Consider the following 144,179-nt stretch of genomic DNA (forward strand, 5'->3'; position numbering starts at 1 on the left):
CTGTCCAGGCCTGCAGCTTTAAATGCAACTATACGCTGATGACTCCAAAGTACATATCTCCATCCTGGACCTCTCCTCTCACCTCAAAACTTATATATACTCTTGGACAAATAATGGCATCTCAAATAGAGCCTGTACCGAACCATGGCCTTAATCTTTCCCTCAAGTCTGTTTTTCACACAGGTATCCCCATGTCCGCACCATCTTTCACATTTCTCAGGCCCCAAACCTGGAGCTATCATGAGCGCTCTCACATCCCACATCCAGTCTACTAGGAAAAACATATTTCGTATACCTCCAGAATACCCATAATTTAATCATTTCCTGTGCTCCTTCCCCTAATTCTATACTAAACCACGCTGCCACTATTTTTCATCTTACTTATTCTAGTAGCATCCTAAATACTACTATCCCTCTTGTGATTCTTACTCCTTCTAGTACATCCTAAACCCAGCAGCCAGAGTGCTCTTTCTAAAACTAAGAAGATCATAACATTCCTCCACATAAATGCTTCCAGGGTCCCTTCATCTCAGAAAAACCAAAGCCCTCACCATGTCTGTAAGGCCTTACACAATCTAGATTTGTTGTCTCTTCCACAACTCAACTACTTACTGTGCTTCAGAAATCGTGGTGTCCCTGAGGTTAATCAAGCATTTCGGGAACTTATTTCTCCTTTGTGGTTGCTGCATTTGCCCTATGCCCGAGGCTGCTGTTTCTCCACGTCTCTGCATGACACACTCTCTTGCCTCCTTTAAGTCTTGTTCAAATGCCAACTTCTCGGTAAAGTTTTCCCCGGCCACCCTATTTAAAGTTGTCCTATACTTTGTCATAGTCTCATTCCCTGGATATACAGGTGCTCTGTCAAACTTGTGTTTACATCATTAGAATATTTGTGTGTTTTATGAAGCTATTTAACTATTAATAGAAGGGAAATTTATCACTTGAAGGTATTCGCGAAGTGGTTATTGAATTTGACTTCTGCATACTGAAATGAGTGTTTGCTGTAATGCCTAATTTTGTCAGACATACACTGATGAATATATTCATCATTAATGAGATACACACACTATACTTTTGTAATTGTACATAATCAAGGCTCTTTTCAATAGATCACTCACGTATGTCATCTTGGCCTTTTTTGATTCACGCATTTTCATTATGCTAATGTGGGACAATAAAACACAACAATGCAATGTAACAAACTCCAGAGAAGGTTATCTCTTGGCAAGGTAAAGGAATATCTACCCTCACTCTGCATACCAGTTCATGTGTAAGGTGGTGAATAATAATAACACCAGAGTAGGAGTCAGGAGGCTCGGACTTCATTTCTAACTCTTGCCACTATTTTTCTGTGTTATTTAGGCCAGTGGTTCTGAATCTGGGCCCATCTTGCCTACCCAGGGAACATTTGACAATGTCTGAAGATATTTTTAGTGGTTGTGACTGGGGATTTGTTACTGGGATTTAGCCAACAGAGCCCAGAGATGCTGTTTCACATTCCACAATGTGCGGGACACCTCCATCCCCCACAACAAAGAATTACCAGCTCAAAATGTCAATAGTGCCAAGGTTTTAAAAATTCTAAATAATTAAATCACTTTGGGTGATTTCTTTGGGTTTTGTTTTCTCATCTGTAAGATATTTTTTAATGAGACTTTGTTTTTTTTTTTTAGTGTTTTTGAGAGAGAGGGAGACAGACAGAGACAGAGAGCATGAGCAGGGGAGGGGCAGAGAGAGAGAAACAGAGGATCCAAAGCGGGCTCTGCACTAAGAGCAGAGAGCCCGACGCGGGACTCGAGTTCACAAACTGTGAGATCATGACCCGAGCTGAAGTCAGACGCTTAACCCACTGAGCCCCTCAGAAGTCCTTCATCTGTAAAATATTTTAATCATGTCTCAAAGAGCATCCACTGATAAGCTCAAAATAATAAGCAACACTCATGGAAGAGTACGAAGTCATTCAGTGCAGTTCAAGATAATTTAGAAAAAGCGTTTATTTTCAGACCCATTTCAGAAGAATCTGATGCAAAGACTGGGTAAATGACTTGCTTGAGAAAATCTGGCAAAGGCATAGAGTATTGGTCTGTGGGCTTCTCCCATCATCTGGACTGTCAGCCCCATCACACGGCTTTCAAGAGACAGTGTGACACCGGAAGCAATGCCTGACTGGAAATACTCACTCAAGTTTTGGGGTCACAGACTGCAACGAAACCTGCTTTTATTCTTTCATCTGTAGAGGGTGGGGGAAATTCTTCTTCTCACCTTTGGGTTGCCTTCAGAATCCTCAGGCACCTGAGTTCATCAATCAGTCCATTTGATTTTCTTCCGTATTGCTAACTCAGGTATTTCGCCATAAATCCCAAGCTGCAGTATCATTAAATAATTGATTGCATAGGTCTACCTTTTCAGTTTTACAGCTCAGTATCAAAAGTTTCATGCCCCATGGAGATCTCTTGAGGAAAACAATACCATTGTGCAGCATATTTTATTTCTCTCATGCTGACTTGATTAATCTCTTATTAAGGGATTAACCATATATACAGGATCCTGAGAATTGTAGTCGTTTTAAAAAGTACTTCAAGAAAAATAATCTCAAGTACACTGGCTCTTCACACTATACTATCCGAAGTTTGGTAAAGATGCAGTTTACAGTGCGTAGCTTTTCAACGTATTTACATTGTTTATATATATGCTTCTGTTGTGAGAAACAGGTGAAAAGGTTTTCGAAGTCTATCGTATCCAGGTAAACAGCTTTCTCTGATGGCTTCATGGGAAGCACAGATTACCATTTATCATCTCTATATTGGAGCTGAATTACCCTTATCAAACAAACCAAGGGCAGCAATGAAAAGGTTCAAGATAGTGATACAATTGCTCCTGAGCTAGCCGCGTCAGATATTTCATTTCAGTTTGAAAAGCATTCATTAGGGGTGCCTGGGTGGCTCAATTGGTTGAGTGTCTGACTTCAGCTCAGGTCATGATCTCACGGTTTGTGGGTTCGAGCCCCGCGTCGGGCTCTGTGCTGACAGCTCGGAGCCTGGAGCCTGCTTCGGCTTCTGGGTCTCCCTCTCTCTCTGACCCTCCCCTACTAGCTCTCTCTCTCTCTCTCTCCCTCTCTCTCTCTTTCGGAAATAAATAAAAACATTAAAAATTAAAAAAAAAAGAAAAGCATTCATTATTTGATAAAAAGTGCACCTAGAACAGGTAGGTGAAACCACCACGACTTCCCTTCTGTTTTATGGTTTAGAGGAAGTTAATTTGAGATGTTGTGAGAAGAAAAGGCAGAAACATGCCTCTCAGTTTCAACACCTTTAACTAATGACGAAAGCCACTTTTGTATCAAGTAAGCACCTAATTAGACAAATTGCAGACAAGGTCATCCACCTGAGAAGGGTGTTTTTAAGTCAAGTTTCGATATCTCACCTTCTTGAAAGGAGGACAGGGAGTCTGCTGAAGGGACAGCTTGTTCGCCTAACAGACAGAGGTTATTCTAAACCTCCGTTATACCTGGGAAAGACACATTTGCTTGAAGAGAAAATAGGAGAAAACTTCGCTGTGTTAATGTCAAAGATTACTCCAAGTGAAATTAAGAAGCAATTGACTAACTTCAAAATTCTAATCTTTTTCCTTGCACTGGAAGCAAGGACTCAGACTAAAGAGGGGATGCATATTGCTCGAATGCTTTACAGGCTTGCAAAACAGGAGAGCAATGCGGTCGGCCAATGTTGTAAGTATCTCGATTTAAGGGGCAAGGAATTAAAATGAAAATAGCAAATATGTGACTAGCAACCCATAGAGTATAAAGGTGTGTATCTGCTAATACCTCAAAAGTGTGTTCTGTAAATTAGACGGTTAACGATCCTTTTTTGGTTTGTACTCAGGCCTCAGGACTTCAGTGTCGGTGACACTAAAAACCGTAGAGATAATAATGCCAATATTTATTAATGATTTCTTAATCAAAAGAATGAAATCAAAGTTTAATGAAACCTAAAAGATAAACAGAGTGGATTCATCATTCACTGAAATTGATTATCATTATGCAAAATAAAACCAGCACACACATTCTGAACATCAAAGAAATTTCAGTTCAGCCGTCAAAATCATCCACTCTGAGAAATGCTTCCTAATCTACCACAGGAAAATGGACAGTTCAATATCCCATGTGTTTATTTCCTTCAAGTGGAGGTGATAATATCACAAAACATTCTAGATTCTTACTACATAAAGATCTAATCCATCTAAGAATAATCATTTGTCAGAAACTAAGTTACTGAAAATTTCATGTGGGATTCAGACATCCCGTACCTTTTTAAATTAAGTAAATATATTGAAAATTTCTGGAGCTGGAATCAATGTATACTTTTGATCATGCTGCTCTGTGGGGAGTTGAACTGAGGTATCGAGACTTCTCTGTGTGATTTGGAACTGTGGATTACCTTCTTGCTTGGCTCCCAGCCACTGAAGTTTCCATTCTTCTTCTCTGGCCATTCTCTGTGGCTTCTGTTCCTCTTTGTATACTCTAAATATTGGTGCCTTTCCCAGGACAGGACAAGTCATTGACTCTTTACTCTATATTGTCTTCCCTAGCCATTATACTCTCACCTCATGGCTTCAACTACCACTACTCTTTTGAAAAATATTTTTAATGTTTATTTTTGAGGGACTGAGAGAGAGCAAGAGCAGGGAGGGGCAGGAGAGAGGGAGACACAGAATCCGAAGCAGGCTCCCGGCTCTGAGCTGTCACCACAGAACCCGATGAACTCACAAACCATGAGATCATGACCTGAGCTGAAGTCAGACACTTAACCGACTGAGCCACCCAGGTGCCCCCACTACTTTTTAAAAAAATTTTTTTCACGTTTATTTATTTTTGAGAGACAGAGAGAGACAGCGCACAAGCAGAGGAGGGTCAGAGAGAGAGGGAGACACAGAATGTGAAGCAGGCTCTAGGCTCTGAGCTGTCAGCGCAGAGCCCGATGCGGGGCTCAAACCCATGAACCGCGAGACCATGACCTGAGCCAAAGTCGGACGCTTAACTGACTGAGCCACCCAGGCGTGCCTCAACTACCACTACTCTTAATGGCACATCTCTCATTCCATCCCACACAGATAATGCATGTATAGCAGCTCTTCTGTCTAATGTGGTCATCACTACACTGTCAGATCAACGTATCCCTGTTAAATGATTCACATGAGAAAACTCAGCAAAGGAAAATAGAATGCTGGTCTCCTGAGTCACCAATCAAGTGGACTGTCAGCCTTATAATACTGCTTCTAAGAGGCGATGTGACACTGTAAGAAAATGACTGGCTGCTACGTGTTGCTTAGGTTTTGGTCATGAACTAGAATAAGACCCGTTTGTATTCTTTTATCTGTATAGCCTAGGGGAAGCCTCACTCCACAAACTCATATTGACTTCTGAGACTTCATGCACCTGAAATTATCACACAATCCATCTGATATCTAACTTAAGTGTTTTTCTATGGATCCTGAGCCATAGTAAATATTCCTTGTTTTGCTGATAACTTTGAAGCTAATCCCCCCGCCCTTTGATTTGTAATGCACACATGCCCACGTCTATTAGCGGAAAGTAATCAGAACAAGATCAGCTCTTTTATAGAGTGCTTACCTCCCACTAGGCACAGTAATCCTGTGAGTGCTATGATGACCAAAACACAGATAGGAAAACCAGTCTCCAGAGCTACAGTGTAATTTCTCCAAAGTTGTACAGAGAGCAGCCGAGTCAGGATTCAGAACCTAGTCTCCCGCCACAATGCTGTAGAAGGTAACGAGTCTTGGTTAGTGTTTGGATAATCTACTCATTTGAACCTCTGTCAGTAGCGGGCCTGCTTGAACTCCCTCATGTCGACGTTTTAACTTAGATAGAAATGGGTTTAAATCGCTGGTCTCATTACCTAGTCCCACAGCTGTGGTCAAAACACAACAAGCCATAATTTTCTCTGCTGTAAACTGACATAAGAATACCTATCTCACAGCACTGGGGTGAGAACTGAGTCAGAAATTTATGATAAAGAACCTGCTATGCCCGGAACACACCCCACGATAGACAACTCTTAAGGCTCTTGCTCCCCGTCCCCGTTCCCCCCCAGCTCCAGCACCCACCCCTTGTCATAGCGGTGTGCTTTTATCTCTGCGTGCTCTGTGAGATCTGCCCAAAGTCAGGAACTCTAAGTAACAGGCCGCGGTAGAACACGTCAGCTGGAATTGAAGACCCTACCTTGATTTGTTCCATATTTCAGGCCGTACCCACCCTTCCAGGCATCGGTTGGCTCCCCAGTCTTTTAGCTAATGGAACGCTTTGTGTTGTTAAACACTGATGCCTCCAGATAGTCCCTTCTGGAAGGTATTTCCTGACAAGTTATAGCCCCCAAAACCCAGGACAGAAAGAGATGTCCCTCTAGGGACAGGCCAATTTCTATATGAGGAAATCCTCATCAGAGCAGAGCGGCTACGACTTGAGAGAAGAGTGCAGAGATTGCAGAGGTTGGACACTCTTGGGTACAGCCTTCTGAGCCGAACTTGAAAAGCCTGAAGGACATCAGGCAAAAATCTCATCACGGGAAAAGAAGGTCAAAGCATCTGGCTTGTCGAATGAAAGAAGCCACCTTGCCCTTTGAGAAATAGCACAGAGGTACTATTAAGCATGCAAGCTAATTTGTAAGGTCACCTCTCAGGAATATAAATAAAAATGCTAATAAATGAATATGTAGCAGAGGCATCCATAACTTTCGATGTGTAAAGATGATTCAGAAAGATATTTTAATGGAATCAGCCAGTAAATGAAAATGTACCTTTCATTCTAAAAGTGAGGGAGAGCTTTAATCAATCACATGCTAATAATGTAATAATATTGATATGTACTGATTTAAAGAACATTGCATCGAAATGTTTACTTTGTCAAAGACCATCTCCTGTGATATGGCTTTTTGACACCTAATTTGACATTCTGACTGTACGTGTGTCGTCTACAGGGATTTTATAAGAAAACAAATGTCTTTGTTTTTGCTCCTGCCATAATATGAGGAGTGATGATAAACTGGTGTAAAGAGGTGATATGAAAATGATTATATGAAAAGAATTCTTTCTGAGTTTTTATTTTTATTTTTTATAGTTTATTGTCCAGTTGGTTTCCATATAACACCCAGTGCTCATCCCCACAAGTGCCCTCCTCCGTGCCCATCACCCCCTTCCCCTCCCCCCCCAGTCCTCAGTTTGTTCTCAGCATTCAAGAGTCTCTCATGGTTTGCCTCTCTCCCACAATCTTTGCTCGTCTGAGCACATAACGGATTCCCTAAGATAAATCCAAGTAACAGTGTCAAGCAAGGTCAATGAAGAAACTTAGTGAAATGAAAATGTGGACCGTTTGAAAAATCATGGCATTCTGTGCAAATTTCTAAACATCTATGTTTTAAGGATGCTTTTGCATTAAAGGTTAAAAAAGACACTAGCAATTCATATTATTTCTTATAGGCTTTTATTTTTTTTAACGTGTACAAGTGTGACTCAAAGATACTGAATCCTCGATATGTTGTTTTTTTTTTTAAGGGAGTGAAAACACAAGTTTTAGGTGTAAAAGAGATCAGATGAGACAGCTTCAAAGGCACAGAAAAGCAAAGGAAAAGGAAAAGAGAAATAAAGAAACAAAAATAACAAAATTAAACAGACATAAAGCAACAGAAATCAAAGGAACACAAACACACCAAAAATGAAAATTAAAATAAAAATAAACATAAAAAGAAGGAAAAATTAAAAGGGTAATCCTGAATGTTTCAACAGAGTGGTTTCCTCCCTTTAGAATCCTAGAGCAAGGAACTCAGTACTTTCTCTAAGCTTATATTTATTTATTCTGATCCTAGCACTATTCTAGTGCAAGGCTTGTACTTGCTGCTGGTCATAATCTTTTATTAATCTTTTAATGTGAGCCAGCTTGTTATAAAGGTACTGGCATCTATGCTTTTCTTCATAGTAATTAGGATGAATCCGTTTCATCTTCTCATACTTTAGAGATATTTTCTTATTAATCTTCTGATACTTTCTTGAGTCTGGAGAGAGGTGCTTCCTTTTTGAATCCAGGTGAATAAATTCTTGAGATAAAGATACCATCTTGGTATACAAGGCATAATATTCATCATATTCTGCTCTAAATTCCTGCTCATAGTGTCGACGTTGCTCAGAAGAGCTTATAGTGACATAGTTGGCCAAATAATCGGGGAAGTCAGATGCTGAACAAGTCTTATCAGAAGCAGTGGAAACCTCTTCAGCAACTTCATTAGGGTTTGGCTGAGCACTTTCCCCCTGTCTTTCCAGTTCTGGCTTCTGTGTCTCCGTCTCCATCATCTCAATATTACACTCTTGCTTCTTTGCTTTGAGTTCTCTAAATTTAGATTTGGACTTCTTGTGGGACTTCGATTGCTTTTTCTTCTTAAGCTTTAGATACTTCCTTCGAACAGAGATGGGGGTTAATGTTTCCAGGGAAGTATGTTTTCTCTGCGCCCCCACAAAGATTTTCCTATTTTGAATAGAACTGTTAACACCTGGATCTTGAGCACCAGGGCCTCTCGCAAAGCTACAAGATTTGCTGTTGGAACATTTAGGCTGAGGAGGATTTGGAAGGGGATGGTGGGCTGGGGGCAGTGGAGGAGGGAGAGAATTGGCCGCAGCACCAGAAGGTTGCGAGAGGCCTACAGTAGAATTTGTGCTGGTGTTACCGGAATGACTATTTGACATTGACTGTGTTGCCGTAGTCAGGTGAGATATTCGAACTTTTTTCCTTGATAAATTAATATGAGATAAATTGTAAAACTGATCCTCCCATGTTTTATCTACACCAGAACCTCGAGAAGATTCTGTGTGTTTGGTGCCAGAAGCATTCTGAAATGTGTCTGCTTTTCTGGAAAGCACCAGCTCCAACGACTGCCTGTCTAGCTCATTATAACCAGGCCAGTCTTTCTGGAGCTCTTTATAAATATGATCCTTTAAGGTATACGAAAAATTCTGAGTATTCAAATTGGCCACTTGGAATAGAATTTCCCCGAGGGAGTTCTTTTCATCTCTGGGGATGCCGTCTTTCTGGAGTCGAAGAAGCAGTTCAGGTTTCTTATAGTCCTTCAGGGCCAGTAAGTGAATCACCCTATCCCTATAGGGTCTCATGTGGATGCTGTTGGCAACTCTTGATTTTCGAATTGTGTATGCAGGGTTAATGGGAGTTGTTCTTTTTCTCTCAGGCACCGGATCAGGAACGGTTTGCGGTGCTTTCCGAACTGGGACCCTTTTCTGTACACGTAGTTTTCTAAATCTTTCCCACTTGTTCAAGGATTCCTTCTCTGCTTGGGGCTTTCTCACCTGTGTCATCTGATAAGAGTTGGTTGTTTCACATGCCATCCCTTTATCTTCCATGAAGCTCAGACAACTGAGCGGTGAGGAGGTATAGACTGAGCTAGTTTGTTGGGTCAGGTCTTGATTGTCGTTGTTACCTACATCTGACAACAGAACGGTTAAGTTGTATTTTCCAGAGGGCGAATTGTTTGGGGGGGGGTTGATGAGCTCTTCCAGTCCTTCGAACTGAAAAGAAGCTTGAGGGGACACAGTATTCTCGTAGTTTTGATAATAGTCAAGTGCCTGAGTATGGTCTCGATAGTCGTCGTTACCCATATCTGACAGCAGAAAGTTGAAGTTGTATTTTTCAGTAGGTGAATCATCCGGGGGGGTTTTGATGAGCTCTTCCAGTCCGTCGAACTGGAAAGAAGCCTGAGGTACTGTGTTCTCATAGTTCTGATAATAGGTAAGTGCCTGAGTGTCAGGTCTGGGAAGCTGCACAGGAAACCCAGTGACATGGTCCTGCCTTGGCTCTAGGCCATTTGCCCTGCCTACGTCCACGTCTCCTTCGTGGTGTACCACTGTTCCTAGTGCTCTGCCTCCATAGGCTGCCATATAGTCGTATCTGCAAAGATCAAAGTTCAAACAGTAAAATAGTTTAGAAAGTGATGCTTCTCCTTGACAAGACTTTTATTTCCTACCACAATCATTTCTAAAACCATAATTCTAAAAGATTTTTCCCAATGGGACAAACACAAGAAGTGCCTGGTTGAGACGGAAGCTGCAGAGGTAAAGCTAGTTACAAAGATCTAATCACTTTCCAGTGTTCTCCCTTTCACATTTTACTTGGTCTTTAGGAGGAACTGTTAACCCCCACTGGCAAGTGCTAAATTATTCTCTGAGTTCAGCACATGAAACTGCTCTCCTCCCAGTAAGTCCAACATCACAGAGAGGCATTTGGCGAGGGGGTTGATAGGTGGTACAAGCAGTAAGTCCTCCTTGCATTTACTCTGACGTGTAAGTGGGCTGTTGAGACCCTCTTGGGTCTAGAGCCTGGCCTAAATCAACGGGGGCTCTCAGTGGATAGCTAAATATATCATTTTGTAATAATAGTGTATAAAAGGAAAAATTTTACAGTTTCTCTTACCTGTTTCTCTTTCTCAACTTCACCTAACCATTACCAATGAGTGGCAGGAGTGTCCATCTCCTTAGCTTGCCACTTACGTCCATTACTCTGTTTCTCTGCACCCCTCCCGTAGAAGAGCCTCAGCAAACCATGGGATGAGCCAGGTAAAATTACCCATGCCGGAAAAAATCTTGCAGCTAGGCATTCTAGAGGTGCACAGTTTAATCACAGAATATACACAGATTGTGGGAAATCATTCCAACCAGTTTCCCTCCAAAATCTATTGGGCACGCTTCTCCCTCCTTACCCCTTCCCACTCCCAGGCCACCTTATTTTCAGATTTGCCTACCCTAACTGATGGCATCACTCTTCACTTTATCACTCATCTAGAAAAAGCTCAGCAGCATCTTCTACTCTTCCCTCAAACATACTTTTCATTGGTTTCCCTCCAAAAACCTAATCAGCTGCCAAATTCCCCGTTCATCCAATAGATAGTTACTGAGTGCCTATCATGTGCAGAGAGTGTTCAAGATGCTTGGGGATACTGCAATGACCAAAAATCCTTGCTCTCATGATGCCTACCTTCTTGTCAAGTTTTTCTGCACATCTCAAGTCCACCCCTTCATCTCTCGCACCACAGCCATTGTCTTAACCCTCTTATCCCATCCCCAATCTGCCTTAGAGTTTGTACCATGTATCCAAATGCTACATGGATATGTTTACTATTCTCTGAATATGCCCCCAGGCTTGTTCCTATAGTAGCCTTTTACTTGATTTCCTCTGCTCACTAATATCCCCCCCCCCCGCTCCCACATCTTTGCTTGCTTCCTCCTTCACTTTACTCCTTTTCTTGTATGCCCATTCTGTCTAAAATAATAATATATGCACCTACCCACTCCAGTGTTCTTCTACTATCTCTTTGTTATAGAATATATACTACCTGAAACTACGTTACAGATCACTGTTTAATGTAAGTCACCCTTACCAGATTATGAGCTTAATGAGGGCTTGGATTTTACCAGTCTTCAGCACTGCTGTATCTCCAGAGCCTAGAACAGTGCCTGGCACACACGGTAAGTACTCGGTATGTATTTGTTCATCAAATGAACACATCAACACCCTCTACTTTAAAATCGCACCCGTGTTGGGGTCAGCCCATTAAATTTCTAATCAACCTTAGACACCTAGCTCCGATGTCACATCACCTAGGAGATTTTCCTCTATGTCACCTCTATGAAAACACCTCAAACTGCATCACATACCATTTATGTGCCCGTCACCTCCAACTAGACTCTGACGTCTGCATCTCTGGCAACTACACTTGACTCAAATATGCCTGACGCTTCCTCTTTGTCCGCAATACCTCACTCTGGAAGTAGCAGGTGCATAGCAGAAGGCACTCTCTCAGTGCTTGTTGAAAGAATGAATAACAGTAACTTTGCACTTCTCCCAGCAAAGAGAGATTACTGTCACATCAAGAAGTCATATTAAGTCTGTTAATATCAGAGAAACGTTCTGTTCTTTAAGATTTTTTTCATGGTCCTGTTAACTTCACAGTATATTTGTGTTTTAAAAAGTCAAACCACTGCTGCAGAGAGAATGTAAAATAGGTCCTCAGAAAACCAATGAACTGCTGAACTACACTCAGCAATATAGTGTTCTAATGTATGCACACATGCTTCATGTGATTCTTCCTGGAGACCTCGAGTCGGCACAGAAAGAGATAATATATCTTTCAGTATCTTTAAGTCTGCGGCCTTTGGGAGAACAAATAAAATATTTTGGGGTCAGCCCAGTTCTCAGCAGAAATAACAACAAAATATCCCTTAACATAAGACTGGGGAGTGGAGCACATTATGACAAAAAGTGCAAAATGGTAGTGATAGACATAAGAGGACCCGAAAACATGAAGAATTCATGACTTCTGAAAAGAAAACCAAATACTGTAGGAATGCCAAGTATTTTTAAATTACTACATGCATTTAGTACAATTATAAAAACAACTGGAGCAGGATTTTTTTTCTTTAAACCTGTCAAAACTCTTCTAAATTCAACTGTAAGAAAAGCTAGAAGAATTTCACAAAGGAGAGTAAGAGCAGGGAATTAACTCTACCTGAGATTATAACATAAAGACAGACTAGTTAAAAGAGGAACTAGGATAAGAAGAGAGAGAAAATAAATGATAATGAACAGATACCTGAGGCCCAGAGCTCAGGAATTAGATGATTTAAAAGACCATCTGTAATCAATGTAGAAAAAGGTAGATTACATGAACATTGCTTAAGACAAATTGTCAACATTTTAATAAAAATATAAAATTGGGATCTCCCTTCATACTATATTACAGAACAAATTCCAGATTTATTGAAGAATTAAAATATGAAGCCATAAAAGCAACAAAAGACTTGAAACTTTAGAGTAATGGCAATAATCACATAGAAAAATATGAGCATACTTTATTGCATACAAAATAATTATCACATAAATAGCACTCACATTTTATCTCTTCCAGCCCCAAAATTGGTATCAAAATAAGGCAGGCGCACAGGACAATTTGTTTGCATGGGTGTAAAGAAAAAGTTAATTGATCAAATGATTGAATACTATCCTAACTTTCTGATTAAGGACATAGCAATAATAAATTATATTCCTACAAAACTGAATTTCTTTTGTACATTGTCTAGCTTACCATGTTGTTACCACCACAGAATAGATGTTTTATTTCACAAGGCACTATGCAACTGGATCGGAGGAACAAATAAAATGACCACCCAACTAATATATTTTGAAAGGTCATCAGACAATCGCTGTCCCATTTTGTCAAGCCCCTCATAAATCCACCTGGTTCTCTAGCAAATGCTGAAGCAGTTAAAATGACTGAACATCATTAATCAGTCTCAAAGTAATATACAGTTGACCCTTGAACAACACAGGGGGTAGGAGTTCCAATCCTCTGCACCATGAAAACTCCACATATGACTTTGGGCTCCCCCAAACGTTACCTACTAATAGCCTATTATTGACCAAAGCCTTACCAATAACAGAAAGAGTGGATTAACACACACTTTGTACATTTTATGTAGAATACGCTGTGTTCTGACAGTAAAGTGAGCTAGAGAAAAGAAACTGTTATTAAGAAAGTCACAAGGAAGAGAAAACACATTTACAGCACTGTATATCTATAGCTATAGGATACAGATATATAGATATATGCGACACATAAGTGCAGCCACGAAGCAGCTCAAACCTGTGCTGTTTAAGGGTCAACTGCACTGATTTCTTATTATACCTTGATAATACTTCAAAATCTGCCTTTGACCACTGCTACTCAAACCAATGAGCCCACCAAACCGCAAACTGGACAATCCTGTGTGAGAGAGCAGGAGGCACAGGGCATCCTGTATCTCACCAGGTATCCAGTATCTCACGGATACCCCACTCTATAGCCATTTACTGGCTTTGTAGTAACATTTGGATCATTCTTACTAGTTATCAAACCTCTTGAGGTCTGGCCTCGTTTAGAACTAATTCCATTTCTCACCTATCCATTATTTTTGGTCATCATCCAAGTATAAGCTCCAAGAGAGCTCTACTTCATGTGTCTTCACACTTCTCTGAGTTTCTTTCGCTAGGTATCGTCTACATTCCTACCCTTCTAGAACTCTGACATCACAGTTAGCAATCTCCTCAGTATTCTCTACCTCTAATCTTAAAGTGAAACTCCATTTTCCCCAAGGATGCTCCTTCATCTACAGCCCTCTCAAAATAAGCCAACTGGTCTTCTCTGACTTAGTGTACCTCAAGGTTGACTCATATATGCCAAGTGCACATATATTAATATGTATGCTAACAACGTTAATGGCTTGGACAGGCAATATTTCCACTAAAATTTGAAAACACAGACTTGCATGTATTATGCTCATGTTTTTGGTACACGTTTCAGTGTATCTATATTCATTGATTAGAGATGAACCTTACCTTATTCTTCAGGTGACTGTAATGCTTCTTGATTTTTGATTCAGAATTTCATAGACTTGTGGAATAATCTCTTCCATATTCTCAAATCTCTTCTCTCAAATGTTTCACAGTAAACTGCAGTAGTGCTATGTTTTCTTAGGACTACACTGAAACAGACAAGACCATTGGAAACGCTCTTGTTAAACCAGCGTGTGGACTAGGATTAATTTCATACTCCCCTTGTGCAGAAACCCTTGTCGGAGTAGATTCTTTTCCTACCTTCCTAATTACTCCCTGAAATTCCCTTGTACTTAGTGCTCAGGTCCTTGTTTCTTCCAAAGCCATGTTGAATTTTTTTTCCTGTCTGGCTTTGTAGAGAGTGAGACAAGCCCAGTATCAAGACCTCCCAGGAACCTGAGATAGTAACCATTCTCCTCTATTTTGATTGATCTCCTCAACAGTGGTAGTCATTTAACTTTCCATTTCTCTCCACGTGGTTTTTGGCTGTCCATTCAGAACAGAATATTATAAATACAAATATTTTTCAAAGCACTGATAATAGCTCTAAAAATGCCTCCTTGCTAAGTAAAATGCCATTGGGACTGACCTTTTCACAATCATGTAATAATCTTAGCCAGGCCTACCTAGCCCATTCTCAAATGGCATTTTGGGCAACTGTACACACATACTGTGCTCCAGCAAAGCCCAGCATGTATAGGGCCCTTTGCGTATTTGCTGGATTGATGCAGTAACTCTGTGTTCTATCTTTTTTTTTTTTCAAGTTTTTATTTAAATTCCAGTTCATTGACATACAGTGTAATATTAGTTTTAGGTGTAGAACTTAGTGATTCATTATTTGCATACAATACCCAGTTGCTCATCCCAACAAGAGCCCTCCTTAATGCCCATCACCCATTTAGTGCCCCCCCACCCCCACTGACCTCTCCAGTTCCCTCAGTTTGTTCTCTATAGTTATGAGTCTGTTTTCCGGTTTGCCCCACTTTTTTTCTTTTTTCCCTTGTTTTAATGCTTTGTTTGTTAAATTTCACATATGAGTGAAATCATCTGGTATTTATATATCTCCGACTCACCTATTTCACTTAGCATAATACTCTCTAGCTACATCCACATGGTTGCCACTGGCAAGATTTCATTCTTTTTACAGCTGAGTAATATTCCACAGTATATATACCTCTTCTTTGTCCATTCATCAGTCAATGGAAATTTAGGCTCTTTCTATAATTAGGCTATTGGTGATACTGATGCTATAAACAACAGGATGCATGGACCACTTCCAATCAGTATTTTTGTATCCTTTGGGTAAATACCTAGTAGTGCAATTGCTGGATCATAAGGTAGTTCTAATTTTTAACATTTGAGGAAACTCCCTACTATTTTCCAGAGTGGCTACAAGAGTTTCCATTCCCACCAACAGTGTAAGAGTGCACCTTTCACTGCATCCTCACCAACACCAGTTGTTGTGCTGTTAAGTTTAGCCATTCTGACTGATGTGAAGTGACATCTCACTATAGTTTTGATTTGTATTTCCCTAATGATGAGTGATGTTAAGCATCTTTTCATGTGTCTATTAGCCATCTATAGGTCTTCTTTGGAAAAATATCTATTCATGTCTTCTGCCCATTTTTTAACTGAATTATTGGGGTTTTGGGTGTTAAGTTTTATAAGTTATTTATATATTTTGGATACTAACCCTTCATCAGATATGTCATTTGCAAATATCTTCTCCCACCTGAAGGTTGACTCTTAGTTTTTTAAATTGTTTCCTTCACTGTGCAGAGGCATTTTATCTTCATGTTGTCCCAATAGTTCATTTTTGCTTTTGTCTCCCTTGCTTCAGGAGACATATCTGGTAGGAAATTGCCATGGCTGATGTCAAAGAGGTTACTACCTGTGTTCTCCTCTAGGATTTTGATGGTTTCAGGCCTCACATTTAGGTCTTTAATTCATATCAAATTTATTTTTTTTGTATGGTGTAAGAATGTGGTTCATTTTCAGTCTTTGGCATATTGCTGTCCAGTCTTCCCAACACTATTTGCTGAAGAGACTGTCTTTTTCTCCACTGGATATTCTCTCCAGCTTTGTCAAAGGTAGCTGACCATGTAGTTGTGGATCCATTCCTGGGGTTTCTATTCTGTTCCATTGATCTATGTGTCTGGTTTTGTGCCAGTACCATATTGTCTTGACCACTACAGTTTTGTAATATAGATTGAAGTCCAGAATTCTGAGGTCTCCAGCTTTTTTTTTTAATGTTTATTTATTTTTGAGAGGGAGAGACAGACAGAGCATGAGTGGGGGAGGGCAGAGAGGGAGGGAGGGAGACACAGAACTTAAAGCAGACTCCAGACTCTGAGCTATTATCAGCAAAGATCCCAATGCAGGGCTCAAAATCACAGACCATGAGGTCATGACCTAAGCCAAAGCCGGACACGTAACTGACTGAGCCACCTAGGCCCCCCTCCAGCTTAGCTTTTCTTTCTCAAGATTGCTTTGGCTATCTGGAGTCTTTTATGGCTCCATACAAATTTTAGGACTGTTTGTTCTAGCTCTGTGACAAATGCTGGTGGTATTTTGATAGGGATTGTATTAAACGTGTAGATTGCTTTGGGTAGTATGAATTTAAACATTACTTGTTCTTCCAACCCATGAGAATGGAATGTTTTTCCATTTCTTTGTGTCATCTTCAATTTCTTTCATCACATTTATACATAGTTTTAAGAGTACAGGCCTTTTACCTCTTTGGTTATGTTTATACCTAGGTATCTTATTGTTTTATTGTGCAGTTGTAAGTGGGAATGATTCCTTAATTTCTCTTTCTGCCGCTTCATTATTGGGATATAGAAGTGCAACAATTTCTGTATGCTGATTTTGTATCCTGCAGCTTTACTGGATTCCTGTATCAGTTCTAGCAGGGTTTTTTGGTGGAGTCTTTTGGGTTTTCTACACAGAGTATCCTGTCATCTGCAAATAGTGAAAGTTGGACTTGGTCCTTGCTGATTTGGAGGCCTTTTGTTTCTTTTTTGTTGTCTGATTGCTGAGGCTAAGAATTCCAGTATTACGTGAAATAATAATGGTGAGAGTGGACGTCCTTGTCTTCCTTCTGACTGTAGAGGAAAGGCTCTCAATTTTTCCCCGTTGAGGATGACATTAGCTGTGAGTCTTTCATATACAGCCTTTATGATGTTCAGGTATGTTCCATCTATCCCTACTTTGTTGAGAGTTTTTATTGACAATAGATGCTGTACTTTGTCAAATGCTTTTTCTACATCTATTGGCAGGATCGTACGGTTCTAATCCTTCTTACTGATGTGATGTATCACATTGATTCATTTGTGAATAATTCTTTTAATGTACTGTTGGATTCAGTTTGCTATTGTTTGCTGAGACTGTTTGCATCCATGTTCATCAGGGATCTTGGCCCGTAGTTCTCTTTTTTAGTGGAGTCTGTCTGTTTTGGGAAGCAGGGTAGTACTGGCCTCATAGTATGATTTTGGAAGCTTTCCTTCCATTTATATTTTTTGGAATAGTTTGAGAAGAATATGTATTAACTCTTCTTTAAATGTCTGGTAGAATTCCCCTGAGAAGCCATCTGGCCCTGGACTTTTCTTTGTTGGGCGATTTTTGATTACCAATTCCATTTCTCTGCTGGTTATTGGTCTGTTTCAGTTTTCTATTTCTTCCTGTTTGAGTTTAGTAGTTTATATATTTCTAGGAATTTATCCATTTCTTCCATATTGTCTGATTTGTTGGCATAAAACTTTTCATAATATTATCTTATAATCATGTGTATTTTTGTGGTGTTGGTTGTGATTTCTCCTCTCTTGTTTGCGATTTCATTTATTTGGGTCCTTTCTCTATTTCCAGTAAGTCTGGCTGGGGGTTTCAATTCTATGACTATTTTCAAAGAACCAGGTGATCTGTTCTACTGGGGTGTTTTTGTTGCTATTGTTGCTGCTTTTATTTCTGTTCTATTCTTTATTATTTCCCTCCTCTGCTGGCTTTAGGCTTTGTTTATTATTCTTTTTCCAGCTCCTTTAGGTATAAGGTCAGGTTGTCAGTTTGAGATTCTTCTTGCTTCTTGAGGTAGGCCTATATTGCTGTATTTCTCTATTATGACTGCTTTTGTTGTATCCTGAAGGTTTTGGATCATTGTGTTTTCATGTTCATTTGTTTCCATGTATTTTAAAAATTTCTTCTTTAATGTCCTGGTTGACCCATTCATTCATTCGTAGCATGTTATTTAACCTCCATGTGTTTGTGGTCTTTGCAAATTTTTCCTGTGGTTGGCTTACAGTTTCATAGCATTGTGGTCAAAAAATACGCATGGCATGATCTTCTCAATCTTTTTGTACTTATTGAGGTGTGACTTGTGACTTAGTATGTGATCTATTCTGGAGAATGTCCCATGTACACTTGAAAAGAATGTGTATTCGGCTGCTTTTTGGATAAAAGCTCTGAATATTTTTGTTAAATTCATCTTGTCCAGTGTGCCATTCATAACCATTGTTTCCTTGAGTTTTTGCTTAGATGACCTGTCCATTGATGTAAGGGGGGTGTTAAAGTACCCTACTATTATTATATTATTATCCATGGACTTCCTTTATGTTTGTTATTAACTATTTTATAAACTTGGATGCTTTCAGGTTGGGGACATAGATATTTACAATTCATAGTTCTTCTTGTATAGTTCCTTTAATTATGATATAGTTCCCTTCTTTTTACAGTCTTTGGCTTATAAACTAGTTTGTCTAATGTAAGTAATACTACTATAGCTCTCTTTTGATATCCATTTGCCTGATAAATGTTTTCCCATCCCTTCACTTTCAATCTGCAGGTGTCTTTTGGTCGAAAATGAGTCTTTTGTAGGCTAAATATAGATGGATCTTGTTTTGTAATCCATTCTGACTCCATGCCATTTGATTGGAGCATTTAGTCCATTTACATTTACATTCGGAGTAATTATAGATAGATATGTACTCAGTGCCATTTTACTACTTGTTTTGACATTTTTTTCTGGAGATTCTTTCTGTTCCTTTCTAGACTTTGTTGCTTTTGCTCTGCCCAAAGAGTTCCCTTTAATATTTCTGGCAGGGCTGGTTTAGTGGTCATGAACCACTTAAGTTTTTGTTTATCTGGGAAACTCTTCATCTCTCTTTCTATGCTGATAGATAGGATACTCTTGGCTCCTGACTTTTCCCATTCAGCACTTTGAATATACTATGCCACTCCCTTCTGGTTTTCCAAGTTTCTGTGGAGAGATCTGCTAACCTTTTTGGTCTTCCCTTGTAAGTTAGGAACTTCTTTTGTCTTGCTGTTTTCAGGATTTTTTTTTCTTATCACTATATTTTGCAAATTTAATTACAGTATGTCTTGGTGTTAGCCAACTTCTGTTGATTTTGATGGGAGTTCTCTGTCCCTCCTGGATCTAGATGTCTGTTTCCTTATCCAGATTAGGGAAGTTTTCAGCTATAATTTCCTCAGATAAACCTTCTGCACTCTTTTCTTTCTTCTTCTTCTTCTTGGATTCCTATGATACACATATTATTACATCTGTAGGAGTCACTGAGTTCCCTAAGTCTACTTATGTAATCTGAGACTTTCCTTTCCATCTTTTGATCAGCTTCCTTATTTTCCAAAATTCTAACCTCTCTATCACTTAATTGTTCCTTTGCATCTTCCATCCTTGTGGTCAGTTTCAAATCTCAGTTGTTGCATTTTTCATTCCAGCCTGATTGGTTTTTAGCCCTTTTATCTCTGTGGTAAGAGTCTACCTGATGTCTTCTGTACTTTTCTCAAACCCAGCGAGTAGCCTTATGATTGTTGCTTTAAATTCTGATTCAGGCATATTACTTATATCTGTTTCACTTAGATCCCTGACCATGACCTTTTCTTGTTCTTTCTTTTAGGATGAATTCCTCCATCTTGGCATTTTGTCTAGGTTCCTGTCTTCTGTGTATTGAGAGCCTATTATGTTTGTTGCTCCTGAGAGAAATGGCTTTATTATGAAGAGGTCATATACTGTCCAGGGCCTCACACTCGAGGAAGTATCTCTGCTGTGTTACTCTGCTGCTGTGTTATGGCTGCTCTATCCTTCAGGCAGTCTTCTGCAGCTTCTCCTTTCCTATAGTGGGGAGTGTTTGGACCTTGGACAGAGTGTGGTGAATTTAATTAGGTGTGCTCTGGTCTGTTTGATGAGACGTGATGCTATTTCCACTAGAGCTGAAGCTTTGCAGAACTCTATGGTCAGGAGACGAGATGTGGTGCTTGCAGGTGGGGGGGTGGTGGTGGTGGTGGTGGTGGTGGTTGTGGTGATGGTCTTCTGGAGGATGGGGGCGCTGCGCTGGTCCTGAGGCACACTTGGCTGAGAAAAACAGTCCCAGCAGAGCGCAGGGGGGCAGGACTTGGAGTAAGCAGATTAGGCAGTCAGTGTTGGTGCTGTGCTGTTTACTGAAGTTGATTTATGCTGAGGGGTAGAGGAGGGAAATGGCACCAGCCCACTCCTTTGTCCCTGGAGAGGGGAGTTCATGCTTGCTGCTCTCAGGGAAGCACTTTCAGAGGAGCGATAATTTCTCCTCATGTGTCACAGGCATTTTTCAGATCCCTGATCTCACACTGTCTCTGAGTCACTTGCCTGCCTGGAGCAGCACAGTGTATCTTGGGCTCTACCCTAGACAGGCCTGCTGACTAGAATTCCAAACTTGAGGGAGCTGGAGTGACAGGGATCTACACTGGTCCTCTGGGAAAGGGTCTCGCCACACTGTGACTGATACAGGTTTGACCCAGAAGGGCAGTCATGCCAGAGCACAGGGACCTTGGGATTTGGAGCAAGCCCACTGAACAGCCAGAGTCCCAGTTAGCTGCCCTCAGCAGATGTGTCTGCACCTATGCTGAGGGGCAGGGGAGGGAAATGGCATCTGCTGGCTCATTTGTCCCCAGAGAGGCAATGCCAGCTCTCATGGATGAGCTCCAAAAGGTATGAACGGTCTCAACACGTGTCCCTAAGGCGACCTCAGATGGCACTCTGTCTGCCCCAGGGTTGTTTGCTTGTCTCTTCTCCAGGAGCAGGGCAGAGTCCTCAGGTCTCTGTCACAGCCAGTCCCAGGGACCTCTAAAACTCCAGTCTGTGAGCCCTGCTAGTAGCAAAAATATGAAATTCGGCCCCTCGCCAAGTCATTGGCTTTGGGGAAGTGTATCCCTTTCTTCCCCAAACCACGTCTCAGCACTTCCTGCCTTTCTCCATGTGACCTCTTCTCTCCCTCAGATCGATGTCTTCAGTATCCAGAACGACTTGACAGTTATTTAGCTGACTTAGGCAGACCAGGCACGCCTAGGGTCCTCCTACTACGCCACTATCTTAGCTCCCCATCCTGTGTTCTATCATTTTTAGCAGCCAAAACCGGACATTTAGACAGGACAATATTCTAAACAGTGACTCAGTTTAGTTAGCATAACCTTTGAATACAACTTAATCTGTTTTGGACTCCTGGCTCACAGTCACTTTCATAAAATATTTTCTTAAAGTCCATTTTATGAGCTTTCCTGAATTTAAAAAATACCCTTAAATAAATATTTTGATGCTCTCTTTCATTATTGATGCTTTCCATTTGAGATTACATCTTTATCAGGCTAGTAGAAATGTTAAAGAGAAACATATCCATTCAGATAATTCTGGAGAGTACTCATATTTTTAAATTAATGTTAAAATCATGTTCTCATCCATTAAACTGATCCTCCATGTTTGTGGTATTTTAAACATAGCTGAATTCAACATATTGTACAAATGCTCTATGAGCAGCCTCAAAGGAAAAGGATGTCTCTCTATGACCTTACCATAAACTGGACCAAAAATTCTGACCAGGATTATCAAAAGAGGGCAATTATACAGTATTATCCTTTATATCATAATTAGACTAATTCCGTAGGTGTATATTATACCACAAGTTTCCTTCCCCTTTCCTTACACTCCCAGAGACAGAGATTGAAATGACTTCAGTTCATTTTACCCAGCCTCTTCTTTTTACAGCTAAAATTGAGGCCCAGAAAGAGACATACCCTAGATTACAGTATTTGCCAGATCTCAAGTCATCTTACTGCGTGCCCAGTGTTCTTTCCGCTATACCAATATCCACGTTTAGGGTATGGATGAAATCAGATAACCTCAGGAGACAGAGAAGAAAGGGAACTAGGATGAAAAATACAAGGTTGCAGTTGGTTTAGAGTGTTCGCCGTGGAAGAGAGTATGTTCAGCTGATCATCCCAGCTTCTCACCCTGCAACTCACTATGATATGTACTAGGCTATTGGCATAGATCCATGAGTAATGGATAACAGTAATACTGACTTTGCTATAGGGACATCATAAAAAAAAATCACAAAACACTGAATCAACCAAACATTTATGTCCTATCCAACGCTACCAGTAACTGAAGAATGTGGCCATAATTGTCTGGAGATGAACTGGATTCATGGAAAATTCGACCCCAATATGTCTCTAAACAATGTAAATAAATTTCTTCTACTCTAGTCCTTATTTTTGATGAAATTCTCTTTCAGGGACATCTCAAACATAATTCTACCACCAGCAATTTCCAGAAACAGATTACAAGGAAATTAGTTAGGAAACACTGGGAAGATTAAGGACAGAACAGTGACAAAAATTAATTCATTTTGACTTTGCTAATTTGTGACTGGATGAATCAAATGACAGTTGTTAGAAATCTCAGGTTTCAGATTGAACTATATATCCTGAGAGAAATGTAAAATGGCATCCATGGAAAAGTTCATTGAGGCTAGCTGAGTTGCATATAAAAAGGGCATTCAGTATCTTATATATAAATAAGAATGGAAATACATTCATGTGTGCATGTAATTATTGACTTCTATTATTATCCCCCCTTCATTTCCAGAGTTACCATTTGTATTATGAGAGGAAAACATGATACAGCAGAATAATCCCAGCTATTCAATTAAGACAGACTTGGCTTTAAATCTTGACCTCACTCCAGTTATGAAATTAATTAACTTCCCTGAACGAAAAACTCTTCGTCTATAAAACAGAGATACTAACATTACCTCCCATAAAGCATTTTTACGTTGAATTTTTCAACAAATGGTAACTGAATCATGTTTACAGGCTAGATAAAACCATCCTAACACCGTCTCAGTTACTAAAATAAAAAAGATATTAGAAGTGTCAGATAGAGAATAAACTGAGGGCCGATGGAGGGTGGTGGGTGGGGGGTGGGCTAAATGGGTGATGGGTATTAAGGATGGCACTTGGGGATGCCTTGGTAGGTCAGTCAGTTAAGTGTCTGACTCTTGATTTTGGCTCAGGTCATGATGTCACGGTTCATGGGATTGAGCCCTTTGTCTGGTTCTGCGATGACAGCATGGGGCGTGCTTGGGATTCTCTCTCTCCACCTCTCTCTCTGCCCCACTCTTGCTCATGCTTTCTCTCCCTCTCTCTCAAAATAAATCAATAAACATTAAAAAAAAAAATAAAAGGAGGGTACTTGTGTTGAGTACTGGGTGTCATATGTAAGTGACAAATCACCAAATTCTACTCCTGAAAACAATATTACACTATATGTTAACTAACTAGAATTTAAATAAAATTTTGAAAAAAATAAAGCTAAAATACATTTTTTTAAAAATGTCAGATACAGAAAATACAAATTAGATATTTTTAGTACATTGACATTTCTCTATATTTGCCGATCAGGGAGTTTTGCTACTTTATGAAAATAACCTCTACATTTAAGGAGTCTATGGACAATGATTTATCCATAGCAGTTATTCTCGAAGTGTGGTCTACAGACTTTTTGGTTCTCCCCAAGACCCTTTCATGGGATCTGTGAGGTTAAAATCCATGTTCTGAGTAACAGTAGGGCATTACTTCCCTTTTCACTGTGTAGATGTTGGCACTGGGGCTGTGAAGGCCGTGGCAGATCAATCACTGGTGCCTGAGTGGGAATTAAGGCGATAGTTCCCCAAAAAAGTCACTTTCAATTAAGAATATTTTTGAAAGGGGTGCCTGGGTGGCTTAGTCGGTTAAGCGTCCGACTTTCGCTTAGGTCATGATCTTGCGGTTTGTGGGTTAGAGCCACGCGTCGGGCTCTGTGCTGACTGCCAGCTCAGAGCCTGGAGCCTGTTTCAGTCTGTGACTCCCTCTCTCTCTGACCCTCCTCTGCTCACACTGTCTCTCTCTCTCTCCTAGAAATAAATAAAAACATTAAAAAAAATTTTTTTAAAAAAAGAATATTTCTGAAGAAGGAAAATTACTAATTTAACTAAATCTTGACCATGAGCTCATAACTTTTTAATATTCTGTGTAACCCATGAGAAGGACACATAAAACACTTCTAAAATGGAAATAAGATGGTTGCCTTATGGAAAAGCATTTGTGGACTGCTTCAGTTGCCAGCGGAATTAGCCATTTCTTTTCATGGCACGCCATTTTTACTTGATAATAACAACTGACAAACTCTGCCTTTGTCAGAGACAGGTATTGAGCAGATAGTTTCTTGAAAATGAAGAAAATGAACCTATCACTTCAAGGAAAACAACTACCATTGATAAAATTCAAGGTCTTCAGTGAAAAGTAAAATTTTGAAAAACTTGTACCCACCACAGTAAGTGTGAAAGCTTCCTAATACTTCAACTCTCTTCTGATGAGATTGGAGATATTGAAAAATATAATTATGCGGATATTATGCAAGTATTTGCCCAATGGAAATGAAAACACTGATCCACAGAATGTTAATAGGAGCTTTATTCATAATTAACCCAGAGTGAAAACAATACAATCTCCCATCAGCTAATAAGTGGCTAAATAAATTCCAATACACCACTTCTTGCGATGAGCACTGAGTAATGTAGAGAAGTGTTGAATCACTATATTGTACACGTGAAACTAATATAACCCTACATTAATTATACTGGAATTTATAAAACAAATCATTATTTTAAAAATAAAATAAGGGCACCTGGGTGGCTCAGTTGGTTAAGCGTCTGACTCTTGATTTCGGCTCAGGTGATGATCTTACAGTTTATGGGTTCGAGCCCTGTGTCAGGCTCCACGCTGACAGTGTGGAGCCTGCTTGGGATTCTCTCTCTCCTTCTTTCTCTGACTCTCTCTCTCTCTCTCAAAATAAATAAATAATCCTAAAAGTGTTTTCTTAAATAAATAAATCATGGTACATCAATGTAATAGCATACTCAGCAATGAAAAGGGGCTTGGGATGAGCAGAAAAAAATGACCTTCAAAAGATTTTCATGTTTTAATCTCTGAAACCTATCAATGTGTTACCTTACATCATTAAAGGAATTTGCACTTGCGAATAAGGTTAAGGATCTTAAAATAGGGAAATTATCCAAGATTATCCAGGCAGGCCAATCTAATCTCATGGGGCCTTAAAAGCAGAAAGCATTTCTTGGCAGAACTGTGATGATATAAGAAGAGTCAGCGAGGTTCAATGTTGCTGGCTTTGAAGATGGAGGAACAGGGCCACTTGTCAAGGAATAGAGATGGCTCTAGAGGCTGAAAAGGGCATGGAAATAGCTTCTCCCCTAGAGCATCCAGAAAGGAGCAAAGCCCTGCTGAAAGCTTGATTTTAGCCCAGTAAGATCCATAGAGCCTTAAGGTAATAAATTCTTGTGTTTTATAACACCACAGATGAGTATTAAATGTACTGTGCTAAGCAACAGAAAACCCACACATCAGTCCATTCACATGACATTCTAAAACAGCACAACTATAGAGATGGAAAGCATATTATTGGTTATCAGAGACTAGGGGTGGAAAAAGTTGAATACAAAGGAGGAGCGGAGGAAACTTTTGGGGGTAATGGAAATATTTTATATCTATCTATCTTTAGTGGTAGTTACTAGAATGATTGCATTTGTCAAAACTCAAATGATTGCATTTGTCAAAACTCTCAACTAGTCACTAAAAATGTAGCTACATGAATGTAAATAATACCTCAATAAATCTGACTTCAAAATGTTTTCTCAGTTTGAATTTTCCATACAGTAAATGTCAAGAGATTAAAACCACTTAAACAAAAGCTCTTTGGGATCCTCAGCAATATTAAGAGTGTAGAAGGTGCCTGAGCCCTAAAAGTTCTAGAATCTCTGGTCTAGTAGTTACTCCAAACTAGACCCTTGTATTTGAGAAGAATAATACATGTTTTTATCAGTTCCAAAAAAGTTTTTGGTCACTACTACACCACAAGCAACATGAAGGCAGAAGCTTATAATGATCATTTACACCCCCTCCCCCATAGTATCACCAGAACATAGCACAGAAACTGGCACATGGCATCTGTCTCAATATCCTATTGATGGTGTAACAAATCACCACACACTTAATGGTATAAAACAACATAAATATATTCTCTCATAGTTCTTGAGGTCAGAAGTCTGTAGTGGGTCTTACAGAGCTAAATTCAAGGTGTTGTCTGAGACTCTTTTGGAAGGCTCTAGAAGAGAATCTATTTCTTGCCTTTTCTAGCTTCTAGAGACGTCTAGAGGTTCATGACCCCTTCCTCCAGGTTCAAACCAGCAATGTAGGGCCTTCAAATTTCCCTGATCTTCTGTATGCCTCTTCCATCTTTAAGAGCCCTGCTGGTTAAACTGGACTCCCAAGAAAAATCCAGAATAATCTCCCATCTCAAGACCTTTAACTTAATCACATCAGCAAAGTGCATTTTGCCATGTAAGGTGATATAATCACAGGTCCCAGGGATTAGGACATGGATATCTTTGATGAGTCATTTTTCCATATTGCAGAATACAATTAAAAAAACTGTATTGAGAAACAATTTACATACCATACAATTCACTCTGTTAAAGTGTGCAATTCAATGTTTTCTTGTGTAGTCAGATGGTACATCTAACACCACAATCAATTTTAGAGCATTTTCATCACCCTGAAGAGAAACTCCAGGTGCATTAGCAGTCACTGTCTATTTCTTCCCATTCTACACAACACTAGGCGACCACTAATATTTTTTCTGCCCCTAGAGATTTGCCTCTTTTGAACTTTTTACAAAAATGAAATCATACAATCTGTGGTACTTTGTGAATGGCTTCTTTTGCTTGGCCTATTTTTAAGGTTTATTAATGGTATAGCGTACATCAGTACTTTATTCCTTTTTATGGATGAATAATATTACATTCAATGTGGCTATGCCACATTTTATTTGTTCACTGAACAGATAATATTTATACTGTTTCCACTTTTTGTTACTGTAAATAGTGCTACTTTGAACATTTGTGTACAGGTTTTTGTGTGAACAATTTGTGTGCAAGTTTTGTCATTTCTCTTGGGAATACACCTAAAAATAAAATCGTGAGGTTACATAGTAACTCCATTTTTTACTTTTCGACGAACCACCAAACCGTTTTCCACAGAAGTCGCACCATTTTACATTCTCATTCTCATGGGCAGTGTACGAAGGGTCTGATTTTTTCACCTCTTCACAACACTTATTATCTGTCATTTTAATTATAGCAATCCAAATAAGCATGAAGTAGTGTCTCATTATGATTCTCACTCTCATTTTCCTGATGACCAATGATGCTTAACACATTTTCATGTGTTTATTGGACATCTGTGTATCTTCTTCGGAAAATGTCTATTTAGGTGTGCCTGGGGGGCTCAGTCGGTTAAGCATCCAACACTTGATTTTGGCTCAGGTCATGATCTCATGGCTCATGAGATCAGACCCAGTGTAGGGCTCTGCGCAGAGCCTGCTTGGGATTCTCCCTCTCCCTCTCTCTCTGTCCCTCCCCCACTTTCTCATGTACATGCACGCACATTTTCTCTCTCTCAAAATAAACGTTAAAAAAAAAAAAAGAAAATGTGTATTCAAATTCTTTGCCTATATTTAAATTGAGGTTTTCTTTATTATTGAGTTATAAAGTTCTTTATATTGCCTAGATTCAAGTCTCATATCACGTACAAGTTTTGTGAAAGTTTTCTGCCATTCTTTGGGTGTTTTTTTTTTAAAGGTATGACAGGCCAGGTTACTTCATAGTAAAACTAATATGCCATATCCATCAATTTTTATACCAAATTCCTAAAAGAATCTTTTAAATTGAGTTTTCTCATTGTCGAACAATGTGTTTGTGTGGTAGGAAAAAATAAAAGACAAGTCATGGAAATAAAATCTCTGAAACTGCTCCAGTTCCTAAAATAAGAAATTTGCAAAATAAGAAATGAATGCTCCTTGCTTGAAATATATGCTTTATTTTAAATCTCAAATTTGTTTTGAATGCTTGATTTATAATTTAATACTTATAATATGTATTTAATTATAAAATATGCATTTAATACTTGATAATATGTATATAGTATTACTTCTCTGGACTGGCATATTTTACACAACAGTGTTTAATTAGTGCTGGTAAAAACCACTTGATAATTTTAATAATTGATTAATGGATTAACAATTTATTCCACAATATGAATGGCACAAAGACCAATCAAGGGAATCATCTGGTAATTGTTCACTGTGCAATTCTGCCCGTGAGCAATACGAATGCAAGATCTTGAAACTGATTCCGTTCGGTTTCGTTATGTATTTCTGTGTGTGATTTAACAAAAATAGGTATGCGATGCCAAACTGCTTTTTCCTTTTTTCATTCCTTCCTTCCTTTTGTGGGAGAAGAAAAATAATTTTCCCTTTACTCTTCTGGGTTCTTGGCTAAGATCCTCACTCCATAATCAAAGACCGATCAACAGGGGTAAAACAAACAGAAGCTTAATAACGTGGATAATTCCTATATATATGGGAGAGACCCAGGAAAACTGAGTAATGGCCCAAGCCACCATCTAAAATGCTATCTCCAGGGGCGCCTGGGTGGCTCAGTCGGTTACGCGTCCAACTTTGGCTCAGGTCATGATCTCACGGTTCGTGGGTTCGAGCCCCACGTCGGGCTCTGTGCTGACAGCTAGCTCAGAGCCCAGAGCCTGTTTCAGATTCTGTGCATCCCTCTCTCTCTGACCCTCCCCTGCTCACGCTGTCTCTCTCTCTCTCTCTCTCTCTCTCTCAGAAATAAATAAAACATTAAAAAAAATAAAAAATAAAATAAAATGCTATCTCCAGCACAAGACAAAAGAAGTTATTGGGGGTAGGGGAACCAGACTCAGAGGTTGGGGGGGAGATGCAGTAAACAATGGTAAGGTTGTTATGCAGATATAAAGTGGGGGCCTTTTCCGTTGATGGTTTCTAAAGATTTAGAGTTATCTTCCTCTTCTTGGTACAGAGAAGGAAACATGCCTACAAATGGAGGTTTCCCTTTTCAATGTAAATGTCCCTTAAAACAGGGTAACTTTACTGGGTTTTCAGAGCTTTTTCTGTGTCTGCTGTTTCTCAAATTCGTTCAAAATAATCCTTCTAACAAAAAGGCATATTTCAGGGTGGCATATTCGACTCCTCGTCACTTTTCTTTCTTCCTTTTTAAAAGTGGTTCAGTTATTATGAGGGCTGGTTATCATAACACAGATAATATATAGGGGAATGTAGAAAATAGCACTCAACACTGTTTAAAATTAAAGCTCAAAATGGAGCCATTGGTCAACAACGGCAAACCCAAACTTAATCAGCTTCAACCTCTCCCAGGAAAGTGACCTTTTGAGAGTTCATCTGAAATTTCCTGATTAGCACTGGTGAGGTCATCTGTATGATAAAAAACCCTGCCTTTCCCTTCCCCTAAAAGAAGATAAAACAATCTTTTCTTTTGTTTTGCTCATAACTTCCCTGCCCCTCCCTCCTGTTCTAACAACCTTCCATTTTGTACAATTCCTGGGGCTCTTTCTCTACTTGCTGGATGGGATGCTGTCTGGCTCCTGAATCACTTCATAAAGCCAATTAGATCTTCAAATGTACTTGATTGAATTTTGTTTTGTTTTGTTTTGTTTTGTTTGAATTTTGTTTTTTAACACCAATGCCAGCACTCCTCTCATTAGGGCTATAACCAAGGATATTATTAATTTTCATGTCATCAACTTTGTTTTAGAACATAATGGCTTGAACTTGAACTTGAAGTATATACACAATACATATGCAACTTTATGCAAACTTTTTTTCATAAATTAACATCACACATGAAAATATTGAAAACTGAAGAGTGGTGCTGATTTGTATTTTGTCTTAATGGAGCAAGAAAAGAAAAGCATTCAATTAGGGAGGGTTATACTGAAAATAAAGTTTTTAAAGTTAAAATGTCATCTTACCCCCTTTATACTTTTCACATGCTACACAATGTCCTGAGAGTATTCATTATGAGAAAAATGTCATTCACAACTTTAAGATCTTAATTTGGAAGGACCTAATGAGAAAGCAAATTAGAAAGTGAGATTATCTTTTTTTTTTTTTTCAAATAAGTGGTCTTAAGTCTTATTCTTATAGAAAAAGATTTAATCGGTTTATTACAAGGATATGTAAACCATTAATTTTTGCAGCTTTGAGGTAAAGTCCAGCACTTCTGTATACAAAGTCTATGAGAAGGGGATCTGTAAAGATCATCTAATCTTAAATTGTGACATCAACCATTCAAGTCCTTAGCCTAATCCATTTCCAGAGAAATTTTTAAAAACTTTAAATATTAGATAATGTCTTTTGCTGCCTATTCCCAGTATTTCTTATAAAAATATATTGGGCTCTGATTCAGTCCTGTGTGAAAAAAGAATGAATCCATTGGAGACTTCAAAGGTAAACATCTTAACACCTTTAGAGCATGCAGAATAAACTGTGAAGCATACATATTCTCATCTCTCACCTCGCTTGTTGTGTCTTAAGCCAGAAATTGGAAAGGAATTGAAAGACAAACAAATGTTAGGATGGGAAAGAGTCCCATTTATACACCTCCAACATCACCCTGATCATTTTGAAAGAGTCTTAGAATAGAGACAAAATAAGCCTCAAGATAAATTGACAGCTTTACAGAAAAAAAAAAAATTATGTTCCCACCCACTGGAAGAGAAAAATCTCTCAAAACACACACTTACAAATTCTAAGCTGAAAATATATTGGGAAAAAATTATCCTGTGTTACCTAAGAAAACAAAAGAAAAACTATAATGTGAGTTATCAACAAAGGTATTCCAAAGGGAAATAAAACACCAACTTTCCTGTTCGTACCCTTAAGCCCACTAGAAGAAATTTCTCAACACATATAAGGACAATCTGAATACATTTTATCTTGATATGAACACTGTAATATGATCTTTAAGTCTACCACTGTTAACATCTCCCTTGGAATCAACAAATTCTCAGGTGTTGGCTAAGAATTATTATTATCTCTAATAATAATTTTCTAGCCCATGTTCTAGCCCATAATAATCACCCTCAGACCTTTAACCAAGAAGCATTATTTCCTCCTCTGTGGTACGCATTGCCTAACGTGATGTGCAGGGATTTATTACGCAAAGGCAATTGCCAGGTAAAAGGATCACCTAATGTTTCTTCCTCAAAATCTTTCAGGATTCCTTTATTCACGATAAGATTATTGCTAAATTAGACACTGATTTACTGCTACCCTTATGTCTAAATCAAACCCAAACAGAAGATCTCAAAGTGGTAGCAGGCTTCTTTGTGGATAAAATAAATAATCTGACACAGCATCACTGGGCGTGAACTCAGCAAAGTTCAGATGGACCTACCTAGACCTCTACCCAAACTCATGCGATACCCTTGTAAACTGTAAGCTACACAAGTACAGAACACTTAGAAGTCTGTTAGAAAAAGGACTCATCAAACCTTGTACCAGTCCTTATAACACTCCTATCCCTCTACTCAAAAAACCCATTGGGCAGGGATACAGATTTGTTTGGGACTTTAGAATCCTAATTAGAGTAGCCATTCTCTGCTTCCCTATAGCATGCAAACCACATACGGTTTGCCATTAGTATGTTTTCCTAGGTGGCAAGACTCACTGTGCTCCTCAGAACCTGTTACTTGGCTACAGGGAAGAAGGTAAATATATACTCTAGTAGCAGATAGGGCTTTGTGGTTGGGTTATGATTTCAGAATGTCTTGGAGAAAACCAATGTTCCTGTCCTCGGCAGGAACCCCACTAAGAATAATCAACAGATTATAGAAATTTTGATTGCTCTAATGTTGACTAAGTAGGTAGCTGTTATCAAGGGAGGGGCACATACAAAATGGGGTAACATGGAGGCTAAAGTGTTCTAGCTAATCCTATGTCAGATACCTCGTCTCTAAGCCCTCACCAAGATCCTAGCCCTTATGATGGATAGCTCAAGAGACTTTAGAGGGGTTCAAAGAGACGAATACAGAATGCCAGCCATTGGATTCAGGTCAGAAAAGGACTGCCAAGAGGAATTTGTATTCAACAAACTTAATTCCACCTGCTAACTTAATTCCCCTTTGCTATGTAACCTACCTAACATATTCACAGGTCCTTCTTACCTTAGTAAAATTGCAGTCATCTTTCTGTCATCAAGAGATTATTTTGAGGGAGCTGGAGTTTAATATCACTTTAATCACCAGAAAGAGCAAGAAAGCCAGCAACTCAGAGACTAGCGGATCCTAAAAGTCTCTGAGAGAAGGACAATTGTTTGGTGCAACTTAGGAATAATAACACCTTTCCTCAGTAATGCGGAAACACAGTTTGAACCTCAATTTGGAAAAACAAACAAACGAACAACAACAACAACAACAAAACCCCAGCAATTTTGATGCCTGTGACATTTAAAGGTGAATGGAGATGCTAATTATACAAAGTTCCATCACGGAGCATATGAGGGGTAATAGAAGCAAAGAATAAAAGCATTTCATTGTACTCTATGAGAAACGAGTAAGGTCTTCAGTATATGTGGTGGTTGTGGGACCACAGCATAGAAAACGGATATGAATGCTATTTTGACAGTAGAATCAGCAGGGTGTCTTTCAATTTCTTGTTACCAGGTTCCCTGAATATCAAGTCCTCTCTATCCAAAGTTAAGTTGCATCTATCTTCCTGAAGCGGCTCTTCTCTGTGGGTCATTATATTGTTACAGACTCAGCATCGCTCCTGGCTGCAGTTATTGCTTGAGAAATACTGAGATAATAAATTCTACATAGTTCCCTGCTCCCCGAGTTGAAGATCCCTACTAGCATCCTCCAAAACCGCCTAAAAGTTAGATTATATATTTTTCTGAAGTGATATAAATCCCTGTTTGCAGATATTTTTCATTTATTTTGATAGAACCAAGGGTAAAGGCTACAAAATACACGTTGGCTGTCATTCGATCAATTAAAAAAGACTGTACTGTTTGGGACCTTAGGTCACGGGTTAAAGAAATATTAATAGTGGGACATCACAAATGGCAATGCTTACCCCCCCCCCAAATGTAGAGGGAACATAAAGTTCTGTGTTAAAAGTAAGCTATAGACCAAGTGTTAGGAGGCCTGCGTTTTGGTCTTAACTCAGAATCTCTAAATGCATGAACTCATGGGCACCTGGGTGACTCAGTCAGTTAAGCGTCCAATGTCAGCTTTGGTCATGATCTCACAGTTCGTGGGTTCGGGCCCCGCTTCAGGCTCTGAGCTGACACAAAGAGCCTGGAGCCTGCTTTGGATCCTGTGTCCCCCTTTCTTTCCGCCCCTCCCCTGCTCATGCTCATGCTCTGTCTCTCAAAAATAAGTAAACATGAAAAAAAGGTAATGCATGTACTCATGATCTTTTTTAAACCTGTCTGAGATTCAGTTTCCAATTCTACCATATTAGGTGTTTAGACTAGATGGTCTATACGGACCATTTTAGTTCTGCAATACAATGAATGGTTATAAATATTTAATTTCAGTTTCTGAGTCATCTGTAAAAATAGTTTCAAAAACAAGCTCTGCAGCAGGAAACCTTTCTCTGCCATAGCAACTCCCAGATCATGTTACTCCGTGACACAGCAGCGCTGCAAGTTCACGGCACAGATGAAGATGCTTATGATCTTCCCACCCTCTCCCAGCACGAACACTGGCAGATGGCATTCCTGAATCGCGGGTGGCAAAACAAACTGCTTATAAACAAAGGCAAGGAAAATCATGGAATCTTTTTGTTCTACCTGACCAGAGATCTCTCTGCTTCAGCCAGTCAGCCAACGCAGACTCTCCACCATCAAAAAAGTTTTTAATCATTGGGTATACAAAGATCAGTGGGAAAATATCAGTTGCCTTTGAAGATCCCTGAGTCTTGGGAGAGGAAGAAACATGAATTCAACTCAATATAATGCGAGAGTGTGTTATAAATGTTATCATGGAGTTAAAACACACCTTCTCTGAATGCCAGGTAAGGGTAGAATAAAAACAAGAGGGTCAGAGTTAGGAGTAAACCTCTTTCTGGCTTAACTCCAACCATACCAGCCACTTGCCCTATATGTACCCTATAATCACACTATTCTGAAATGTGCCCTAATCCCCCACCATAAATGGGCTATTATGCCTACCATTCCCTTTGCTTTTAAAGTCTCTACCCATCCTTGCCTTTTACAAAATGCAATTCAACCATCTATGCCCAGAAACACATTCCGATTTTCCCAGGCACTTATTCGCCCCCTCTAGCATCTTCCCTGGTATATAACATTTTTAGAACCTTTACCAGGTTAGGGGCACCTGGGTGGGTCAGTCAGTTGAGTGTCCAACTTCAGCTCAGGTCATGATCTCACCGCTTGTCAGTTTTAGCCCCAACTGGGCTCTGTGCTGACAGCTCAGGGCCTGCAGCCCACTTCAGATTCTCTCTCTCTCTCTCTCTCCCTCTCTCTCTCTGCCCCACTCCACTCTCTCAAAAATAAATAAAGATTAAAAAACTGTTTAATAAAAAATAAGATTTACCAGATTGTATTATAATTTATCTGTTAATGTATGGTCTCAAGTACCTCCAACTGAAATAATAGTAAAAGACCTCAAATATGCAAAACACCTTTTATTACCAGAGTTCTGAAGTCAGTTCACTTTATTTACTAATTGTACTCCAACTAATACTATTCTAATCAAATAGTCCGTTTACTCCAGCTACAGTATCTTGATATTTTTGCAGTAAATACATTTATAGAACTGCTTACATATCCTTTGTGAAGTGGGGCAGAGTGCAAGTACATTTTTTTAAATAAAAATATGAGTTACTTGGAGTCAAGGAACATATGTGTTTATTATTCCTAGGATTCAGCACAGGGACTAGCATATACTCAGTCTCCTCTACTGAATGAATAAGTGCATGCAAATTTGTAAATAAAATGAAAATTCAAGTCACCAAGAAAAGCATCAAGGAGATTAGCAGATATGAGCCAGAAGCTGAAGCTTGGGAGAGCAAACGAGGGGCACCCTAGGTAAAGGCGATCCCTGAGCAAATAAATGTGGGGGCTCTGGTTAGGCAAGAGTGACCAGCCTGGTGTGGTCGTGACAAAGCAGAATTAGCAATGAGGCTTCAAAGGAAATGTGAAATCCCTTGAATCTTTTGCTGAAGATTTAGCCCTTAATTCTATAGGCAATGATAAATCTCAAAAGGTGTATGAGGAAGCATGCTATGACAATACACATGTTTTGGAAATACCACTTCACCTGAATGGGAACTGGCTTGGAGGACCTGAATGGCAGCCTAGAGCCCAGCTAGAAAGGTATGGTAATAATGGAGGAAAGAAATTACGGTAGCCTGTAGGGAGGCAGTAGGAATGGGGATGGAGAAAAATATATAAATAATGATGTGCGGTAAGACAGTAATTAGATTTTAGTGGTGGAGAGGGTGATGGAGGAGTCCATGGTGATCAGGAGGGATTTTTTTCTAATTTGATTTTGAAATAATTGTAGATTCACAGGAAATTGCAAAGATACTACAGTAGTACAGAGAGCTCCCACGCCACCACAACCTTAACGCAGTTTTCCCCGACAATTAAAGCTCATATAATTATAGCACGATATCAAAATCAGAAATTTAACGTTCGTATAAAGTGTGAGTATAGGACTTTGTCATCTTATGACATGTGTAAATTTGTGTAAAAACCACCCTGACGATGAAGATATAGAACTATTCACTCCCCCAAATCTCCCTCATGCCCTTCCTTTATAGTCACAACTACCCCCCTGACCCACACCATCCCTGAACTTTACTAACCACTACTGTTCCTCTGCCTCCCTAATTTTATCATTTGAGGCTTTTACATAAGTGGAGTCATGCAGTACAAGACCTCTGCGATTCTTATTATCTGGGAGTCCAACAATTCAATTCAATTCAGACACTACCTGGAGCTCGCATCAGATCCCACAAGTTCAAGGGCCCTTCCCCATAAGACTACCCCCACTTCAGAGGCCAGCTGCAAATGGGGTGCCCAGGCTACCCAAACTTCTGCCCAGCCTATTACAAATTTGGGAGTTCCTACATCGCCTCCCTCAGTTCCAATAATTTGCTATAATGGCTCACAGAACTCAGAACACTTATGTTCACTGTAAAGGATACAACTCAGGAACAGCCAAACCTGGAGGGCAAGGGTAGAGGGCCAGCCTCCCAGCACCATAATGTGTTCATCAACCCAGAAGCTCTCTGAGTTTTTGTAAATGTCAATCTCCAGCCCCTTCCGCATAGGTGGGGAATGGGGATAAAAATCCCAGCCCTCTAGTCCCTTTATTTGGTGACCAGCACTACCAGTCCTGAGGCTAGCTAGGGCCTTGATATTTACACTAAATTCAAGTGTGATTGCAAAGGGCTTGTTGTGAATAACAAAAGACGCTCCTATCATTCAACAAATTCCAAGGGTTTTAGGAGCTCTGTGCCAGGAACAAGGGTATTGTACCACAGACATTTTGAGAGTAGCTTTCTTCACAGAGCAAAATATCCTTATGATCCCTTCAATTTGTTGTATTGAGTTTTCGTTGTTGTTGCTAATTTCATCCCGTGGTATGGATGTCCATTGATCAGTTCTGGTTCTTGGCTATTGCGAAGAAGGCAGCCAGGAACGTTCATCTACAGGTTTCCGAGTAAAAAAATAAAATTTTCATTTCTCCAGGGTAAGGGACTGGGAGTGTAATTACCGAGTCATGTAGATGTAGTAACTGTGTGTTTAATGTTTATTTATTTATTCTGAGAGAGAGAGAGAGAAAGGCAGAGAGGGAGACAGAGAATCCCGAGCAGGCTTCATGCTGTTTAGCCCAGAGCCTGATGTGGGGCTCAATCCCACGAACGATGAGATCATGACCTGAGCTGAAATCAAGAGTCCAACACTTGTTCCACTGAGCCACCCAGGTGGCCCAATATGTTTAGTTTTATAAAAGAACTTGCCAGATTTTTTTCCAGAACAGCTGTAGTATTTACATTCCCACCAACAAGGTATGAGAGATATAGCATCTTCACATCCTCAGTAGTATTGGGTGCTGGCATGCTTTTTTTTTTTCCTGAAGCTTGTTTATTTATTTATTTAAATTTTTAAGTTTATTTATTTTTGAGAGAGTGAGCAGAGGAGGAGCAGAGAGAGAGGGAGACAAAGAATCCGAAGCAGGCTCCAGGCTCTGAGCTATCAGCACAGAGCCTGACATGGGGCTTGAACTCATAGACTGAGATCATGACCCAAGCTAAAGTCAGACGCTCAACTGACTGAGCCACCCGGTGCCCCAAAGTTTATTTATTTTGAGAGAGATGGAGTGCAAGTGGGAGGGGAGCAGAGAGAGGGACAGAGGATCCAAAGCAGGCTCTGTGCTGAGAGCATACAGCCTGATGTCGGGCTTGAACTCACAAACCGTGAGATCATGACCTGAGCCAAAGGCAGATGTTTAACTGACTGAGCCACCCAGGTGCCCCAGTACTGGCATGCTTTAAAAAAAATTTGGCTATTTAGGTGTAAGGGACATCTCATTGTGGCCTCAATTCACATTTCCCTACTTGCTAGTACTGTTGCACATCTCTTCATGAAGAATTTCTCTTCATGTCCTTTGTCCGTTTTCTAACTGGATTGTCACTTTACTGTTGAGTTTGAAAGGGCTTTTCTTTCTTATGTATTCTAGATATAATTACTTGCTCACATATGTGGATTAAAAATATTTTCACCAAGACCATAACTTGGTTTTGCATTCTCTTCACAGGGTCTTTTACAGAGTAAAAAAAATTTTTAAATGTTGATGACATTCAATTTACTATTTTTTTCTTTTATGGGTTATGTTTAGAATGTCAAGTCCAAGAACTCTTTGCCTATCCCTAGATTCTGAAGACTTTCTTATATGCTGTCTTTTTTTTTTTTTTTTCAAATTTTTATTTAAATTCTAGTTAGTTAACACAGTGCAATATTGGCTTCAGGAGGTAGAATTCAGTGATTCGTCACTTACATACAACACCCAGTGCTCATCCCAACAAGTGCCCTCCTTTACTACCCATCCCCCATCCCTCCATCAACCCTCAGTTTGCTCTCTGTCGTTAAGTTTAACCACTTATGTCTCTTATGTTTGTTTCCCTCTCTCTCTCTTTCCCCCTCCCATATGTTTTGTTTCTTAAATTCCACATGTGACTGAAATTACACGGTATTTGTCTTTCCTGACTTATTTCACTTAGCATAATACTCTCTATAGCTCCATCCACACTGTTGCAAATGTTTTATTTGCTGTATTCTAAAGTTTATAATTTTACATTTAAATCCATGACACATATTTATTTAATTTTTGTATAAGGTTCAGGTTGAAGTTCTTTTGAGTGAAAGACCTATGTTGACAAAATAATGACTGTATCCCTTATCTATTCAAAATTGTTTCTTTCTATGAAGCCTGAAATAATCATTCTGGATAATAGTCTTTTTAAAAAAAAGCTTATTTATTTATTATTTCTGAGAGAGAGAGAGAGAGAGAACACACAAGTGAAGGAGGGGCAGAGAGAAAGGGGAGACACAGAATCTGAAGCAGGCTCCAGGCTCTGGGCTGTCAGCACAGAGCCCGACATAGGGTTTGAACTCATGAACCGTGAGATCATGACCTAAAATGAAGTCAGAGGCTTAACCAACTGAGCCAGCCAGGTGCTCCAGGATAATAGTCTTTCTAAATACATCAGTAAAAATATTTGAATGGGGGGGGGGGGCGCCTGGGTGGCTTAGTCGGTTAAGCGTCCGACTTTCGCTTAGGTCATGATCTCGCGGTTCGTGGGTTCGAGCCCCGCGTCGGGCTCTGTGCTGACTGCCAGCTCAGAGCCTGGAGCCTATTTCAGAGTCTGTATCTCCCTCTCTCTCTGGCCCTCCCCTACTCACGCTGTCTCTCTCTCTCTCTCCTAGAAATAAATAAAAATATTAAAAAAAAATATTTGAATGGGGGTGGGTAACAAATAGTTCTGAAAAAGTGATTTACTTGTCCCACTTTTGTGGACTTTGTAAACTGTGAGGCCTTGGGTAACAAAAAACCTTTGCAGGATGGTTGTAAGCCATGATGAGGCAATTCAGATTCAATTTTCCTTTAAAAAATGTTAGAACAGGTAAGTATATTTATAACTTAGGATCCCATCATATCCAATTGTTTTAGGTGAATTCAAATAGTATGTTTAACTCTGAATAACACAACTGTAAACATACATGTATTGATTTACTTTTTCATTAGTTCTTCCACTCACGTGTGCAACTATCATTCAACCCACAGTCTTTGATCCTGTTCCGTTCCTGACATTGTCCTCTGTACTGAGAACATAGCAAAACAACATTTCTGCCTCATGAGCCATGAGCTCACAATCCAGTAAGGAAAATAAGACGTATATGCAAAGCATTATAGCACGGGGAGCATAAAATATAAAGATTACTGTTATGCATTCATTCGTTGAACACATTTCCTGACAGTATTAACAGAAACCTCTGGTCAGTCTTATAAACCAGAGGCTATGCTGAGTGCTAGGTGTATAGACACTGATGCTGTTTGAACCATTTTTTGTTAGGTTATTTTTTTGTTAGCTTATTTTGATAGCTACAGAAGTAGTATAAAAACAATTTAAGGTCATTCAATTAAATGTATGGTTAAAACTGTTTATTTCCTTTATGTTGCGGCCTTAGTTTCACTGCAACAACTCACAAGTGAAAAATGTCCTCAGCGGTCATTCATTTAACAGGTGCTTCTTTGGCGTATCTCTGGGGTGACTTTCAGAGAGAATAAGGGCCGTTGGATGGCTTTTAGAAACTGGGCCAAACAAATCCGTTTGGTCAACCCTTCTGCCTCATAAATTTGCCTGTGTCGCGTATGTGTAGTGTAAAGCTGGCCAGCAGGAAAGAGCTAAAGTGGAAACCACTAGATGTGTATAGTCAAGGGAAAGAGTATATAGTAAAAGACGAAGCACTTTCATTTCCATGATGTCTCTGCAACGGGAATAACCATTATTCCTGGTTATGCCAAAGCTGCTAAGAATCATCTTCCCCCCCCCCAATAATTCAGGGATGAATAAAAACTTCTCATTTATACACCAAAAATGGAGATAGTGAATATCAAGAGGGCTCCAAATTGACCCCTGAAATTCAGACAATGGCCAATGAAGGAAAACTAACCTTAAAAATACAAATAAATGGGTGGCCTGGCTGGCTCAGTCAGAAGAGCATGGGACTCTTGGTCTCAGGCTCATGAATTCAAGCCCCACGTTAGGTGCAGAGATTACTAAAGAAAAGGAAATAAGTAAACTTGGGAAAATACAAATGGAGATGTTAAAGACTCTGCAGTCAATGTATGAGCTCAGGTGACTGCAGGCGGAAGGACCCAGGAATCCCTGCCAAGAAAAAGAGGTGACATAAAGAGACAGTAATACGAGGGCATCTGGGTGGTTCAGTCGATTAAGCATCTGACTCTTGATTTTGGCTCTGGCCGGGATCTCACCATTGTGGGATTGAGCCCCATGCTGGGCTCCATGCTGAGTGTGGAGCTTGCTTGGGATTCTCTCTCTCTCCTTTCTCTGTCCCCACCCTCAAAATAAATGAATAAAATTTTTTAAAAATAGAGACAGTGGCACCTGGCTGGCTCAGTCAGTTTAGCATCTGACTTCAGCTCAGGTGATGATCTCATGGTTCAGGAGTTTGAGACCTGAGTCCGGCTCTGTGCTGACAGCTCAGAGCCTGGAGCCTGCTTGGGATTCTGTGTCTCCCTCTCTCTCTACCCATCCCCCACTCACACTCTGTCTGTCTGTCTCTCTCTCTCTCTCAAAGTAAACATCTAAAATTTAAAGAGAGAGAGAGATAGAGACAGTCATACCAATGCAGATGGTGTCAGAATGCAGATTAGCATTAGATACAGAAGATAATTGATGCGTAACACTACTGAACCTAGACTGGAATTGTGTGTGTGTGTGTGTGTATGTGTGTGTGTAGTAGGTATCTATTTCACTATATATATTTTTGCATACGTATATATGTATGTGGTGTTCCACTTTATACATTCATCTAATCTCATAGTAACATAATCTAAGGTATTGTTAAACTATTGCTTTTAAGATTCTGGTGAATGAAAGGGTAAATGATGTAATCTGCTCCCTTTGTAATAAGCTCTATTCAAGTCTATGAGTAGCACTCATTACCTGGCACTGGCAAATAAATCCATGGTCTTTGTGCTTCCTTGGAAACTTCTTTGGGATTTATTTCCTCAAAAATGCTTTCATAATGGCTTTTAATATGTAATGTGCCAAATGAGTTCTGCCTGAAACTTTCTGTAAGAGAAGGGAATGGATGACCCTGTCCCTGTGTCAAGAAAAGGAGTAATTTCCGGGTATGTAGGAGTAAGAGCAGTATCTGCTTTTTACAGCAATTTAATGATTTGAAGAGCTGATCAATGTAATTACTAATGCTACTGAGTTAGATGACTGTCCACACAGTTTCAGGTCCAGGCAAAGAGTTTTGGGGACCCTCCATTGCTAAGAATCAACTTGTGGAATGTTTGAACTTCCTGAGGTACAAAACCAGAAGGATTTGGTACAGAAAAAAGATAAATGGGCAAAAGAATAATGTGAAAGCCCAACTAGGACTTTCTGTTCTCGTCCTCTCACCATGAAGCTTTTGTTTAACTCCATTTTCTGTCACAAATATCCCCCCTCCTCCTCATATAGCTAACACTCCTCTGGGCTCCGCTTAGATACCACTTTGCCTGGGTAACTTCCCCTGGCCCACAAGCTCTGGGTCGGGTGCTCTGTCTTCTCCTACGATAACAAGAATAGCACGCGCTGTAATTGTCTACTTATTTATCTGTGGGCTCTGCCAAGCTGTGCTCTTTATGGACACAGGGATAAATTACCTGATTTACCATTGTATCCATAGTGCGCAGCACAGTTCTTAGCCCTCAGAATATGATTAATAAATATGTGCGGAGTGAGAAGGAATAAATTATCGAGTGTCCACTCTATGCCAAGCATTGCTCTGGGCATTTATTTGTTATCTTATTTAAATACCAGTGGCCAGATGTTTCAGAGCCTAAAGTGTCTGTTTGGGGGCTTTCAAGAAGTAGACTCTGAGGTTGGATTAGATGTACAAGACATTTATTGAGGGATTCACTAGTGAAGGAGGAAAGAGGTGAGAGTGGGAGCAGATGGGGGAACCCTCAGATAGCAAGGCAGATCTGAGACCTGGGAAAGGACAAAGGAGAAAGGCCAGGAAGAAGGGTTGGTCAGGAAGAACTTCAGACTCCAGTACAGCTCTGAGCCATTATCAGCCAGGTCAGTGGGATACTGGTCATTAGGAAAAGCCCATATTGGGCAGAAAAAGCTTGCCTCTAGGATACCTCCCGGGTTCCCAGTCAATAACTGAGCAAATAACCGGAAAACAGTATGGAGGTTCCTCAAAAAATTAAAATTAGAATTACCCTACAAGCCAGCAATTGCACTACTAGGTATTGACCCAAAGATACAAAAATACTGATTTGAAGGGACACAGGCAATTTTTACACGTTTGCCGTGTTTACAGCAGCGGTACCAACAACAGCCACACCATGGAGAGACGCCAAATGTCCATCGACCGATGAATGGATAATGAAGTGGTACATATATATATATATACAATGGAATATTCGTCATCAAAAAGAATGAAATCTTGCCATTTGCAATGACATGGATGGAACTAGAGTGCATTCTGCTAAGTGAAATAAGCCAATCAGAGAAAGACAAATACTGTATGATTTTACTCACATGGGGAATTTAACAAACAAAACAGATGAACGTATGGGAAGGTGGGGTAAAAAGAGAAAGGAGGAAAAGAAACCCCAAGAGCCTCTTAACAATAGAGGACAAACTGAGGGTTGATGGAGGGGGGAAGTGGGGGCTGGGCCAGATGGACGATGGGTACCCAGAGGGCTCTTGTGATGAGCACTGGATGTTGTATGTAAGTGACAAACCACGGAATTCTACTCCTGAAACCAATATTGTACTGTTTCTTAACTAAAATTGAAATTAAATAAACAAACAAACAATAAAACTTTAATCCACCACAGCCAACCTTCAAATGATATTGTATCTTTCCTCATGTAGTATAAAACCTTCTAATAGTATACTCCAAATTCTTCCATCTTTTGTTCTATTTCATCATGTAATTTTTCAACATGCTATAAATTTAGGATACACTGTTATCATTTGTGTTTCAGTCAATTATCTTTTGAAGCAATTAAAATAAAAATATTTGATATTTCCCTTCATTTAACCATTTCTAGAGCATTTAATTACTTTGGATAGGTCCAAGTTCTCTCTGGGATCATATTCCTTTTGCCTAAGGAACTCCTTTCTCATTTCTTGTGTTGCTAGTCATAAATTTTGGAGGGTTCTTTTTTATACTATAATATAAAGTACTTTGTTAAATATAAAAAGTACTTTATTTCTCCTTCAGTTTTGAGAGAGATTGTCCTCTGTACAGAACTGTGTTGAAAATTTTTCTTTACTCTTCGCACTTTAAAGATATTCCAGGGGCGCCTGGGTGGCTTAGTCGGTTAAGCGTCCGACTTTCGCTTGGGTCATGATCTCGCGGTTCGTGGGTTCGAGCCCTGCGTCGGGCTCTGTGCTGACTGCCAGCACAGAGCCTAGAGCCTGTTTCAGAGTCTGTGTCTCCCTCTCTCTTTGACCCTCCCTTGCTCATGCTGTCTCTCTCTCTCCTAGAAATAAATAAAAATATTAAAAAAAAAATAAAGATATTCCATTACTTTCTGACTGGCAAAATGTCTACTTTAATACATACTTTGGCCAAATATATGTAACATCTCTTTTTCTCTTTACCTGTCTTTACCATTTTCTCTTTATCTTTGGTTTTTAACAATTGGAATATGATGGGTTTGGCAGTGTGTGTGTGTGTGTGTGTGTGTGTGTGTGTGTCCCTGTTTTCTTGCTTGGGGTTCTTTCAGTACCTTTTATCTGTATTTTCAAAGCTTTGTGTATTACTTTTTTCAACACCTCTATGATTCTAATTATACAGGTGTTAAAATGTTTGATAGATGTCTCAGATAAGCTGGTTTTATTCTTTCACATTTTTCTCTTCTCATGTTAAAATTGGGTGGTTTTCATGAACTCATCTTCAAGTTCATTGATTCTTGAGTCCAATAAAAAGCCCAAAGTTAAATCTTATTTCTGTGACTCTTTTTGTTTTTATGTCTAGCATTTTTGCTTGAGTCTTTCTTATAGTTTCTATCTTTCTGTTGAAATTCCCTATTTGATCATACACATTGTCGACATTTTCCTTTAAAACTTTCGTGTTTTTTAAAAGTTTTAAACATTTATTTACTTTTGAGAGAGAGACAGAGACAGAGAGAGACAGAGTGTGAGTGGGGGAGGAGCAGAGAGAGAGGGAGACACAGGATTAGAAGCAGGCTTAGGCTCTGAGCTGTCAGCACAGAGCCCAATGTGGGACTCGAATCCACGTGACTGTAAGATCATGACCTGAGCTGAAGTCGGATGCTTAACCGAGTCAACCAGGTGCCTTATTTTAAAGCTTTTAAAATAATTACACAGTCATTTAAATTTTTTTTTTCTGAGAGTTATAATACCTGGACCAAATCTGAATCTTGTTCTCTTGATTGACTTGAAAGTAGATTATTTTTGCCTTTTTGTATATCTCATAATGTTTTATTAAATTCCAGATACTGTGTATAGAATAGTAGAGGCTGAGGTAAATAGAATTAATGACCACACATTCCAGCCTTCTTTTGCTGGGCCATGGCTGCTGTAGGTTAAATTCATTTCATCAGGAGTTGGACTCAGTCTGGGTTTTGTTGTTGCTGTCATTATCCTCCTTGGCGACCCTTTAACTACAAATTCCTCTAGGTTGACCTATGCTTTGGCTAGTTGGTCAAAGTGTTTCTCAGTGTTGCTGCTCTATCCTCTGTTTAAGGCCCATTCTCTATACCTGCAACCCAGAGAGTATCTCTCTCATATTCTTAAGAGAACTCTAGAATAGAGTTGACTTGCTATCAAGTGACCCAGTTAGCCTCCGGAATAAGGTGCTCTACTGGGGCACTCGTCACCACTGACGCATCAGGTATGCAGAGGCAGAAGTATCTAGATCGGCCTCAGCGAGAGTCCATGTTTGCTGGGCTCAAGCACAGCTTCCACGACTTATGTGGGGGTCAGTCCTTTCATGTGCCCAATATGCCAATTCTCATGTGGCCATCAGTGAAACAAGCCTAATGACAAATCGCTGTGTCACCAGTGTCTACTTGGCTATTCAGTGCCTTTTTCATGGTAGATGGTTTCTGGTACCCGTTGCTATGTGATAGGAAAACCTTCACATTTTGTGTCCCCTCCCATGTCCATTCACATACGCTTATTCCAAATCTCCTTGCTTTCAATCTTCTAGTCATTAGACTTCTAGACCCCTGACCATAACAGCCAGGCACTGGACAGTGCCCAGGTATTTGTTCAAATTTCACCTATGGCAACTTCTACTTCCAGATGTACCACTCCTGGCTCTACATGCTGAGAAAAAATTTCCTCTCTCCTCTTTCTCTCAAGGCCACCCCTAAATGTGAGTATAATGCAGCCATTATCCATTTCTGGCCTGTACCCACAGGTGGAACTGCTCCACCTCTACAATAAGGTTAAGATTTTTCCTTCTTCGGTTAACCTTAAAGGGTTCCCCATATGGCCATTGGTGTGCAGTAAAGGTGGGACTCTTGAGTAACCACGATGGGTGGCATGGGAGGGTCTGGGCTACCTGCTTGTACCCTCGGGTCCCGTTTTGCTTTGAACCCTGGCATGATAGCTATGATCAAGGTTACTATTTGGTTTAGCCAGTAGTAATCTATAGTCATTCTCTTAGATCCGTTTGGTTTCTTCAAGGCACAGAATGCCAAATTTAAATAGAGATATAATGGGGACCACTCTGTTCTCCACCATCCTCTCTTCCTTCTAGGGATGCAATACTGCTTTTTATTTACTATGTTGGCTTGAGGATGGGGACCAGTTTTAGAGGCATCCACTTTGTTTTACTCTGATACCTTGTAACTAGCAGACTAAGTACCCCATGTGGATGTTATTCCAACTGCCAAATATGCCAGCCCAGTCTTAGACACTGGAGATATGAACACAGGGTGGTTCTGAAGAGCCAGCTGATCCATTACAATCCAGACATTATCCAGTACTTCATTCATTACCTGGCTTATGGGCTCGCATCCTGGCAGGAAGACCATGATACTTTGGGCCTATAGATATCAATGTCTACTCCGACCCTGTGTCCAATAGTCCACAAACTTTTGAGTAGTCCCCTTTCCTCAGTGTGAATTTATCCAACTAAATGGCCATGTGTCTGTTTGGGGAAATCATTACAGTACATATTGGCCATTGTGTGGCATAGTCATTACTCCTAAGGATGCTTCAAGTTCTCAGTCAATGGGTTCCACGTCTGAAAAATGGCTCAGATCCAGGTATTGAGCAGGAGATGATGAATTTTTATTGGGCCAACGACCATCAGCCTCCTGGTCCTCCATTCTTGCCATTTGTCTGGTTGTAGATATCAACCAGCACTCTTTTTGTCTACTTCCTATTCTGTCCCCAGTCACACCACACTCTATTAGCAACCTCCACAGCCCCCTGTGGGCCAAGGCCCTTTGTTGCTCCTCCAAACTTGGTGATCATTGCAGTAATTTTATCCTTCTGGCTTCTGACAATTAAACACCACCACCTGCCCTCTATTAATTGGGGGTGTCATCATTTCCTTGAATATTAAAAAAGTTTACCTCTGTGACTATCTATAACCATCAGTCCTAGCCTGCAGAAGACAGCCAACACTTACTGGTGCCTTCTCAGGAACACAGTTACGTGTATCATCTGGGCCCTTTTGTGGAACAGAATGCTCTGGGAAGTCTTCTGGCATCATAATTATATCCATTTAAGCATGCTCAATTCTCTAAGCATTTTTTATTTCTCCCTCCTCATCCGCCACAGAAACTCAGAAATTTCCACGTCACTGGTAATGTGCCATTGCTTTCTCCTGGTATCTAAAGAGTTTTTAAAGTTTATTTATTTATTTTGAGAGAAAGAGAGGGAGCAGGGGAGGGGCAGAGAGAGAGAGAGAGAGAGAAAGAGAGAATCCCAAGCAGGCTCTGTGTGGGAAATGTAGAGCCCAATGTGGGGCTCAAACTCAGAAACCATGAGATCATGACCTGAGCTGAAACCAAGAGTTGGGACACTTAACCAACTGAGCCACCCAAGTGCCCTGCTTTCTCCTGGTCTCTAAAGTAGCCATCATAGCAGCAACTTTACACCATCCACTGAGGTCCTTACAAAGGGGTTAACTTCTGTGTTCTGGAAAAAGAAAAATGCCCTCATGCCCCTATTCAATGAATTCAGGCTTATCTGGTATTATGATCTGGATCTGTTGATCAAGCACCTTCAATATCCAATCCCAAGGGCACTCCCTTGGCTCCCGCCAGTACGTTAGCTAATTCTTGCAGCTCATTTGGGATATAATCTTTCTAAAACTTTCCTAGCTGGGTTTTGCTAGAGCTTAATACTAGTTATTGGTCTGGCAACCAAGGAAAGAGGTGAAGGTAGTTTCCCAGGGGTCACGTCTTGCTTGTGTGAACGAGGTCTCTACGATGTCTTCTCACATAGGAGGGGGTTGCTGGCTCACAGGAGCACTGAGCCACCTCTGCAAGCTCTGAGGATTCAGGAATGTCTTCTGAGCCAAAACGCTAAGCATTAAAATATCTCTGCAGTTCTGGGACTTCCTTAAGTTCTGAGTCTGTCTTCACTTTGTCCACTCTTTGACTATAGAAGGGCCTCTTTGTAAGCCATCAAAAATGTTCTCGAGTTCACCTCACACAGTTACACCTTAACTATGTCTCACCCACCTTTAGTTTTCCTTCAGAGGACAATGCCATTTAACGGTAATTAGTCAATTCTACTATTTTTATAGGCATTCCTTTCCACCACACCCTCTTCACCACCACAAACAAATCTTTCAAATACCCAAATGTTCACTCCAGCCGCTGCACTGCTCTCTACGAGGACATTCTCTCAGCTCACTACTGATGAAATCTTCAGCAACTGGGCTATCACGCTGCGCTAAGGATTATCCTTATCTCCTAAACTCACAAAATGTTGTTCTTGCCAGTCAGGCAGGGAGCGAGCCAGTCTCAAAACCAATCTCGCCATCTTTTTGCTGAATAGCTCCTGTCCCACTCACGTCAACTTGGGTCCTCGGAGTAGCAGATGTAGAGATGCGACTAGACATACAAGAGATGTACTGATAAAGGGGGAAGGAGCAGGAGTAAGCAGGGAAAATCTTTAGACTCATACAGTTTTCTGACGACAGTCCTGAGAAATTCTCCGCCTGACCAACAAGAAGGCTCCAGGCAAAGATGGCTCAGTAGAGGAGTCCCGTATCAGGCAACGATAGTCTTGTGTGAGTACCCCTGTAGTGATTTGTCCCTAACTGGGAGGAGTCCCGGGCAGAAGGGTGGCCCTGCAGAAAGTATTATGGTCAATATAAAGATACAGCAGCTAGAGGCTGTGGGCCACTGTGGGCCTTGCATCAGGTTCTCTTGAAAGGAGGTCTGAGCAGCACACCTCCAGGGCTGCCGAAGCTGCAAGTGCTCAACACTGTCTCCCGGAAGCTTCCTGTGGCCACACAAATGGACCTATTCTAAGGATCTTCTCTAGGCAGCAATGCCTCCTCCTTTAAAATGACAGTTTGCAATGTTACTCAGCTACTACATAGATCGCAACTGAGAGGATTCACGTGAGAAAGCAGATTTGAGTCAGTCCTTGGGGTGATAGGTGAAGGCCAGTAACACTGTCATCATGAATAAGGAGGCTGAAGTAAGCAGTGGCCATTCCACTGAAGATCAGCACAGATCACAACGAGTAAGCATGACTCAGAAGGGGGGCGCCTGGGGGGCTCAGTCAGTTAAGTGTCTGACTTCAGCTCAGGTCATGATCTTAGGGTTCATGAGTTCGAGCCCCTTGATGGGCTCTGTGCTGACAGCTCAGAGCCTGGAGCCTGCTTCGGATTCTGGGTCTCCCTCTCTGTCTGCCCCTCCCCCGCTCATATTCATATTCTCTCTCTCTCTCCCCCTCTCTCTGAAAACCAAAATAAATATTTAAAAAAATATTAAGGGGCACCCACGTGGCTCAGTGGGTTAAGTGTCTGACTTCAGCTCAGGTCATGATCTCAGGGTTCATGAGTTCGAGCCCCACGCGGGGCTCTGTGCTGACAGCTCAGAGCCTGGAGCCTGCTTGGAATTCTGTGTCCCCCTCTCTCTCTGTCCCTTTCTCACTTGGGCTCAGTCTCTCATTCCCCCCAAAAAATAAATATTTAAGTTAAAAAAAAATTTTTTAAACGAATAATTCAGAAGGCCAAAAGCAAGATACAACCCACGTCAGAATCATCCTTTGAAGCAATAGGGTTTTAATACTGTCACATGAACTTTTTACAGAGCAGGGGGACACTGCTACTGAACAAGGCCAGCCCGGGCACTAGCAGGACACCGTAAGTGGCCACAACTTGTTCAAGCGAGGAGCTCAGAGACACGGACATAAAGCAATTTCTGACCTTTTATTTTTCTTGTAACAGCCACCTTTTTTGCAACCTTACTGTACACTCAGGACATGGCCTCCTCGATGCATCGTGCTCCCTCACCGACCCCCCCAGAGAGAGGCTAGACAGGGAAGACAAACCGATTGTGGGGTTTCCATCTAAGGACAGGCCATCGATTCATTCAATCAGCAAACGTTTACCAAACACGAAATACTTGCTGCATCCTGTGCGTGGCCCTGGGAATAAACACCTGCTCTCAGAATTCTTCTAAGTCACATTGATACAAGTAAGAATAAAAATTTTTCTTTGGCTTTTGTATTAAATTAGGAATTTAGTATCAAGTGAGGTATAAAAAGATTTCAAAACCAGAAAGTTCCATATATATTTGAGGAGTAAATATTATTAATATTACTTACATGACAAGTCTTTTTAGATGACATTCTACTTTTACCAGTGTTCCGGAACGTAGCTGGTCAAGTTATCTGGGTGGCCTTAACATGGGTAAAGTTCCTCTCATCAATGAAAATATTTTCAACAGACTGACCATCGGTGAATTATCAATTCTGTATATGTTTTTGACTTTTGTTTTAAACACTTTGGGGGATGGAGAATATGATGTACATACAGTCTTGACTCAGACAAAAGGCTGAATTGAAAACCTGAATGTTTTTCTTCTTCACTTGTTTGCTTTTGAGAAGATAATTCTAATAAAACTCAATTATAAACAATCAAAATAAATAACTGTGTTTACTCTCTGGCTGTGGAATATTAAGAAAAAATTGTTTTACTAAATTAAAAATGTATAATATATATAAGTTAATACATTTAAAATTTTTTAATGTTTATTTTTGAGAGAGAGAGAGCCTGAATGGGGAGGGGGGAGGGGGAGGGGGAAACACAGACTCCAAAGCAGACTCCAGGCCCTGAGCTGTCAGCACAGAGTCCAATGCAGGGCTTGAAGTCACAAATGGCAAGATCCTGACCTGAGCCAAAGTCAGGAATTTAACCAACTGAGCTACTCAGGCGGCCCTATCAGTTAATAAACTTTAAAATATACAACATATAGAGGCATACACACATATACGTGTATATGTAAAGTGTCACAAGAGCAGTGCAGGACAGTCATAGCACAGATTAGAACAAACTCACAGTGAACTCTGTAGCCCAAATATCCGTTTTTGAGAATGAGTCCAGTGCAAGATCTGACAGTTTTGTAGGAGAAAAATGCTCTAGTACAAATTTCACCAAGATAAGATGTAGGTAGTTGCAATATTTACTGGCCCCATAGTATCTTCTGGGAAATATCTAAGAAGGAAATAGCCCTTTTGAGGACAGGAAAGAAGTGCAATATGGTAACACGGAAGTGGGGATTTTTAGTGTCAGAAAGTACCCGCCTTCACCAACACAGTCACGCTTTGGCAAAATAGGTGTGAAACATTCCCTGAGATTGTGGGATTCTATAGCTCTCATTATGCCTGCTAGAGGCTCCTCTTCTAATTTACAGTCAGTTATCTTTGTCACAGCATGAGGTCTTACAGCTGAACAAGCAGCTTTGGCAAAAAGTCCTAGGTACTGAGGCTTGGGGGGAGGGGGGGTGGAGTGGCGATGGAAATGAAGTTGGCTGGAGGCCTGGCTACCTCAAGGGCATCTAATGCGAAATCAGTTAATTTTCAGTACTTATATAGACGTTAGTAACTTCCTGCCTCTATTTCTAAATGGGATAGGGAAATCTTGGCTGCCTGTGAACTTGTCATAGCAACAAAGAACGATTTCATTCATCTCGCCCAGGAATAGCTTCTGGTGTGTGTGTGTACAGAGCGATAGAAGCTCGTTCAAGTGAATATTAGTTTGGGAGCTTTGGGGATTATGAAAAGGGGGCACAGCTGTGATTCTTCAGTGGCTAGGTGAATGAAGGCAGCCATCTAGGAGGGACGGGGAGCCAGCTGGAATGGAAGCAGTAGCAGCAGTGGCAGGAAAGATAAAGCTTAAGACCCTGGGAACCAATACACACAAGCTTCCCTCTCGCTCTCTGCTGTTGAGTAGATTTCCATTGGAGGCCATCCGGAAAGGATTCCAACCTCTCATGCAGCCCCTCACAGTAGAGTGAAAAACTAGTGGCGGGGAGAGGGACTGGGGGGAGCGGTGAAACAGCAGACAAGGAGTCATGCGAACAGAAGTGAAATTCTGGCTTCCCTTAGAGAGCTCTGGCCAATTCACTCATCCGAGTCCCCGCAGATTACAGTAGTTAACGCTGCGCAGTTGAAAGCCAGATTTCATCACTTCAGGGTCCAGCTTTGACACTTGTCGGCCATGGATCCTATAGCGAATTAGTTAGAATCTTTTGTAAAACGTGGGTAGTAACAACAATGGCTAGATTTGTACCCCCAGAATTGTGAGGAGGATTAAATAAGTACCTAAAAAAAGGAGTGAGTGAAGCTTTTGTCCAATTATGTAATATTAGGGACATTTGCCAAGGAAGAGTCAATCTAGAAGTTCCTTTTCTCTCATTATGAGACATATCCAGGGGTGGTAAAGTGGCAAACCCCCTCAAATTATGAAAACAGAGCACACCAGAGCCATCTAAAGTGGTAGTGGAGGGGCAGGGTGAAATTCTTCAAGAAAAGAGAAGATATTTAGCAGGCTATTTTGGAACAGAGGGAAATATCTTAGTCTATGCAAATAAAGACAAAATATCTGGATCTAAAGAAGCAGACACGAAAACTACAGCAAGTCAGAGAATTCTCTGCAAAAATTAACAGCCACAACACAAGGTACAGTAATCTCTATGCCAGACGCAGTACCTGTATTACAGAGGAGTTAGTTAGTTCAAAGTTATTTCCAGACACAAAAAATCTGCCACAGTTAATAACCATATAGAGCTCTACTTGCACAATATGGGTTCAATTATTCACAATTTCTTACTTACTTGATGTGGGGCCCTATATTTTAGTTTGTGAAACCTGAAATTCTACATGACAGTTTTTCTTTTCTAAGAGTTCAGTATTAAATCATCTTACAATTTAAAAATATTACGATTGGGGCGCCTGGGTGGCTTAGTCGGTTAAGCGTCCAACTTTCGCTTAGGTCATGATCTCGTGGTTCATGGGTTCGAGCCCCGCGTCAGGCTCTGTGCTGACTGCCAGCTCAGAGCCTGGAGCCTATTTCAGAGTCTGTGTCTCCCTCTCTCTCTGACCCTCCCCTGCTCATGCTGTCTCTCTTTCTCTCTCCTAGAAATAAAAATATTTTTAAAAAAATAATAAAAATATTACGATCGAAGGCATCTTGAAATAGATATGCGGGTCATATACGGGTCATAATGCCAGCACCTCTCATGACCTGGGTTGCCGAGGTCATGTTTCTGGCAGATGCTGAAGCGACTAGGGCTCCCTTCATCTAACTAGCTCCCATTTACATAGAAGTTTGCCCAAGGTGAGGTAGGTTGAGAACACTGAGATCTAATTGGCCCAGCTCCGGCTTGTAGGGTGAAGGATCCATGCTCAAAGGGGCAAGGTGAGAAGACCGGGGCTACCATCACAACCTAGCTCCCTCACTCGTAACTCAAGGATAGATTCCAGGAGAAGCAAGCCACTGTCCTCACCTCCAGCTTTAGTGCAGTGGAAAAAGTTCTCACTCAGGTAGAGAAGCAAGCCATGAGAACAGATATAACCACAGCTCTTCCAAAGTAGACTCACTTTCATGGAATAGAATATGCGAAAGTTCATAGATAAGAGAATTACAAAAAATAATAGAGATCTAGGTGGTGAGCAACAAACGAAATGGTAAATCACCTGGAATTCTAACGGAGAACAAGAGAAAGAGAAAGTAAGAAGCACCCTTATGTTTGCAGACTCAGGTTCAAGGACTAGAAACATCCTGCCCCTAAAAAGGGAGTTAAATTTATTTTTTTTTGAGGGCCCCCTGGATGGCTCGGTTGGTTAAGATTCTGACTCTTGGGTTCAATTCAGGTCAGGATCTCACGGTTCATGAGTTTGAGCCCTGCATTAGGCTCCGTGCTGGCAGTGTGGAGCCTGCTTAGGATTCTCTCTCTCCGTCTCTCCCTGCCCCTCCCCCACTTGCACTCTCTCTCAAAATAAATAAATACACTTTAAAAAAAATTTTCTGGCTATATCGAGATATAATTGACATATAGCATTGTGTAAGTTTAAGGTGTACAACTTCACGATCTGATATACATACATATTGCAAAATGATTACCACAATAAGGTTAGTTAACAGATCTGTCATCTTACATAATAACCATTTGTGTGTGTGTGTGTGTGTGTGTGTGTGTGTGTGTGTGTGGTGAGAACATTTAAGTCCTACTTTCTTAGCAACTTTCAAGTAGACGGTACAGTATTGTTAACTGTAATCACCACACTGTATATTAAATCCCAGAACTTATTCATCACGTAACTGAAAGTCTGCACCCTTTGACCAATACCTTCCCATTTCCCACACCCCCAGCTCCTGGCAACCACAGATCTACTCTGTGTTTCTGGGAGTTCAGCTTTGTTAGATTCCACTTATAAGTGAGATAATGCAGTATTTGTTTTTCTCTGTTTGCCTTATTTCACTTAGCAAAATGCTCTCAAGTTTTATCCATGTGGTAATAAATGTCAGTGTTTGCTTTTTACGACTAATAGTCCACTGTGCGTATATGCGTGTGTGTGTATACATACATATATATTCTGTTTTTTGTCCATTGATAGACACTTAGATGGTTTCTATCACTTGCTACTGTGATTGATGCTGAGGGAATATTGGGCTGCATATACCCCTTCCAGGTAGTGATTTCATTTCCTTCTAATACATACCCAGAATTAGATTTTCTGGATCATATGTAGTTTTTATTTTTAATTTTTTTGAGGAATCTTCATGCTGTTTTCTGTAATAACTACCAATTTACATTCCTACCAACAGTACATAATGGTTCACTTTTCTTCTCATCTTCAACAACACCCACGCTCTCTTTTTTTGATAACAACCAATCTAACAGTTGTGAGGTAGTAACTCATGGTGGTTTTCATTTACATTTCCCTTACGATCAGTGATGTTGAGCACCTTTTCATGCATCTGCTAGTCGTATATCTTCTTTGTAAAAATGTCTATTCAGATCTTTACCTGTTTTTAGTTAATTTGTCTCATTGCTATTGAGCTGTATAAGTTCCTTGCATATTTTGGAAATCAACCCCTTCTATGATACATGGTTTGCAAATATCTTCTTCTCCCATTCCATAGGTTGCTCTTCCAATTTATCGATTGCTTCTTTTGCTGTGCAGAGGCTTTTAAGTTTGATGTACTCTATTTGTTGGATTTTGCTTTTGTCGTTTGTGCTTTTGGTGACATATCCAGTAATCATTGCTAAGGCCAATACCGAGGAGATTTTTCTTATATTTTCTTCCAGAGGTATTATGGTTTTGGGTATTACGTGTAGGTCTTTAATCCATTTAGAGTTAATTTTTGTGAGTGGTATAAATAGGAGTCCAATTTCATTCTTTTCCACACGAATATCATTTCCCCACTGAATATTCTTGGATCGCTTGTCATTAGTTGATAGTGTATGCGTGGGTTTATTTCTGGGCTACTAATTCTGTTTCACTGGCCTATGCATATGTTTTAATGCCAGTACCATACTGTTTTTATTACCACACCTTTGTATTATAAGTAAAATCCTGGATTGCGAGTAACTTGTACTGCAAGTGTTCCGCAAGACCAGCAAACATTTCTGATAAATTTAAACGTGATAAATAAGCGATGTCTTGCAATACAAGTAGTACATGACACTGAATGTCACATGATCACAACTTGAAATTCGCTTTGATATACAAGTCCTTTGGATTACGAGCATGTTTCCAGAATGAATTATGCTCTCAAACACGTTGTTCTGTAGTTTGAAAACAGGAAGTTTGATGCATCCATCTGTGTTCTTTATCAAGCCTGGTTTGGCTATTCAGGGACTTCCATGGCCCCATATGAATTTTAGGATTGATCATCTATATCTGTGAAAATTTTCATTGGAATTTTGGTAGGGATTGCATTGAATCTATAGATGTCTTTCAGTAATGTAAACCTTTTAATGATATTAATTTTTATGATCCATGAATATAGGATATCTTTCCATTTATTTGTGTCTTCATCAATTTCTTTCATCAGTGTGTTATAATTATAGATGTACAGATTTTTTACCTCCTTGGTTACATTTTCTCTTAAGTATTTTATTTTTTTGATGCTCTTGTAAATAGGAGTTTCTTTACTCCTTCCTCAGGTAGTTCTGTTAATGTGTAGAAATGGAACTGACTTCTAATGTTGACTTTGTATTTTGTAACTTTACTGGATTCATTTATTCTAACAGTTTCTTGGTGGAATGCTAGGGACTTTCTGTATGTAAGATCGTGTTATCTGCAGAGACAGTTTTACTACTTCCTTTCCGATTTGGAAGCCTTTTAATTTTGCTGTCTTGCCTAATTGCTAATGAATATAAATGAAAACAGCAAACCTAACTAAGAGGATGGGGCTAAAGCAGTGTTTAATGAGAAATTTAAACCTGCAAATGCCTATCTTCAAAAAGAAGAAAAATCTCAAATCAACATTCCAAATTTCTACATTAGAAAACTAGAATACTAAGAGCAAAATAAATACATACCATTCGGAAGGAACAAAATAATAAAGATTAGAATGGAAATAGATAAAATAGAAAATAGAAAATAGAGAAAATCGGTGAAGCCTAAAGTTGGTTCTTTGAAGAGATAAACAAATTGACAAACCTTTAACTAGACTGACAGAGCAAAATAAGACGGAGGGCTCAAAACACTAAAATCATGAATAAAAGAGGAGCTATCACTATAGAACTTGTAGAAATAAAAAGAATTATATGGCAGTATAATGAACATGAAATAGATGAAATGGAAAAATTCCTTGAAAGATACAAATTACCGAAATATATGTAAGAAAAAACAGAAATCTGAATTGACAACTAAAACCTGAATATGACAAGTAAAAACACTGGATACATAATTTCAAATCTTCACCCAGAGAAAAGGACAAGCCCTGATGCCTTTACTGGTAATTTCCATCAAACACTGAAAGAAGAATTAATATTAACCCTTCACAACTTCTCCAAAAACGAGACAAGGATGGAACACTTCCTAACTCATTCTATGAAGACAGTGTTACCCTGATAATAAAACCAGAAGAGGCTACAAGAAAAGAAAACCACTAACCATTATCTCTTACAAATATAGATGCAAAAATTCTCAAAAAAAATTGGCAAACCCAAATTCAGTGAAATATAAACAAGATTGTACACCATGACCAAATGGTATTTATATATATATTTATATTTATATATATATATATATATATATTTATATTGAAGGCAAGATCAGTTTAACATTGAATCAATTAACATAATATAACATATCATAGAATACAAGACCAAACGACCGGATTGTCTCCCTGGATGCAGAAAAGGCATTAAAAAAAATCCAACAATGTTTCATGATAAAAACACTCAACAAACTAGGACCACAAGGGAACTTTCTCAACTTCTTCAAACTAGTTATAAAAACACACAGCTAGCATCACATTGGTCACAAAATGGGCAAAAGACAGTTTCTGTATATTGGCTTCTGTATATTGTTTGTTTCTTCATAGCAGGCTACGAAGCCTGCTAGTACCAAACTCAATTTTTTACACATCTAATTGCCTTAAAGATAGCCCCTAAAATAGTATTTTTTTTTGCCATTCAGAACATGTCTGCCTTGCATAACCTGAAAATCTGTGGCCAGCATCTGCTAGTCTTGGACAAAACAAACTCTGTTTCTATAAAATACCCCCAAACCACTGCTGCCATTTGAGGCTCTCTGACAGACTCCCAACAGCACTGTTGAGCAACATTGCCCAGACATATAAGCTCCCTCTCCCAGCGCATCCCTTGCTCTCTTCTCCTTCTGGGTAGTGACCAAGCCCCTGTCTCTGGAAGGTCTACCCTAAGGAACTTCCCCTCTGACGTAATTCTGTCCAAACTTGGCCCAATACCACTTATTCTGCAATAGTGTCATTTCATAGTCATGACTTTTCATTTGATCAGTTCCAAAGTCACAGAACTCATTAAATCCTTTACTGGTGAAAGACCGCATTCTCCATAACAGACCCAAGACAGGGATGTCTTCTCCTGCAACTTGTATTATTTTGCTGGGCTCCTATAATAGAGTACCATAGACTGGCAGCTTAAACAGCCTAAATTTGTTCTCACAGTTCTGGAGGATAGAAGTATATGTCAACAGAATTGGTTTTTCTGAGTGCCATGAGGGAAAGATTCTGTTCCAGGACTTTCTCCTTGGCTTGTGGATAGCCATCTTTCTCTCTGTCTTCACATTATCTTCCCTCAATAAAAGTCTGTATACAAATTTTCTTTTCTTGTAGAATATCAATCATATTGGACTTAGATCCACCACCATGACCTCGTTTCAACTTAATAATCTCTGTAAAGACTCTGTCTCCAAATATGGTCACATTCTGAAGTACTGGGGGTTAAGATTTCAACATATGAATTTAAAAGACGGTGGACAAATTTCAGCCCATGACACCACTTCCATTTAATAGATACTAGGAGCTCTAGCCAGACAAATTAGACAAGAAAAAGAAATGAAAGTTATCCAATTTGGAAAGGAAGAGGCACAATATTCTGTACTTACCCTTAATATGATCTTGTTTATAGAAAGTACACACACAGAGACAGGGAGATGGTGGCAGAGTAGGAAGACCCTCGGCCCACCTTATCCCACAAATACAACTAGGTAACTCTTAAATCATCCTAAATACCCCAGAAATCAACCTGAAGACAGAACCCACACCACAAGTGAAGGTAGAGAAGAGGCCAGGAGAAGGTAGGAAGTGTGAGGAAGTGGGGGCGCCTGGGTGGCTTAGTCGGTTAAGCGTCCGACTTTCGCTTAGGTCATGATCTCGCGGTTCGTGGGTTCGGGCCCCGCGTCGGGCTCTGTGCTGACTGCCGGGTCAGAGCCTGGAGCCTGTTTCAGTCTGTGACTCCCTCTCTCTCTGACCCTCCCCTGCTCACTCTGTCTCTCTCTCTCTCTCTCTCCTAGAAATAAATAAAACATTAAAAAAAATTAAAAAAAAAAAAAAGGAGGTGTGAGGAAGTGTTGGGGGAGAAACAGATCCTGGCTGCTGCAGCGTGGAGGGGGCTCTCACAGAGGATGAGAGCGAAGAGCACACAGGGGAACACGTAAGGAGAAGGCTTCCCCACAGCCACTGACTCAGAGAATGGGAGGGGCTGAATTTCATGAGTTTCTGCGGACTAGTGGGGCTTAAAGCCTTGAAGTTTTAAAGGTCGGAAAGCTTGGCTGAGAGACAACCCAGAGGTCACTGCACTGCCCTTAGAGAGAAAGCAGGCAGACAACCTGAGGGCAGACAGCATGGAAACAGGCATCTGAAGAGCACCTGGGGAACATAGCGGGGAGGTTATTTGCTCAGCTCAGAGCATGTACCTGAGAGGCAGCATTCACAGAGACACCTGTCAGGAACAAAGGAGCTAGCCAGGGCCGTTTCCATCCCCCACCCCTCACCATAAACAGAGAGCCACGGCAGATAGCGGCACAGCATGGAAACTGGCTGCCTAACTTGTTTACACTAAGCCCCACCCCCTTGCACTCCGGTGGAAATGCCCTTCTCAGTCACACTTGCCTTAGTCCCAGTGCGGCGGACTCCTCCAGACCAGCACAAACCCCTGCCTATACCAGGTCCCCTGACCAGAGACTTCTGCAGGGCCTCAGTTCTGGTGGAGGTAGTTCAGGTCCCATTTCACAAGCAGGCGAGAGCACACCTAGTTAAAACTCCGCGCATTCATGCCAGGTACCAAACACTGCCCACAGCAGGCAAGTAGAGCCTCTACAGATAACTGGCCTGAAGGACAGAGCAGCCAGAGCACAATAGCAAAGTGCACACAGAACATACCTGAGACATTCCTTGAAGTACCAAGCCATGGGAACTACATGACCTCTTCTTCATAAGGGCATTACTTTTAGGAGCAGGAGACAAAATTGGATTTTCTAACACAGAGAAGAAGGCAGAGACTTAGACTAAATGGGAAGATGGAAGAATTCATCCCAAATGAAAGAACTACATAAGGCCATGTCCAGAGATCTAGTGAAACAGATATAAGTAACATGCCTGATGGAGAATTTAAAGCAACAATCATAAGGATACTCACTGGGCTTGAGAAGAGAATAGAAGACATCAGTGAGACCGTTACTACAGAGATAAAAGAGTTAAGAAAGAAGTAATCAGAGATGAAGAGTGCAATAAACGAGATTCAAAACAGGCTTGATGCAAAGAACATCAGGCTAGACAAATCAGAGGAATGAATTAATCACATAGAAGACAAATAATGGAAAATAATGAAGATGAATAAGAGAGAAGGAAGAATTATGCAATACAAGAATATACTTCAAGAACTCAGTGATTCTATCAAGCACAATAACATTCATATCATAGAAGTTCCAGAATAAGAAGAGCGAAAGGGGGGGGGGGTGAGGGAAGAAAATTTATTTGAAGAAATAATAGCTGAAAACTTCCCTAATCTGGGGAAGGAAACAGACATCCATATCCAGGAGGAACAGAGAGCTCCCATCAAAATCAACTACAGCAGGCCAACACTAAGACATATTATAATTAAGTTTGCAAAATATAGTGATAAAGAAAAAAATCTTGGGGTGCCTGAGTAGTTAATTTGGTTGAGTGTCTAACTTTGGCTCAGGTCACAATCTTCTGGTTGGTGAGTTTGAGCTCCACTCGGGCTCACTGCTGTCAGCATGGAGCAAGCTTTGAATCCTCTGTCCCTCTCTCTCTGCCCCTCCCCAACTCGTGCTCTCTCTCTCTCTCTCTCTCTCAAAAATAAATAAACATTTTTTTTAATCTTAAGGGGCGCCTGGGTGGCTCACTTGGTTAAGCATCCAACTTCAGCTCAGATCATGATCTCACAGTCCATGAGTTCAAGCCCCGCGTCAGGCTCTGTGCTGGAACTCAGAGCGTGGATTCTGGGTCTCCCTGTCTCTCTGCCCCTCTCCTACTTGCACTCTGTCTCTCTCTCTCTCTCAAAAATAAATAAACATTAAAATTTTTTTTTAAATCTTAAAAGCAAGGGGTGGGGGGTGCCTGGGTGGCTCAGTCAGCTGAAATCTGACTTCGGCTCAGGTCATGATCTCATGGTTCATGAGTTTGAGCCCTACATCAGGCTCTGTGTTGACAGCTCAGAGCTTGGAGCCTGCTTCAGACTCTGTGTCTGCCCTTCCCCTGTGCTCACTCGCTCTCTGTCTCGGTCTCTCTCTCAAAAATAAATAAACATTAAATATTTTTTAATTAAAAAAATCTTAAAAGCAGCAAGACAAAAAAAAGTGGGTAACTCAAAAGGGAAAATCCCATAAGGTTTTCAGGAGACTTTTCAACAGAAACTTTGAAAGCCAGAAGGGAATTGCACGATATAGTCAAACTGCTGAATGGGAAAAATCAGTAGCCAATAATGCTCTATCAACCAAAGCTATCATTCAGAACTTTCAGAATAAAAGGAGAGATAAAGAGCTTCCTTAACAAAAACTAAAGGAGTTCATGACCACTAAGCCAGCCCTGCAACAAATATTAAAGAGCATTCTTTGAGTAGAAAGGAGAGAACAAAAATGACAGTGTAAAGTATGAAATACAAAAGCAGTAAAAGATGAATATTTTGTAAAAAATTAGTCAAGGAAACCACTGGAAAGGATATAAAATATAATAACACATACCTAAAATGTGGAAAGAGTAGGGAAAAAGGGGTTCAAATTTAATGACCACCAACTTAATATAGACTGCTATTTGCAGAAGAGTTTACATACGAACCTAATAGTAACCATATATCAAAAACCACTAATAAACTTGCAAAGAATAAATAGAAACAAATCCAAATATATCACTAAAGAAAATCAGCAAAACGTGAAAAGAGAAAGACAAGAAAGGATAAGGGGAAAATCCCATAAAACAAGTAATAAACTGACAATAAATACATATCTATCAATAATTACTTTGAATGCAAATGGAATAAATGCTGTAATCAAAATTCATAGGTGTCAACAATCAAGTGGGATTCCTTCCTGGGTTGCAGGGTCGTTCAATATTTGCAAATCAATCAACATGATACATCATATTAATAAAAAGAAAGGATAAAAACCATATGATCATTTCCATAGATGCAAAGTACATAGATGCATAGATTTGACAAAGCACAATATCCATTCATGTTAAAGACTCTCAACAAAGTAGGTTTAGAGGGAACAGACCTCAACATAATAAAGGCCATATATTAAAAAACTCACAACTAATATCATCCTCAATGGGGAAAACCGAGAGCTTTTCCTCTATGGTCAGGAACAAGACAGGGATGTCCATTCTCATCAATTTGATTCAACGTAGTACTAGAAGTCCCGGCCAGAGCAATCAGAAAGCAAAAAGAACTAAAATGTACCCAAATTGGCAAGGAAGAAGTAAAACTTCCCTTATGTGCTGATGACATGATACTCTGTAAAGAAAATCCAAGAGACTCCACCAAAAAACTGCTAGAATTGATCAATGAATTCAATAGAGTCACAGGATACAAAATCAACATACAGAAATCTGTTCCATTTCTATACACCAATAATGAAGCAGCAGAAAGGGAAATTAAGGAATCAATCTCATTTACAATTACACCAAAACCAATATATATCTAGGAATAAACATGACCAAAGAGGTGAAGGACTTGTACTCTGAAAGCTATAAAATAGTGATGAAAGAAAGTGAAGAGGACCCAAAGAAATGGAAAGACATTCCATGCTCATGTATTGGAAGAACAAATCTTGTCAAAATGTCTATACTAGCCAAAGCAATCTACACATTTAATGCAATCCCTATCAAAATACCACCAGTATTTGTCACAGAGAAAGAACAAACCATCCTAAAATGTGTATGGAATCACACAAGACCCCAAAGAGCCAAAGCAACCTTGAAAAAGGAAAGCAAAGCTGGAGGCATCACAGTTCCAGACTTCATGTTATATTACAAAGCAGTTGTGATCTCAATGGTATGGTACTGGCATAAAAACAGACATATAGATCAATGGAAAAGAATGGAAAACACAGAAATGAACCCATAATTATACGGTCAATTAATCTTCGACAAAGCATGAAAGACTATCCAGTGGGGAAAAGACTCTCCCTTCAACAAACTGTGTTGGGAAAACTGGAGAGCTACGTGCAAAAGAATAAAATCGGGCCACTTGTTTTCAGCAAACACAAAAATAAACTCAAAATGTTTAGAGACCTAAAATGTGAGTCCTAAAACCATAAAAGTCCTAGAAGAGAACACAGACAGTAACTTCTTTGGCATTAGCCATAGCAACATTTTTCTAGATCTCTCTCTTGAGGCAAGGGAATCAAGAGCAAAAATAAACTACAGGGACTTAGTCAAAATAAAAGGCTTCTGCACAGGGAAGGAAACAATAGTAAAACTAAAAGGCAACCTATGAAATGGGAGAAGATATTTGCTAGTGACATATCCCACAAAAGGGAAGTTGGACGTAGTTTTATCCCAAGGACAATGAGTCATCATCAACAGGTGTTATTCAGGGGAGTCTCATGATGTAGTTGCATTATGGAAGTAGCCCATGTGTCCATCAATTGATGAATAGATAAGGAAGACGTAGTATACATAATGAGAGTATAATACTAAGCAAAATAAGTCAGAGAGAAACATATACCATATGGTTTCAATCATATGTTGAATTTAAGAAACAAAAGAAATGAGCAAAGGGACAAAAACGAGAGAGAGACAGAGAGAGAGAGAAACCAAGAAACAGACTCTTTTCTACAGAGAACAAACTGATGGTTACCTGAGGGGAGGAAGGTGGGAGGATGGGTAAAATAGGTTAAGGGTGATTAATGAGAGCACTTGTGATGAGCACCGAGTGATGTATGGAATTATTGAACCACTAGAACGTAGACTGGAAACTAATATTACATTGTATGTTAATTAACTGGAATTCAAATTTTTAAAAAATTTAAATAAAGAATAAAAAAGTTCAAACACAAAAAATAGAATAATCTCTTTCAGCAAAGTTGCAGGACACAAGATCAATATATAAAAATCAATTGTATTTCTATAAACTAGAAACGAAACATCTGACCATGAAATTTAAAAAGCAAATTCATTTACAATATCAAAAAGAATAAAATACTTAGAAAGAAATTTGTCAGTACAAGATTTGTATCCTGAAAACTACCAAGTGTTTTTTAAAAGAAATTAAGGATGACCTTAAAAATGGAAAGACATATTATGAATTAGAAAACTTAAAACTAGTAAAATAGCAATAATCTTCAAATTGATCCACGATTCATTGCAACCCGTGTCAATATCCCAGCTGGCTTTTTTCTCCTTAAAATTGATATGCTGAGCCAATATTTATATGCCAGCCCTTCTGCAAGAAGCCCAGGATAGCCAAAACAGGCTTGAAAGGAAGAACAAAGTGGGAGCACTCATACTTCCTAACTCATAACTTAGTATAAAGTGACAACAGTCAAGCGAGACAGTGGAGTACTGGCATAAGGAGAAACATTTAGACCGATTGCACTGCCTTGAGAGGCCAGAAACATACTCTTACATTTTCATTCAATTTATTTTTGGCAAGAGTCTCCAAAGGAATAGTCTTTTCAGAAAATGCTGCTGGGGCAACTGGATATCTGCATGCTAAAGAATAAAGTTGGACCTCGACCCCACACTGTATACGAAAATTAACGTATAATGTTACCACAGATATACATCTGAGCACTAAAATTATAAAATCCCTAGAAGAAAACATAAATGTGAAGCTGTATGGCTCGAATGAAGCAATAGATTCTTGAATATAACATCAAGAAAACAAGCAAAAGTTGAAAATGTGTACTTCATCAAAATTGAAAATTATTATGTTTCAAAAGACACCATCAATCATCAATAAAGTGGAAAAGGCAACCCAGACTGGGAAAAATAAATCTACAAATCATGTATTTGATAGTGATCTAGTATTCAGAATATATCTAAAACTCAGTTCAAAAGTATAAAATGGATAACCCAACTGTACAATAGAAAAAGGGTTTCAATGACATTTCTCCAAAGATGTATGAATGGTCAATAAGCAGGTGAAAAGATTCCAGACATCATTAGCCATTAGCGAAATGCAAGTCAAGCCCACTAAGGTCACTAGAATCAATACGACCCAACAACAAGTGTTGAGGAGGGTGTGGAGACACTGGAACTTCATACACTGCTGGCGGGCATGTAATCAGTCAGCCACTCTGGAAACAGACTCTTCTTCAACATGTTCTATGTAGAGTTACCACATGACCGGGCATTTACAATCCTAGATATATAACCAAAGAAAATGAAAACATATGTCCATACAAAAGCTTGTACAAGTATGTTCAGAGCATCATTATATATCATAGTCAAAAAGTGGAAGCAACCCAAATGCTGATCAACTAATGAATGGATAAACAAAATGTCATATATCCATACTATGGAATATTATTCAACCATAAAAAGTAATGAAGTAATACTATATGCTATAACTTGTTTGAACCTTAAAAACACCATGCCAATTGGAAGAGGCCAGACACAAAGGTCACACCTTACATGATTTCATTTTATTTTTTTTAAATTATTTAGAAAGAGAGAGAGCATGCACAAGTGAGTTGGGGCCGGGGGGGAGCAGAGAGAGTGGGAGACAGAAAATCTGAGGCAGGCTCCAGGCTCCGAGCTGTCAGCACAGAGCCTGACATGGGGCTCAAACTCACAAACCACGAGATCAGGACCTGAGACAAAGTCGGATGCTTAACCGACTGAGCCACCCAGGTGCCCCAATATATAATTTCATTTGCATGAAATTTCCAGAATAAGGAAATTTATACAGACTAAACTATATTAGTGATTGCCAGGAGCTGAGTGGAATGAGGAATGAGGAGTGACTGCTAATGAGCACGAACAGTATTTTGGGAGTGGAAAATATATTCAATAATTAAATAGCCATGACGGTTGCACATCTGTGTGTGTAGAGGGTGGTGAAGCATTCAATATACACTTTAAGGGGGTGAATTTTATGTTATGTTGATTATTTTTTAATAAAGCTGTTTAAAACATACAACAAACAACACGTCCTGTTTCCAGGACAGGAAAAATAGACTTGATATTTTAAAAAGTAGGTAAGTTCACATAAAAATCTAAATTTCTATCTTACTTGAAGAATTAGAAGTTATCACAAGGATGCCAAGTTGGCCCAATCAGTAGAGCATCCAACTCCCAATTTCAGGGCCGTGAGTTCAAGCCCCACACTGGGCACAGAGCTTACTTAGAAGTTACCCATGGCACTGGATTTGGATTTTTATTTGGGAAAAAAATGATGAACTGAGCAACTGTGGCTCTCTTTAGACAGAATCTGCTTTCTCCATTTTGCCAACACCCCACTCCATCATAAGTCATTCATTTATTTGTTTTTTTTTAACTTATTTTGAGAGGGGGGGAGAGAGAGAGAGAGAGAGAGAGAGAGAGAGAGAGAGAATTCCAGGCAGGTTCCATGCTGTCAGCCCTGAGCCTGATGCAGGGCTTCAATTCATGAACCGCGAGATCCTGACCTGAGCCAAAACCAAGAGTCAGAGACTTAACTGATTGAGCCACCCAGGTGCACTTCATTCATTTATTTAATATGTCTGGTCCCTCATCCAAGGAATGATTAAATTCTGGGGAATGTGTTAGAATCTCTGAACTACAAAAGGCTGTCTAAATAAATTTCAATCCTACTGAACTGTGTTGTTACTTACAAAATTCCCTAACACAGTGCCCAGCACACTGTAGGAGCTGGAAAAATTCTTATTGATCATGTACCTGGGAATTTTCTATACCTATCTTTCTAATTGTATAGGAGCTGGCCCAAGTTCTGGTGTTAAGTCTAAGCCCAGTGATTTCCACTTTTGATAAAGCTGCCCTTGATATTTGAAAGTAAGGACTGCTAGTAACTGTATTGATCACTTTAAAACCTTGAGAAATTCAGGTAATGCCAATATATTGATTTGAGCAAAATTCTTATCAATTAGTTATAAATGTACATGTCTTTTGGTAGGAAATCATGTTCACCAATACAAACACAGCTTTGCTAAAACATTTGCTGAGATGACATTAAGGAAAATTACACTAGCTTTCACAGAGTGACAATAATCCATCTCCTTTACATTAAGTACAAACGTTATTTATTTAGACAGACTAGCATTACACACGTTAGAATAGAAATCATTGTGATTTACATTATATTGTGTGCCAGTTTTTAAAAAATGCAATAAGATGACTTTAATAATTAATTACACAACAGGAACTAATTGCCTGTCAGAGGGTGATAAGTGGTAGAACTGCTCAATGGGAACAAAGTGAATACTATGTTACTATCATAAACATTCCCTCAATTCTCCTCCACCAAACACACACACACACATACACACACACACACACACACACACACACACAGTGTTAAAAGAAAGGAAGGCAAAAATATTTTGTAATATGCACATGTAAATATGCAGATATTGACCTAAAAATTATTAAAATATTCTTTAGATAACAGTAAGATCTGCATTACCTAGAACAGAATTAAAAACAATCATCACCATCCTGACAATAACCATTAAATATACTGAGATTTCATGTCGTGAATTTCTTTTAAAAATATTAATAAATGCATATTCATACATATAATGAAATAACCAGTATGATAAATTGACAATGGCTTCTCCCTGAAGTTTCTTGCAAAAGAGGCTCAGGCAACATGAATCTAATAATTCCTGGGGAAAGTGCACTGCTTCTATGAAAGTATATGTGGAAATAATATTTAAAAAGCAAAAATCACTAAGTAATACTATTTTTTAAGTTTATTTATTTATTTTGAGAGAGAGAGTAGAGGAAGTACAGAGAGAGAGGGAGAGAGAGAGAATCCCAAGCAGGCCCCACACTATCAATGCAGAGCCGGACGCGGGGCTTGACCCCACGAACCGTGCGATCATGAGCTGAGCCAAAGTCAAGATTCTGACACAACTGACTGAGCCACCCAGGTGACCCAAGTAATATTATTTCTTAAAGTTATCTTGTAATATTCCTTTTGCTTTCCAGAGATTTATAGGCATGGACATTCAGCCACGATGAACAAGCTAGTAAGTTTCTACCATGATCAAAAGTCACAATCATGTAGAATAAAAATGGTATAATATATAAAATTGTTCCTAGGAATAATTTTAGACATTGGGATCCAACGAGTGTATGGAGTAGACAGAACATGAAGCAATTAGACAAATGCCAACAAAAGAATAGAAAATACTAAAAATTATTATCAAGTTGAATTTACTCAATATGCTTCTTTAACTGACTTCTGAATAGCCTCATACCCTGGCAGGAAGGGACCAATTCCTAGAATGTAGCTCGTGAGTGAAAAATGACAGTGTAAGTAAGGTTTACATTATTCAAAATTAGCAGTTCAAAAAGGAATAGGGGTGAAGGATGATCACTCGCTGTCCAAAAAAAGAATACCTCAGGTCTAGAGAAAATCCTTGGGTGAAGAGAAAATAAGAGGAGCCAAAATGATATAATTATGAAATAGATCAGAGTAAAAATTCTTGAGACAGGAAGAACCTGGGGATAGTGGAATCCAGTATAGATGGTGAAGTTGGCAATTAAAACAACTAGTGACGGAAAGGAGGGCATCAGCTATCTGTCTATCAGGGGAGATCTCATTCTTCTAAAAGCACAGCACTAAATAAGACTTTTACTGAAAACTCTTTGTCTCAGAAGAGAAATCGGATATGTATCAGACTAGGTTTTTGTTTTGAGATGAATGGAAAGAAAATCATATGAAAACTAGTATTGACGATTATGGTCACTTGCTTGGCTCAAGTGACTAAAAATGCAGTGAGGTAGGATAGTCATCAGACATGACAAAACCAGAAATCTGACTCTGTTTCTTATTATTCTCTTGAGTAGCAAGCCAGAAGGACAGTGGCTACGGCACTGTCAGATCTCACGTATGCACATGGCAATGCCCAGAAGGAGACAACGTATCTCTTATACTGGTTTTCTCTTGAGTGAGAGAAAACTTTGCTAGAATTGCCCTTCTTCACACCCACCCCAACTCCCAGAAAAGAAACCTCCCCTTACACATTATAGGACAAAATTTGGTCATATACAAACTCCCTATGGCCAGGAGCATTCTATGTGCTGATTGACACATGCCCGTTCTAAACTCATAACTGCCAAATAAATGGAATTGTTTTAGGCCAATCAGGCCCACTTCTGGAGTTGGGGGATGGGATCAGCTTCCACTGAGGGATAGGAGCTACGATCCAGAAAAAGGGTGGATATCAGAATACATTAGGAAGGATGTAACAAAGAACCTGACTCCATTTTTTTTTTTTTTTTTTTTTTTTTTGGCTGACAAGCTCCAAGCTCCACCACTCTTTATTCCCCTCTTGTACCTCCATTGGGCAAGAAAGCCTATGCACTATGTCCTTTGGTATCAGCAGAAGTTGACCTCTAGCCCATCTGTGGGAATCCTCACCCCAGCGCCACCAGTTGCTCCTCCCAGCTTCTAAGCCATTTTCTGACCTGCTCGGGAGCCACCCAGCTCTCCCCCAGAAAGCCTCCTACGTCATTAATTAAATCTCTTCGCATCCCCTAGGAGCCTACTGGCGGTATCGTCTCCACAGTGGAAAGAATGCTGGGTGGGGAATTCATCTCTCCCTTGCAGGGCGATTACAGCAAGCAGGGTTGCGGATGCTGGATAAACAGTCAACCCTGTGCTCCAACGTACAACATAAAGACAGGAACTGCGACTCTTCATCCTGACCAGAAACATGACAGTGATTTGAACACTATAGGAGACGTCATCATTCTAAGCGTTCCTAACAGTGAACAATGGGAAAGCTGATATGGCCTACCTGAGACACTGTCACATCCCACAGGTTAAGAGCTTCGTCGCACAAGACACTGCCCACCACTGCGGACACCAATCGCAAGTGCAAGTGCAGATTGCTATGTGCACTGCTGACTGGCAGAGGCTCCCAGGACCCCTGCCTTGGGTTTGACTGATTTGCTCGAGTGGCTCAGAGAACGTAGGACAACATTTTAGTTACTAGCTCATCAGTTTCCTATAAAAGAGCATAACTCAGGAATAGCCCCATGGAAGAGAGGCCCAGGGTAAAGCAGGGAAAGGGGCACAGAGCCTCCATGCCCGCCACTCTGCAAGCATCTCCATGCGCTCACCAGCCCGGAAGCTCCTCAAACCCCACGCCGCTAGGGTACTGGTGGAGGTTACATCAGTAGACATGACCAATTGCTAACTCGATTTCCATCCTCTCTCTCCTCTCTGGAGAATGGGGGGTAGGGCTACACATCCCAGGCTTTGAATTACGGCTTGATCTTTCGATGACAGCCACAGCCAGGAACCCTCCAAGACTCACTTCATTAGAACAATGGATACACTTATTACCCAGGAAATTACTAGGCATTTAGGATCTCTGTGTCAGGAATCAGGGTCAAAGACCAAATATCAGAACAAAAAATACTCCTAATGTTCTTATTGTGAAAACACAAGGTTTCTAGGAGCTCTGTGCCAGACACCTGGGGAGAGGTGACTGTGCATTTTTTTCCTACTGTTTCAAAAATGAATATACGTTATGAATCAGCAACGTAATTTCTGGGTGTTTTCACTCTGATTATATTATTATACATGCTCACTGTTCTATGCTCACAGCAATACTGGTTATAAGTATGGAAAATTGGGAACATCCTAATTATCCATCAGTAGGAACCTGGCTAAATAACTTATGGTAAAGCCATCCAAAGGAATATTGGACAGATGGCTAAAAGAAAAAGCAGAAGCTATATGTAATACTATGAAAATATAATAATCATGTATTTTAAGCAAAGAGGAAAGTCTATAATATTTACAATATGATACATTTATATTTTCAAAAAATATTAAAATTGGTTAACTCTGGGGAGTGAGATAGTCAGAGCTAGGATAAGAAAAAGGTTCTCAAACATTTTGTTTTCTAAAGACCTTTAATATTTGAATTGCCTCCAGTCCTTTATGCAGCTCTATGTTTACCGAATTTTAAAGGACCTCATATTTTGAGTTTTCAAATTTTAAAGTATGATCACTGATCACAGTAAAGAAGAAACAAGAGAGGTATATAAAGAAAAGAATTTTTTAAATGATTTTTTAAATTTATTTCTGAGAGAGAGAGAGACAGTGTGAGCAAGGGAGGGTCAGGGAGAGAGGGAGATACAGAATCTGACGCAGGCTCCAGGCTCTGAACTAGCTGTCAGCACAGAGTCTGATGCAGGGCTCAAACCCACAAACCGTGAGATCATGACCTGAGCTGAAGTTGGACACTTAACCGACTGAGCCACCCAGGCGCCCCTGTAAAGAAAAGAATTTGTAAAAGGAGTGATGAAGGGAAACACACTCCAGAATGGATTTGATACAGTAATGACTGCACGGACGTCTGGGTGGCTCAGTCAGTTAAGTATCAGACTTTGGCTCAGGTCATGATCTTGCAGTTTGTTGAGTTCAGGCCCCACATCAGCCTCTATGCTAGCAGCTCAGAGCCTGGAGCCTGCTTCAGATTCTGCGTCTCACTCTCTCTGTCCTTTCGCCACTCACACTCTGTGTGTGTGTCTCTCTCTCAAAAATAAGCTTAAAAAATAACATTAAAAAAAATTTTTTTTAAAAAATAATGACGGCAAAAACTGAAGCCCTAAATAGGCTACATACAACCTACCCTCTCAAAACAAAACAAAACAAAACACAAAAAAAACCCCAAAAACCAAAAACAAACCAAAAAAAAAAAAAAACCTCCATAAAAATATAAAATGTCTTTTATCTGCCTAAAAAACATCATTTATATAGATACTTTTCCTGGATCATCATCTGCATGCACTGAAAGTCCTCTCTTTCTGGGGCCACGCCCACTTGAGAAGTCTTCCTTAACACTGGACTACATAAAGCGAAGTGCTGCCCAAATGAGCTGGAGATGCTAGGTGGTCAACCTCTAGGAATTCATAAAGGAACTCAGGTTTAGCACATGAAAGCGATACTGATTTGATACAGTGTCAGGAGGGAGTTAAACTGAAAGCGTGCAATGCCAAATGCAGCAAAATGCAGTAAAATCATATGCCATACAGATTCCAAAAGCAAGAACCTCACCATCGGAAGCGGCAGTCAGGTAGATAGTAAATTAATCTAGAGAAGGATTTTCCAAGAACCTTTTAACTGGTCACCTTGCCTCTGGCATGGACTCCCTGACATCCATCTTTCACAAGGCATTCAGAATTATCTTTCTATGACACAAATTCAGTTACACCATTCTGCTGGAGGCAAAGAATGAGTTATGATATTACTAATTATAGATATTAAAATACAATTAGCACGGAACTCAAAGAGGGCAGAAAACTTCACACTTTGCTTTCTCCCCCCATAGCAGACTCCTTTCTCAAGGTAAAATGGCTTTAAATGTAATTACTTCTACATGATTGCTTTTCAATTGTTCATTTAGTACCATAATTAGAATAGCTACTTAGGTTTTGTCCACGCTTTTGTTTGGGGTCAGTTAACCATAAGAAAAGGGCGTACACCCTGGGGTACATACTTGGAATATCAAAGGTTGAAATAGTAGGATATTTCAGAATTCTACTTAACTGTGTTGCCAACTACTCTCTTTCCCACCATTGCCACTAAAATCCTTTTATGAGAATGATGGAATTAATGAGAGAAAATTGGGGAAGTTATTGTACTTTGGAAATTATGAAATATTTCAGAACACCTCCTTTCAGAGTTAGGGTTGAATAGAGGGTATAATCTGACTACCACATGATAGAAAAATTAACAATAAGACCTTTTAAGATTTTGCTTGCCAAATTATCTTCCATTTTAGATTATACTAGTAACCAAAAGATCCATGAATACAGGAGGAATGAGCTTTCATCTCATGATAACTCCTCTGCATTTGGGACTATGCCCAGACTGCTCACTGGGGAACATATGCCAGGTTGTCTAGAATATGGACTCCTTCATTTCTTTTTTTAAGTAGGCTCCATACCCAACACGGGGCTTGAACTCAGGACCCCGAGATCAAGAGTCACATACACTACCAACTGAGCCAGCCAGGCACTCCAGAGCTCATTCATTTTTTAACCCTTCTCTCGGTCTGCCCCATTCTGAAACTCTGAACTCCAGTAAGCCTCTGCTTTCACTGTTTCCTCTGTGTAAAATACCATCCATCCAACTCCTGTGCCCACACCATTTATCTAGGCATTTTTAACAATTAAAGCAGTTCCTCTTTTATTAAATCTTTTGTAATCTAACTTCCCCCTAGAAAAGAATTAGGGGCACCTGGCTGGCTTAGTAGGTTAAGTGTCTGACTTTGGCTCAGGTCACGATCTCATAGTTTGTAAGTTCAAGCCCTGTGTCGGACTCTGTGCTGACAGTTAAGAGCCTGGAGCCTGCTTCAGATTATTTATCTCCCTCTCTCTGTCTCTCTCTGTCTCTGTCTCTGTCTCTGTCTCTCTCTCTCAAAAACAAATAAACATTTAAAAAATTTAAAGAAAAGAATTATACCCTGTATACGTTCTATAAAACCTACAACACTTCCATGCCTCATTTATTCATCTCTGTTACCCTCTATCAGACTCAAGTCATTGAAAACAAAGACTTTGCTATCAGAATTTGTTTTTCTATGCAAAAGGGATTCAAGATGGCAGCACAGGAAGACTTGGAACTAGCTTCCTCGCACTGACAAAACAAATTCATAGCTACATAATGATTTTTTCCTCTGGAAAGGATCCAAGAACTAGGTAAACAGTTATTCCATGACAAACACAGGAGAGACACATTGAAAAGAGTAGGAGAGGCAGAGAGACATGGCCTTACCCAGGACCCTACCCCAAATGCAGTGATCCCACAATAAAAAGGGATCTCAAAAATGTAGAATTCTCCCTTAAGAAGTGAAGGGACTATATCCCACATCAGGCATCCTGACCCTGGATATATATATAAGATGTTATATGTTAGCCTCATGATAACCACAAAGAAAATATTTATTGTAAATACACACAAAAAAAGAGAAAGGAATCTAAATGTAACACTAAAGAAAACAAACCACAACTGAAAGAGCAGAGGAACTACAAAAACAGCTGGAAAAGAATTAACAAAATGGCAATAAAAACATGCCTATCAATAATCACTTTAAATGCAAATGGATTAAATTCTCCAATCAAAAGACATAGGGTTGGTGAATGAATGAAAAAACATTCTTCTATATGCATGCGGCCTGCAAGAGACTCACTTCAAACATGAACACATACAGATTGAAAGTTACGGGATGGATAAAGATATAGCATGAAAATGGAAGTGGAAACAAAAAACTGTGGTGGCAACACTCATACTAGACAAAATATACTTTAAAAAAAAGGACTGTAACAAAAAACATAGAAGAGCATTACATAATGATAAAGTGGTAAATCCAACAAGAGGATGTGACATTTGTAAATATCTATGAGCCAATGTAGAAGAAACCAAATATATAAAGCAAATATTAAGAGAAATAAAAGGAGAAATAGACAGCAATACAATAGTAGGGAACTTTAATATCCCACTTACGTCCATGGATACGGATCCAGACAGAAATACAATGTTAATTTTTTTCTAATGTTTTTTTCTGCACCTATTGAGGTGATCATGATATTTACCCTTTATTTTCTTAATGCAGTGTATCACCACTACTAATTTGGATATGCTGAACCATATTTGTATCCCAGGGGTAAACCTCAATTGGTCATGGTGTATGGTCTTTTTAATGTGCTGTTGAATTCCATTTGCTAGTATTTTTTTTTTTTTATCTGTTTCCATCAGTGATATTCCCATAGTTTTCTTTTCTTGTAGTGTCCTTATCTGGTTTTGGTATCTGGGTAATGCTGCTCTCATGAATTAAATCTGAGAACGTTCCTTACTTTTCAATTTTTTGGAAGAGTTTGAAAAGCATTTGGCATTAATTTTTAAATGTTCAGTATAATTCACTTGTGAAGCCATCTTGTCCTGGGCTTTTCTTTCTTGTAAGCTTTCTCATTACTGATTAAATCTCCTTACTTGTTATTAAACTGTTCATATTTTCCATTTCTTTGTGATTTAGTATTGGTAAGTTATATGTTTCTAGGAATTTATCCATATCTTCTATGTTATCCAAAGTGTTGGTGAGGAAAAAAAGAACAAGAGCCCATCCGTTGAGGTTTTTAAATTTTGGTTATTGTATTTTTCTGTTCTAAAATTTCATTTGGCTTTTTTTATCTTCTATTTCTTTTTTGAGACTGTTTTTTTCCATTTGTGTCAAGCATGTTCATAACTGCTGATTTGAAGCATTTTTATGATGACTGCATTAACCTTTGTCAGAAAAATCCAGTATCTGTATTGGCATCTCAGTGTTGACATCTATTGAATTCTTGATTCCTTTTTTTTTTTTTTCTTTTTTTTTCCATTTAGGAGAAGATCTCTATGGTCCTCAGTATGAGTCATTTGGGGCATATATTTTGGGCAAAATGTTATGAGATTCTGAATACCATTTAAATATTCAGTCTTAACTGGCTTCCTCTGACTCTACTCTGGGAGAGAAAGAGAGGTGTGTTACCTTGCTATTGTCAGGTGGTGGTAGAAGTCTACATTCCCCGTTTGGCCTCTATTGACACTGAAGGGAATGCTCCACTTTCATTGATAATTCTCTGGCTCGAAGGGGAAGGGGTGCCTCACTACTGCTCCCCAGGTAGCCTGTTATGACACCATGTGAGGTGGTGGCCTTGTCACCAAGCATCCTCTGATACCACTGGGCCTCCTCTGATACTCCTAGGAGGGAGGCAGAGGGGTACCATATTACTTTACGGTGACAATGAAAGTCTTAGCTCTCCACGTGGCCTCTAATGACACCGTGGAGTGAGGGGATATCTTGTTACCTACTGGAGGTGATGAAAGTCCATTACCCAACTCAGTTCTCTGACACAACCTTGGCAGAGGTGCATGGGGGTCAGGGTGCTTCATTAAAGACTGGTGAGGGTAGACGTACAGGTTTATTAAAGAGTGCTTTTTCTGGCATTGGTGAGAATGGTCCCACAGTTCTCTCTGTGGTGTTTGGCTGGAGTGCAGTGACTATATTCTAACAGTATTTTGTGTTGCTAGGCTGCCCCTTTCCTGATCCTTTGACTGGAGAGACCAGGCTTTTATGGGGGCTACTTTTCTGTATTTGTTGGTATTCTGGATTGTTGGCTTTTTCATCTCCAATTCTAGGATATATGAAGCAACGAGGAAATCCAAGAAACTTATCTCCATGTTGTTCCTTGGATCTTCAAGTCCCTAGCCAGTGTACCTTTCTTTCTCTACCTCTTGGAATCTATTTTGATGCCTTGGGTTTTTGTGGTACTTAGTGGGAAGAATAGGAGAGAGTATGTCTAGTCCCTCATCCTGGAAGCAGAAGTCCCCCAGTTTGCATTTTTGTGCCGGATCAATTCCCAGCCACCTTTGCAGCAGGTCACGTGTGTGACTAGGATCCTAGACTATGGCAGCGAAGGATAAGCCTGCTAGGTGGTTTCTGCGGAAGATTTTCCCCCTTTACGGAAGAGATACATGAAGCACAATCTGTGAACAGGATCAGGATTTCCTGCCTGTGAATACGGCCAGTAAGAATGTAACGTTTGGCAGCCATTTTACAACCAGGAAAGCACAACTCTAAAGTTGAAAACCAACAGGCTGAGGATGGCAAAGCAGAAAGACGGCAAGAGCCTAGACCCTTGAAGTTGTCTAGCCTTGAATGAACCAAGCCTGCTTTGGACTTGGTGTTACAGGAGATAATAAATGTCATTATTCTTTAAGCCACTTTTAGTTGGATATTGTATTACTCACAGCCAAAAGCATCTTGAGACATGATGTTACACCCGATTCTAACTTCAGGATTCTCAAATGAGTGTTCTACCTAACTAACAATTTCTGGACACTTAAATGTCATTCCTGAAAATAAAAACAGTATGTCTTCTAAAATACATCCTGATCTTTGCTGCCTAAGCATCACTGATATTAAATCTCCTCCAGTCAAAACTCTAGTGCTTAAATTTTAACCCATATTGTATCCTTCAATGATTTTTTAGAAATGTAAGATGAAGTTCTTAAATTGTTAGTTGCTTTTCTATGAGCATACGGAACTCATAATATGAAACTAGATACGAACATTTTAGTCAGAATATGATGGTTTGCTATAGAAACTTAGATTTATTGTTAAGACTTGAGTGGGGCACCTGGATGGCTCAGTCGGCTAAGCGTTCGACTTCGGCCCAGGTCATGATCTTACAGTTCGTGGATTCAAGCCCCGTGTCAGGCTCTGTGCTGACAGCTAGCTCAGAGCCTGGAGCCTGTCTTAGGATTCTGTGTCTCCCTCTCTCTCTGACCCTCCCCTGATCATGCTGTCTCTCTCTCTCTCTCAAAAATAAATAAAAACATTGAAAAAGAAGACTTGATAAGTGGATCATCTAGCTCAGAATTTAGTTTTTCACAGAATATTAAACAAGATTGACTTAAATTTAACAATGCTCTGAAAAGACAATATTTTGTGATCTCCTAAAATATCCCCATGTAGAATCATTAACAAACAGTAAGCCTTTGAGTTTAGAAACATTAGCCGAAGTAAAATGAAAGAAAATACTTTATATCTTTGCCTCAAATACAAAAATAAGTAACCCTTTATTTTCTCAAGGGAAGAAATCCATTTAAGAAATGCAGAAACAGCTTCTCAGTTGTTTTAAACTTCTTGAATAATTCACAGAATCCACTTTTCTATCATTAACATTATATAACAGAAATCATTTGGAAAGTATGAATTCATTTGAATACCACATGGGTCAATGTTGTGTAAACTGTGGCCTAGGCACGGAACAATATACATAACAAACTCTAGCTATATAGAATGATGTAACTGTAAGTACTATGCTTTAGTACTGAATGTATCTAACAAAACCATATGCAATGGGCTATATTGTCTGATTGCTTTCTCATAGTATCTAGGCCTAATTAGGTAACTAGTACCTAATATATATTAGGTAGCTCCTTTGGAGCTCCTCCCTAAAGTTCTAGGTGTGTCTCTTGCCTCATTTTTATTATCATTTCAGTTTTCTAAGTAGGCTCTATACTCACAACGTAGGGCTCAAACTCACAACCCTGAGATCAAGAGTCACATGCTCACAGGCACCCGTCTTGCCTCATTTTTAGTATATGATGACAGAGAGCAGATAACAGAGTGCCAGGCCAATCCTACGAAGTTTGATCAACTGAGCTAATGAAATCACCAGCATCTAAATCATGATCCATGAGTCCAGGTATAGAGCTGAACAACGTGAGAAGGCCCCAAAGAATGACAGTGAGAAGCAATGGGTGAAAATGAAAAGCAGTGGGTGAAAATGAACACAACAGTATGTGTTACAAACTCACTATGGAAAACAGACAATCTTGTCAATTTTTATAAGCTCAAAAAGTATGTGTGTGTGTACATGGGGAAGAACCATTTAAAGAGGCCATAAAAATGGAAAATAATATATGCTTCATTTTTTGATTCAGTACATGAAATCATAATAGAACAGACTTAACAGTGAAGGTACTCCTCAGAACCATGAGTTATTTTAATAGGAATCATTTAAAGTATTACTTTCATTTTCACAACTAATATGGCATTTGTGTACACAAAGGAAAACATCACATATACACTGAGGGTCTACCATAATTTTAGCTACTTGTCTTCCCTTGTATATAAATAGAAAGTTAAAATTATCCCAATCAGAGCCATGCGTCAGGTGCCTTCAGGAATATTAGGAGGCATCAAGTACTATTCCTGTTCAAGGGATTGAATATTCCTACACGGGGGAGGAGACACACATATGCAGCTGCAATAGTAAGTAATGATAAAGACCAATTTCAAAATTCCTCTTCAAGAGCAGAATGACAGTAAACACTTGAGAGGAGGAAGAGGGCAAGAGATCAGGAGGTAACTATGGGTTGGAGAGGATGAGGCAGGCTTGATGCAGGGAATGGAAGTGAAGTCTTTTGGAAAAGAAGAGGATTCCATCAAAGGCATTATAGGATGGTTACCTGGCCATGCAAATCGGGTAGGTGGAAGTTGGGGGAACACAGGGAGTGGACTTAAAACAAGACAGCCGCATCAATAAATTGCTGTGGCGACCCACACACAATGATGAGAACCAACCTCCATGTGGATGGTAGTACTTGGGAAGTAATATATCATAAACATTCATGTTCTAAGTGGAAAAAGTGTCTTGGAGCTTCTATAAGTAAAGGTCCCTCTCATGTTTCTTGAGAGCATGTGGGAAGAACCAAAGGGTGGCAAAGTTGGCCCTTCAGCAAGTGACAAAACAGGGAAATGTTTTGGCATATTTCACGTCAGATGCAGGGCCAGAACGAAAACTTCAGGAAAAGGAGATCAAAGCCGATATGAGATAGATGAGATAGTAGTGAATGGAACATACATTTGATATGAAGTAAGACTATAAAGCCTCCTTCTGTAGATACTTTGAGGAAAAGAGATTGTGTGTGTGTGTGTGTGTGTGTGTGTGTGTGTGTGTGTGTGTATACATGAACCCACAGTCCAGTGTATATTCACACCAAGTGGGTCAAATCAAGAGAAATTAACTTGAGGACATCTTTAGGTGGTTTCCAGCCTATGAATTCTGGGCACCCTATCTGTTTAATTAAAAAGCTATTCAATGTGCACAGAAGATATTACAAAGGATATTAATATTAAAATAAAGAAAATTGCAGAGTCATTTAAAAATCATTATCAAACATTTAAATTTCCATTAAAGAAAATGGAACAATGAATCTTTAAAGGCTCCTAAATGGGTGGAGTGAATAGCCAATTGTAAGTAATCCAAATTTCAAAAGACAACTGGCCTGGGACGCGTATACAAAGTGATTAGAATTTCAAAGAGCTCAGAATAAATACCAGCCCTTTGATAGGATAATTTATGCATAAAGTGGCAGGAAGAGGTGTCTGAGTTGTTCTTGGAAAGTTCACACACAGCTATATTAGGAGTTTAAAGCAACCTTTGGTAATTTCTTATGTATAATGAAAGTCTGGACGAGATGCCTTTTCATATTAAGATGTTATTGACCAGTGGTATACAAAAGAACATCTCATGGTCATGTTGTTTTCTCGTTCAGTTATAAAGCTATAGTATTTGAAAAAGTATAAATTGTGATCTGTTTGCGAGAGTATCATTTAAATTGATGAATATCATCAAAAACACCCCAAAGAAAACCGAGATGAATTACCAATTCAGAGGGATACTTGTGCTCAATGTCTTTTTGTGAGCACAAAGAACTCACAGGAAACTCTAAATCCTTGAATGTATAGAGCTATTTAGTAATCTGTGGCCCTTTGGGAAGAAAAAAAACGACTGAAATACCCATTGTACTTCGTAGGCCAGTTGACAGTTTACACAGGTAATGTTAAAGAGGGCATCGGAAACACAGTTCACAGCCTTCGAGTAACATTTTTCCACAAGGTACATATGAGAGAATGTAAGAAAAGGGCACCACCATTAGGTCAAAGAAACCACATTTATCCTGAGATTTTAAGATTTATGGTCTATAACGCTTAGTAGCAATACCCCACCCCAGTCCCTAATACTTGCATTTAATTTGTTCCTTACGATTTTACTGGGGAGAACATAAATTCCAAAGACCCGTTTTGTTCTGGGAAATAAAACCCTGATTAGAACAGTGCCCATGGCTGAGTTGACATAAAACTCCCCAACTTAAACGTTGCACGGCTGATGTGGAACTTTTTAAGGAGATTCATGGGATATATCTTGGAGAATTTCTCGGGCTCCCGGCCGATGCCGTTCCCAGCACGGCATGACTGGGTCTCTGCCTGGACTCCAGTGCATCTCTGTAGGCCTGCGTCCTAGCGTCCCTACAGAAGAGCTACGGTCTGGACCCTCCGAGGCTCCCCGAGCTCAATTCCACAACTACTGCCTACATTTCGGGACCGGTGAGGTAGCTGGGAGCACACAGTTGAGGATACTTGGCTTTTGGAGCTAAGCCTGAGCACCCGGATTAAAAATCCTTGTGAGGAACCACCCTCAGATTGTATGGTATGAAATGCAAACTAATCATGCTCTCTTTGGTCAGCCCAATAATCTGAGAACAAAGCCTTCTCTTAAAACAAATTAAAGATTCTTGATTCTCACAGTGAGCAGGAAGATTATATAATTCATCCAAGCAAGGATTTACGGGGCCTGAAATGTGAATGATGAAAGGGAACGGGGTAGATCATTGACCGCCAGGGGAGGGGGGAAATAGAGGGTAGGATGTTGTATAATAGAAAGTACTGTGGCTGAATTTCTGTTTTGTTTTTTGTCATCTGCTAATTTCAGAAATCAGCATATTAGATAAGGCTTTGGTTGCGTAGCTTTGGTTCTAATAAGGGAAGCCTGTGTCTCCCTTACCTGCCTCACTGCTACCTGCTATAACATCACTTAGGAAGGTAGACAGGATGCTGTAAAAATGCAAGATAGACAGCAGCAAGGGCAGGCCTCACCCACTCTCACGTGATTCTAGAGAGCGATTGAATACGGCCTCCGCCATGACACCTGAATTAAAAATACCTCCTCTGGGGCCTCTCTGGAGAGTCTGAGATCAATCAGTCCTACACTGAGAGGTTTCTCTTCTGGCTTTCAAGAAACGAAACAGACTATCCAGAAAGAATATCTATGGTTTATGTTCCTAATTATCAAACACATGCTGCAATGATAGTTTGTGGTGCTGTCTCTGTTTCAGGTGAGAGAAACATACTTAATAAAATTGAGAGAGAACAAAAGGCGACAGCGTCTGCTATGGAGATTTGAATTTCGTAAATGAAGTGCAACAACCTAGTTAAAAAAAAAAAAAAACTCAGGTAAATGAGCTTGGTCTTGACATAAAGGGAGAGAACCAAGCAAACAGGCTGTTGGCCATGTGAAGGCGCTCTAACCGGGCCTTGACTCCAAAGCAGGCGGGACCACGGGCCCCCTCGACCTTATATCTGAGGGGACTGACTTTTTCCACAGTGTTTTCTCACGGGGTTATCTGCCATGGTTGTAGACTTATTGCACAGTTAGCATAAACAGGCAGCATACTGTAGTACATAAGAATGTGGAACTACAATTTGGTCTACTTACGTTCAACCGCAAATTCCCCTATTTACTAATTCAAGAAAATGAGAACTCACAAAAGGATCCCGAGTCAGGTAACCAGATTTGGCAAATAAAAATATAGAATGCTCAGTTAAATTGAGAAGCAAAAAATAATTTTGTATAAGTATGCGCCAAATATTGCATGACACATACTAAAAATATATATTTGTTCTTCATTTTGTTAAGTAGGCTCCACACCCAACATGGGGCTTGAATTCATGACCCTGACATCAAGAGTCACATGCTCTACCTACTGAGCCAGGCAGGTGCCCCTATATTTGTTCTTTATCTGAAAATCAAACTTTACTGGATATTCTGTATTTTATCTACTAACAGTAAACTAGTAGAATTGCTTTCAGATCCAGCCAAACCACAAATTCATCTGTTGCTCTAAACCTGCTTTCTGTTCTACAAAACATTGCTAATATTTATAGAATGGTACTATGTGCCGTGCACTATGCTACATACATTCCTCACGGTATCACATTTAATGTCCCCAATCCTATAAAGATGATATTATTATTATCTCCTTTTTCAGAAGACACTGAAACTCAAAGAATATAAGGAGCTAATTTGTTCTAAAGCACAGTGTTTGTAAGTGACAGATCTGGGATTAGAATCCAAGTCTTTTTTTATTTTAAAACTAAGGTTTATAACTATTTTGATATATCGCTTCCCCTGGGAGGAACGATCATTAATTCTATCCAGCAAAAAAATTATGAAATGTTGGAGTTCTGGCTCAAGATAGGGAGTAGGAAAACTCTGAACTCACCTCCTCCAAGGAGCACATCACATTACAACTATTAATAGAAAATTCCTCCCGAAGAAGTGAGGGCTGACTAAACAGCTATTGAACAAAACAGCAGGATGGCAAGAGAATAGCAAGGGACACAGAGACACAGTAACAAAAGGAGCCCCTACCCCTGACCCTGTGAACAGCCTTGGGAAAGGGCAGTACTGAGGGACCAGGAACAGATCCTTCTGTCCTTGGGCACAGAAAAAAGCAGCAGTTTAAAAAAGCATATAAAAGAAACAACACCAGGGGTGCCTGGGTGGCTCAGTCGGTTGAGGGTCCAACTTTGGCTCAGGTCGTGATCTTGTAGCTCATGAGTTCGAGCCCCACATCGGGCTCACTGCTGTCAGCCTGGATAGCGCAGAGCCCGCTTCTGATCCTCTGTCACTCTCTCTCTGTCCCTCCCCCGCTTGCACTCTCCCCAAAACTAAATATTTTTAAATTAATATAGTTAATTAACTAGTTACCCATCAGAGTGAGTATTACCTTGCTGTGCTGTGCATGATTATAAAGAAAAAAACACCACTAAAAGAAATTGAATTCCGGGGCGCCTGAGTGGCTCAGTCAGTTAATCGACTGACTTCAGCTCAGGTCATGAGTTGGAGCCCTGCGTCAGACTCTGTGCTACCAGCTCAGAGCCTGGAGCCTGCTTTGGATTCTGTCTCCCTCTGTCCCGCTCATGCTCTGTCTCTCTCTCTCTCTCAAAAATAAGTAAACACTAAAAAAAATTTTTTAAAGAAACAAGCAAAAGTGTGTGTGAGGGGGGAGACAAACCAAGAAACAGACTCTTTTTTTTTTTCAATGTTTTATTTATTTCTAAGAAAGAGAGAGAGAGCGTGAGCAGGGGAGGGTCAGAGAGAGAGGGAGTCACAGACTCTGAAACAGGCTCCAGGCTCCGAGCTGGCAGTCAGCACAGAGCCCGACGCGGGGCTCGAACCCACGAACCGCGAGATCATGACCCAAGCGAAAGTCGGACGCTTAACCGACTAAGCCACCCAGGCGCCCCAACAGACTCTTAACTATAAGGAATAAACTGATGGTTATGGGGAGAGGGGGGAGGGGAGGGGTGAAACAGGTGATGGGGTTGAGGAGGGCACTTGTGATGAGCACTGCGTGTTGTATGGGAGTGTTGAATCACTATATTGTACAGCTGAAACTCATATTACACTGCACAACAACGAGAATTTAAATAAAACCCTAAAAACAAATAAACAAAAATAAAATTGCTGTGTCTGAAAATTTCCAGTGTTTTATGAAGAACTTACTTTCAAGGATTTCAGACGTAGCAGGAAATCATAACTGTATCTCAATAATAGCAAAACTTTAACTTTGCAGTGTACTTTTAGAGTGTACAGAATGCTTTCATACATGATCTTATACCATAATGTTCAACACATAAAGTTTAGGGAAGATGCGGTTGGAGAACGTTATCAAGAAAACGTGCAACACATTTTTACATATGGCTAATGTAGCGGGCCAAGAGCAGGCCACCCCAAAGTGTGCCACTTTGGCATATTGATTATTTTAAGTAAAAGTTACTTAAGAGACAGCCTGTGTAGGGAAAGACACTCAGAACCTTTTCTGTTCCCCTGAAAGCGGGAAGTAAATCTCCCTTATAAAATATACCCTCCCTGTATCAATAAAGAATTTTTAAAATTATTTTTAATGTTTATTTATTTTTGAGAGAGAGAGACACATACAGTGTGAGCATGGGAGGGACAGAGAGAGAGAGAGGGAGACACAGAATCCAAAGCAGGCTCCAGGCTCTGAGCCATCAGCACAGAACCCGATGCGGGGCTGGAACTTACAAACCTTGAGATCATGATCTGAGCCGAAGTTGGACATTTAACCGACTGAACCACCCAGGCGCCCCTTAGACACTTTTTTTTTTCCCCTCACCAGAGATAAGGAATTGAAAGCTGAGGCGGTTGTATAAACAATCTCTGTTACTTTTTACTAATTTGTTACCACAGCCCAAGTCCTGTTTAGAATTCTTTACTAACTGAAGCTCCCACAGTGCAGTTTTCTTTGTCCTGTCAATTTCTCACATAATTATTATCTCTTTGCCTAAAAAGGATAAAAACTGCCTGTCTTGGTCATTTCTTTAGTCTCAATTTCATTACTAGAACTCCTTGTGCACAAGATAAAACTTTGTTTTTTTTCTCCTCTTCATCTGTCCCCTCCACATTTAACTCTTAGTCCAGCTTATTAGAACCTTGGACCAAGGAAAATTTCTTCTTCCCCTTCACTATTTATCCCTGCCCATGGCAACATCCCTTTATTTTGCATTACCCCTTACTCCATCCCATTCCCTAAAACCTTTCCACCGCCTTCTGGAACTCATCAGCAAAATCTCTTATATCCTCAAGCCCTTGTCTCAAGGCTTCCTTTCCCTTCTTCCTTTAGAATCTAACTGAAACCTGACACTGCCTTCCCTGAGGGCTTCTCACATTAGGCCTGTTTTTTTCCCCTCCTACCCTCAGGCCTAGAATCTGTAGATGACTATAACTGAAGGTGGTGATCTGACGTGGGGTCCGAAGCTCAAGTGCACGGGGGCACCTGGGTGGCTCAGTCGGTTAAGCGTTCGACTTCGGCTCAGTTCATGATCTCACAGTCTGTGGGTTCAAGCCCCGTGTCAGGCTCTGTGCTGACAGCTCAGAGCCTGGAGCCTGCTTCCGATTCTGCGTCTCCCTCTCTCCCTCCCCCTCCCCCATTCATGCTGTTTCTGTCTCAATAATCAATAAACATCAAAAAATTAAAAGAAAAACAAAGCTAGAGTACACGGTGGTAACGAGAAAGAGGGAGGAGGGGCGCCTGGGTGGCTTAGTCGGTTAAACGTCCGACTTTCGCTTAGGTCATGATCTCGCGGTTCGTGGGTTCGAGCCCAGCATAGGGCTCTGTGCTGACTGCCAGCTCAGAGCCTGGAGCCTGTTTCAGTCTGTGACTCCCTCTCTCTCTGACCCTCCCCTGCTCACGCTGTCTCTGTCTCTCCTAGAAATAAATAAAACATTAAAAAAAAAAAAAAGAGAGAGAGAAAGAGGGAGGAGCTAGAAGGGGCAATCGGGAGTCAAAAGAATACCTTCCTCTCCTCCCGGCCCCCTATTTAGGTGACTTTGGCTCCCATGGATGATCCGTTCAACATGCTGTACCTTCACTTCCTTGACTCCTCTCCTCCAAATAAATGTATCTTCCATCCAGCCTCACTCATTCACTCCCATAACCACGCTCTTTAATCTCTATCATCAGCAATAACTGCAATCTCTCCCTAATGACAATTGCAAGCATTCCAATCTCATAACCACCTCTGATCTTTCCAACCCACTCTCTCTAGTACCTCTGAACCCAACAATCCTTGACGGCACAAGAACCCAGCATCCCTTAATCCTACAGCCTTGGCATTGCCACCACTCCCTTGCCACCTTTACCTCCCTCCTTACCAAGTTTGAGGTTCATGATCCAATCTCTTGTCTATACCCTCAGCTCCCTTGTCTCTCTCCTCCATCTTTATATTTGCTTGGGCAAAACCCACCATAGGTAAATTCGACTTTCTGCCCATTTTGCACTTATACATGTACATTTGAACATTGATGGAGAAAACCACAAAATCATGTTGACTAGTTAGCATTCATGGCCAAGACCCTCAACAGGCCACTTACTGCTACCAGCACAATAACAGTGTAGGAGCCCAGCTTGTCCACTCTCCCAACTTTTTAACTATCCATTCCACACTTTCATCTCACCTTAAACCTCCAACACCTCCTCCCTCAACTGTATTCTCAGCTGATGACCTGACATCCTATTTCACTGAGAAAATAGAAATAATCAAAAGGGAAATTCTATGAGCTTCCACCATCACTGCTGCACCCTTACCTGTATATGGTGCTTTCTCTTTTGTTAGTGAGCGTAAATTCTGTTCCAGAAAAGGCCAACGCCACCACCTGTGCACCAGATTCTATCCCCTTTCACCTACTCAAGGATATCACACCAGCAATTATTCCTTCTCTCTCTTGCTTTAGTTATTGATCACTCATTACTGTATAATTCCATAAACATATAAGTATTCCATCATTTTCCCTATCTTAACAGCAAAAATTTCTTTTTTAAAAAATTTTTAATGTTTATTTTTGAGAGAGAGAAAGAGAGACAGAGCAGGAACAGGGGAGAGGCAGAGTGAGGAGGCATACAATCTGAAGCAGGTTCCAGGCTCCAAGCTGTCAGCACAGAGCCTGATGTGGGGCTCGAACTCACAAACTGTGAGATCAAGACCTGAGCCGAAGTCAGATGCTTAACTGACAGAGCCACCAAAGCACTCCAGCAACAAAAATTTCTCTTGACCACATTTCTCCCCTCTAGTTACTGCCCCACTATTCTCCTTCCCACCACAGTTAATCTCCAGAAAAGAGTTATGACTCACCATTTCCAATTCCAGAAGTCAATACCTAAAAGAAGACTTGCATTTTCTCTTGACACAGCCATATCTGGCACTTGCCCCCACCACTACGTTGAAATTGCTGTCTTCATGGTCAATGACAACCTTCATGTTGCTAAATCCCATGGACATTTCTCAGTCTTCCATCTTATTGACTCATCAACAGCATTTGATGCAGTTGTTACTTCTTTCAATTTGAAATACTTTCTCCATTGGCTACCAGGACACCAAACTTCTAGTCATCTATCTCATTAGCTGATCTATCTTATTATCTTTAACTGGTACCTATCATCTCTTCAAACTCTTAATGATCAAGTACTGAAGGGCTTTGTCCATTAACCCAATTCTCGATCTATTTCTATTGCTGGAGTAACCTTGACTGATCTCCACCTGGATGTATGATAGGTGCCACAAATGAACATGTCAGAAACTAAACGTAACCTACCTTTTAATCTTCCCTATCTCTATTAAAGACAATTGCTTCCTTCCAATTCCTTGGGCCAAAAACCGAAGCCATTTTTTTACTCCTCTTTCTTTCACTTCATATCCAAATTGTCATGAAATTTCTTGCCTCTACCTTGAAAATATATCCAGAATATGATTACTTCTTTCTACCACCCTGGCCTTAGATTGTCACATCATCTCCTGCCTAGATTGTCACAAAAGCATCCTTATCAGTTTCACTGCTTCTATCCTTTCCCCACTTCAGTGTGCATCCCCACAGAAGAATAAACTTGTTAAAATATAACAGAGCCTTCCACTAGTTTCCCATCTCATTTAGGCTAGAAAAAAAACAAGGTCATCCCTGGCCTATAATATCTGTTTTATCTTTTTTAATATCTGTCTCCAACCAGTAGACAGTAATCTTCACGAGAGGTTAGGGATGTTTAACTCTTTTGTTTACAGTAAGTACGTGCTAAATAAATGAACGAGTCAGGCATTCCACGTAATGTAAACAAAGGTGACATCCACTATCTTGTAGAGATATCTGTGCCCCCATGTTCATTGCAGTATTCACAGTAGCCAAGATACGGAAACAACCAAAGTGTCCATTGTTGAATGAATGAAGAAAGAAAATGTATACAACGTACTACTTACTTTCAGTCACAACAAAAGGAAATCCCACCATTTGCAACAATATGGATGACCCTTGAGGGCATTACATTAAACAAAATGAATCGGACAAAGAAAGACACAGACTGTGCATTCTCATTTGTATGTGGAATCTACAAAAAGCCAAATTCATAGAACAGAGAGTAGATTGGTAGCTGCCAGGGACTACGGGGTTGGGGATGTAAGGTACAGCACGGTGACTCGAGTTAACAACACTGTATGGTATACTGGAAAGTTCCTATGAGATTCTCACCATAACAGCAACAACAATGACGAAATGGTAATTACGTGAGCTGAAGGATTAACTAAATTTATTGTGGTAAACATTTTGCAATATATATGCATATCAAATCATTACATTGTAAACCTTAAACTTATACAATGCTATATGTTCATCATACCGCAATAAAGCTGTAAAAAAATTTTTTAAAGAAATGTGATATTAAAGTTGCCGGATGCATTTCTGTCACTCTGACATTCTATACTTAGCTGACGCACGGAGGTGGTAATCGTGATCACAACACCACCAAGAAAACATCTGGCAGTTATGATGTATACCCACTGTGAGCTAAGCATTTTGATAAGTGAATTATTACACATGGTCTACAATCCTTTCGACAACTCTGCAAAGCAACTGAAGCTCCACAAGATTAACTGGCTAGCCTAAAGTCACCAAGCTGTTAATTATTTGGCTAAGATTAAAGTCAAGTTCTGGCTAAAACTCCAGTCTGCATTCTTCCTGGATTCCATGCTAACGCCTCCATGCAGAACCTGGGGCACTTTCTGCGGCTTCTGTATTCCTACCAACATTTCCTTCCATCAAAATCCCTTCCTGCTGAGTCACATCTTGCTTTGCACTGTACTTAGAAGCATAAGATAATTTTGTTGGAGATGACTGACTGCTGAGTGTATGTAAATACTTTGCACTGAAGAGTAGGTGTTACCCGGAGTCAGGGTCCACCAAAAATTTATGATAGCACTGAATGAAGTGTTGATTGCTGCCTGCCTAGACAAATGTCACCTCCGGGGCTGGAGCCGGAGCACAGTGACAGAGAAGTCCCACAACTCCCTCCGAGGTTCTCAGGTGCTTTGTGACAGATGTAATGGTGCTCCGTACATTGCTACATAGATGATCAGAATGCTGAGTTTTTAATAAGGATGAACCTATATTATCAAGTGCGTCCCATATAAGCAGAACTTAAGTCTTCTGAACAGAACTTGTAACTAACTACATTTTTATAAAAGTATGAGAGAGCAATAATGAATAATAGGTGCACCATAATTTGATATTCCCTTCTACTTACTGTGCTCTCTTCGCATAGTTCATCCTGCACATTTGTACCCTTTGACTAACATTAACTAATGGGAAAGTCCCCATTTCCCCCACTCTCCAGACCTTGGTATCCACCATTCTATTCTGATAGGAACTCTACTCTTTTAGATCCCACATACAAGTGAGACCATGCAATATTCATCTTTCCGTGTCTGGCTTATTTCACTCAGTACATCCTTCAGTTTCACCCATGTTGTTGCAAATGACAGGACTTCCCTCTTTTTAAAGGCTGAATAAGGGATGCCCGGGTGGCCCAGTCAGTTAAGCATCTGACTCTTCATTTCAGCTAGGGTCATGATCTCGTGGTTCATGAGATCGAGCCCCACATCAAGCCCCGCATCCAGGTCTGTGTTGACAGTCTGGAGCCCGCTTGGGATTCTCTCTCTCCCTCTCTCTCTGCCCCTCTCCCATGCCCTTGCTCGCTCGCTCGCTCTCTCTCTCTCAAAATAAAGAAGCATTTAAAAATATTTTAAAAGGCTGAATAATATTCCATTGTTTTTTTTCCTCACATTTTCTTTTTTCACTCATCCAATGATTGACACTTAGTTGTTCTCATATCTTGGCTATTGGGAATAATGCCACAATGAACATGAGGGGGCAGATATCTCTTCAAAATACCCTGTCTTCTTTGGACACATACCCAGGAGTGGGACTGCCGGGTCGCATGGGAGTGCTATGTTTAATTTTTTGAGTGACCCCAATGCTGGTTTTCATAATGGCTGCAACCATTTACATTCCCAACATCAGTATACAAGGGTTCCCTTTTCCCCACATTCTCATCAACACTTAGCTTTTGTCTCTTGGATACTAGGCATCCTAACAGGTATGAGGTGATATCTCATTATGGTTTTGATTTGCATTTCCCTGGCGGTCAGTGATATTGCATACCCTCTCAGATACCTGTCGGCATTTGTATGTCGTATTTGGAGAACAGTGTGTTTGGGTCTTGTGACCATTTCTTATCCCATTTATTTATTTCTTGCTATTGAGTTGAGTTCCTTTCATATTTTGGAAATTAATCCCTTTTCAGATATACGGTTTGCAAATATTTTCTACCACTCTGTAGGTTGCCTCTCCATTCTGTCGATTGCTTCTCTTGCTGAGAAGAAGCTTTTACCTTGAGGCAATCCCATTTACTCATTTTTGCTTTTGTTGCCTGGGCTTTTATGATGATATCAAGAAAATCATTGCCCAGACCTATGCCAAGAAGTTTTTTCCTTGTGGGTTTTTTTCTTGCAGTTTTATAGTTTCAGGTCTTATGTTTACATCTTCAACCCATTTTCAGTTGATTGTTGTCTATGATGTGAAATAAGAATCCAGTGTGATCCTTCTACATGTGGGTAAGCAGTTTTCCTAATGCCATTTATTGGCAAGACTATCCTTTCCTTACTGTGTGTTCTTGGTATCTTTGTCCAAGATTAGTTTATCATATGTATGTGGATGTATTTCTATTATATAATATAGTCTATGTATAGTATATTTTGGAATCGGGCAGAGTGATGACTCTAGCTTTGTTTTTATTGCTCAAGATGGCTTTGGCTATTTGGGATATTTTGTGGTTCCAGAGGAATTTTAGGATTGCTTTTTATATTCTTCTGAAAAATTTCACTGGGATTTTGATGAGGGATTGCATTCAATGTATATATGGCTTTGGGTAGTATAGATATTTTAACAATATTTTTTCCCAACCCATGACACAGGACATCTTTCCATTTAAATGTGTCTTTTTAAAAACCTCTTTCACCAGTATCTTGTAGTTTTCAGTGTACAGATCTTTCATCTCTGATTAAATTTATATTCCTAAGTATTTTACTGTTTTTGATGCTTTTGTAAAGGGGACTATTTTGTGAATTTCTTTACTAGACATTTCATTTTTAGTATAGAAGTGTAACTGATTTTTATATGTTGATTCTGCATCCTGAAATATCAGCAAAAAGTATATCTGCAGAGTTTGTTAATCTATTTAATCTGTTGTCATTTTAAGATACAGAAATAAATTGTTTGGTAATCATTGTTTTGTATTTGTTGGGTTTTTTTTAACCATTCAGACATTCAGAGACCATTTATTAATTCACTGAGGTATAAGATAGTAAGGTTAGTTAAAGATCTGAAAATTACAATATAGTTAACAGATTAAATCTTTAAGGCTGATAGCATTTTAAAAATTACATAAAATTAAGTCCTTTAAAAAGACATCCACTATTGTCAGGGTACTGGGGTGGCTCAGCCAGTTGAGTGTCCAACTCTTGATTTAGGCTCAGGCCATAATCTTGGGGCTGTTGGACTGAACCCCACATCAGGCTCTGCACTGAGCATGGAGCCTTCTTAGGATTCTCTCTCTCTCTCTCTCTCTCTCTCTCTCTCCCTCCTTCCCTCCCTCCTCCTCCTTCTCCCCTTCTTGCTCTCTATCTCACCCTCTCTCTTCCTCTCTCTCTCTGAAAAGAAAGACATCTACTATTGTTACTCAATTAAGTTTAATATAATTTTCTACATAAAACTTTTAATTTTATACAATTTGTGGAAACTGATAACATTTTAAACTCATTAAACCAACATGTGAAATACTGAAAACCTGAATTATAAGGAATTTAACCCTAGTTTTGAACAAACAAAATATTATGCCAACATTGTTTTTATGTGGCAAACTAACTTTTTAAAGACTCTGATTTTTTTTTTTTTATCTTTAAACTAAAGCACTTTCTTATTACCTTGCAGCTGTAGTAAGAAAGCCCCTTGTGTATATATACTTTTCAGTGTCCACAAAAGGAAACACCATTTAATAACTTTCCCTTTTTGAAATCTTATAGACAATTCTGGTTGTATAGCTAGACTAGGTATCCCTAGAGTGCATGCAAAATAACTGAATTACTTTTTGATTAATCTTTAAAGTTTCACAGGATGGGAAAGAGACGCAGGGGTGGGGATAGGAGAGAGGGCTGCAGACAAAGAGAGGAAGACGGTTCAGATGTACAAAAACAGATTTTACATATATACACACAAAAGGGGGTAACATACAGCTGGCTTTGACATAACCTGAACCATTGGGAATTTTGTCAAATCACATAGTACAAAAGCTAGCACTTGTTAATCCTCAAAGTACAGAAAAGAAAGAAGGAATGTCTCTCATGTTAAAATATATATAAATATGTACTATATATATATATATATGCACGCACACACTATATAGTATGTGTGTGTGTGTGTGTGTGTGTGTGTATCTCTTTAAGACAGACACTCTTCTCAGGGGGTTTTGGTTTTGTTCTAAGGTCCCCCTCAAATGAACAACGTTGTTCATGTCAAAAGCTCCCCAAAGCGGTGTTGCTATTCCAAATTGTCTCTGTTGAAACTGTTTCAGTTAGAAAAAACAGCATACAATTTAGCCCTGTAGTGAGAAAACACGACAGCAGCAGGTGTCAGCCTGTAGAAGGGTATGAACTTGTGGAAGGTTCTTACCCCCGTGAGAACTGAACAATCTGTAAGCATGATGCCCATGTAGCTCGGGGTCTCTGGTGTTTGGCCAAAGGTTGATCATTACCACTTGGGGGCCAAACAAAACCTCATGATTCTGGGCACATGGAACTAAACGGGGCAACTGTCTGGGACACAAAGGCAGAACAGAAAAGGAAGTCCTTTTAAGCTTTTGAAATGATGTCCATAAAAATATGTGTCCATATCACAACTACCCGAGGGCACCTTCTGAACTCCTCAGTCCCCAGGACCAGGTCATGGATGACCTATTGGACAATATTTGCCTTCTCCCTGTAGAGTTTTCTTCTTACGGCCAAACAACACTCAAAACATTAGAACAGTAACACAAGCCCTAAGAGGAGGTATTAGAAGGCTCGGAATCCATTTCACCAAGGACAATACAAAACCGATTGGGGAACAACGATATCCCAAGAGACTTTACTCCAAGGAAACAAAATAAGCCCAATGCTGATGGGCTTCAGTGAAATATCGGAGCTCAATTCTGCATGAATTTAGCCTTCCTCCATGGACAGGGTAGCTTATCAGGCAGAGAGAAACACAAGGGATCGCAAATATGTGCCGTTTCACTGAGTCGAGGGTCCTGATCCAAAGAAGAGAGCACATCAGCTGACTCCCGGTGGAACATCCATTTCTGTCCCTGCCCTCTAAACCTAAGACCACTAGAAACACACCACCAGTTAAACAAATTGTGCTTATTAGTCACTGCAAGGGTGGGGGGGGGGGGTTTGGGCCTATGTTAGGTGATTCTAGGCAGGCTTTTTAAAAGCAGAGCTCTGTTCTGGGTCGGATGCTATCAGGAAGTGGATAGTTTTATGATTGGCTATTTTACTAAATCTTCTCTATGGGGAGGGCAGACCAGAGTTGGGCTGCAACTATAAATGGTAAAGAAGCCTCAGTTGCTCCTATTAGACAGGATGGGGCAACGATTGGTATTCCGTGGCCGCATTCGGACATGATCATGGAGTAGCCTTTCTGTCTTGATCCATCATGGTCACAGAGCGGCCTTGTTGGGCACTGGTGTGTTGTGCTTTTGCTTATGTTCAACAAGAGAGTGCCAAGGTCTAGCAGGGAGCGCCAGACCGTCTCGTGGCAATGACCAAACCTAGTGATTGTACGAGCCTAGCTTCTGGATGTCGGCAGCTAGTTTTCTCTTTCTCCTCATAACCCAAGCCCCCGCTTCCCGGAGTCCATGGACGTTTTGTTTGAAGACAGGCACTGAACAGCATGAGCAATGGAGAAAAATTCTCCCATTAGAAACTAACTGGGTTAGGGGTGACGAGCCAATCCCGTGTCGAAGGAATATTGTTAAAGTATCAATAAATGTCTCAAATTGGCTCCCATGTAGAATAATGCAAGTAGCGAGAGATAAACATATATTAAGATGTTCTTGAGTCTGTCTTTTTCATAAATAGTTCACGCAGGCTTATCTGTGAGCCTATTTTGAGCTGGATTTCTAGTTAAAAGTAAAAGTGTCTAAATAAGAACAATAGACCCTTTTTGCTCAGCACAGAAAAGCTCTATAATTTGCCGGAGAGATAATAGAACTGGTACACAGACAAAACCAAAGCTTGTAAAAATCTGTTTATCAACGGCCTAATAATAAGTCATCCCCTCTTAGTCTTTTCGTTCGCAATTGATTTCTGGAGGTTGGAAGCAAGTTTGTGACTCAGGAGTTTAAAGTCAGGAGAACAAATTTGCTGCCTCTGTGTCACGCTGGGTGGTAGACAGCAACAGACTGGAAGGGGACAGAAAGAAATGTGGACCCATAAACACAGGTTTGGGAAAGAGGTAAGACCAGCAGGAGTGAGGACAGAAATACCGCAGGGTCACATAACACTGGCCTCCGAAATCCATGCCAATCGTCAGGTTTTCGTGGGGTTGGTGGAGAACTAGAAACCTGAGACGGATCCGCGACATTGGCCATAAGAAAGGTGGTGAGCGATGTTACTGAGGCAACGCCAGCTACTTTTCTCCTCCCATTGGTGAGCCTGGCCTGAAGATTTAACCTTGAAGGACAGTTTGTGTTAAGTGAGAGTTTGCCAGAAGAAAGCATAAAGAAGATCCTAATGGTGAACTGTTGGATGGATTAAAATACACAGCCAAAGTAGGTTATCTAGAAAACAGATCACTCCCAGATACAGATTATGGTGTCTGGTAGTAGTGATATTATTTGAGTGAGCATTTCTACCTTTTTTTGTTTATAATACCATAGCTCATCGGCCTAACCTCCTGAAATGGCCTCTTAATGCCTCCCGTGTTGCTTCTATTATTTGCTGTGGAGTCTCTGGCTTGGACCAAGACAATGGCTATTTCACATGGATGCTCTATGTCCTAGACTCTACGCGAGGCACTTTACATACCTCGTTTCTAACCCTCGCAACAATCCCGCAAAGTAGGTGTTATTACCCCTGTGTTATAGAAGGAAATGGAGACTCAAAGGTATTTATTACATCTTAACCACATTTCCATAACTGGATCCCGGGTTTTCTTGTTCCTATGTTAAGGTGCCCAGCTTTCTCAGGGCACCTCTACTTGTTCTCAGCCTTGGCACTTACCAGGCACATCCCCTTGATCACTTCGGGAAAACTGTCACCTTTCCCAACAGGCTGTTCTCCACTCCCCTGGCCGCCCGGGGCTGCCATCTCTCACAGCAGCTCCTTATCGAGATTATTTCCCACCAGAGACGTGCGCAACCCAAGATGAGGGAAACTCAACTGCTCTTCTGAGTATTGGCCATCTGGTGGCTCTTCCTCCTGTGGCCACTTTCTGTGCCCACGGGGCTGCTCTGCCCACTCAGTTTTCCACATCCCAAATCACCGCCATGTGTATGCTCAGTAATATGAAATTTACTATCAAAAGGCTGTACAGTAAGAGGTATAAGTGCATCGAACTGCAACAGCGTTTAAGCTGCCATGCATGACTTTTAATTCTTAATTTAAAGAAACAGGAAAAAACCACAAAGGACTACAGAACGAGGCATAAACCTCGGACGTCTGTGAGAGAAAACGGCACACCCCTTACTTTCACTTAGAATGACTTCCTGTCTATTTTGCTTGGAAATCATCTCAGGCCTTTCCACGTTATTCAATTTGGAGTGGGTGCTCGGCCTGTATTTGCCAGTTGAGTCTTCACGAATTTTAATCTAAGTGCTTCTCAAGTTTCTCAAAGGCCAGGCTTTGTCATTCGATGTCATTTTACTGACCCTTGCCAAATTATCTGCCACGTTTTAGTTCGAGCAGCCAGCATATCATGGTAAATGTTGGCAAAATTGACCAAAGGAAGTAAATAAACATCAAAGCATTGAACACAGCATCTATTTTCTCTAGAAATCAAGAAGTATTTTCAAACGTGATGCAAAACCAAGTATTTGTTTTCTTTGCAACGAGGCACCCTCCACTTGTACACTGTAAAATTAACATTCAAACTGACCCGACAAAAGACATGTCAGCTTCCCATTATTTATAGGACAATAACAATACGGTTATTGTTCTAGAAAATAAAAGCTTTGTGTTCACCTTATCACTCTATAAATACCAAATTTTAATACTGGTAAAGAGGAAGAAATGAGTTATGAAGATATATTGGGCCACTTCAGAATGTGCTGAATCTCAGTATGTATAAATTCAAATTCAATCATAATATTTCAGAGAAACCCATTCAGTGCTCATCAAAGGAAAATAAAACTGCAAATAGTCATATTAACATGATTTTGAAAATTTCGAAACATCACATTTACGCTGACTTAAAAAAATATATCACTTAAAGAATCCGCAGAGTCAAAATATTTACAAGGAGATAGAATGTGTGAGACAGAAGTCAAAAGCTACTGGCAGATAATAAAAATATGGAATAACCGCCCCGCTATTTCATCACTTCTTTATAGTTTCTCTAAAGTCTCCGCAGACATACATTTCTGTCAATCGAGGCTACTTTTGAATAACGAAATTGTGCACACAGTAGCCTCATCATGGATTACGAGCCCCACATCATGTGTCGTCACCATCTCCGGGTCAAAAATGGTATTAGAAGCTTTCCCAATTCTCACCGAGAAAGCCGGAGAGAGAATAAAAGAATTTGAGGATGGATGCAAAGAGCAAATTTACCTTCAAATCTGGATTAGAAGGAGAGATTTCTGGAACCAAATCAAGATTTCCACGTTTGGCTCTGGAAGGAACATATTCTGACGAGGACGCATGGCTGATCCGCCCCATTTTATTCTCTTTGCTCCTTTATCTCTTGCGACATCTTGCTCCTGCCTCGCACAACGGCCTTGGGGGAGGCGAGCAGGGTAGCTAAAAGAAACGCATAGGGGCGTGATGAATAACTGTCCAGGGCTCGTTTGGATATAGGCTAGATCTCTGTAAAGTAACAAGTTCATTACGTCTCAGGCAACTGCTATCATGGGAAAGCTCAAAAAGACGCAACCTCCCTCATTCACAAGAGGATTAAGTCACTTTAGTCCCCTGTCCCCTCCTCCCACCCCACCACCCACACTGCAAAAAAATAAATCAGTTCTGAGGCACCTGGGTGGCTCCGTCGATTAAGCATCTGACTCGGTTTTGACTCAGGTCATGTTCTAGCGGTTCGAGTCCCACATCGGGTTCTGTGTGGATGGTGTAGAGCCTGCTTGGGGTTCTCTCTCTCCCGCTTCGCCCCTACCCTGCTCACTCTTCCTGACTCTCTCTCAAAATAAATAAATAGACTCTAAAAAAAAAAAAAATCAGTTCCTTTCATCCAGGGTAGAAGCAGATGTTAGAACACAAAAAGGAGTGAGGGCCTACATGGGGTAAAGCAGACCCCTTCCTTCTTGCCCACACAAGTACACACACACACACACACACACACACACACACACACACAGTAGCAGAACAAGGCCAGAGCAGAAAAAGACCCAACACAGTAGTGGTGGTAGGAGGGCCTGGTCCACACCCTGGTGAGCAAGATGCAAAGAAGAGGGCTTAATATTTTCAAACGATTCTTAAAAGAATAACTTCTTCAAATGTATTTCCTCCATGATGAATTCATGCGTAAGGCCATGAATATCAAGCATCACAAAAGAGTAACATTTATTTGTACTTACAAACCACCAGGGATTGGACATTTGCCTGTGCCCCCTTGACTGCTGAAACAGAAAATCAAATTTCCCCCCTCCTTTCATTGTTTTTGGCTGCAATTACAGCAATTCGGTCGTCAAGCTTCTCTCCATAGCAAATGACGGGTCTCCTGAAGCTACAGGAAGCCATGAAAGGGGGGTTTTACTGGTTTACCAAAGCAGGTAGGAAGGAAAGGGTTTGGCAAGAGGTGAAAGACGATGCATGTTCGAAAGCTTTGGCAGATTCGGCCAGCAGGTCCTCTCCATCTGTAGGCATAGTGGAAAATCCAAGTACCAGGGTAACTTGACATTCTGGTTAAAAATGCAGCTGCCGGCACATTGCGGATCCCTGTGTATGCGCTGAGTTTTTGTTTCTGCCTTTTTTTTTTTTAAGCATTCTATATTCACCACCACATATGCCCCTGTCCCCCGCCACAATTAAAATTAAATGGAATTGTAAGAAAAGATGAATATGGAAAATATTCGCCCATGAAAACCATTTCCCTGGGGATTTGTGGTGGCAGTGGTAACCTACTGCTGGGGACATCATGTGCCTTATGAAGTCATTATCATCTCTCCCTGGAACTTCAGCTGTGTTTGGCCAACCTGTTCCATTCTGGGTTAATATAATGCTATGTTTCCGACTAGGTGTGGATATTTTAAACCACAATTGCAGTCCCTCCTACACACATACGTATCCTTCCAAACACATTCATTTTTGAATGATTACATCAATTAGCTGGGAACAAGCTGAAGTTAAAAGTGAATAGGGAGCATCAGAGCCATTCAACTATTTCTAGAAAATAAGGAAAGATGCTTTTATGAAAACAGAGATTTCAGAGGTCAGAGATGAAAGTGTGGAGATGATCATAAAAGGGCTTTAAACCTGTGAAGGAAAACGCTGCCTGGTGTCAAGGAAGGTGCCCTCGGAGCACAGGGCCTGTCCGGGATCCATCTGGGAGACAGACAGCACCTGCTTCTAGAAGAATATTCAGGAATGGGTTGCTTGGGGAGGGAGGGCGTCATCATGTAAGACAGAAAAGGCAGGGAAAGGAGGGCAAATCATAGGGTGCTGAAGTGTGGTCAGTGACCCACTGTTCGTTTCCAGAAATAAAAAATGCTGTGTGCACCACTGACAGCAGCTAGCACCACAGGCCGGGGGCCACGTGGCCAGGAATTTCTTCTGTACCCAGGTCAAGGATAACGCTTTATGCTCTAATAGAAGTGTCTTTTTTCCTCTATTTATCAGTCAATCTGGAATGTTCCAGTATACAGAGAAGAACAAAAAGGAATAACGGACACCCAGGTACCCACCGAAATGGAGGAAATGTTCATTTGGCTGTTTATCTCACAGCTTTGTTGGGGCATAGGACCAAAGGTCTAGAGGCTGCTAGTGGGTCCCCCAATATCTCTTCTTGCTGTTTTCTTTTTTAGTAGCAGAACCTTGATTGGGCTGTGCACAGGGCTTCCCAGATCCCCCAGCCTCCTCTGAGGCTCAGGGCGACAGCGCAACTAAGTTGTAACCAATGGGATGTGAGTGAAAGGGGCACCCTTCCCACAGTCCTCTTTGCTTCATGCTTCACAGTGCCCTACAAACAACAGAACAGTGAGAGAGAAAGGGCCCAAGTCCCTGACCCTGTGAAACCATCATAGCTATGCCGAACTTCTCATACTTGGGCTATAATGTGAAAGAAAAACAAACTTCCATCTTGTTCAAGCCACTCTTACTCTGGGTTTCTACTACAGCAAGCCAATTCTGTACCCTACCTAATATAGCTTTCCACTGGATAAATATTCCTTGGTACTATATACCAGGTACTCTCCTAGGCCCTGGTATATGGTACTAAATCGCCAAAAGTCCCTCACCCTCATGGAGCAGAAGAGACACATAGAGAAAAATAAGGCAAGAAGGATCGAGATGGTGTGGCAGCTGCAAATGGAGATAGAGTGTGTGGTAAGGCCTCACTGACATTTGAGCAAAGGTGTGAAGGAAGTGAAGAAACAAACCATCTCGATATCTAAAGGAAGAACATTCCTGAATAAGAAAAACAGCAAATAAGAGACAAGGGCCACGAAGCAAGGACTTGCATATTATCGGGGAGTAATGGCGAAAGAAACCAACGTGGCACAAGTGGACGGAATGAGGTGGGACAGAAACAGGACAGGAGGTCACAGAGGGACAGGGGCACAGACAGAGCAGAGCTCTGTAAGCTATTGGAAGGACTTTGGAGTCAAAGCAGGGGATATGGTGCAAAGTGGCAGTACTCCAGATAAATTATAAAAATACAGCTGATGGGATGTGCTTATGGGCTAAATAGGGGGCATGAGAGAAGGAAGACAGGGTCAATCCAAGGGTTTTGGCAGAGCAATTAAAAGGATGCAGTATCACTTACTGAAATAGGGAAGAATGCAGAAGGAGCAGGGTTTGCTGAGAAATCAAGACTCTGGGTTTTGCTATAGACTGAATGTTTGTAACCCCCCCAGATTCATATATTGGAACCTAATCCCCAGTGTGATGATATTAGGAAGTAAGGCCTTTGGGAGGTTATCAGGTAAGGAGCGTGAAGCTCTCATGAATGGGGCTAGTGCCCTTATTTTAAAAGGCCCCAGAGAGTTCCTTTCTCCTTCCATCATGTGAAGACAACAGTGACAAGATGGCTGGTCTAAGAACCAGGAAGTAGACTCTAATCAGACACCAAATCTGCCAGTGCCCTGATCATAGACTTCTCAGGCTTCAGAACCATAAGAAATGGGCTTCTGTTTTTATAAGCCAGCCTGCCTATGGCATTCTGTTATGGCAGCCTGAATAGACTAAGACAGTTTGGGGCACGTTAATTTTGAAATGTCTACTAGACATTTCATAGTCAGAGATGTTAAGTAAGTAGCTGGGTATGTGAATTGGGAGTTGAGCACAGAGATCTAGCAGGAGATAGAAATCTGGGAGTCATCAGACTATAGGTGGTATGGAAAGCCATGATCCTGGATGAGATGATAGAGGGAATTGTTGTAAACAGAAAACAGAAGACATCCAAGGACCAAGTCTTAGGCACTTTAATGGTTGGAAGTTGGGAAGATGAGGAGGATCTAGTAATGGAGACTGAGAAGGAGCAATCAGAAAGCTAAGAGGAAACCCACAAGAGAGATGTGCCAGAAGTCTGGTGAAGAGGGTATTTCAGGAGTAATCCCTGTGTCTGCTGCTATTGAGAGATCAAGAAATAAGAAAAACGAGAACATATTATGACATGGAGAACCATGGATGCCATTTGGTAAATATTAAATGGGTGCCTCGGTGAATCCACTGGTTTATTACTTTCACCAGGTAAGGGTTATATTACTTCAGAGTTGGAAGTATATAAAAAGGCATCCATTCAATCATTCAACCCAGATGACAGGACCCCTGACGGCTGTCTGTGTGGCCTGTGCTTAAGCAATTCCAGTGGTAGTTAGTGCTCAACTATGGGAAAAAAAAAAAAAGTTCCATTTGTGGGGGGAGCCCTAATGGCATTTTAAATCCTACTCATTATTCAAAGTTCGGCTTGCATGGTCATACAATAGCTAATACTGCCGCCAGGTGTATTAACTTCCACCAGGTAGGTTCTTGTCACCGGGTACCCACTGCCTGGGATTGGAGAATTCAAGGGACTTTCCCAAGCTCACACAGCTTGTGGGTCCTGGAGCTGGGATCTGTGTGGGACTCCTGGGTCCATGTTCTTGATCCCTCTGTGCTGTGCTCACTCAAGCCCCCAAGTGACCTGTGGGTAAGATGAGGCGATAGGACTAAACACTTTATTGAGTCCCATCTGCCTCTAAAGATCCTTGCATCTGGTAGAAAACCAAGTCTACAGGCAGAGCTATTCCGCCACTCTCTCCTAGCTTGCTTTTTCGTGGCTCGGGTTACTTGCAGGTGGTGTATCTGTATTAGCTAGAAAAGGTGACCTTCCTTGGCGTGTGAGTTTTAAGCCTGCCAGCAGAAATGCAGACAGACATCAGGGAGGTTGGCATATGATATTGAACCTGACCTACTTGTGATCCCCATTTGGGTTAATTAGCTTTGCAGTGCTCTTCATATCTACACTGGCCCTCAAACTACTGGCCACAGAAGTAGGCAGATTGGCAAGGGAGTCTGGGTTGATGTATATTTAACCTCATTACTGGAAAAAATAGTCAAAGTATTGGCCTCCTCATGTTGGAAGAGTACAGAATGGTATATAAAGAGAGGGCATCTGAATAGTAAATGGCACCACACATTTTTCCTAGGGTTCCCTGCTTTGGGGAAAAAAAATCAATCTTTAATTTCAACCTCGGTTTCTGAAAAAACAAACAAACAAACAAACAAACAAACGTGAACCTGCAATTGTTTCTGTAACAGGTAAAAAGGATTCGGGTGTGACCAGATAACAATGAGACTGGGGTTTCAGCAAATATTTATCAAGCACCCACTGGTTGAAAGACACGGAGCCAGAAAAGAAGCTACAGAGACGAATCAGTGGTAGTCTCTGACCTGAAGGGGAATGGAAGGAAAACTCAGGTATCCTGGGGAGTAAATGGTCTCTGACATTGTTGACGGAGGGGGAACACAGAGAAGAGGTGATGCTGGGTGATCACCCCGTGGAAAGAGAGAACCGTCAGGTCTGGGCTCCATTTTGGGATGGCGGCTTAGAGTGGACCAAAGCAGCTCAATCACCAAGATGGTATTGGGAGGCGACTCACTGACATGCATTCACAGAAGGGATTAGGAAGTTGAATGAGCCAGGAGATCTTTCAGGGACTGTGAGACTTCCAGTTGTTGAAAGGCTCAAGGTTGGCTGAAATAGCTATAATGCCTTGGCAGAAGGCCACCTCTCCCTTTTGGAATATAGGACACAGCTGTAGGAGTCACACGAAAGGGCACTGATTTAGAAGGACCTGAAAACTGTGCCAGGTAAGCCACCCAGACCGTGGGCGATGGCCTTCGAGGCTGGCGCAGACGTCAAACACTCAGATAGCGTCATCATAAACTGATATGGGTAGTGCCGCAAGAGGAAATCCACGAGTATTTTGAGCAGCAGAGGCACCGTCACTTCACCTGCCCAAGTCAAAAGCCTCATAATGATACCACATTTTTATTAAAGCCATCATTTTGTAATAACTAGTCATGGTTTAATAATGCTTCCTATCAAAGCACGCTCTCATCTTTAATCTCGTGTAATCTGCATACCAGTCTCACGGTATAATGCACGCAGGACGGAAAACGTCTCTGAGTTACAGACTAAAGGATCGGCACTCCAAGAGGTTAATTGATTTGCTTAAACACCTTAAGACCGGCAAGTAGTGCAGCCAGAATCTAGTCTAGTCCAACAAACACAGCATGTCCTATGTGCTTGCTACGTGACAGAAGAACACAATGAAACACAATCCTGAGGACCTACACCCCCTGGGAGAAGAGCAGACACGAGGGGCACCTGGGCGGTTCGGTTGGTTAACCGTCTGACTCTTGATTTCGGTTCAGGTCATGATCTCGCGGTTCATGAGATCAAGCCCCGTGTCAGGCTCTGCACTGACAGCGTAGAGCCTCTTCGGGATTTTCTCTCTCTGCCCCTCCCCTATTCATATTCTCTCTCTCTCTCTCTCTCTCTCTCCAAATAAACATTAAAAAAGGAAGAAAGCAGACCTATAAACTACTAATGCCAAGGCATTTTTCTAAATGCTCAGACATATGAAAATCCTCTAGGAGCACAGTGAGGGGGCACCCGATCCGATGGGTGAGGGGAATCGGGGACAGCGTCCTGGAGAAGATCACCTGAAGTGAGCCTTAGAGGCCGAGCAGGGGCCAGCCAAGTGAAAATGGAAGCTTGTAGGGCTGCAAGAGGGAGAGAGCTGGTGGTGCAACACAGGATGGCACAGATGAGGAACACCAAGCACTGTGTCCTTCGCTCCCTTCATGACTTCTGCTCTCAGCATAATGAACTCCTCTCAGTTCCTTCAAAGCCCACCCCCTGCCCTTTCCATTCTTTTGCTTGTGCCGCCATGTTTTTCTACTTTATTCTTGTCTGTTGTTTAAATTCAGTAAGTGTCACTTCCTCCAGAAAGTCTTCCTAGTTCCATCCCATGACTACATATCCTCTGCGTGAAGGTGAGAACAGTTGCTGCCCTTTGCCTAGTGACTGAACGATACTCCCGGCTAAGCTGTGAGCTCCGTTATGGTGGAGTTCACGTTCGTCCCAGTACAGGATCCTGTACCTCACATGATGTCTGGCCCACAGAAAGCAATTGCTAAGGATTTTGAGCAACGAGGGGATAAAAGAACTGACCCCCCACAGGAATGCTTGCTAAGGAAAAATACAAAATTCAGATAGAGACTGATATGCGCGTGTTTATCCCAGTGGTGTGCAGCATAATAAAAAATTGGAATAGGGGTACCTGGGTGGCTCAGTTGGTTAGGCGTCTGACTCTTGATGTCAGCTCAGGTCAGGATTTCACAGTTCCTGAGTTCGAGCCCCACATCGGGCTCTTTGCTGTCAGTGCAGAACCCACTTTGGATCCTCTGTTCCCCCTCTTTCTGCCCTTCCCCCACTTATGCTTTCTCAAAAATAAGTAAACATTTTTTAATGTTTACATAAAAAATAGAAATTAAAAAATCCAAATGTTCATCAATAGAAACATAAGTGGATAGAGTGTGATTTCATTCTGTAAAGTAATGTATACATTGAAAAGATGGCCTATTTTCTAAATATTTTACAACTAAAATCTTAGTGAGGTGCCTGGGTGGCTCAGTCAGTTGGGCGTCCGACTTCGGCCTGGGTCATGATCTCACTGTTCTCAAGTTCGAGCCCCGCGTCAGACTCTGTGCTGACAGCTCAGAGCCTGGAGCCTGTCTCAGATTCTGTGTCTCCCTCTTTCTCTCTCTCTGCCCTTCCCCAACTCGCACTCTGTCTCTCTCTCTTTCAAAAATAAAAGTAAACATTAAAAAATTTTTAAAAAACAATTAAAATATTAGTTTCACATGTAACAAAACCACTTAGCTCCTCCTGTTACAAACTACAGGAGGAAGATGGGAGCAAAGTACTTTTCACCCAAAATCCCTGATCAGTCAAGGTTTCATCAGAGAAATAGAAGGCCCTTTCGTCTGAAGGGCCCCCCCATCCCCTTTATGCCCCCACCCCCGGGTCCCAGACAGAGACGCATATATAAGAATTAAAGGTGATGGGAGAGAAAAGGTCAAGGAAATCACATAGTCTAACCAGTAACATCAAACTGATCGTTCTTAAACGCCTTCCTGGAAGCCTGATTCTCAAGCAACTCCCCACTAAGTGGCTTCAGGCCCCAGGTCTGCGGTGTGTGCCTGTACCTGCCTACCTAAGACAATAACCTGTCTCTCTTCTGTGTTCCAGACCGTGCACAGGGGACCCTCTTGGTGAAGGACCGCACCTCTGAACCGGTTGCTGGCTTCTCCTTAAAACCAGACAAGAGTGGCAGTGAAGTTGAGTGGCAACAAAAAATTCAGCCCAACCCTGGATAGGATACAGCCCTAACGTAAGCACCCAAGTCTTTCTGAAGGTATGGCGGACTGGTGGGAAAAAATTAGACCAAGAATATAAAGACACAGATTGGGGTCCTAACTCCATAGTTTACTTGCTTTGTGACCTTAGGCAATTTTTCTGAACTCAGTTCTCATTTTCTCATGTATTCTGAGAGGAAAATCATAGTATCTTCCTGTGTCAAATAAGATTAGGTCTTTGAAATGTTTTATTAATTGGAAAGCATTTTTACACTACCAATACTTATTAACTCTAATTCAACAATGTCGCCCATCCTCTGAGAGGAGGAATCAAAAGAATAATTTGATATGATAATAATGAGATAGGGATTTAAACAAAATTCTAAGGCTACTGCGATAAGAAGCGATACTTCTGGTAAATAACCATCTTTCCATTAAATGTAGGTTGATCACTGTGGCAAATGCCAGTACCAGAAGGCTGACTGTGGACTAAGAAGGTGACTGGAAACCAGCTGAAAAGCAATTTGTAGATCAATAAATGCTTAAGACCTACCGAGAAGATGGTAAAACCCACAGCTGCATGAAATTGGAATTGTTAAATCCCAAATTGTTTGTGAATAAAGGTTTTAGAAAACGTATTTTGATGGCCTGGAGCTCACTGACTTCATAAAGAAAATCACGGTTTTCTACTTGTCCACTTTTCCATACCATCACAGCGGAAGGGAACATCCCAATTGCAGATTTTCAAAGAACTGAAAAGATTATGACAAAACCTCATTCTACCAATCTTGCAAATGAAATGCCTGAAGGGAACATTACTTTACTTACCTACCTCATTCACCGGGATGGAATTTCGAATGGGCTCTGCTCTGTGCCTTCCACTCTCTCCTCTTCAGAATTAGCACAGGACATCCATCCCTGCAAGAAAGTGTGAGCTGTGTCCTGACCGGGCAGCAAAGTCCTTGTCACTCCGTTGGAATGACTGTTTATACTTGCATGTTGAGCTTTTCCATTTCCTTCCTGGCCTCAATGATAGAGAGTAGATTTCAAAGATAAGACAAAAGACTTAACAACCTCTTGCAAGGCAATGGCCTTCCTCTCCCCTGCCTCTCCAAGAGCCAACTACCAAATGTAATTGCTCCCAGGTGTTCAAGAACAGGTCAAATGATTACTTGGTAGAGACACCCCCCCCCCACCACGACAGTCAGCACAGGGCTTCTCAAATGTTAACGTGCACAGAAATCACCTGAAGATCTGGTTACAAAGCCGAGTTTAAGTCAGTATCTGGGCTAGGGCTGAGACTCCGTGCGTCAGACACGCTCCAAGGTGATGCAGATACTGATGACCAGGGCCATGTTTAAGTAACAAGGCACTATAGCTATGGTTCCCAGATTTGCCTTTCGATAACAATCACCTGGAGTGATTGTTAAATGCAGAACTGCAGTCTCTGAGCACAGATGACCCTCAGACGTAGGCAGACGCCCTAAATTACACATCTGGGTAATGGGAGAGGTAGGATTTGAACCCAGGTCCACTTATTCCTGAGCTACTCTTTCCACAACACCCGGCTCTGAGAGGAAGTGACTCTGTAGCTGCAGTAATAGACTGCACGATCTTGGGTCCATCAGCCACACCCAGAAGCTCCAGTGATCCAGCTACTACCTGAATTCCAATACCGAAGGCGTAATCCCAACTAGAATCCTCCTTTCTCATGACCTCTCCGCCTTGCACTTCAGACTCACTCCCCGGCAGAGCTGTTTGCCTGGCATTCTTCTCCGTTCTGCCCCTGAAAACTCCTAAAATGAGCTTCAATTCCATGAGCCATACCGGGCCCCGGGAGTGCGGCAGGACCAGCCCCCCAGGCTCTGCGCTGGCTCAGGACCTCGGTGTCCTACTACCTAGAGCAACAGGAATCGAGCAGATGACTGATTCCCGAGGGCCTCTTCTCGGCATTTCAGAAAATGCATCGCGTTTTCATGCATCTGGTTCTCAGACAGCTAAGCCACCAGCCTCTTCCCAGTTGATTAGCTGGACCACCTTTCTCAGTTCTTCTTCATCCGCGTCCTTCTAGGAGGTCGGCAGGAAAGAACAAAACAGACAAATGAAAGGAACAAATGAGGGGCGCCTGGGTGACTCAGTCGGTTGGGCGTCCAACTTTGCTCAGCCCATGTTCTCGCGGTTTGTGGGTTTGAGCCCCGCATCGGGCTCTGTGCTGACAGCTCACAGATCCTGTGTCTCCCTCTCTCTCTGCCCCTCCTGTGCTCACGCTCTGTCTCTCTTCTGTCTCAAAAATCAATAAATATTAAAAAAAAAAGAAAGGAACAAATGAATTTCATGCAAAACAACTTTTCTGAGGGCTTCAAGTCACTACTCTAAAGAGTCCCTAGATGAGGCACCTTTACTCTGTTCCAACACGAACTCCCTTAGAATTTAAGTTCTATTTTGTTGCGTTGATTCTTCTTCAAGTGCCAGATATGTTTGCCGGACAAAAGGAACCTTGTTCCAGAGAGTGCTGTTGCTGGAATGAACACAAGGAGCCTCCCACTGGCCCACCGCCACAGTGGCTTTGGCGTGAACTATCTTTCTTTTCCTGGATAACCTGTGCTTCTTTTGTATTTCCCCAGAAGAATGTATTTGAAAGTAAAATGTATTCTCCCTGCTGCCTTTGGTTCTAGCGCCTATCCCAATACAGATTTATGTCATATGGAGGTTTTGATTTAAAAGAGATTTTCCCCAGTAGCCTTAGGCAAATCACTTAACCATAATGGGTGAGTCATCACAGCCTTGAAATGATGCCTATTTAAAGGCTCAATGAACTGTGAGCAGAACCATTTCAGAAGCAAGTATGAAATTTCAAATGTACTTACCACATTCATTTGCTATGCATTCAAATATATTTTGTGTTTAGCCTTCTTCGGAGTAGGTAGGTGTGTAGACGTGAAGAGATCTCAGGACTGGTAGGTGAGTGAGACCGTCTCTTAGTAAATCACAGCTCAGGAAACGGAGACCGAGGAGCATATGCATTCTGGGCTGGGGGGTAAGGGGTGGAAGGTGGGCATTGCCCTGGAGTTCCAGCACAGCCCAGGAACGGACGTCTGCCCCAATCAGCTGCTAGCTCCCTGACTTGGCAATGGCGTCCGGGAGCCGGCTTGCACCAATGAGAGCCCATCAGATTTTTAGATTTTTTGAGCTGGTTGAAGAAACATTGTAGCTTGAAATCGACCTTGACAAGAATACTTAGATCACAGAGACCCTCAAATGCTACGAGTTACAGTTTTTCAAAATCATTATTCATTCATTCACTCATTCATTTTGGAGACCCTGTTTATCAGCATACCACCGACTGGGTGAAATTTTTCTTTGCCTTTCTAAGCCCCATTTTCCTCATCTGTAAAAGAGAATTGATAGTAGTAAGGCCTGCTACTAGCAGGACCCTAGAGCAAAAATACAAGTGGAGGCCAATATATACAAATATTCTAAAAATATAAATCAACCGGGGTGCCTGGGTGCCTCAGCAGGTTAAGCATCCGACTTCGGCTGGGACAGTGATCTCACAGTTCAGGGTGTTAGAGCCCCGCATCGGGCTCTGTGCTGACAGCTCAGAGCCTGGAGCCTGGTTCGGATTCTGTGTCTCCTTCTCTCTCTGCTCCTCTCCGGTCACACTCTGTCTATCTCTCAAGAATAAATAAACATTTAAAAATATTTTTAAAAATATATAAATCAACCTGTTAAACAGTTAAATAAAGTATGTTTGATCATCTCATCTTGACAACTACAGTTCCGTACTAGCTACATCAACAAATGCATAAAACCATGGTTTTTACGTTACTGAAAGTTGTCAAAATATCACAAGCAACTAAAATATTATTTCACAGATCTAGATGTTCCGTTGATTGGCTGGCAATGTTTGAATGAGTCACAAAATATAGATATGCCAAATTGATGAACTATTATCTATTTATTCAATGTGATATATTCTCCTCACCCTTATTTCAAGATAATCTTTAACTAGGCTGTTATAATCAAGATTTTGGAATCATTTGTATTCATTGAAAATAATAAAGGATTAAAAATACAAATGTACTCAAAGGATGCAAAATTTGAGTATATTTTATAACAATGCAAATTATTTTAAAAATGAAAACTAAAAACATTTGCATAGTTATAAAAGTAGACAGGGAAAGATATCACAAGAGACTCAACGATAGAGAACAAACAGGGTTGATGGAGGGAGGTGGGCGGGGGGATGGGCTAGATGGGGGATGGGTACTAAGGAGGGCGCTTGTGAGAAGCACCAGGCGTTGCGTGTAAGTGATGAGTCACTGGGTTCATCTCCTGAATCCGATACTGCACTATATGCTAACTAAAATTTAATTTAAAAAACTAATAACTACAAATAAATAAAATAAACCTACAGAACAATTTATGAAACTGAAATATAAATTATGATTAACAAATACAAGATTTTTAAATCAAAGTTCGGTAAATAAAGTTTTATACTTTGGGGGAAATTTTTAATAAAAATTACTAATCGTTAAAGTTAAATTGTTACTAAATCGTTTTGTGAAAATCAAACGATTCAAACTGTAGTGTTCAATGTTCTTGTTCCTGCTTGTGTAAAGAATTAGTATCACGCTTTATAAATTAGCATGTAAGGAATTGATATTATGCTTTATATATATTAGCTCTATACCTATATAAATATAAAGGTATAAAAGCATGAATCCTTGAATATTGACAAATGTTTGGGGCAGTGTCCCTTGTCGCTCTCTGATGTCAGCAGCGGCACAACGCCATTGGGACAGTTTTTTTTTCGTTTGACGACACATAACTAGATTTACGGGGACTGGACAGTGCTGGCGAGGGGAACAGACTTAGTACTACAGGTGACGCTGTGCCAGCACCGAGCACAAGAGGTACTGGGATTGTTTCTTGGTATATGTGATTCTACTACGCAGGACCCTCTAATCAGGGAATTCAGTAAAGGAACCCGTCTTCTCCAGGCCTAAGGGCACAACCACGTTAAGCTTCTGCGTGTTAAGTACTTTACATGTACTATCACATTTTAGTCCTTACAAAAATTCTACTATGAATTAACTGGTGCTCTATAATTGCTAGCTAGTCTTATTATTTTTATTCTTACTGTAATTATATTTGTTTGTTCGTTCCAACTCACAACCTTGAGATCAAGAGTCGCACATTCTACCAACTGAGCCAGCCAGGCACCCCTATAATTACTATTCTTTACAGGAAAAATAAAATAGCTCTTTACATAGACTGTCACCTCAGAGACGCATTAGCAGCCAGAAGGTGTCCCCAGTCACATATAGAAAAGGAAAGTGTTAATGGAGCCGGTGCTATTACCACAAAGAATGAAACAACTGCATTATTTTCCATCCGCGTGGGTTGTAATCTGACACAGGTTCTCTCACTGAGCTAAGGTCAAGGTGTCAGCAGGGCCATGTTTCTGGTGGAGGCTCTGGGGGAGAATCCATTTCCTTGCCCGTTTCCAGCTGCCAGAGGCTTCCCGCACCCCTTGGCTTGTGGCTCCCTTCCTCTGCTACCAGACAGCAATAGGTACAGTGACCACGGAAGAGTCAGGGGCTTCTCCCCTTGCATCGCTCTGACTTCTCTCTCTTCTACTTTCAAGACCCTTGAGATTGCATCGGGCGCACCTGGATAACCCAGCATATTCTCCCCATCTCAGGACGCATTGGCACGTAAGGGACATTCGTCCCCTTACCACATAAGGTAACATAGTCACAGATTGCCAGGATTAGGACATGGACATGTTGGGAGGCCATTGCTCTGCTGACCACAGAGCCTCCTGCATTCTATTCCAGTAACTGACTTGTAAGCACAGTCCCCTAATGTTCCCCTTCTTACGAGTTTGTCCTTCCTCCTCCCTTCCCTCTGTTCTTCCGTCCTTCCCATCACTAGAAACCTTAGAGTGGCCCAGATGTTATTCTTGCATAACGGGATAGCGCACTGGAAACCACACACGTGGCCCCTTCTGATTTGGAATTTACCATATAGTGGGAGAGACAGATAGTAATCAAGAATCACACAAATTAATGTAAAATGCCAATATTTGCATCAGAGTTGTGCCCAGACTGGGGTCAAGAGACTGGGGGAAGGGTCACGCTTTGGAGACCACCGACTGGCAGGATTAGAATAATAGCTCTTGCCCCTGGAGACTGAGATAAGACATTTTTACCATGTGAGTTTCAGTCAATAAACACGTTCATTCCATTTAGCTAACAATTGCCTTTTCCATTTCGACTTTGTAGCTTTGGTAAACGCCGTCAGTACCTACAGGAATTAAAAGTAGGCTTCAAGTGATTAGGCTGTTACGAAACCGCTCCGGCTTCAATAACCTGGGAGTGCCATCTCCGGCAACGAATACTTTCAGAGCACTGTGTGATACAGCCGGGCACACATCAACCAAAGGCGACAGCATTTGGAAAATAGCTAAACACGTGGTTCTTGCTCCCATGTTCCAATAACAAGCTTTTGGCGGAGGAACGTGTGGGTGAGAGCAGGGAGGCGTGATGAAAGGAAGAGTCAAGACACCCTGCTTTGGTGTTTCTGCCTTTCTTTTCCCCCGTTACCATTAATTTCGGTGCTGGCTTTTGCCATTTACTATTAGCCTGGTAAGGGAGGAGAGTGCTCGAACAAAGGACATGAAGTGAGTGAGCGTCACAACTGCTATGACATTGCTGATTATTTTAACTACTGAAGAGATCTGTGATATCATAGGTTTCAAGAATAAGTTTCAAGAATAATCACCAAACAAAAACCAAATATTGGTCCAAAACAGCCTGGCACTCATTTGACGTGTTTACCAAGGAGCTCGAACATCGCTTTGGCTTCAAGCAACCTATGTCGTCTCCCACTTTATTGCTACCACTTGAAAAAAATATTGACAGATTTACTTGGAAAAAGGCATGGAGGTTTTCCACAGCTCTCTTATTAAATGCGGACACTCTGGGATGGGGACGGACGAGGCTGCAAAGGCGGCATCTCATGCTTCCCTTTCGTCCTCATTATTTATTTAAAACCACACATCTGGGAGATCAGTTTTGTGTTGACTTTCATTTATTTTCCCCAGTACAGAGATGATTAGTTAAGGCAACAAAATTCGAATCTGGAAATTTGTACTGTAAACACTTTGCTAAGCAACATCTGTCAAATTAGGATGGTTGCTTTGGCCTTGAGTGTCCTTTAAAATGAGGTTTCTCTGTCTGGGGTGCGTTATTTTGGGAAGCCAGGTTTGGTTAAGAAATAATTTATGGTATCTGGAACACCCTTGATGAATTTAACTGATTCAACTCTATAAGGGACCATTTTCAGGGTCTAGGGACTTACTGATTCTATTACTGCAGAAAAGATGTGTTGAAGTGTCGATGTGTCATCTGTAAGAACTGCATGTGCCAAGCCACTTATTACTGGTACAGGTCCAAGTTTTGCCTGATAAATATTCTGTAAAAATACAGTCAAACAAATTCAAGATATACTGGGAAACAAAATCCCTCATGGAGCAGCATGGCCTTGTGAGTTAAAGCAAAGCACAGAGTTCTCAAGGTCTGCAAGAAATCTCTGGTGGGGAGAGAGAGTTTAAGGTCAAGCACTATTAATTTGTTCCAGTGAGGAATAGGCAGTTAGTTAGGTTCTAACGGGTTACCTGGAGGTCAGAGACAAGGAAGTCACGGCCAGCTACTGGGAAGGACAGAGGCCTGTCCTCGAAGCGCTCCACAAGAAGCCGGATCAAACCAGAGTGTCCAAACCAACCAAAGTGGCGGGTGCCGTGACAGCAACCCCCTGACCAAATGGGAAAGAAAAAGCACGAAACCCTATTTTCTGCCCCGAGTAATGAATACTCTACCCCCTAGTTAACGACTGTCTATAAAAGATAGAAACCCAACCCCCAAGGTGTGCAGGTGTGGTACGCAGCTCACACTCATTCTCTCTCCTCTCTGTCCCTCTCTCTCTCTCTGTCTTTCTCTCTCCCTCTTCCTCTCTTTCTCTCTTTATCTGGTTCACTCACCTCTCTCTCTCACTCACTCACACATGCCTGCTATCACATCTTGAGAGTGCACTTTTTCCTTTAATAAACGCTCCCACTTCTCTTACTCATCTGCTGTTTGGCATGTCTGTCCTTGAATTCCTTCTTGTAACCAGACCAAGAACCCTCAGTGACTCCTTTGGGTCTGGCTAGGATGAGGCCCCAGGGCCCGGGAACTCCCCCAGATCACCCAGCAAAACTGGCCTTGAGGTCTGTTTACATGAAAGTCCACTGCTTCCAACAAGCCTGTCCCCCCACCCCCATCAGGTGCTGGTCGCCCTTTGAAGATGCCACCCTTGGCATGAATAGAGCCGAGACACCTCAGCAGAACTGATACAGGCTGGGAGTTTTTTTTTTAAACTTTACTAAAATGAACAACTCAGGAAACAACAAATGTTGGCAAAGATGGGGAGAAAAGGGAACCCTTTTGCGCTGTTGGTGGGAAAGCAAACTGGTATGGCCACTCTGGAAAACAGTGTGGAGGTTCCTCCAAAAATTAAAAATAGAACTATGCTACGACCCAGCAATTGCACCCCAATGTTTATAGCAGTGCTATTGACAAGAGCCAAAGTATGGAAAGAGCCCAAATGTCCATCAATGGATGAGTGGATAAAGAATTACACACACACACACACACACACACACACACACGCACACACATTGGAATACTACTTGGCGATGAAAAAGAATGAAATCTTGCCATTTGTAAAATGTGGATGGAACTAGAGTATATTATGCCAACCAAAATAAGTCAGTCGGGGCACCTGGGGGGGCTCAGTCAGTTTACCATCCGACTTTGGCTCAGGTCGTGATCTCATTGTTCATGGGTTTGAGCCCCGCATCAGGCTATCATTCTCTCTTTCTCTCTCTCTCAAAAATAAACAAATGTTAAACATTTTTTTTTAATTCAAAACAACTCAGTCAGAGAAAGACAAATATATGATTTCATTCATATGCGGAAGTTAAGAAACACAACAGATGCACATAGAGGAAGAGAAGGAAAAAGAAGATAAAAACAGAAAGGGAGGCAAACTCTAAGAGACTCTTACAGAGAATTAAATGAGGGCTGCTGGAGGGGAGGTGGGGCAGGGGAGAAGCTAAATGGGGAGACGGGCATTGAGGAGGGCACTGGTTGGGATGAGCACTGGGTGTTCTATGGAAGTGCTGAACCACTAAATTCTACGCCTGAAACCATATTACACTATATGTTAACTAACTAGAATTTAAATTTTAAAAAAACTTTAAAAGAATTTTTTTTTTAAATTTACTAAAGAAAGCACATGCCTAGAGGGAAATGAATAAAGGAAAAGACAAAGCACAGTAGGGGAGGAAAATAATTTCCCCTCTATCCTTCTAGTTTCTTGGCTGAGAGCTCCCACCCCAGTCACACAAAAAGTGAATCAACAAGACCAAAAAACAAATTTAATTACAGATGTATGGGAGCCCCACAAAGATATGAGACCCAAAGGCAGCCAGGAACTTGAGGCTTCGCTAGCATCCAGAGTTAAGGGAAGAAATAAGGGTCTGGGCCAGGAAAGGGAGGACAGCAATTCATAGGAAGAAAGGGGGAGCAAATGTCTGATAAGCAAATGTCTTTCGTGCCGCAGGGAGAAGTCTCTGAGGTGAAAAGCTCTGGCAGTAGCTCTCGTGTGGTACAGGCGCCCTTTCTAAGTTCTTGCCGGCAGTGACGGGGGCGTAAAGGGCTTTTCCCGAGTCCGCTGGGCCTTAATTGCTTTCAGCTCCACATGCCACAGTGGTATATTTCAGGGTGGCGTATGCTGCTGTCCTCCAGCATGAAACAGCAAGGTGTACACAGGACAGGTCTCTGATTCTTAGGTAACCTGACCTAGAACTTGACACTTAAGCAGACGCTCAAAATCTTTATTTGAAAATATCTGTATATGTACTTGCATATACAGGTGTTGTTATTTATTGTATATTAAGATCGAAGAAGTGAAATGCCACAGCAAATTAAAATTAACTTGATGAAAGCTACCTTGGGATTGGAATGAACAGAAGGACACAGGGGCTGAGAAATTTCTTGGCCCTCCCTTTGAGCCTAAACCTGGAAGGTGGCTTTATCTCCCCGATGTAAACAGAATTCCCTTTTATGGCCTGATATTTGCCTACTAAGTTGGCTTTGTGTCTTCTGTGGGCCATAAAACCGCCTCAGAATGCCTTTGCCTCGATTTCGCCCCTTCCCACCTCTAGGCTCTTAATATCTCTCTGAGAAAGGATCAGCCCCTCTTATATGTACAGTTTAGTCATTTAGGGATCTTCAAATATTATAACCTGATCTTGACACCTCAAAGTATGTGAGATTTCAAAATGGGGATAATGTACTTGGTGGGGCTATAGACCACAGGGTGTGAGAGGGAAGGTATCACCCCGAAAGGGGCATAGAGCCAAACTCTCGACTCCCGTGGCCGGTTATGGACGAAGAGTATGGCGTGTACTCCAGATGACCAAGAACTTTCGCAGAGCTCTCTCCAGAAGGTCTTCTGCCTTCGAAGGGGGAATAAAATCTCCCAAACAAGATGACTTTTTGTCTCATCTCAGTTACTCCAGGACCCTAAGAGGTCATGATTCTTGTGTGGGAGGTGTGTGTGTGTGTGTGTGTGTGTGTGCACGTGCGCGCGTGTGCGCTCACACTCACACGCATGTGTATGTGCAGGGCCCATGACCAACAAGGCAACACAAGCCTAAGATACAGAGATACTGAGATACAGATCGATCAAGACCCAGATCAATAGGTACCTTTCATCATAAATTCACCATACAATGTCCACATTTCAGATTTCAGAAATTCAATGCCTCAATCCTTAACAAGTAGTAAAGGATCTGCTTTTCCAAGATCCTAAACGCATAATCATATGCATACCAATGAGTATGAAATACTGAGTTTCAGAGTTAAGGACAACTTCCATTTAGTGTGTGAGGAAAGTTTTTCTAAAGGACGAGATGTGTCAAAAATCTGCAGTAAGGTATTTCTTTTTCCTTTTTTCTTTTTTTGGTAATACAGTTTGCAGATAAAGCTATTTTCAAATAATAAGGATTTTAAAACACAAAGGCTCCACTGTACAATTTCGTGAGGAATCCTGTGCAAGGATTCTATTTTGGGAAATGAGAATGGCAGGAAGAATCAAGGACATCTGCGATTACAATTGCTTCAATTGCTTAAAGGGGCTCAAGAGATTAGAATATCTGTTGGAAGAAAAGAAAATGCCATGACGTCTGTCTAAACCAAGAAAAACGTGATAAATAATGATCTGTTGCTTCCTGGGAGTGCAAATCCCCTCAATGTGAAATTCCACAGCTGATGCTCTCTGGAGGATTGTGTATTCTAAAGGGGATAGAAACCAGGGAGCAGTGCTGCCCTAAGAAGGAGGGGTGACCTGGAAATTCACCCTAGGGTATCTCCTGTCCCGATCCACCACTACCCAACTATATCATCTCAGGCCAATGGCCTAACCTTTCTGAACATCAGTTTCTCCATTTGTAAAGTAGGGATAGTAATATTCTCACCCCCGAGAGTTATTATGAGGGTCAACTGGCTGCTAAATGCTTTATAAATCCTGACACTCCACACCAATGGGATGCATGAGCAACTTCATTTACTGCATGAGAGCTGAGTGAAAGAAGGCTGTGAAAATAGTACTAATTATACAGCTATCATTGGCTGATCCCTTACTCTTTGCCAGACCTTGAATTCCCCAAGCACGTTTTACACCCACACTATATGGAACAAGGAAAAAGAGATGGGAATGATGAGAGAAGACGGATAGGAGAAGAGAAAGTAAAGATTCAATTTGTAGGTAATTGGCAATCCTGAGGAAGAAACCAAAATAAATAGAGCTGAAACCATAATCGAAAGTATCATGGAAGAGAAATTTCCTGAGCTATAATATGTGTTGATCAAAAAGGTCCGCTGCATTTCACTTAAAGGTAATGAACACTTCGATTCACTTAAAGAACAAACAACATCTGGACTCATGCTGGTGACATTTTTGAATTGCACGGACAAAGGAAACAATATCCCACTTCCAGCTCAGCAGAAAAACCAGGCAACTTACAAAGGAACAAAAACCAGTCTGGCCTCAGACTTCTGCTCTGCAATCTTGAGCACTGGAAGAAAGTGAAAAAATGTCTCAGAGCTCTGAGGGAAAAAGGTTGTGACCTAAGTTTTCTCTACGAAGTCAAGACATAATTTATGGATAAAAGTTACATTCCACCATGAAGAAGTAACAGCCGTGACCTTTATGCTCTGAATAACAGAATTGGCAAAAATCATGTCTAAAATTTAAGATGAGCTAATGATCTACCAGGAATAGATACCAGAAATGACCGAAGGATAATAAAACAAAATCAAATAAGAATGTTTACAGTTTTCTTAGTTTAGTCAGGGCATAAGGCAATAATCATTCAGAAAATAAAATTGGAAGTTGACTAATTAAATAGGAAATTACATGTATCATAGAAACAAAAGAACCGAGATATCTAGAAATGCCCCTAAGGAAGCCAATTGACCTAAGTGAAGAAAACGAAAAAGAGAAAAGAAACATCTTCTAAAGAAAATATTATAACTGCAGATCAGTTGATATGTTTAATATCTCTTGGATAAGGATATCAAATGTTCTAAATATACCCATTCTTTAAAAGTAGTTCATCACTGTAAAGCAAAATATAGGAAAAACAGACTTAAAATTATATTCCGATATTCATCTGGAAAAATAAACAGCTGATACCTGTAATAGTTAAGAACATTTCAAAAAGAGATATTGCAGGAAGATCTGTTCAAGCAGATATTAAAATGAACTACAAGTCACAGGCATTAAAAGAGTCAACAGATTGCTTGAACAGATTAGATTGCCCCGAAGCAGACGTTAGGACAAAAACAAACTCAACACATTAAAAATCAATTACTACAAACCAGTCGAAAAGAAATATTCCTCTAACGTGTCAAGACGAGAAGATAACTATTTGGAAATCACTTAAGTAAATCCTCACCTCAAATCAAATGCCAAGGTAAATTTCAAATGGATTAAAGAGCTAAATGTAAAATACAGAAGCCATGAAAACTCGGAAGAAAAGGCAGATAAATATTTAACTTTTCATGATGTTCAAGAATGCGAATTTATTAAGACTGCAGAGGCCTAACGTTAATCAAGGAGATCTATGGGGCAGAGCCCTTTTGCACTGGTCCTTGGCCCCCCAGCCCGCTTCCTCAAGGCAAACCAATTGACGCTAGCCACAAATTTGCAAGCTGACTTATCTGTTCATGTCATTCCTAGCAAATTGTGGATGATTAAATTTGCTATTTCTTAAATCCATCTGATAGCTGTTATCTCTGATATAGAGAGGGAAATTCATATACAAATTTAGGTAATCTGATATTTTCAAGGTATAATGACAACCCACGGATGGTAGCGGAAACTTCAGTATTTCGAAACACTCAACAGTGTTGGTAAAATACAAGCAGGAATCTTATCCTGCCGTTTTTACCACATTTTGGTGGGAGTGGAGAGTTGCCAGGAGAAGACTGGATAAGATGCTGGAGCATTTCAGCTTTGCACCAGAAACACGCTTTTGTGAAAGTGTCCCTCTTAAATCCAGCTCAGACATGGCGTGATTCCGTAGTCATGAGGTGGGTCACGGAGAAATAAAATCTCTGATCAAAAGATTTCTGTGTTCTTTCTGTCCTAGGACTCCCAAAAAGCAGATGGAACATTCAGAGGAAGGAGAAGCTCTAAGTAAGAAAACACTGGGAAAACTAGTCTCAATCAGAGAAGACTGTTCCTTTCTACGTTAAATTCTATCTTGATGCTCTTTGTGTTTTCTCTTCATATTGGTCCATTGCAACGTACTCAGGGCAGGTTTTTTAACTGAACTTGACACTGTGAACCTTTTCAATCTAAGGACACATGCCACCTCCCAAATTCTCATTTCTGGAATATTCTCAGCCATAACGTCTTTGAATATTTCCTCTTAGATATCCTCTCTATTCTCTCTCTTTTTGTAGCAGCATGTTCTCATTTTCTTTCTTTTTTTTTTTTCTTATTTTTTAATCAGGGGAAAACTTCTTCTATTTTATCTTCCAGTCCATTAATGATCTGTTCAGTTGTGTCAGGTGTAATATTCAACCAATCTATTGAGACTCACATCAACTACTTTTCTTAATCTCTAGAATTTCTACTCGATTACTATTCATATCTTTTGGTACACACTTCCTAGCTTCCTGTTCCAATGCACAAAAAAGGTGTCATTTTCTTTGTGTATGAAACTTGTAAATATACTTATTTTAAGATGTCTTTAAATGGCTCTACTGGCTCTAGTTCTTTGGTGTTTGGACTGTAAACTGCTTTTCATGGAGTTATTCTTGTATCTATCTACATATTTAGTTAGGATTTTTACTCCACAGCTCATCTTCCATGAAACTTATCTTTCTCTTGCATTTTCTCCCATGAATGGGCTGAACTATGGAAGTATCTCAAAAGAGACAGCGTTGCAAACTAGTTTTGGTATTCGTTTGCACACTCAAGATTTGCTTGTTGAGCGGAGAGCGCACATCTGAGCCCAGCTTGCTTCGCTGCATAATGTTTTCACACATTGGATTCCTTTGTTCCACTCAGATTTATTGAGATACAACTGACAGATAGCATGATGCAAGTTTCAAGTGTACAATGAGATTTGATACAAGGACATGTAGTGGAATGATTACCAAAACGAGTTTAGTTAACACATCCATCACCTCACACAGTTACCGCGTTTTTGTGTGTGGTGAGAACATTCAAGATCTACTGTGTTAACGACTTTCAAGTACACAATAGTGTCACCATGTTCTACATTAGATTCCCAGAACTGCTTCATCTCATAACTGAAAATTTGCACCCTTTGGCCAACCTCTTCCCTTTACCCCCCCCAGGCTCCAGCCCCTGGATATCACCAGTCTACTCTCTGTTTCTATAAGTTAAGCTTTTTTAGATTCTACACATAAGTAAGATCATACAATATTTGTCTTTGGCTTACTGGCTTACTTCATTTAGCAAAACGCCCTCCAGGTTCATTCATGTATTTGCATATGGCAAGATTCCTTCTTTCTTGTGGCTGAATAATATTCTACTGTGGGGGGGGGGAGGGGAGATGGACCATATGACCTTTATCCATTCATCCATCAGTGGACACTGGACACTTGGGTTGGTTCAATATCTTGGCTATTGTGAATAATGCTGCAATGAATACGGGGGTGCAGATATTCCTTCAAGATAGTGATTTCATTTCCTTCAGATATATACCCGAAATGGGATAATATAGTACTTCTATTTTTAATTTCTTTTTTAAATGTTTATTTACTTATTTATTTATTTTTAAATGTTTATTTATTTCTAGGAGACAGAGAGAGAGACAGCGTGAGCAGGGGAGGGTCAGAGAGAGAGGGAGATACAGATTCTGAAATAGGCTCCAGGCTCTGAGCTGGCAGTCAGCACGGACCCGACGCGGGGCTCGAACCCACGAACCGTGAGATCATGACCTAAGCGAAAGTCGGACGCTTAACCAACTAAGCCACCCAGGCACCCCAAATGTTTATTTATTTTTAAGAGAGACAGAGACAGAGTGCAAGCAGGGGAGGAGCAGAGAAAGAGGGAGACACAGAATCTGAAGCAGACTCCAGGCTCTGAGCTGTCAGCACAGAGCCCGACACAGGGCTTCAACTCACAAACGGTGAGATCATGACCTGAGCTAGAAGTTGGATGCTTAGCCCACTGAGCCACCCAGGCGCCCCTAGTTTTAATATCTTGGTGAGCCTCCATACTCTTTTCCATAGTGGCTGCACCTATTTACATTCCCACCAACAGCACACAAGGGTGTGCTTTTTTATAAATTCTTGCCAGTGCCTAACAAATGTGAGGTGATATCTCATTATGGCTTAAAATTGCATTTTCCTGGTGATTAGTGATGGTGAACCCCTTTCCATGTAATTGTTGTATGTCTCTTGGAAAAATGTGTATTCAAGTCCTTTGCCTGTTTGTATTTGGGTTATTCTTTTCTTTCTTTCTTTTTTTTTTTTTTTTTTTTTTTTTTTTTTTTTTTTTTTTTTTTTTTTTTTTTTTTTTTTTTTTTTTTTTTGGCTATTGAGCTGTACAAGTTCCTCATATATGCTGGATATTAACCTCTTATCGGATACGAGGTTTACAATTTTCTTCCTGTTCTGTAGGTTGCTCTTTCATGTTGATGATTGCTTTCTTTACCATGCAGAAGCCTTGTAGTTCGACGCGGTCCCACTTGCTGGTTTTGGTTTTGCTGCCTCTACTCTTGGTGCCGTATCCAAAAAAGTCATCGTCAAGACCAACGTCAAGGAGCATCTTCTCTGTGCTTCCCTCTAGGAATTTCACAGTTTGGGGTCTTACATTTAAATCTTTACTTGACTTCAAATTAATTTTGGGGAGTGTTGTAAGAGGGGGTCCAGGTTTATTCTTTAGCTGGGGAACGTTCAGTTTCCCCAGCACCATGTATGGAAGAGGTTAGCATTTTCACACTTTGGATTTCCTGAGAGTTCAGGTGTAGTATTTTTCCTCAGTGTTTTATTGACTCTGGTTCTCCCAAAGTATCTACTCCAGCTCAACTGCCTAACTGGTGCTGGTAGGTAGGTGATATCTAAAACCTAGAGTGAATTGTGCCACATTAATCCCATGGGCAGAATAAGTAAAAACTAACCAGAGGTGGCCGCCGCATTTATGTATAAGATTGTTCAGCCTAGCCAAAAATTATTCAATATAAAATTATTTAACAAAATTATTTAATGATTATTTCAAATTATTTAACACCGAGCACTCGTATTATTTCACAAGACACACATTTCTCTCACATACGCAGATAGCGTTCCTTTGGGTTGCACTTTCAAACTTCAGTACCTTAACCTACAGTCCATTGGTTGCCTTGTGGAACTGTGGGTATGGATTCTCTACCTATCCACTTCCTTCCTCCCTTCCAGTAGCTGTAGACTGGATCTTTGTCTCTTACAGCAAAATCCAAAGCCTCCAGCCAGAGAGAGTCACCACTGAAGGCTAAGTAGTGTGGACAGACAGCACGCGACCATGCAGTGGCACCACGTGTAATAAGTATGGAAGCTCAGGTTTTCCGGGGCAGCAGGGAACTCCCTCTCTGTGACGGGCACTCCTAAGGAGCTGTCACTCGTGTCCTCTCTGTAACGGGCCATACATAAAAGATCACCTCAAGCCAGTCTCCTGCCTGCTCCCTGTCATGTCCTAGAATGTGGCATTCATCATGCATTGCATGTCTAGATTTAGCTCTTTCTCCATCTTCAAGTTACTATATTGTGCTAAGTTAGATGAACAGAAACCAGGAATTTTTATAGTTTAGTTAAACAACAAGTCAACACCACTAGTATAGAACGCACGGGAAGTCGTTTATGTATCAAAAATACCCAATCTAAGCAAGTAGATATGCAACATTAATTCTCATATCACAAATTCTCCAAAAATGCTTATATCCCATAAACTGCCTCAAGAGTCCACTTTAGGCATGCCTGGGTGGCTCAGTCGGTTGAGCGTCCGACTTCGGCTCAGTCATGATCACACAGTTGGTGAGTTTGAGCCCCACCTCGGGCTCTGTGCTGACAGCTCAGAGCCTGGAACCTGCTTCAAATTGTGTCTCTGCCCATCCACCTCTCTCTCTGCCCGTCCCCCACTCATGCTCCATCTCTCTGTCTCTCAATAATAAATAATTTTTTTTTTAATTTTTAAAAAGAATCCCCTTTACTCACTCAGAGGATGAGTGGCAGGAAAGGGATTACTCTTCTGTGTTAGCGGACGTCTGGGACAAACACTCGGAAATGATGCCCAATGAGACCTGAGCCCTCACAGTTTGGACATTGGATACTATTACTGGCTTCAGTTTAGCAAGTTTCCTGAAGAGACAAGGGGCCTATTACTGAAAACTGATCACATTTGCAATAGATCGATATAGTTGGCTTACCTGAGATGTAACAAGATTCTCCAAACCAAACCTAGATAAGAAGCACAGCTTTTTAAAGGAACTGCACATGTATATTTGACAATTCTATGAGCTCTTAAAGCCATGAAATTGGGATGGATATTATTCATTGAATGTACATTCTGAGAGCCTTGCCAAGCTCCAGTGTCATTTCCATCACCTTTCTGCTAAACTTACAATTTCTAGTCAGGCCAATTTTACATTTACTACAATCAAGATTCTATTCTCTTCCCTTGATCACATGACCACTTTTTAAGCTGCGATAAAGATGTCAGACTCCACTCTTCATTTGGAGATCTAATCCCAGATGCTCTCTTTGATTTGCAAAAACACTTTTGAACCTCTTTCCTGCAATTAGAGAATCTTTTATTGGGCTCATTTTTCACATGTTCTCCTTCTGCCATTTTATGCTGCTCAGGTGGGGAAGAAAAGAGATTTCTCCTCCTATTAAACAATTTTTTAAAATAGGCACATTATCACGGTTATTACCAAGCATAGGAATTTTTATTCAGAATAAAGTATTACACTCCCCTCCTTGTGAGGGTACTTCAGGTTAGGTTTTAGTGTTAGGTCAGTTATAAATTCGTCACCCCTCCTTCCGTTAGTGTATGCTTCAGAAAAGCGAGCAAAATCCTATGTCCATGACAGAAGGGCCAGAAGATTTCCCTTGACCTTCCTAGGACATCATTTAATGGTGCCCATCCAGGAAGTCCACTAAAGTAGCAAGGTCCTTTCTACCACCCATACCCCCAGTAGGTAAAATGGACCCTTCACGCACTTTGCAAGACAGCATTTTTGAGAATTAATAGTGTGAGAATTGTTTTCACATGACTGTCTGCTTAGAAATTCTTGAAATTCTTCATTTTCAGTAATGTGCTCTGATGTCCCCTCAGGGCTTATGATGGATTCTGGCTAAACCGAGCCCAGTAGTACTGTGAAGTATGTGAACTGTGAACATCGGGATCCCATTGGTCTATACAGTAGAACACCACACGGCCTTGCAAATCATATTGTAGAAAAACATTCTGTGACATGGGAAAATGAATATGGTTTATTAGGTGCAAAAGGCAGGTCACAGAATACTATATATACCAATTTTGATTCAAGCATCATTATAATTTTGTTTGAATCCTAATGTGAGCATGGACCGGCTACATCATTTACGGGGCTGAGTGCAAAATGAAAATGTGGGGGGACCCTCATATAAGTGTATTAAGAATTTCAAGCTGAGGGACAACTGGGTGGCTCAGTTGGTTGAATGTCTGACTTCGGCTCGTGGGTTCGAGCCCTACGTCGGGCTCTGTGCTGACAGCTAGCTCAGAGCCTGGAGCCTGCTTCTAATTCTGTGTCTCCCTCTTTCTCTGACCCTCCCCTGCTCATGCTGTCTCTATCTCTCTCTCAAAAATAAATAAAACATTTTTTAATTAAAAAAAAAAAAAGAATTTCAAGCTGAAATCCTTGAAGCTGACAGAAAGCATTAAATCAAGCACCGGGCCCTTCTAATTGACTCTAGGGGTGCCTGGGTGGCTCAGTCCATTAAGCGACCGACTTAGGCTCAGGTCATGATCTCACTGTCGGTGAGTCTGCGCCCCACCCACATCAGGAGCTCTGCCCCTCCTCTCTCTGCCCCTCCCCCCTTGCACTCTCTCAAGAATAAAATAAACACTGGGGCGCCTGGGTGGCTTAGTCGGTTAAGCGTCCGACTTTCGCTTAGGTCATGATCTCGCGGTTCATGGGTTCGAGCCCCGCGTCGGGCTCTGTGCTGACTGCCAGCTCAGAGCCTGGAGCCTGTTTCAGTCTGTGACTCCCTCTCTCTCTGACCCTCCCCTGCTCACGCTGTCTCTCTCTCTCTCTCCTAGAAATAAATAAAACATTAAAAAAAATTAAAAAAAAAAAGAATAAAATAAACACTGCAAAAATAAACAAAAAAACAAACAAACAAATGCGGGGACTCCATGCAACTACCCAGACCGCACCCCCATGAAGTCAGCCCTGTGCATGTGCACACACACTTGCACATTATATAAATTAGAAGGATACACACAATGCCAAACTGTTAATGGGTGTCTGTGAGTGGTAAAATTAAGGGTGGTTTTCATTTTCTTCTTTGTTCTCTTCTCAGCTTTATGCAACCCCAACGAAGAAGTCTTATGACTAGAGTGATTAGGAAAAATACCAGTAAATGCTATTAATAAAAGATGGCACCTTTAGTTAAAGGCAGAGCGATGTTCCGGAAATAGAAGTAGCTAGTGGTTTTGTCCACCTTAAAGATGCCAGACATGGGGCTAGGCCCTTGCTGGGTCATCTCCTTCCACTCTCTGGCAACCCAGTGAAGTTGCCTTATCTTCTCCTTCATAGATCAGAGCACTTGGTTTCATCACAAAAGGAGGATTCAGACTTAACACCAGAAGCTTCCCCGATGCAATGTGACCCAGATGTCAGAAACCTGGCTGAGGCTTAAGTGCGTAACGATATCTTCAGCTTGGTTTTTGATCTGTAAAGCAGATAATACGGGATAAAAACACTTGTCCTCCTTCACGAACAGTGTTGTTACAAGACTAAGAAGACGAGTAAGACAGGCTTTAACAGCCACAGAGGCCCCGGCATCCTGTGCTCCGGAAGTATCCAGGCCTATAACAAACATACATGGCAAGTAGTGCCGTGGCCTAAAAGTGAAAAACCAAGGATATACCCATGGTGAGCAACGTGCAAAAATCCCAAGTATGTTCCCCCTTTTCCACCACAGTGTGAAGTCCCTTCATCGAAAGGATCAGCCGATGGTGAGGCTGGACTCCAAAGCCAGGTAGTCTCACCGCACGTGGAGGCACTTAGTCATGACACCGTGTCTTGATTTAAATCACACAGTGCTCTTTACATCAGCTAAGCCAATGATTCCAATGCAAGAATGATCTGCGAGAGAGGGGGGGGACCTCATGAAGTCCTTAACACTACGATGATTTTTACTAAAGCTTTTATTATTAGCATCTGAATGTTCAAATCTCAAATAGCAATTCTAAAAGGGTGCATGAATTTAAAATCTTCTAGTGCCCTCCTTAAATATGCCATGTCATTTTTAGATTTGAGGTTTGACCGGACTGTAAGAAACAATATTTCCATTGCAACTGATGGCTACTAAATTTTCCTCTCAAGCGCAACTGCATCACACAGATTGGAATGTTCTAGCGTAAGATAAGGCCGTCCCAATAGCAGGTGCAGAAACTTTCTCTGATTGAAACATCAGTCAACTTCCAACTCGGCTAATTAAACACTAATGAGGAGCTTGTTCAACTGAACTTTAAACATTTGTTTATGTCCCACACTGACTGGTCGGTAACGATACAGTGGGTAGAATGCAACCAACACCTGATGGGAACACAAGTAGGTTTCCAGAACCTCCCCGTCTCTACCTCTCCTCCCCTCTGTCTCCTCTCCTCCCTCTTTCCCTCTCTTCCTTTCCCTCCCTCCCTCCCAAGTCCCTCCTCCACCCTCCGCCCTGTGCCCTTCCCTCTCCATCCGCCCATCACCCTCACCCCCCTCCAAGCCCCAGGTCTCAGCTGCTAGGCTTACACACCGGCTCTTCTCCACCAGATGTCTCTTTCACCTCCTCATCACCTTTCTCTCTTCCTTTTATTATTTGGCATATGCTCTTTTTCTTTCTTGCTCCCACTTAATTGCAAGCTATATGTCTTTATCCTTCTCCCTCTCCGCGGAAATATGCCCACCTGCTTAGATCTTTCTGTTTTGGAATTTCTCTACCTTTTTTTTGACTGTCTCCCATTCCTTCCCATTTGTTATTAGCTAACAAAGATAAGTTTGCCGTCACTGCAGCTTCTTAGAAACCAAATGAGGGCAGAAAACAGACTTTTCTAAAATGTTGTTTTCTCTGCAGCCTTTCTCATTTTGAAGGTATGTTAAATTTGATAATTAGGTATAATAAAGATAAAGGTTTCAGAACTAAAACTAAAAGCAGGAGGTTTAGTAATGAAGTGGTTCATGTACTCCCCACATTTCTGTTGTGTGATTGTTTGGCAGCTTCAGAAAAGTCTCCAAGAAACTAAAAACAAAAGTTGGAAATTATAAAGGAGGCCAAGGCTCTCCCAGCAGGGTAAGGAGCAGGAGGAATGTCTGGATTTAATGGACAAAGTTCTGGGGGAATTTGGAGATATTTTTTTATGTCCTAATAGAGTACAAAAAATAATAAATTAGCGCCTGATCTCTTCTCCGGAGGTGAGTAAAACTTCAGGTGAAGAAAAAGAGAAAGGGGTAAAAGAGGAAAAATCTATCCTGATGATAGGAAATGATGAGCCGGCACTGAATAGAATATCTGCAGTAACAATCTCATGGGACTAGTCCAAGCATCATTTTTGAGCCCTAAGGACAACCAGCAACATGAACCAAACGCAAAACCAAAAACAAGAAAGAGCGGCAGAGAACCGATTCTCAGTTTTGACCTAACCTGGACTCAAGAATTAATCAGGAGGCAGAGAACACATGCGCTACGAAGCAGCTAACAATGGACAGATGCTAAGTGTAACATAGATGCTAAGTGTAGGATCTCTGCAAATACTAACAAGTAACGAAGCACCAGACACATGAGAGCACCGAGTGCCCAGCCAGGGATGATGGCTGAGAAGCCGGGAAGGAAAACTGGAACTGTGCTTTACTCTCCTTTTTTCCTTCCTATTTTATCTTTTCATTTATTGCAGCAGTAGGAGTGACAGATGCCTAGGATGTCCCCAGTGCACTGTCTTCTTTATGAATAGTTTTACTTATAAAACACTGTGAACGTGAAACTGTGAACAAGATGCGTCCCAGGGGACTGTTCATCTGGGACTCCATTAAGAAACCATGGTGCTCACTGAGTCCAGAGGGTTTTGTTAAGGAGCTCAGTGTCCTGAGAAAACCAGATCACCCTGTGCCTGACATACCTTCGTCTGATTCCCTCATTTCGTTAGTGATATGGGGTGTCATGTTACACAGAGCTCCTTAAGAAAGTCACTGCTCTTTCCAAGCAGTCTGTAAATGGCGTTAGGCTATCCTCTTTGAATTTGAAGGAGGGAATTAAAATAAGAGGAAGATGGGGCACCTGGCTGGCTCACTCGGTTGAGCATCCAACTCTTGATTTCAGCACAGGTCATGAGCCCAGGGTCGTGGGATCGAGCTCTGCATCAGGCTCTGCACTGAGCGTGGAACCTGCTTAAGAGTCTCCCTCTCTCTCCCTCTGCCCCTCCCCTCCCAAATTAAAAAAATAAGAGGAGGATACTTAGAAGAAATATGCGTGTCATAGTTATGTGCAAGCGTAAAACTAAACTCACATAGGGAGTCCACTAAGAACGTGATCGTTTGTTTATGCAGCTTCGTCTACAATCCATGTGTTTGTTTCAGGAGTGATATTAACATGTTACCGGTTTCGGGCCATCCCACATCCAGTGGGTCCTTCCACAGAGAAGCCACGCCCCTTATTGTTTCATATTACCAGGTGGAGTAGACCCCACCAATACACGTCTGCTCAGCTTCTCAAGCTGCTAAGGGGACATTTTATAAGAAGAACACTTCTTGTATTCAATAAGAAAACAGTCAACGGATATTTATGGAGTGCTTTCACCATGCCAAGAGTGGTAACACAAACATTTGGTAATTTATGGAGTAATTGTTTGAAAGCAAGGACATGAGGTGTTTACAGTCTTGTATGAGATTATGTTGAGTACACAATTGGAGAAAGAGGAGAGGAGGTTGGCTCCATTTTCTGACAGAGGACGAAGAAAACTGACAGGAGCTCTCTAGAGAGATGACAGGTAAAGAAAATGCCAGAAACATCACAGAGGGAATGGAAATCTCCAGGCTTGAGGCTGATCGGAAAGGAAAGGATATTGTACATAACCTAATTAACAACCCTTAATCAGGTTAAGGGAGTGTCTGTATTTGAAAAGTTCAATGATACTTAGGCTTCTGCCAGAATCACTTTGGGGAAAGAAATGGAGGCTTAGTTTATCCATCAAATTATGAGGAGTCACAGCCTTATCCACAATTCTAAAGGAAACAAGGAAACATTAAGAGGACATTAGTTTACTCTTATTTTGTGTATTCAATGATCTCATGTTGAAACAGGTCTAAAAAGCACTTCTTACCCATAAGGCTTCTTTTATTAATTCATGTATTATTGAAGCCCTTCTTAGGTTTAAATACATTTTTGGGTTTATAAATAGGTCAATTTCTGCTATAAATTGACAGTTTCCTGTCACTTATGTGAATTCCTTCAGAAAATAGGTTTTGTATAAATTCCCCAAGTGCCCAGACTACTCTGTCAGAGCTACTAAGGTTCCAGACACTTGCCGACTCCTGGCGGCAGCATTGCCAGCGACCCTGTGGTTAGCGTTCGTACTTAAACACTACTAATCAGATTTTAAATTGATGCACAGCCCCCCGCCCCCCTTAAACAGAGCGTGGGCTTTGGCTGTGACCTCCATGTCAGGGACTTCAGACTCTATGCACCGTGACATTTTGAGTTCGGTGCCCTGTTGGTTTCCTAAGCGGAGATAGGATCGGTGCCTAGGCAGCCATGCAAACAGAACTTTAGTGAAGAAAACAGTTTGAAAACCAAACCCAGCCTTCCATGTAGCTTCCGTTCTCAAACAGGCAGGGTGCCAGGTCCCAGGGCTCCGTCATTTCCCATCAGCCTCCTCTCCTGCACACGTGCTCATTTGCCAGTTAACCCTCAGTTCCGGAGCTCCCCCTTCCTGGTAACCATTCCCCGAATTTGCTTTAGATTTGCCGGTGACCGTTAACGAGGTTTGCCGTCCTGCGAACTTTTGTTCAACCCGCAATTTTAAGGCCATTATTAAAAAAAAAAACTTTTTATCATTTCCTTATACATTTTGAGTTTTACCCATTCTTAGCCCTTCTTCTTTTAAAGTTTAAAATCCTCACATTATGTCTTCCTATAGCATCTTATCCATGTCTTTTAAATTGTAAGACTGTAGCGGCGCCTGGGTGGCTTAGTCGGTTAAGCATCCAACTTTCGCTTAGGTCATGATCTCGCGGTTCGTGGGTTCAAGCCCCGCGTCGGGCTCTGTGCTGACTGCCAGCTCAGAGCCTGGAGCCTGTTTCAGTCTGTGACTCCCTCTCTCTCTGACCCCCCCCTGCTCACGCTGTCTCTCTCTCTCTCCCTCCTAGAAATAAATAAAAAAACAAAAACAAAAACTATTAAATTGTAATTGAAAGGTGGGTCCTGAACGGTGCCAACGTTCTTGTTTCAATTAAATGTATGTTTAAACCAAGCCTTCTTTGTCTAACACTGACCCTGAACTTTGTGTTTCCAATGCAGAGTATTCATTTCCACCAGACATGAACTTAAAATATGGATTTCATGGAGGAAACGACTGTAATATTGCTTTGTTTACAGGTATGAACGTCTCCTAAGAACCATCCACTTTGGGGGGCAATTACCCTCATTCCACCAAGCCTCTGGTTCCACATCCATTCAGTGCAACTCATAATACTTACCTCAGGTAGCTGAGCACATCTTCCTGGGTTTCGTGCTGAAAGCACCTCGCCCGAGGACCTCCTCGGCTCCAGGAAGACAAGGACGCCACAGAGTTGTTGGGAGGTTGACACGAAAAGCAGAAGCCATGGCATCCGGCTCACAGTGAAAGTTCCAGACCAGTAGCCTCCTTCTCCTCTTCTTCCCGCTCAGTCCTCTGTTCCTATAAATAAGGCATCCTTTCAGGGTGCGTGGGTGGCTCAGTCAGTTAAGCGTCCGACTTCTGCTTAGGTCACGATCTCAGTTGGTGGGTTCAAACCCTGAGTCAGGCTCTTTGCTGACAGCTCGGAGCCTGGAGCCTGCTTCGGATTCTGTGTCTCCTTCTCTCTCTGCTTCTTCTCCACTCATTCTCTCTCTCTCTCTCTCTCTCTCAAAAATAAATAATAAAACATTTTAAAAAAGAGAATACATCCTTTAAAATCTGGGAAGACAGAAATCTGAAAAAAATATCTTTCTGAATCCCTTTGAGGACATCAGCATATTGTAGAGACTGGTATAAAACTAAACATTTCCACTTACTGATGGATATTCATTAGAATTAGTTCCATTTGGTCATCACCTTCCCCAACCTATGCTATTATAAAAAGTATCTATCTTGTCATCTGATTTGGTCACTGCCTCACAATATTTTAATGTACATAATAAGAATACACACACACACACACACACACACACACACAGAGTGTGATACTGTGAGATAATAGACCTGGTCCCACTATGGACAAGCCGAGTGACTTTGGGCAAGTCATCTCCACTCTGTGCCTCAGTTCCCTCAAAGGGACAGTAGTGAGATTTAGAATCATCCTTATATTACAGTTATTGCTAGGATCAAATTAGATAGTGCGTATAAAAACACCCTCTAAGCTAAAAAGCACGGGAAACATGAGTGCCGTAATTACAGGCTTTCCAAGTCCCGTGATGTTTGATGTGACAGTATCCTTATTCCTGGGTCTGATTTCTGGTAGCTGATATAGTATTAGCCACATTCACCTCTTCACATTGAATTAGGAAGTCTTCCAAAAGAAATCAAACCTTACTCTATGATTCCTAAGTGGTACAAACCTCCCGCAGCCATTTGGAGATCATCCATACAGATACCCAGTGCTCACTGCCCCATGTTCCCCCGGATTCCAAACCCCTCCCAGCGGCCATCTTGTCTATCTCCTGTTTGTCTTACAGCCTGGACAGCTTTTCACTATTTCAGGAAATATACAAGCATATAATCAGCAGAGTGGCAGCAAATTGGAACTCTCAGCTCCAGCTGGGGTTTCATCCACTCCCCTCTCTGAGGCCATGTGAGGTCACTCTGGTTCTCTCCACCCTGGAAAGGATAGTAAAACTATGGATGCATTTTTAGTGATCACAGAAAGGAATGCACGTAACCAAGAGCAGAAAAGTTCAAAGTTATGTCCTGGTCTTGGTGAATTATGTGGCCCATTAGGGTAAGATACAGTTACAGAAAAATGCAGGGGTGGACTAGCATTAGAAGTCAGCTCCTTAATGCGCGGCACTTGACTGCCTCAGTTGACAGAGCATGCACCTTCTGATCTCGGAGTTGTAAGTTCGAGTCCATGTTGGGTATAGAGATTTCTTGAAAATAAAATCTTTAAACAAACAAACAAACAAACAACTCTGCTCCCCTAATACCACCAAGAGATGTCAGTAAGCTGGTTACAACTCAAGTCAAGCAGACATTATGGTTTTTTGCTAAAAGACTTTTATAACAGATGCCCATTCCAAGATAATTTCATCATTAATGGCTGACACAGGATCCAGCAGTTTGAGTGCAACATGGTGGGGTAGAAATGTAGAAAAAAACAAGATTCCAACTCCTGGATGTGCTGTAGGAGAACGGCGTGGCCTGGAGCATGGAGATACTTGATAACTATTTGTTATCTGATGAATGCATTATACAAAATACCAGAAATAGTTCCATGAGTCATAAGGAAAAGAAAAGCCCAGTGCTTCTCAGTGCTCTCAACTATGAAAATACAAATATACCCATCAAGAGATCAAGAGAAAGAATGATCTTCTAGGCAGAGGGAACACCTGCAGATTCGTCCAGCCCCGGGGAATAGGACAGTGCGTTGTCACTGTCACTACCCTGAGTGGGGGGGGGGGGGGGGCGGACCGGGTGGCTCTAATTGAGCCGGAGCACACACGTGAGAGAGGTGGATTGTGTCTCACTCCATACACTGTTGTAAGGGCTGTGGCCTTTACCCCAGGGCTAGCGGGGAGCCTGCGGGGCGCAGGGGGAGCAGAGAAAGATTGCTATGGTGAGAGCCAGTGTTTAGAAAAAATTTACTCTGGAGACAGCATGAAAGAGCAGCCAGCTAGGGAACAGGGGACAAGGAGAGGCTCCAGGAAGGGGATGGAAACCAGGGGCAGTGGTAGTTGCAATAGACAAGGTAAAAAGTTGTCGGTGCCTTGAATAGTAACTCTTGTGAGAGGAGAAACATTGTTAACTTGTAACAGTTTACAAGGCTGCCAATCCCTCCAAGAGAAAGAGAATAATTCCATATTTGGCCCCTGGGTCTCTCCTGCCGCTCCCTCCTCTCCGACCCCCATTTGCTCTCCTTTCGATTCCAGAAGCCTAAGAAGTCTTCTTCCTCTGGGAGAGAGGATGAGTGGATCTATATTACAAAAAGCAGAAGAGGGGACAACAGAATAAAGAAAGATGTTTTGGTTTGTTTTTAATTGCGCTGAGTTCGGATTGGGGTGGGAGAGAGAATTTGGACGTCGGTGTTGTAGGTTAACCTCAAGCACGGTTAAATACTAACATGCTATCTCCGCTTCTGTAAATCCACTTGGCAAGCTTGTGCTTCCCTGTTCTGGCTGACCACACCCACACCCTGTATGCAAGGTTACAGAGCACCACGTCTCCATTCTCACCCCTGGTGGTCTGTCACGTAGCCACTACCCCACGGCTTCCCAAATGTCTAACTATGGTTGGTCATTTCAAGACAAAGAACTTAAAATTGATAGGTCTCTGCCAAAACTAACACCTGAGGGTCACAATGCAATTGGTTACCATGGTATGCTGCAGAATGTAATTGGTTAGCTAAATCATGACATGTTCTGCCTTGCTGAGATCCATATAAGTTCACAGCCACCTTTGTTCGGGGCCATTCTCTGCATTTCTCCATGAGATCAGGAGATCAGGTTTGGCCCGGCCGTGAATAAAATCTTGCCTCACTTCTATTCGGCTTTTGGTGGTCTCTTCGACAATCACCCTGCTTCAGTGGGAAAGGCTCTGGGACATGGGAAGGTGCGAGGGAATTGAGGAATGTAAGAAAGAGATTTCAATGGATTGAGAATTAAACCTGACATTAACACTCTGCAAAGAGATGCTAGCGAGAAATAAAATTATTTCAAAATGTCCTCTGGCTGCTGGACTAGGATGCTCACAAGATCTGATGGTGGGTATCATTCCCACTTCTGGAATGCCTTCTGCCTGCAATATACTGAGCATATACATAGGAGAGGTGTTAGGATCACCATTTTACAGATAAGTACACTGAGGGCCAGAGGTTCACTTGCATCGTCAAGGCAACACAGCAAGGAAGCAGCAGAGCTGAAGTCTAATCCTGAGCATCTCAGGCTGCCAGAGGTGGTTTTCACAAGGTTTTACAAGGGAGGAGGTCAAGGACGGATCGGGCCTTCCTCACTAAAGTGCTGCCTTCCAAGCCCGGCTGAGGCAGACACAATACGAAGGGCAAGGGGGAATACATTTAAAAGACACGGGAGGCAAAACAGACACAAGGAGGTAACCTATGACTTGTTACAGGCGTAGGTGGGTGGCAGAGGTTTTTCCAAGGCAGACGGGTGAGGCCGGGATCCAGTGTTGAGAAGGGAAGAGGGGAGCAGATGGCTGTGGCAGATAAAACGTCAGTCTAGGCCTGAGGAATTGGAGGCCCTGAGAGGCTATCCAGTTGGAGATGACCCAAGGATCTTATAAGTAGAGAATTCGAATTTATTTTTAAAAAAAATTTGGGGCACCTGGGTGGCTTAGTCAGTTAAGCGTCCGACTTTCGCTTAGGTCATGATCTCGCGGTTCGTGGGTTCGAGCCCCGCGTCGGGCTCTGTGTTGACTGCCAGCTCAGAGCCTGGAGCCTGTTTGAGAGTCTGTGACTCCCTCTCTCTCTGACCCTCCCCTGCTCACGCTGTCTCTCTCTCTCTCTCTCTCTCTCCTAGAAATAAATAAAACATTAAAAAAATTTAATGTTTATTCATTTTTGAGAAGGAGACAGAGAGCGAATGGGGGAGGGGCAGAGAGAGGGAAACATAGAGCTGTCAGCACAGAGCCTGACGTGGGGCTCAAACCCACAAACCACGGGATCATGACCTGAGCCGAAGTCGGATGCTTAACCGACTGAGCCAGCCAGGTGCCCCAAAAACTCAAATTTAAGAGTCCGTCAGGGCTAGGGGCGCCTGGGTGGCTTAGTTGGTTAAGCTTCTGACTTTCGCTTAGGTCATGATCTCACGGTTCGTGGGTTCGAGCCCCGCGTCGGGCTCTGTGCTGACTGCCAGCTCAGAGCCTGGAGCCTGTTTCAGAGTCTGTGACTCCCTCTCTCTCTGACCCTCCCCTACTCATGCTGTCTCTCTCCTAGAAATAAAGAAAACATTTAAAAAAAATTAAAAAAAAAAAAAAAAAGAGTCCGTCAGGGCTAGAGAGAATGACTCAGGCGCATCTACATAAAGGTGAGAATTATTCACATTGGATTGAATGCCGTCACCCCAGAAGAGTATTAGAGTCTTCGGGGCCCAGGACCCATAGATTCCATATGAAAGTAAACCTCATCATCCGCACCTAACATTTCACTCATGTCTTTCACCCAATACAAAACAATTATACTAATATTTGATACAAAATCATTTATTAATTTTGTGGCACCAGTTAATGTTAGCACTGTTTTGACGTAAATAACTAGGGGACAGAAAGGATAAATAACTTAGGACAATCCCCGAGCTAAATAGGACCTGAACCAGGAAGTGAAATCAGGCAGCTTGCCTACCGAGTCTGTCCTTTTAACCACTAGAAGGCAGTTCCTCCCACTCACCAATATCCGTAGCAATGAAATGGACTCGTGTGAATGTCGCTACTCTTTTCTCGGCAATTTGGAGAGCGAATTAAGAAACTCCTGATTTTTTTACTTTTTATTTTAGTCTCTGGTCATTCAGATGACATGGCCTATGACACAACCCACCAGAAAAGTCCAAATAAAGAATACAATGAACAGGAGTTAGCTGGAGACGCTCTCGGAGGAGACTTGGTAACGGGAACGAATACGAGGGCTATATAGACAAGTCATGATATATAGGTTCGGTTTTGCTGTGCAGTGTTTCTCCACCTGGGCAGAAGTCCCTGGGGACGTTTAAAACTTCCCACGCCCCACCACAGACTAAGCACATCAAAATCTCTGGGTTCTGGGCACTTTTATGAAGTTTCCAGGCGATTTTAACATGAAAACAGGTGAGTATCAGGCTCACGGAGAACCCCATGCACCTCTTTGACTTGCCGTATGGATATTTACTGCAGAAACCCAAGAGGTGCTGTAGAAATCGTATTCAAAAACCCTCACTTGGCAACCTGGGAAAACCCCGGGAAAGCACAGTTGCGACTTTATTTGCCCTGGAAGAAAGAGAAACAAATAAATACGATATTTGATTCTGAAACATTAAATATTGCTACATGGCTTCATAAAAGAACCTTGTGCAGCTACAAAATTACTAACTATAAAATAAGACTCCTCAATCCTCAGAGCAAATGGAATCTTGTCCCTAAGTGCAGCAGTGTGGGTCCGTAATGACTGTTATTAGTTTCATCTTTATACTACAAAATATTTCACTTGCACTAGTTATTAGGTCTTAGCAATGCATTCTGTCTCCATGGCTCTTTTTAACTCCATGTGGTATTTATTTTATGGCCATCATCTGTGATATGACCGTGACAGGTGGTATTTATGGAAACACGATAAGCACTTTTGCCATGTCTGTGCCTAGTGACTGATTTATTCGAGGTCTTTCTCGAAACTTAAATTCTTTTTGCATTGCTATAGAATCAGATTTGCCTCGTTGCAAATAGAATAAGGATGCCTGTCCCAGTTTAAATCACTCCTCAAAGTGGCAACATCCTTATCTGGAATAGGCAAATGTCCCAGAGGGGAGGCCGATTTGGTCACCCCAGGATCTGCCGGTGATGGTCTCTCCCACTCTTAATGCCTTTCTTCTAAGACCCACACTGCTCACCAGTGCGCTGAGTCTCTGTGTTCCTTTTCAGGTGTCGGGTAAGTCACATAACCCCTCGGATCCTCCGCCATTTGCTCCATCGCGCGAGGCCACTGACGCATACTCCGCATGGCTGTTCCATGAATTGAGAAAAAAGACCAAAAAATACAATGCCTAACCTACAGCAAGTATTCAATAATGTAGACTATTTTTATTATTCACCAGCCCCTCTATCCATTCACTCAGCATTTACTGACCAGGTTTTCTGTGCCAGGCCAGCTGTCAACAAAAGAGAAAAATTTCTCCACATCACGGGACAAAAGATAACTAAAATATATCAGTAAAATGTAGAGAAGATATTAGATGGTCATTAAAGGCAACGGGGAAGGAGAAAGGAGTCAGGAAAAGTGGGGGGGGGCATGCCAGGGAGGAGCAGAAAAGTGGTTTCAATTCCATGGAGGGCGGTCAGGAGAGGCTCAGCGATAAAGTGACACTCGAATGGAGAGCTGAGAGAATGAGGAGTCAGCAATCCAGGCAGAGGGACATCAAGTACCTTTTCACGGAATAAGGATGCCACTGTGACCAGTTCGTACACAAAAGCAGCCACAGGCAGTGCGTGAGCATGTGCACATGGGCCGTGTGCCGATAAACCTTTGCTTAAGGTGCTGAAATTAGAATTTCATGTCATTTTCATGTCATGCAATCTTCTCCTGATTTTTATGGTATTGTTTTATTTCTCAAATATTAAAATATGTCAAGAACATGTAAATATTGTAAAACAGAAAAACCTTAGCTCGTGGGCAGTACAAAAATGGCTGGCAGGCTGGAACTGGCTTCTGGGCCACAGGTGGCTGACCCTATTTACAGTCTTGAAGGCCTTCTGTGGTGAGGCTTTCACTGCTGGAGATGGGAGCCACTAGAGATTGCTCAGCACGACATGACCTGATGTGCATTTTTAAAGGATCATTTTCAGGGGGCACCTGAGTGGCTCAGTCAGTTAAGCATCCAATTCTTGGTTTCAGCTCAGGTCATGATCTTATGGTTCGTGAGTTTGAGACCCGCGTGGGGCTCTGTGCTGACAGCATGGAGCCTGCTTCGGATTCTGTGTCTCCCTCTCTCTAACCCTCCCCTGCTCACAGTCTCTCTCTCTCTCTCTCTCTCTCTCTCTCTCTCTCTCACAGAAACACACACACACACACACACAAAATAAATAAACTTTAAAAAATCAAGGACGATTTTGGCTGTTGTGCTGAGTGGGGGCAAATTTAGCAGCAGGAATATTAGTGTCATACTAATCCAGGCAAAAGGTGATGATGGGCTTATCTCACCACGATAGTGGCAGACGTGCCCAAACGTGAGCAGTTTGTGGATATATCTGAAGATCTACTCTCAGTATTTTAAGATTTTTACATCTATGTTCATGAGTGGGATTGGTCTATACTTATTTTTTGTATTACTCATGGCTTATTTTGTTATGGAAAAAAAATGAGGGAGGATGTGATCTTTGTTCGCATTTACTGAAAAAGAATTGCAAACATTACATTTATGTCTTCCTTGAATGATTGGTAGAAATACACTGTAAAACCATTTGGGCCTGATGTTTTCCTTGTGGAAAGACTTGTACTCTCAGATTCCATTTCTTTAATGCTTGTGAGACACATCTGGTTTTCTATTTTTTCTTAAGTAATTTTGACGTTTCTTTTGCTAGAAATTCATCATTATACCATAATTTTCAAACCTTTTATCATAAAATTGTTCCTAATAACGTCTTCTTTTCATCTCTACTGTACCTGCAATTATAGCCCTGTTTTCATTTCCATTATGCTTTCTGTGTACTTCCATTTTTTTTGATCAATTTTATCAGAGATTTATCAATTTTAGTTATCTTTTCACAGAATAAAATTTGCCTCTGTTGATCCTTTGTAGTTTATATAAGTTTCTACTTAATACGTCCTACCTTAATCTATTTATTACCTTCCTTCTGCTTTTTTGGGGGTTTATTCTATCTTTCTTTTTCTTATTTAGGACGCTTAGCTCATTAATTTTAAGTTTACTCTTCTCAGAGAAGTTTTAACACTATACATGACCCTCCATGGACTGCCCAAGCTATATTGAATAAGTTTTGATATGTAATAATTTCTTCATTATCATAGGCATTTTTCAACTAATATGATTTCTTCTCTGACCCATGAACTATTCAACAATGTGTTTTACAATTTCCAAACCTATGCCATTTAGTCACCTATATTTTTATTGATAGCATGTGTAGTCAATATGATATCGCCTCTTTAAAAATTTTGTCTCACTTTACAGACTTCATCATCATTATTAATTGACCTGACTCTAAAATCTCATTTTCAGGGGTGTCTGGGTGGCTCAGTTGGTTAAGCGTCCGACTTCAGCACAGGTTGCCCTGTTCGTGAGTTTGAGCCCTGCATCGGGCTCTGTGCTGACAGCTCAGAGCCTGGAGCCTGCTTCGGATTCTGTGTGTGTGTGTGTGTGTGTGTGTGTGTGTGTGTGTGTGTGTCCCTCCCCCACTCACATTATGTCTCTCTCTCTCTCTCAAAAATAAACAAACATTTAAAAAGTTTTAAAATCCGTTAAAAGGGTAGATCTCTTGCTAGGCATCCCTACCTCAGTAAAACAAAATCCAAAATACAAACAAAACAGAGGTAGTCATCAAACTGCTCTTTTTTGCCCTAAGCCCACACTTGAATCTCAAATCTTGTCTTAGTTGAAGGGAAAAGGCTGGTCTAGGAAACACCTGTGAGTGCCAGGGAAAAAAGCATCCAAAGAGTATGAGAACACATTTTGTTTGCAGTGCCTACAGCAGAACTAATCAAAGCTCCAGACATGGGAGAATAGAAAGAGAAGACAGAGAATAAGAGAGATGCCAGAGCCCCTAGATTGAGGGAGGGGAGGAGCTGGTCCTACACCCCTCTCAGTTTCAACAGCTTCATGACTAGAAGGAATGGGGGAGGATCGCACCCTTTTTGCCTTGCCCTCATCATGGAAGCATATGAAGTGTCAAATCCACGTTCCCTAGATCGCTGACAAGGTATATTGTCTCCATCCACCATCACAAGGAACTGAGTGGTACCTTTGAATCTGATGAACTCAGATCAACTCTCCTCTCCCTTGAAGACAGATATAGGGGACCGCTGTGCTCCTGGAGCAATGGGCCTCAAACAAGGACACTTGTTAACTCTCTAGAGCTCAAATCCAGAACCTGGAGGTGGTGAGATAAGTACTATATGCATTTCTAAGTATACATCATAATGATTCTGATACAGACAATCATGGTCCAGAAAACCACATTTTGAAAAAGAATATTACACAGTACAATGAAGCAGGCAATGGCTGATTTCCAAGTGAATTAAATCGTTCTAAAATTGCACACAAGTGGGGCTTTTCAACTTCATAGGAAATGCTTTGTTTAGGACTGATGAACATATACGCCTGGATGGCTCAGTGGTTTAAGTGTCCAAATCTTGATTTTGACTCAGATCATGATCTCACAGTTCATGGGTTTGAACTCCATGCTTGGGGTTCTCCCTCTCCTTCTCTCTCTTCCCTTCCCTCACGCATGCTCTCTCTCTCTCTCTCTCAAAATGAGTAAATACACATTAAAAAAAAAAAAAAGAACTGATGAAATACAATTCATGTTAGACACAAAGGTGAAAATACACTGAGTTCCAAAGCAATAAAATATAAAGACACTTCTAGAGTTACAAGACAGTCATCTTAATTTTTTAAAATTTGAGTTTAAAAATAATGATACTTGTGGGGTGCCTGACTGGCTCAATCGGTTAAGCGTCTGACTTCGGCTCAGGTCATGATCTCACAGTTCATGAGTTCGAGCCCCACATCTGGCTCTGTGCTGACAGCTTAGAGCCTGGAGACTGCTTCATATTCTGTGTCTCCCTCTCTCTCTGCCCCTTCCCCACTCATGCTCTGTCTCTCTCAAAAATAAACATTAATTTTTAAAACAATATTTATTAACTTAATTGTTCATCATTCACTACATAGCATCTTATAGATATATATAAACCTACTGCTCACTCAGTAAACACCAGGAAATTCAACATCAGCTGTACAAATAAGCTCTGGTAAAGGTAGGAAAGTGAAGAGACGTTCTGACCCTGAAATGTCTAGCTGTGGTTGTTCAGTCTTTCCCTCTGTGACTTCCTTTATTGAATTAAAACCATATTTTCTTATAGCTCCCTTGTCATAGTTTCTATTAGTGTTTCATGACATTTTCTAGCACCTGAAGATATTATTCTGCCAGTGTGGGGGCTACTCCGAGTTCTGCCATAACACTAGAATCATTTGGTCATGTTCACCACAGTCATTAGTTGCTTTACAGTTTTTGCATTTAGTGCTTTTATATTTCTAATTAGTTCTTAATGGTTTTAGGCCTTATTAATTTAGTTTTACTCCAGCTTTAGAAACATATCACTTTAACTTCTGCTATTTCTTTTTTTTAATAGTTTATTGTCAAGTTGGTTTCCATATAACACCCAGTGCTCAACCCTACAAATGCCCTCATCCATGCCCATCACCTCCCTCCCCTTTCCCCCCCCAGCCCTCAGTTTTTTTTTCAGCATTCAAGAGTCTCTCATGGTTTGTCTCCCTCCCGCTCCCCCACTATTCTTCCCCTTCTTCTCCCCCACAGTCCTCTGTTAAGTTCCTCCTAATCTTCCTATACATGTAAACATATGGTAGCTGTCCTCTGCCTGACTTATTTCACTCGGCATAACACCCTCTAGTTCTATCCATGTTGCTACACATGGCCAGATTTCATTCTTTCTCATTGCCATGTAGTATTCCATCGTATAGATGAACCATATCTTCTTGATCCATTCGTTAGTTGACACACATTTCTCCAAAGAGGACATCCAGATGGCTAACAGACACATGAAACGATGCTCAGCATCCCTCCTTATCAGGGAAATACAAATCAAAACCACACTGAGATACCACCTCACGCCGGTCACAGTGGCTATAATGAACAAATCAGAGGACTCGAGATGCTGGCAACGATGTGGAGACACGGGCACCCTCCCACACTGTTGGTGGGAATGTAAACTGGTGCAGCCCCTCTGGAAAACAGTGGGGAGATTCCTCAGGAAACTAACACTAGAACTCCCCTAGGACCCAGCAATAGCACTGCTAGGAATTTACCCAAGGGATCCAGGAGTGCTGATGCATAGGGGCACATGTACCCCAATGTTCATAGCAGCACTCTCAACAATAGCCAAAACATGGAAAGAGCCTAACTTCTGCTATTTCTAAGTATTACGGTTATGGTCTTGTTCTGAACAAAGAGCCCAGACCCCTCAGACACATGATTCTCAAGGCACAAAAGACCTGCATCTAAGCAATGCCTTCTTCCGGGAGCAAGGAAATTGCTATATCCATGGTAAAGTGACGTCTTGACCATCTGGAGGAGAGGTATCCTCTGCAACAATACTTCTATGCATTATTGGTGTTCTGTGACCCGAAACACGGGATGCATGCGTTTCAGTGGAATAATGGTGATCATACTAATTTGCAGAAATGTTGTTAGATATAATTTTCTTAATAAGATGGTTTTAGCAAAATAACAGTGATCCTCCGCATGGTGAAGGAAGGTCATACATTCTCATTATGAAGCACACAAAGAACTGAGAAAGGTGTAATGGCACCAAGGGAAACTGAACGCCACTCTTGCTATTACTCTCCTCTCCTCTCCTCTCCTCTCCTCTTACCAGCCCCACTCCCGTCATGACCATCATGGTTACTACAGCCATGCCTCCCGTTATGGTCCTTTTGCCAGGCGCAGGGACAAAGCTTCAAGAAAAACAAAATTGGGACCACACTACATACGTTGATGTATATCCTA

At 41.0% G+C, this 144,179-nt stretch overlaps 1 protein-coding gene across 1 annotated transcript; it reads right to left on the reverse strand.

The window, feature by feature from the left end:
* Positions 1-7,740: 7,740 nt before the first annotated feature.
* On the reverse strand, positions 7,741-96,524 carry LOC120243669 (RNA polymerase II elongation factor ELL2-like). Its single transcript, XM_039249904.1, has 3 exons — positions 96,438-96,524; positions 20,581-20,798; positions 7,741-9,961 (listed from the first exon to the last, which is right to left on the reverse strand). Exons 1-3 carry the CDS (start codon positions 96,522-96,524, stop codon positions 7,885-7,887), a joined length of 2,382 nt encoding a protein of 793 aa, XP_039105835.1. The 3' UTR covers positions 7,741-7,884.
* Positions 96,525-144,179: the final 47,655 nt, after the last annotated feature.

The sequence above is a fragment of the Hyaena hyaena genome, unplaced genomic scaffold (assembly GCF_003009895.1).
Source record: "Hyaena hyaena isolate Hyena2069 unplaced genomic scaffold, ASM300989v1 scaffold_351, whole genome shotgun sequence".
NCBI classification, from domain to species: Eukaryota; Metazoa; Chordata; class Mammalia; order Carnivora; family Hyaenidae; genus Hyaena; species Hyaena hyaena.

Excerpts from the sequence above, each read along its gene's own strand:
- LOC120243669 (XM_039249904.1), bottom strand. The coding sequence starts at position 96,524 with ATGGCAGCCCCGGGCGGCCAGGGGAGTGGAGAACAGCCTGTTGGGAAA. Across the intron at positions 20,799-96,437 it reads TGATCAAGGGGATGTGCCTG|CCAAGTGTGCCTCAGGACCA; the intron begins GTAAGTGCCAAG and ends TGTTTTTCTCAG. Across the intron at positions 9,962-20,580 it reads TTCACCACACTCTGTCCAAG|ATACGACTATATGGCAGCCT; the intron begins GTCCAAACACTC and ends TGATCTTTGCAG.